A 144179-nucleotide genomic window follows, 5' to 3' on the forward strand; every position below is an offset into this window, starting at 1 on the left:
TTCTTTCCACCAATCCCAGTTATTTTTTTAAAAGTCTAAATGATTTCTTCAAAACTATTCTAAATGGAGGAAAATTTCAGGTGGTATAATTCAGTTTGATGAATCTGGTGATTTTTTTCTCTTTTCTTCTGACGTGATATTAACACCTTGGTGTCTGAAATGGCACAGATTTACCAAAACCCTTTCTCTGTGGCTGATACGCAGAACCTTGCTTTCATGTCTCCTTAAGCCTAATTTTTAATCAGGCCTTTCCTCTAATCTCTCTTATGCTCCAGTTTTTTCTTTGGTGCAAAAGGAGTTTTCCCTAATACATTCAACAGATGCTCCCTCCCAATGCCATCTTTTCAGAGCGCCTAAAAGTGCTCTATTGTGGAGCCTAGCATATATGCTTGAATATACAAACACAGCAATACTTCTTTTCTTTATTGACTTGCACTGAAATCTGTGCCTCTGCTAAATAAAACACTTTGCCATCCCAGTATCAGGCTGCCCATGTGCTGAGACATTTGTGTCTCCTTTAAATGCATCAGAACTTCCCAGGCTTGCCTCCCACAATATTTTAACAGATAGCATCCTGCCAAAAACCAATCAGATGCTTTCCAAATCTTCTTGACAGCATTATTGATGACAGATGGTTAGCCTCCACATTTCACCAACCACAGGACAGTATTAGAAATAACACTGCCTCAATACGATTATGTACTAGGGCAACATATGTAATTCCTCTTCACTTCTTGACCCCTGCTAGAACATAAATATTTAGAAGAGTTCCAAAATATCATAAGAGCTATAATTGCACATGGTTTTATGTGAACTGTTTACTTACTGGCACTCTTAGCGGAAGGGGAATTATTTATTTGTTTTTCTTTTCATAGGAATCCCAAGTGTCATTCTACTATATTTATAATGTCCATTCTCAGAGGTTACTCAAGAAAGGCAACTAATTTTCCATGAGTGAAAATGCTCTGAAAATAGATGTACTCAGTGCTTAAAAATGCAATTTCTTAGACATCCACTGTTGTTTCCAGTTAGGAATTTTTTTTAACCAGAAATAAAATGGTATACGGTTTCTCTTAGCTACTGTCTTGTTCTATGCGAATGTTAATTTTCGTTAGACCTGTGAGTGTCAAAAAGGCAATTAATGTTGCACAAAATTTATTATTAGTGTAGCCACTATATACATATGTATATATAAAAATAAATAAATATATTACATATTTGAATAAGTCTCTTGAGCACCAAAACATGCTATTATAATAAATAGCTTACTATGAATGCTTAAAATGATTGTCCTGTTCTTAATTTTCTAAGTACCCCCAAATATTGCCTTCCTGGATTTCAAACTCCCCGAATTTGAGGATTATGTCTGTTCTGTTTAGCTTTGAATTCCCAGCAACATCATAGAGTCTGTTGCCATAATAGCTGCTCGACAAATATATGATGACTGTCTGGATGACTAGGGAGATGGATACATGGATGGATGGACTTATCCAGTGCTAAAGCACATTACTGTGCTCACCTTTTCCTAAAGAATAATGCAGTGGGAGTTGGTATACATTGTGGGTAAAAGCCTGGCTTTAGCTTTATACTTATCAGCTTTATAAAAGTGGAAGTTTTTAAGATCTACTGTCTCAATTTATTCATCTTTAAAATGAGAATAATAATATTTTCTATAACATAAAAATATAGAGGCCTTATAGTGATGGTGCTAAGCATATTGGCTCTGGAGATAGATTTCCTGTATTTGAATTTATGTTCTACAACAAATGGCTATGTGATCTTGCCTAAGGATTTTGTGAGGATTTGGTAAGTTGATACTTATGAAGTACTTAGAACAGCACCTAAGGCTTAGTAAGCACTGTTTCATTGTACAATACTATATTTTCTTTCTCAAACTAAAGTTTTTCTGTTTGTTCCTCATTATGATTAGTTTAGAAGGAAAAACACAGTAATTATAATTTAAGAGGTATAAAATATGAACTTACCAGTTAAGTAACAAATATGAAATAAAAGGGCTTTAGGGCCAGAAGTGGTGATCGAAAAATAACCCCTCAATGTAATAGGACTTTCCAGAAGAGGATTAATTTGTTCCTCTAACACCTTATTAATTCCTTCATTCATTTGCTCAACAGTGTACATTGAGCCCTGGCTCCGTGACAGGCACACTCTGGGTGTAATAAATATAGACAGCAGTTAGCAAATAAATAAAAATTATAGCCTTCAACAGTGCTTACAATCGTGTGTGTATTGTATGTGTGTGTGTGTGTGTGTATGTGTGTGTGCAGAAAACAAGGAAAAGTAAAATAAGTAAATATATAATAGGTCAAATTCATGTAGGTAGTTTGTGATGGAGAAAATAGCTCAAAGAGAGGGAATTTAGAGTTTGCTTGTAAATTTTCCTAGAATGGACAGGGGAGTCCTCATTTATATGGTAGATTTAGAATAAAGTTCTAACAGAGATGAGGGAGTGAATCATGTTGATGTGTTTGGGAAGGAAAGCCAGTCAGAGTGAGAATCATTTGGAAAAACCCTAAAGAGGAACAAACACTACCTAGTATATTTTTTAGAAGAATGCTCCACAAGAAATAGAGTAGGAGGAGACAAAGTCCAAGTAGTACATGGGAGTAGAATGGATTGTGTAGGGCCTAACAGGCAAATAGAATGATAATTAGCTTTCACTTGTAATGAGATGGGAAGTAGTTTGAAGGCTTTAACAGAAGAATAAGATAATCTGATCAACATTTTAACAGAATTATTTGAATTACTGTCTTGAGAATATAGAATAGGGAGAACAAATGTGGAAATGTAATAATACAAGGTAAGAGATTATATGTGCTCTTGGACCAGGATGCTACAGTGAAGACTGAGAAGAGTAGATGAATTCAGATGATATTTTGAAGCTAAAGCCAAAAAGATTTGTTGATAAATTAGATGTGGGGAGGAAAAGGATAGAAAGACATTTAAAAAACAATCTGGAGCCACTGGAAAGATAGAGTTGTGACTGTCTTTTGGGGAAGGCTGAAGGAGGTAAATGAGAAGTAGGCAACCTGCTTTAGACAAGTGGGGATACTGAGTAGGCAGATATATTTATTTATATATTTGAAGATCAGGATCGAAGGCTGGATTGGAGATTAGCACTTGGAAGTCATCACTGTCCTGCCATTGCAAAGCCAAAAGAATGGATGAGCTCTCTAAGAGAGTAAGTATGGAAAGAAGAGAGAATATAAACTTTGGGGAGACAGAAGTTAACCCATAACAGTCCATTCTCTGCCCTGCCCCGAATATTCATGTTCATCCCACATGCAAAATACAATCATTTCATCCCAACATCTTTCAAAATTTCAACCTATTCCAACCATCTACTTCAAGTTAAAAAATGTCATCAGCTCAAAAGTCCACATTTCATCATTTAAATCATCTAAATCAGGCGCGGCTAAGACTTTCAGTCTAATCCAACCTAAGGAAAAATTCTTTTTCATCTATGAAATTTGAAAATAAATTATCTGCTTGTAAAAATAATAGTAGGACATGTATATGACAGATACTAACCTCCCAAGAGGGAGAAAATAGAGGAAATAAAGAGATCACTGGTTCCAAGAAAGTTGAAATCTAGCAGGCTAAGTTTCATTATGTTTCAAGGTCTAAGAATAATCCTCTGTGGCTAGAGGTTCTACCTTCTGGGCCTACTTGGCTCCATGGCCTCTGCCTCTGCATTCATGGTGGCTCTGTTGACCTCTGCCTTGAGTAGTTCTTCCTTTCCATTAAAGTGTAGCACATGTTTGTGGTTGAGTGGTTCTATCAGCCCATTTCCTGACTATAAAATTTTGGAAGTTGACAGCCTTCTTTCACCTTGTCCTGGTTCTGGCCCTTTCAGTTTAAGCTGGCAGTATTTCTGCTGCTATAACATTCTTAACAATTTTGTGGATCTCCCACATATATCACAAGTGTCCATAACATTAGACAAAAGGATCCTTCACAGATATTTCCTAGATAACTCCATTTTTATTTCTGGATTCTGCTGAAATGGTTGAGGGGACCCACGAGTCACACACCTAATCTCTTCAGCTAAAAGTTTTCGAGTCCCATCCTTGGCCTTGTCTCAAAGCACAGTTTCAAGACTGTGAATTTCTCCATATTAGCATACTTTGCTATCTGAATAGATGTGAATTTTTCAAATCATCAAGTGCTGGTTTCTTTTTAACAGTCTTTCCCTTTAATTTATATTTTTCCTCTCACATTTTACTCTAAACAGCAAGAAGAAATCGGGTCACACTTTGAACATTTTGTTTGGAAATATTCTCAGCTAAATATATAAGTTCATTGCTTACAACTTCTGCTTTTCACACAACAGTAAGATACAATACAGCCATGTTCTGCTATCATATAACAAGAATCACCTTTCCTCCAGTTTCTAATAACATGCTCATCATTTCTATCTGACCTCTTGTCTTTAATATTCATGTTTATACTATAAACACGGTGTTTATGGCAATATATGTATTCTCTAAGCTAATAGATATTTTCTCTCTTATACTTTTCATTTCCTTCTGAGCCTTCATCAGAATCTAGGTTCTTCTTATCATCATGCTGTTCAAAATTCTTTGGCCTTCTAGATGTTGCCCAATCCTAAAACCATTTCCACATTGTTAGAATCTGTTATAGCAGACTTCTACCTCCTGGTACTAAAATCATTCCTCTTCATTTTTTATGCATATGTAAGCTTCTATTTTCCTTTTGACTTCCAGTATTTCATCTAGTGTGGATCTAGTGCTAACAAATTCTTTTATTTTTTGTTTTTCTGAAAGTTTTTCTATTTTATCTTTACTTAAAAAATACATATTTACCTTGTATAGAACTCTAAATTGGCAAGTTTTTTTCCCCCAATACTTTGAAGATCTCATTCCATTGTCTTCTGGTTCTGATTTTGTTGATCCTATGAAAGCAATGCATTTCTCGCCCCCTCTGGCTGTTTTTAAGATGTTGTCTTTTTGGTTTTCAGCAGTATGACTATGATGTGTCTAAGAATAAAGTGGTATTCTTTATATTTATTTCACTTGAGATTTATGCCCTTCTTGAAACTGTGACTCCCCCTCTGGAGGACACAACGTTCAAGATGCCATCTTGGAAATAGGGACCAGGCCCTAACCAGACACCAGATGTTGGCACTTTGATCTTGGACTTTCTAGCTCCCAGAACTATGAGAAATAAATTCTTTAGAAATTTATTTATAAAGAATGCTCTTTATAAATTACCCAATATCAGTTATTTTGTTATAGCAACATGAAACAGACTAAGACTGTTTCTCTTCTCTCTATATCTCTTTTCTGCATTTTTAATCTTTTTCCTTTCTGCTTCAGTCTGCATATTTTAAACACATGTATTAGAATTTTAATTCCTTTACTGTGTTATTCAGTTACAGAGTTTCCATTTGCTTTTTTTTTTTTACAAAAATGATTATATTTTTTCTGACGAAATTCTTCACCTTGTCTTCTATTTCTTGACTATATATCAATCATAGTTACTTTATATCCATATCTTATAACTGTAATGTATGCATTTGCTATGGGTCTGTCTTTACTGCCTTTTTCTTCTTGGTTTGTGTAACACACATGTGTGTATGTTTGTGTGTGTGTGAATAATGTTTGAAATAATTATGGTGACAGATGGAAGTCTTGAATGACGCTATCATTCTTTAGAAACATTTTTCCCCCTTTCATTGTAGTTTGGCTTGAGACAGATCAGATTATTCTATTCAGGGATAAAGCTGATTTGAATTAGTGTTCAGTATTTGTGAGGGCTGGTCCATGTAGGTTTACCAGCACTCATGGGTATAGTCCTTCAGGAGTTTCAAGTGAAGCCCAGAGTTTTGTAGCAGAGTCCTTCCTCCTTGTCATATATTAACTCCAACTACCATTACCGTTAACTGTTTTAGACTTCTGAAAGTTCTGCTCAGATTTTCAGATTCTTGCCATCATTTTAGATTTGGCAAATATTTTACAGTGAAAACCAGAGATAAATGTTATATTCACCTCCTTTTTCCCCTTTGTTTCTGAGATCTTGATCTCTTGAGTCTTCAGTGCCTGGATAGCTGTCTTAAATCTTTAAACTAGCTTTTAATAGTATTTCATTTGGATTTTGTCATTGTTCTTGGCAGAATTCCTTCACAGTAGGAATTGAAAGTACTTTTGAAAGCAAAAATGTATTTTACTGTACATATTGTTCTGCTACTTGCTTATGTTTTTATTTTTAAATACATGTTGCAGAGTTCCATATGTTAATTGTATAAAGCTTCCTTGTACTTTTAATTGTTGCATGATATCATATCCAATATCCTCTTGATGAAAATTAGATTGTTCTCAATTTTATGCTATTATCAACAGTTATACAACTAACATCCTGTGCTATATAACATACTTTTTGCTATATATATGTGGGTAATATGCTAGAGTCAATATTGCTACTCTAGGCTGACAGATGTGAACACAAAATGTTTAACTGATACTTCACATTTTCCTCTATAAAGATGGTTCCAGTTTATACTGCCACTAATAGAGTAAGAATGAAATAAATATTTTTTAAAAAATTGAGGTAGACAAGATAATTTGCAAAAGATTATTTCTTACTCCTCTTTTCATATAAATAAAACACTGACAGAATGTTACTAGTTGATTAAATTGACAATTGTTTATTGTTCCTAGCACACTTTGGAGTAGTGAGGATTGACCTGTGTTTGACAAAGTTCTTGCCATGATGAAGATGACATTTTAGGGGGTATGAATTTTGTGGTCTCAAGCAGCTTGGTCTATATTATTTAATATATTAGAGATTATTTTATTTGTTTCAATTTCTCTCACATTCTCGAATTGCCATGATTCTCTCTGAGAACTTGAAATTTTACAATAAAAATAGTTTAAAAACTTTTTGTGTACAAATAAATAAAACCCAAGAAGCAAAATCCAATGACTAATGCCAAATTGGGAAAGTATTTTTAACTTATAACACAAGGTTAAAATTCCTAACATGTAAAGAGTTTTTTAAAACAAGGAAAAAATACCAATAATTGACAACTCAATCAAAATAATGCAAACAGCTGCAAAACTCATGAGCAATATGCTTAAATTTGTTCATAATGACAGATTAGAAAATAAAAACCACACTGAAATAACATTGTTCATTTATCAGACTGCCAAAAATCAAGGATTTTGACCATAAACTTTTTGGCAAGGCTCTGGGGAAACAGGCACTTTCATTCATTGTTGGTGAGATTGCAAAATGCCTTTCCAAGGGAATTTAGAAATATCCAGAAAGTAAATGTCTTTATTTATTTATCTAGCAATTTCTTCTAGGAATCTACCTGAAGATACCCTTGCAAAAATACAAAATGATATATGTTCAAGGATATTGATTGTGACATCATTTAAAATAGCAAAAGCCTAGGAAAAAACACCTAAATGTCTGTCTATCCACAGTGAATTGGTTCAATAAACTAGAATATGTCCACATAATATAGTACCAATCTGTTATAAAATGTAATGAGGAAGATCACTACATATCGATACTGGGTGACTCCAGGGTAATTGGAAAGTGAAAAAAATACCCACAAAACCCCAAATGCAGAACATTATTTAGAGTATACTATAAAGGGTAAGAGAGAAGAAAAGGTGAAGAAACCAGAATAGAAGAAAGATTTTGCCGTGTGTACCTTGAATTATGTTTTTTTTTTTTTGGAACCTTTTGATGTTTTACAAAATTAAATTAAATCAAAATAAAAATAATCACTAAAAATGAAATAAAGATTAAGCAAAGGGTCCCAAATTTTATTTCAAGTGTGTAGAATAATCACACAGAAAAAAAGCTGATTATTTCAGGTGGTTTAAAATATGCTACTTGTACTGTATGATCCTAACAAAGTATATCCTATAGATGAAAAAAAACCTATTTTAAAATATTTGACTGAATTCAATGGATTTGTTTTCAGTAGTTCCATTATTATTGCTATTTTGGACATGTTAAATTTATAGGAATCAATATTTTAGTGCATAAAAATTATAAAATCAAATAAACGAATTTAAAATCTGTAATTTGGAATGTGAACTGACAACTGGAAAAATCACTAGAAAATCATCATTAATATTTTTTATCATATATATGTATATGTGTGTACACACATACCCAACACCCCCACACATATAGCTCTGTCCACTGGAAAGACAAGCAATGACAACAATTAATATGGGCACTTGTATTATAGTTTCTAAACATAGTCATGCATCACTTAATGATGTGGATACATTCTGAGAAATGTATCATTAGGCAATGTCATCCTTGTGTGAACATCACAAAGTGTACTTACACAAACCTAGATGGTATAACTTACCATACATCTAGGCTGTATGGTATAACTTACCATACATCTAGGCTGTATGGTATAGCCTATTGCTCCTAGGCTATAAACCTGTACAACATGTTACTGTACTAAATAACATAGGCAATTGTAACACAATGGTAAGTATTTGTATATCTAAACATATGTAAACATAGAAAAGGTACCATAAAAATATGGTATAAAAGATAAAAAAAAGGTACACGTGTATAGGGCACTTATAAACAAAGCTGTGGGACTGGAAGTTGCTCTGAGTTAGTGAGTGAGTGGTGAATGAATGTGAAGGCCCAGGACATTACTGTATACTACTGTAGACTTTATAAACACTGTACATTTAGGCTAGACTAAATTTATTTTAAAAATTATTTTTTCAATAATAAATTAACCTTAGCTTACTGTCACCTTTTGACTTTATAAACTTTTTAATTTTTAAACTTGTTGGCTCTTTTGTAATAACACTAAACTTAAAACACAAACACATAATATAGCTGTATAAAACAATTTTCTTTCTTCATATCCTTATTCTATAAGCTTTTGCTGTATTTAAAATTTTTTTTAATTTTTTTTTTATTTTTGAAAATTTTTTGTTAAAAAATAAGACACAAACACACACATTAGCCTAGGCGTACACGGGGTCAGGATCCTCAAATCACTCTCTTCCACCTCCACCTCCACCTCTATCAAATCCCAATGGTATTTTGAAAGAAATAAAAACAAGTCCTAAAACTCCCATAAAACCACAAAAGATCCTGAATTGCCAAAACAATTTTGACCAAGAACAAAGCTGGAGACATCTCACTTCCTGATTTCAAAATGTTACAAAGCTACAGTAATAAAACATTATGGTACCAACATAAAAACAGGCATATGTAGACCAATGGAACAGAATAGAGAGCCCAGAAATAAACCCACGTATATACAGTCAACTGATCTTCAGCAAGGGTAGCAAAACTACAATGAGGAAAAGATAGTCTTTTCCATAATGGTGTTGAGACAAATAGATAGTTAAATACAAAAGAATAAAATCAAACACTTATCTTGATGTGATACACAAAAATCAACTCAAATTATAAATGTAAGACCCGAAACTGTAAAATTCTTAGAAGAAACCATGGAGAAAAAGCTTCTTCACGCTGGCCTTGGCAACGATTTCTCAGATATGACATCAAAATCTCAGACAAAAACAATAAAAGACAAATGGGATTACATCAAACTAAAAACCTTTTGCACAGCTAAGGAAACAGCCAACAAAATGAAAAGACAACCTATGGAACGCAAAAAAATATTTCCAAACCATATATTTCACTAGGATTTAATATCCAAAATACACAAGAAACTCAAAGCACTCAATAGGAGGAAAAAAAAAGGATAATTCAATTAAAAAGTGGGCCATGCTCCTTTCCATCCACCCCTATTCAACGGTTTTTCCACAGCCTCTGCCAGCAGGCAGGACCTCAAGCCAGCAGATCACCCCTGGCTGTGATGCAGGCAGGGAGGTTCCCTGCCCAGGATCTCAGCCTGAGCTGAGAGCAGAGCCCTCCCATGAGAGGAGGGTTGCCCCTCAAGCACGCTGATCTGCCCCTGAAGGCACACACAGGTCATTCACAAATATCCCTTCTGTGTCCCCAGGCAATGCGATCAAAACCAGGGTGTACAGGATCTGGTCTGCAGGCCTGTCCCCTGGGCCCTGGAGATCAATCCCTGACCCTGCCAGGGAGAGGAGTGCTGGTCACAATCACTTACGGGGTCCCCAAGCTGATGGATGTCTTTCCGCCTCAGGATTTGCCCCACTTTCCTGGAGTCACCAGGCAAGCAGCACCTGGGAGGGCTGGCGGGTAGGGAGCTCACATTCTGATACCCCTCAGTCTGCTGTAGGGCCCCAAAAGGGAGGGTCCCGTTCCCTGTAGATGCCTCTTGGTGGTGGCTAAATTGTCTCTCTCAGAAATCACAAGTGGGGAAGGGAAGGAGACAATGAAGCAATATGGCGCCTGCCAATCGCCTCTGGTCTGTGGGCCGGGACTTGCCCTGAGGGAACTGGGAGCCCGGTGCCCTGTCCACAAGAGGCTCACCGCTCACTGGCAGCAGCCATCTGTGGGCTGGTATTAGCAGGTCTCTCCAACCGCTCAGGAGCCTACCCGCAGTCCGAGATATAAGGGAAGGGAAATTTAACCACTTCGCCTACCCTTGGCACTGGTCTCCAAGCCTCTCGCGGGCCTTTCTCCTTCCAGTTCTCTTCCGTAGCTTCTTCCTGTGGAGTCTCCTGTAGTTTCAGGCACCCTTCCTTCTGACCCTCCTCCAATCTTTGTTTCCCTGCCTGTTTACATATTTTTTTTTTTTCACTTTCCTCTAAAATCTATCTTTCTTGCAGAGACACTCTGGCTGGCAGTTTTTCTCGTCCGCCATCTTGCCCCCAAAATAATCCATCACGACCAAGTGGGTTTCATGCCAGAGATTCAGGGATGGTTCAACATACACAAATCTATAAATGTAATTCACCACATAAATAGAAGCAAAAACAAAGACCATATGATCCTCTCAATAGACGCAGAAAAAGCATTTGACAAAATTCAATATCCTTTTATGATAAGAACACTTAACAAATAGGCATAAATGGGACTTTACCTAAAAATGATACAAGCCATATATGACAAACCCATGGCCAACATCATATTGAATGGGGAAAAATTGAAAGCATTCCCACTTAGAACTGGAACCAGACAAGATTGCCCTCTATCAATGCTTCTATTCAAAATAGTGCTAGGAGTCCTAGCCAGAGCAATCAGACAAGAGAAGGAAATCAATGGCATCCAAATGGGAGCAGAAGAGGCCAAACTATCTCTCTTTGCTGATGATATGATCTTAATATCTATAAAACCCCAAAGATTCTGCCAGGAGACTACCGGAATTGATAAACAAATTCAGCAAAGTCTCAGGTTACAAAATCAATCCATAGAAATCAGTAGCATTCCTATATGCAAACAACAGTCAAACTGAGAACCAAATCAAAGACTCAATACCCTTCACAATAGCAATAAAGAAAATAAAGTACCTAGGAATATATCTAACTAAGGAGGTAAAAGACCTCTACAGGGAGAACTATGAAACCCTGAGAAAGGAAATAGCAGAGGACATAAACAGGTGGAAAACCATACCATGCTCATGGGTCGGCAGAATCAGCATTGTTAAAATGTCTATACTACCCAAAGTGATCTACAGATTCAATGTAATCCCTATTAAAATACTAACATCATTTTTCACAGATCTGGAGAAATAATTCTATGCTTCATATGGGAACCAGAGAAAACCCCGTATAGCAAAAGCAATCTTAAGCCAAAAGAACAAATTGGGAGGCATCAATTTACTGGACTTCAAGTTATACTACAAGGCTATGAGAACTAAAACAGCATGGTACTGGCACAAGAACAGAGACAGACCAATGGAACAGAACTGAGAACCCAGATATAAAACCATTCTCATATAGCCATCTAATCTTTAACAAAGCAGAAAACATACACTGGGGAAAAGAATCCTTATTCCAAGAATGGTGCTGGGAAAATTGGATAGCCTCATGTAAAAGACTGAAACAGGATCCACACCTTTTACCTCTCACAAAAATCAATTCACAGTGGATAATAGACTTAAACCTAAGGCATGAAACTATAAGAATTCTAGAAGAAAATATTAGAAAAACTCTTATAGACATTGGCCTGGGCAAAGAATTTATGAAGAAGACCCCAAAGGCAATCACAGCAACAACAAAAATAAATAAATGGGTCCTGATCAAATTAAAAAGCTTCTGCATAGCCAAGGAAACTATCAGGAGAGCAAACAGACAACCTACAGAATGGGAGAAAATATTCTCATGTTACATATCCAATAAAGGGCTGATAACTACAATCTATATAGAACTCAGGAAAATCAGCAAGAAAAAAATCAAACAACCCTCTCAAAAAGTGGGCAAAGAACATGAACAGAAACTTTTAAAAGAAGATAAACTAATGGTCAACAAACATGAAAAAATGCTCAACATCTCTAATCATCAGGGAAATACAAATAAAAACCACAATGAGATATCACTTATTTCCAGTAAGAATGACCTTTATCAAAAAGTCCCAAAACAATAAATGTTGGTTTGGATGTGGAGAGATAGGAACACTCATACACTACTGGTGGGGCTGCAAACTAGTATAACCTCTGTGGAAAGCAATATGGAGATACCTCAAAGAGATACAAGTAGAACTACCATTTGATCCAGAAATCTCATTACTGGACATCTGCCCAAAAGAACAAAAGACATTGTATAACAAAGACATCTACACTAGAATGTTTATAGCAGCACAATTCAAAATTGAAAAGATGTGGAAACAACCCAAGTGCCCATCAATCCATGAGTGGATTAATAAAATGTGGTATATGTATACCATGTAGTTCTACTCAGCCCCCCAAAACAATGGTGATGTAGCACCTCTTGTATTATCCTGGCTACAGCTGGAGCCCATTCTACTAAGTTAAGTATCACAAGAATGGAAAAACAATCACCACATGTACTCACCATCAAACTGGTATTAACTGATCAACATTTAAGTGCACATGTACCAATAACATTCATCGGGTGTTGGGCAGATAGTAGAGTGGAGGGGATCAGTATATTCACATCTAATGGGTGTGGTACACACCTTCTGGGGGAGGGACACACTTGAAGCTCTGACTCGGGTGGGGCAAAGGCAATATATGTAACCTAAACATTTGTACCCCTGTAATATGCTGAAATAAAATTAAAAAAGTAAAATAAGGAAAAAAAATATTTGCTTAAAATATTTATTCTCTTCCATTGTTTTTCTTCCTTGGTGCCTGCAATTACAAATGCACTAAATTTCCTTTACTTATATTCTAAATGTACCATTTTATTTTAATTCTTATCTATCTCCTTATTTGTTTCTTTTTCTTCTTTCTTACTTACTTTCTTACTTCATCAGACCCTTTACCATGGTCTTCATGCTTGTAAGCCTTGTAATCTATTTTTCATTGTTGAAATATAAATTTTGTCTTTTTTTCCCATGAGTTTTGCCAATTCCCTTATTACCTTTTTCAATTTGTGAGCAAATTGAAAAAATTGTATTTCTGTTTTGTGATCTTCCTTCATAACTGCAAATAATTCATTCTTATTTTTGAAATTCTTATTGTAATATTAGACTATAATTTGTATCTGCTGTGTAGCAAAGTAATTTTAGCAAATATTCCTTTCCTGTTGGAAAATTTCTCTAATTTTTTACATTTTTCTCTGTACTATTTTTATATTTTTTGTCTATATCTTTTTTCTTTTTTTTCCATCCTCATATTTAGATAAGAGCAAACTATTCCTGGATGTGAGTATGAGGTAGAGAAGACTGGGGAGGGATAACCTCTCTGATTCACAGCTCAAGCTGGAATGGTATAGTCAGTGATATAGTATGGAAACTGATCATTTAAAATAGACATCTCAGCCAACCATTACAGATTTTAGAGAAAAAAAAAATATTCAGGAGTGAGTTTCTATTGAAAAATCAGTTCTGGGTTCAAAAATGTTTCCTTATAGTGGCATTTCTATGCAGGCACAGTTCCTTTGCTTCCCAGAACCTGACTTGGGTCTTGAGAGCTCTCTCCTCCAGCCCTATATCCCCTGCTTGCTCTGTTGGCTGCTGCTACCAAGGGACATAGGTCTTGCTTTCCAATGTGATTCATTTCCTTTTAAAAGAAAGTGAATTTTTGCTGACACTTGGACTCATCTCCTGTGAACTTGTCTGGGTGACTTCTAACCCTTCCCTCCACCCCAGTGCTTCCTATTTGTCTCTCAACACTGTTCACAGCAGTTTGCCCTTGGTGTGGGTGTCGGACTCTTCACTTTTTCGAGGGTGGATATTTTGCTGTTGGTTTCTGGGATTCACCTCTGCAGTGTCGGCACTGCCCCCCCCCCCCCATCTTCCCTGCATCATGGCTGCTTTGGGGACTTCCTGCCTGGCTCTGTTGGTCTTGGCAGCATGTACACATAATTTAAAATTTGTGCGTTTTGTCTTCTATTTTAAGTAAAAATGGATTTTGTGATTTTTCGTTCTTTTTTTTATTATCTTATTGCTCTATTTCCAGAAGTGGACAGATTCAGAATTAAGCAGCCACTATGTTCTTCCAGAATCATAATTAACATAATTATTTTTTGTGGTGGTAAAAAATAAAGCATATTCCTACTTAAGTCAGGTAAACAACGATGGAATTTTCATATGAAAATATGTGACTCTCTAAAACATGTCTCCTTGAGCAAAATATATTCCTTGCTGGTGAGTTTTCAAGATGTACTCTGGACATAATTGAGAAAAGGCAGCTCACTAAACTTGTTAGATAAGCAAATCTATGCGTATAGCCTGTCATTCTCTGAGAAATGAAAACTGGGGAAAAGAGTCAGATTTACATGTTACAAAAACGCTATTCTTTATTTTAATCGACAGAATTGGATTAGACTCCAGCATCAGCATGCATTTGCCATTGTTTTCTTTTTATATTAACTACAGGAGACTCATTAGAATTTCATGGATGTAATTGTTTCTGGGTTACATCCTCAATTAATGACTATAATTGAAAGATGGGATAAAACTGGGATGACGTGACTGTAATTTAAGTGTAAGATGTCTGGGCCTCTATTTACAATGCATTTGTTGTTATTATTTTTTTTTCCTACTGTGGAGGAGTATTTACGAGAGGCAGAAATAAGTGCATTTCAAACAGCAATGTCTCAATCAAAACAATGAACATATTGTGTGCTGGGTGTTGTTTTCCTGGGCTGTTTTGTGACTCTGCAGCTCTCAGCATGATATGTGTGCATATAAAGAGCTTGTGCTCACTTCTTCCGGGAGGACTTGGGGGAAGAGAACATGCTTCAACAAAGGAGAGGTGGAAGAGAGGCTATCTCTGCCCTTCTTTATGGGCTGCGTTACAGCAACTGTTCGAAACACAGCAGCTCAGCTTGCACTTGCTAAAGATTCCCTAATCAGTTTTAGATTATGTCCTGGGGAAAGGAAAAAGGAACTCTCTCAAGCCCTTAATTATGGCTCTTCTCTACTTCCCTCTCCTTCTATCCCGCCCACTAGTAGATATTAACCTTATTAGCGTTTTGAGCAGGGCATTGCTGATTATTCACACGCAAGCCTTGAGAGCAGCTGCAAGGGGCAGCTGAACAATTATCCGTGGGTGGCCCGGTATGGTTCAGACTCTGGGCACAAAATCCATAGACTAGGCTCCCAGGTTCAGAGGTGTCTGTTATGGCTCCATCCGAGGTCAGAAGTGGACTGTACAGCTCATGACGTGTCCTTTTGAATAGTAATGATCTTTCTTTCTCTCATAAGTCTACTGAATTGGAAGGAATGGCAAAAGCAGCCACAGATTGAAGGTGTGATAGCTGGGCTGGAGAGAACAGGACATGTGTCTGGACTAAACCACCGAGGAAAGGAAAAAGAAAGTGGGAGAAGAAACGGGGGGGTAGAGAGGTAAGAGACAGAGCAGGAAGGGAGGGACCCCTGACTCAGAAGTGACTTAACAACAGTGGTAATAACTTGACACTTCTGTACCTTTTTTTTTTTTGTAGCTCCAATGCTGATACTGCCAGCTGAGGAATGTTTCCTCACAGGGGAGGTGTGGTTCAGAGACACAAGGGTGCTTGCTAGAGTGCAGATTATCAGGCCCCACTTATGCAAATCAAAATTTATGGATATGGGTCTCAGCGAGCTGCATTTTTCCAAGCTCCTGGGTGATTCTGACAGATGTTGAGTTTAAGAATGACTGGGATAGAGGCAGTGGAGAGTAGAAGGAATGGAATGGCCGTAACAAGCCAGAGAAGGTGGCTGGGAGTGAGTGGACTGAGGTCACATTTGACAGGCACGTATTCTGTGCTTACCAGTAAGGGGGCTATGAATTAGAGGACGTGAGTATTTGCCTGTAAGCTGTATCTCTAATGAGCAGCAGAGCCACGCTTTATACTCAGAGATTTTTAAGACGTAAGGCTCTTTTCTTTGTACCAAGCTAAGTCAACAGGAATAGGCACGTGCTGGCATTTGGATGGCTGGTTACAGGAAGAAGGAACAGGGCTTGGGATCCAGGCCTTGAAGAATTGGTTGTATGCTGAGATAAGGACATCTTTAAGGAAAATGGTGTGAAAGGCAAAGTATGTTCCAGGTTCCTTAATCCAGTATTCTGAACATAACTTTTATTTGCCCTCTTCATGTTTTTGTGGGTTTTTTTTTTTTGTACATCACTGCTGCATATTAACTGTAAAAATACATGCTCAACATTTTTGTTAAGTTGATGCATTTTTAAAATTCAACATGATTCCAACTCATCACAAAATCATTTTGGTATGATGTTGTTTTTCTAGCACACATTAGCAAATATTCAACTGAAATTTCTTAAAAAGTGTATCTGTGTACTAATAATATTTAAAATTACCTTGCCAGTGGTACTACACAGATTCTACTTTGGATATCATGCTTTTATCTATTTTATCTTCTGCTCTAGCTTGATGCCTCTTTCCATCCCCTTCCAGCTCCTGGCTGTCTGGGATGTGTCTGCATTATCTCAAACCATTGTGTTTATTGGCATGGCCTGTTCAGCATTGCTTTCCTGGTGGTGCAGCCTGGGTCCCCCTCTCTCTTCACCGGCTCCACCTGTCCCTCCCCAACTTTGTCGCTGAGCTTCTCCTCCAGCTCTTTTTTCTAGTTCAGTTGTACCCACAGAGTTTGGATCTCTGTGCCTTTAGCCATCCCAACAACCTCCCCTCCTCTTCGTCTTCTGAATAGCTTTCAGTTACAATCCCCTTTATTGACATGGTGTCAGTAAAACAATTTAAGGCTGCTGAGCATGTTTTAGGTGGCTTTTAAGTGCTTAAATGATAGGCACTAAAAATGAACAAATATATATGACTTCATATGCTGATTCCTTGCATGGAGAAAATAAAACAGAGTAAGGTATTAGAGAGAGAGAGAGACAAGAGGGGTTGTACTCTCTGTGTAGGATGGGTAGGGACTATCACTTGGGAGAGGAAGCCTTCAGTTATGAGAAGGAGCCAACAATGAAATCTGGTGGCAGAGCATGCAAGGCAGGGGTGTGCAAAGACCCCAAAACAGGCATGGGCTTGAGAGCCTGGTTGGGCATTAGAGGCAAAAAAACAAGCCAAAAAGGAGACAGTAAATAGGAGGAGAGGTTAGAGAAAAAGGCAAGGGGAAGATCCTATGGGTTCTTATAGTCTGCATGAGGAGGATGAGGTGTACTCTCAGCACAGCGAAAACCACTGAAGGGGTTCCAAAGGGAGGAACATGATCTAACCTCTTGGTACAGGTTCTAGAGCCACTGAACTAACTGTGAGTTCTCTTACTTAATGCACTTTCATCTGCTTTTGTGTGTGACACTCTCCTAATCAGGTTTACCTCCCTAACTCCCCCAGTTTTACCAGCTTGTCTTGTTTCATTTTGACTCTAGACTCCCATTGTAAAGAAAACGTGATCAACTTTGTTTCAGTCCACATTTATCAAACTTATCTGATGACACACTTTTTAAAATTTATTGATTTACAGATGAAGTCTCACTCTGTCACCCTGTAGTGCAGTGGCACAATCATAGCTCACTGTAGCCTCGCACTCCTGGCTCAAGTGATCCTCTTGCCTCAGCCTCCTGAGTAGCCGGGACTTGTAACAGGCATGTTCCAGCATGTCCGGATAATTGTTTTATTTTTTGTAGAGACAGTGTCTCGTTGTCTTGCTCAGACTGGTCTTGAACTCCTGTCCTCAAGCAATCCGCCTGCTTCAGCCTCCTAAATTGCTGGGATTACAGGCATGAGCCGCTGTGCCTGGCTTCAACATACACTTTTTACATGAAATGTCTACTGCCTTCTTTGGGAAAGCATTCTAGAGTTTTGAGTCACCCAAATGCCTTCTTCTTCAGTTGTAAATTGATGTAGTCATTTTGTTGATTACCTTTTATATTAATTAGGGTTCCCCTGGAGGGGAAAAAAACAGAACCAAACAGAAAAAAATGTAAGAGAGAGAGAGAGAATATATATATATATATAGAGAGAGAGAGAGAATATATATATATAGAAAGGGGGAGAGAGAGAGAGAGAGAGAGAGAGAGACAGAGAGAGAGAGAGAGAGAGAGAGAGAGAGAGAGAGAGACAGACCTACTGGCTCAGGAGATTGTGGAAGCTGGCAACTCCAAAATCTGCAGACTGGAGACCCAGGAAGAGCCAATGTTGCAGTTCAACTCAAAAAGGCATCAGGCTGGAGGTGCAGGAAAGAGTTGATGTTGAAGTCCATGTCCGAAGGCAGTCTGCTGTAGAATTTCCTCTTGCTCAGGGGAGGTCAGTTTTTGTTCTATTCAGTCCTTCAGCTGATTACATGAAGCCCACCTATATCATGGAGGGCAGTCTGCTTTACTCAAAGTCCACCAAATTAAATGTTAGTCTCATCCAAAAACACCTTCAGAGAAACATCCAGAATGTTTGGGCACATGTTTAGGTACCACGGTTCAGCCAGGTTAATACATAAAATTAACCATCAGGCCTTTCTTATAAAAGAAGACAAAGGAAGAAAAACATTTTTTCCATTTTAATAAGTAGTATTTTCTGTATTTTATCACAGGTGAATTTGGACATAAGCACTCTTTGCACTGTCTCCATGGAATTAACAACCTCCTCATAGTAATGTTCATATTTAATAAGGCTTTCCTGGGATAAATGTTAAAGGTGTACTAGTCAGACAGGAAGAGTGAGGTGAAGAATAGACCAAGAGTAGGAACACAGACTAGAACAAGATAAAAAGAACAGGAAAAAAAATTGATGGAAATTTACTGATGAGACCCCCTAGTAAAAGAGAGTAGAAACAGCTAGTAGTAACCTAAGCTTTGCTGATGCAGGATGGAAGAGAGCAAGAATTCTTGATAATTTTTTTTTTTTTAGAGAGAAGCTTTAATTGATCAGCACTTTATGCAAATGAATAATGTAGGTGAATCTTATCAACACGCTGGAAGCTTACAATTATTCAAATTACACAAAGCCATCAAATTTATGGAAATCAAACAACAGAAAGAGCCATTAATTCACATTCTATCCCCCAGCATTGTAGGGTTTTACCCATTTTTGTGATGGGAAGACACTTCAACCTTGAAATTAAACAGAGAACACGGTGTGGTAATTTAGTCACACATTCACCATTTAATTGTTTTAAAGGTGATCTAGGCAAATGTACCACATTGAAGTATGCACATTTTTAGTGTGCAGTCCAATTCTATTCCTGTCCTGCATGATGGATTCAGAATTTCAGATCACTCCACTTAAAAAAAATGTGTTAATTAAGATCAGTTTAATAGTGGTGGTTTTGGAGGATTAAAAAAGTGTTTAATTTGAGCACCACATTTCCATTCTGAAAAGCTAGGGTGAATGGAAAATAAATATATTGGCCATGACACACCTCCTAAACAAATGATCCTTCACAGACTGAATTTCTGTCTTTCTCCAGTATGAATCCATCTGTTAATCCATAAAGGACCGTGCCCTCCTCTCCCAGCCTTCTCCTGACTCTCCACACACCTGTGACATCAATAGTTTCAGAAGTGGCTGCCAACCAGAGTTCTGGAGCATGGTTGGGGAGAGAGGCCCTGGAGAATACAGGCTCTTTGCTGAATTGGAGAGGAAATTCATAGTAGAAGTGTCCATCAGCTACTTCCCATTGATCAAAATCCCATTTGTAATGTGGCCACCAGGAATACTTCTTATGTGTCCCAACCATGTCTCATTTTAAGATGTCAGGAAAATGGCCTGATGATAAGTTCTGTCACAAAAGAGATATTAGACTAAGGGGATGTGATAGTCTGGGAAATTCACTGCTACTAGCAAGATGTACGATGTAAAGCAATTTATCAATCTCTCTGTGTCCCTGTTTCTTCATCTGTAAAATGGATAGAGCTATCATTTATTGAGGTTATATTATGTGCTATGTACTTCTCATAATTTACCTCTCTTAGTCCTCACAATAACATTAGGAAGTAGGCACAATGATACGCCCATCCTCTCCTTTGTAGAAGACATGACTTATCCTTAGAGATGTCAAGTATTGTCCAGGGTCACATAAGCTATGGAGGCAGGATTTTTAAACAAGCCCCCACATAGTACCTGACCTTAATTATAGCACTGACCCCCAGGACATAATTAGCACCTACATGATAGGGCTGTTCCTGGGCTGAATGTATATAATGCTTGTAACACACATAACACAAATGCCTGAAAACAGATGTGAGCTTTAATACTTGGATAAAGAAGCAATAACTAGTACTTCTTAGATAAGCTTTTTTATTAATCCCCTTTCAAAATTTCCCTCACTTTTCTTCAGTTCTAATAAATCTAGAGTCAGAACCATTTAACAGGTATCTATCCATGGAATCGAAACCTTTCAATTTTTCCCTAATTATTTCTTGAATGAATGTGCTGTTTCTACAGTTTCTATTGCTTGAGGCAGTGTGGGAGAGTCAAGGCACAATAGGCTCTGGGTTAGAAGGTCAACCTGGATTCTTAGCTCTTCCACTGGACTTTAAGGAGAAAACCTCAGAAGTTCAGTTTCCTCATTTCTGAAAAGATAATACCTTTTCTTCATCCCGGTCAGCCCCAGAATAAAACCCAAATGAAAGCAAGAATACAAAAGGCTTTATAAACACTAATGTGCCACAGAAATGTAAGGGTGGTATTAGCAAGAGTTATGACATCTTCTACTTCCTTTCTGTTTGCATTTTCATGTCTCTACCAACATAAAAATAATTTTTTACTTGCAAATATTACTGTTTAGATTCTACTGTTGAAAGATGCAATGAAAGGAGGATGCATTCACAGGTTAATTTTATGTGAATAAATTATAGAAAAAATGTTTTTTTTTATACTTGCTCTTTTCTGGGACAAATGGTCTCATTATATTCATATTTAGACCAACGTTTCAAATTTCTTTTTTTTTTTTTTTGAGACAGAGTCTCGCTCTGTTGCCCAGGCTAGAGTGAGTGCCCTGGCGTCAGCCTAGCTCACAGCAACCTCAAACTCCTGGGCTTAAGCAATCCTACTGCCTCAGCCTCCCGAGTAGCTGGGACTACAGGCATGCGCCACCATGCCTGGCTAATTTTTTTTTTCTGTATATATTTTTAGTTGTCCAGATTATTTATTTCTATTTTTAGTAGAGACAGGGTCTCGCTCAGGCTGGTCTTGAACTCCTGACCTCAAGCGATCCACCTGCCTCGGCCTCCCAGAGGGCTAGGATTACAGGTGTGAGCCATCGCGCCCGGCCTCAAATTTCTTTCTGCAAATATTTAGGCTCTAAAAGTTCATGTAGGATAGTTAATTTGTATGAAGTTTGGTTGGTTGGTTTCAGATGATGTTTAGGTTGTGATCCACCAGAAGAAGACTTTGAGACAGAGATTTGAATACAAGAAGACTATAAGGGAGTACTTTGGGGTTCAATGCCTATGGACAAAGAGAAGGGTGTAGGATTGGGCGGAGGGAAAAGTTGGCCTCAATCAGACTCAGGAACACTCTCAACTGATCCCATGGGGAATCCTACAGTCCTTCAGAGTTGCCTCTAGTAAGGAAGAAGGGACTGAGTCTTTGTACTGACATTGACCAGTCTTGGATACAGACTTCCCGAGAAGGGAGATAGAGCTATAAGTGAGTTGGCTCTCTTCAGACAAGAACAATTGGAAAAATGGGCTGACATCCAGAAGCAACTTAGCAAATGGGGAGTTATGTTCCTCATTCCTAAAAGGGGCCCTGGGCAGCATATTACAGCGTGCACTACAGTTGGTAATGTACCTGCTTCACCAGATCTATTTAGGAATCTCATCTACATCCTCTTGACAAATGGTCATGCAGACTCAGGCAAGTCATTGTCTCATGAGTACCTCTTCCCTGGTTTATTTAGAAATAATGCCTATTATATTACATTGAGATTTATATTAAGCTGAAATCAGACTCCAGATTCATTAATCCTTAAATAGAGAAGATTCTGAAGAAACTCTGCTAAAGAGCTCAGCCTGGCATCTAGAGCAAAGTGAGAAAAGTAACATACTTGGGGCTCATAAATGTTTGCTGAAAGAATACAATGATTATGTGAAATGCAAGAGTTTACATAGCTAATGGCTATTGCACCAATCTTTACTCACGGCCACAGTTATTTCAGCCCTGGGTGAGAATAATAGTTAATATTTATTGAATATTCACTACTTATTGGAGTCTATTCTAAATGCATTACATAAGTTATCTATTTTTATATCATAGTAACCCTATAGGATGGGCATTATAAACCTCATTTTATAAATAAGAAAACAGGTTCAGAGAGGTTAAAAAGCACACCAAAGTAATATGAATAGTAAGTAATGAAAACTGTTACACTCTCTTGCATTTCATAATAGGAAAGATAGTAAAGACAGTAGACATATCACATTTTAATCCTTACTCATTTTTCTGACATTTTCTTACTTTCTTTGCCACATGTATTAGTTCCCTTGGGCTACCTTATAAAGTTTCACAAACTAGGTGGCTTAAAGCAACAGAAATGTATTATCTCACAGTTCTGGAGTCCAGAAGTCTGAAGTCAATGTGTCGGCCAGGTCAGTTCCTGCTGAAAAGCTCTGAGAAAGAGTATATTCCATGCGTGTCTCAGCTTTTGGTGTTGCCAGCAATCTTTGGCATTCCTTGGCTTGTACATACTTCTCCTTGTGTGTCTGTCTCTACGTTTCTTCTCCTCTTCTTAAAAGGACACTAGTCATGTTGGATTAAGAACCACTCTAATAAACTATGAAGGTTCCTATCTTCATCTGAACTTGATTACATCTTCATAGACTCTATTTCCAAATAGGGTCACTGTCATAGGTATCAGGGGTTAGGAGTTCAACATATCTTTTAAGGGAACACAACTCAACAACAATACCACACAATTGTTGAGAAGACTAATTCTTGGAAAAAATAGTAATTTGATCAATGAATATTTCTTATGTGCCTATAATGTGTCCAGTGTTGTGCTAACCACTAGAAGTAGTGTGGTTAACAAGACAGACTCTCTGCCAATCAAGTAGTCAGAAATATTTATTAAGCATCTGCTATTGGTCAGGCACAGGTCCAGGAGCTGAGAATAATAATCAGGACAAAGTCTCTGTTCTCAAGAAATTTATCTTTAAGTGAGATGAAGTAGAAAATAAGCACATTAATAAATATGATAATTCCCACTACCAAATGTGCTATGAAAAAGGTATAAGTAGGAAACTATGAGGAAGGGTGACGGGGCAGTTTAGGCAATCTTATCGAAGGAGTCAGGAAAGACTTCCCTGGGAGGGTAATGTTTGAACTGAGAACTGAGTGACTAGAGGAAAGCAACCGTCAAAGATCTGGGAACAGAGAATCCAGAAAGAACAGCAGCCAAGGGCAAGGGCCTTGATTGGGAATAAATTCAGAATGTTCCAGAAAGAGAATAGAAGTTATTTTCTCTAATGTGTGTGAACTAAGGTAGAAATGAAAAGAAATGTATTAGAGAAATAAGTGCATAAGGGGTTTGACCTTTATCATCAAGCTACTTGAAAGGTTTTTAAGAAGAATGATTCAAATATAAGTTTTAGAAACATCTCCATTGGCTGCTCACTATAGGGTAGACTATAGAGGGACAAGAATAGAATCAGAAAGCCCAGTTAGGAGGCTACTGTATGAATCCTAGCAGAAAATGATGAGTCCTGAGGAGGGTTGTTGTAGTGAAATTGGTGAGAAGGAGTTGGAACACAGATACACAGTGTCTGTTATATTCTTATACAGGACTTAGAAGTAGAGAGAATGGAACTTTCTCATGAATTGGATGTAAGGTTTGAACGAAAAAGAGAAATCAAATATGATGCCTCTCCATCAAAGAGCTTACAGTATAATAGGAGGCATCATGGGAAACGGATAATTTCAATTTAGTGTGGTGAGTGCTACAATAAGAGTAAACTTAGATGGAATTCTCAAAACCATTTGGGAAAACTTGAAGGAGGCTACAGTTTCCTCAAGACTGGTGGGGATGCATCTTTCATAGCTGTTATTTTGTCCTATCTCATTTCAAAGGCTGGCGTGCCTATGAGGAACACGGGGTGCATATGGTATTCTGCACAGAGAGAACCCACATCACAACACTGTATGTTTTGGTGAAGACTCTTGTTTTACGTTTCCTGAAATATAATGACAGTGTGTAGTACTAGGTAGCCATTTGTTGAGTGGAGGGACAGTTGGAATTAGAATATGACACTGACCCCTGTTGTCTCTCTCTGACCTTAGAGGAGCAAAGCATGAGGCAATGGGGTACTGCTTTGAAAGAAGTCCTATATAAGAACATAACAGGCAGATACATACTTCATCCAGGGTCAGTCTTTTTAGGTATCTGTGCTGAAGAACACCAGGTCTCTACCATGCCAACAAAATTTCTCTCAAAATGTATATTGGGCTCCCTCAGTGAGGGCACAGACTCTGAGTGAAACTTACATGACTTAGTTCCCAAATCACATTTCCATAGACACCATCATCTGTATTAGCATGTGACAAAACTATCAGCAGCACAGACTTGATGATTATAATTGCTCTGTATTAATCAAGGTAGAAGCATATTTACTATTGCCAAATGTCCATATAGCTTCCTATGGTACCTAAGCAGAGTTTAACTTTATACATGTACTACCTGTGCTTACTTCATTTTATCATTCCAATATTAGAAGTTTAATTTGACCTTGACCCAGGATGTTGGCTTCCCCACCATGCCCTGCTAATGTTTTCTATTTTTTGTGGAAATGGGTCTCATTCTTGCTCAGGTTGGTATTGAACTCCTGGCCTCAAGTGATCCTCCTGCCTTGGCCTCTCAAAGTGCTAGAATTATAGGTGTGAACCACTGCACCTGGCCCATCCACCTTTTTATAACATAGATATTACTTTTAAAGATACTGCCACTTAATTTCAAAGGTACTGAACTCTGCTGTCATGAAACTTTTAACGCATCCTGCGAAAATCATGTAGCAAATATTTTAAGTGAAACCAGAGAGTGGCTTCCCTCAAAACAGTAACTAGTTTTCTCAGTGGAGATAATTCTTTCTTTCTGTACAATCCAGAATAAAAATCAAGATCATCAGTTTAGAGCATAAATAGAAACATACTCTGGGTGTCCTACATGCTGGTGAGTGCAAGGGAGTAAAAATCAAGCAAAATCAAGGGAAAAGAAATGTGATATGAAAATCAAGGGAAAATAAATGTGATATGAGAAATCCTGAAAGCCCACTGAGATATTAGTTTTTAAAAGTGAAAGAAATTCTATAAAATCATGTATAGAAATCTAAATAAAAATATTTTTATGAATACTCAAGACTTATCTCAGTGAAACATTTACTGAATTGTGGAGTCTTAGAAGTGACTGTGGCCAATCCGAATAACCATATTTTCGTAGAATATCAGATTCCAACATTAATGCACAGTCAAAACCAAATGCAGACATCAGCCTTCATGCCCCATACCTCTGCTGAAAATTGATAGCTGTGGGTATGAGCTGGGAGGCAGGACAACATGGTAGCATAGGGGAGGTTCTCTAAATAAATCATAACTAATTAAGCAACCACCATTAAAAATAAATCATTGTTGTCCTGTCACAATGTAGTTTCCTGCTAAATTAGCTCCTAGATATTGTATCATGTCTAATCTCTTTCTGCAGGTGCTGGTGCTGGACGCTTTTTGATAGGAAATGGGAGAAAACCAAGAAAAAAATGCTCATGGTACATTAGTCATTTGGTAAGTCCTTTGATACCATGTGAGAAATGCTGATTTCTACCTTGCTGTCCCCTCCAGTACACTGCCATATGTAATATAACTGGTGAGTAGTGCATAAAACAAAACATCAATATTCTAATATGAGTTTCATATTTTTGACAACAAATGGGGATAACTTTGTGATTTTTTATGTAAGTGTATGTTTTGGAAAACATGTTCATATATATCATTAATGCATACTGGCATCATTTAGAAATTTGTGGGAGAAGATACCAATTTTATCTAAATTAAAATACTTTTCTGAAGGGATTCACTTTCAGCTAATTTAATGTTCCTGAGTGCTGGATGATGTCATATTTTCAATAATAATTAGACAAAAATGCAGTCATTGTAATTGTATGATGGATACATTTATTGTAGGCTGCATATAGAAATAATTCTCTCTGTTACAGATTTTATTTTTTGTTTGGAATTACCCAATACAAATAATTATTGAGGGACATAATTAGAGTTAGGTTGCCTTCTGGTGTTTGGGCAAATTAACTAACACTGTCAGGTTCCTTGGGGTTTCTGTAATTTGCATTTATTTTAATGCTTAGGTAGCTGAGCATCTTCTTATATGTCATAGAGTGCTGATAGAAAAGGTGAGAAGTATAATGACGTATTTCATCTCATGTGGAAAGTTTAGCTTGCCATGATGACATTCAGATGTGAAGAAGTGTTAGGTAAAATGTGGATTGATTGACTGGGGGAAAGTCATGTCTTCTGCCACTCACATGAATCTAATGAAAAATAGCTGTACATGTTAACGTTGTATAAGAGAATTTTTAATAGCTATTTTCTTTCTTACATTTACCTGTACCATGTACCTGTATTTGTGTGCATTTACTGAACTATTATGGACTTTTATTTTGTAAATCAAGAAAAAAAGTATTTTGCTGGAGTGGAGAGGGAAATAAGTGGAGGGGACTGGTATAACTTTTGTTACCTCAAATCCTTTAACTTTACGTTGTTTTGATCATTTAGTATATATTTTTTTTTGATGAGAGACTGTGGAAATTTATTAATAACACATTTTATTTTGGAGTCCAGATGAAAAAACTAGGAAAGAATTTGGAGAAGGCAGTTTTTACTGCCTATGCTCAAGATCCAACAATGTTGTGGCTTTGATAGAATTGAGAGATCACCCTCTTGGTATTCATGTTACTGTCAGCGGTAACAGCAATGAACAGGTTTTTCAAGTGACTTTTTAGGAATCACCCTTTGAAAGGGATAGTCAGAGCAGAAGAAAACATGATGAACAGATACCACAGGTGTGTCACAGCTGACAGTTTGGGTCACAAATACACCTGAAACATTCCTTAGGGGACTTCCTGGAAAACACATGGAACTCATAAAGAACCTGGTGGTTCTGCATGCACAGTTGAGAGCAAGAATAGTGACATTAATTTATTGATTTTATTGTGGGTTCATTCATACCTATCAGATGGTATGACCTGATATTTGGGAGTTGTACATTTTAAAGCCTATATTAGTTTTGATCTAATGGCTCTAGACATAGTCAGAACAAAGCCCAGATCCCCAAATATCATTGTGTCAGGATACTTGGTATTAGCTGTTTCACTGATGTAGCACATAAAGATTTGTTTTTCATTTAGGAGAAGTATGGTGCATTTTGAGCTAGATGACCTGAAGATCATGACCTTGTCTATCTTTCCCTTCCCTACAGCAGAAGAAAAAAACAAGAGAGGAGACACCCCATTCCTGGCACCAAAATCTGTATTAGTCATGGTTCTCTAGAAAAAGCAACATGAACACCAAAAGGGTTGCCTCTCAATTCTATTAAAGCCACAACATTGTTGGGTTTTGAGCATAGCTGGTATGAATTGCCTCTTCATTCATTATCTGAGAGAGAAAGCAAAAGAGAAGGAGACATTATATGGGAATGGCTCACGTGATTATGCAATCAGGCAAGTCCCAAGATTTTCAGAATCGACAAGCTTTGGAGATACAGGAAAACTAATGGTGTAGCTTTAGTTCAAAAGCATGAAAAATATGAATGTCCCAGTTTAAAAGTAATCAGGGAAGAAGAATTCTAACTCAGGGGAAAGTTAGCCTTTTTGTTCTATTCAGACCTTCAACTGATAGAATGAGACCCACTCACATTAGGGAGGTCAATCTGCTGTATTCAGTCTACTGATTTAAATGTTAATCTCATCCAAAAATATTTTCATAAAAACATTGATAATAATGTTTGACCAAATATCTGGGCATCCTGTAGCCCAGTCAAATTGTCAAAAGTTAACCTTCACAAGCCCACCCCTTGTCAGCTGGGCACTCACATGCATCTCCTTAACTCACACACAACCTTCAAATAAAAACAATAACCTATCATAATTCTGTTTAACATGATACAACTATCCTGAATGTTACCTATCCCCAGAAGTGGAGGTAAAGTCCTTGCATGAAGTTTACTACTTGCCTTGATATCTCATACTCTATAACTTAAGTATTATGATATAAAGTTAACAATACTTAAATATTATGATATAAAGTCAATACACCATAAATTACATGATAAAGGAATAAAAGAGGAAAGAAAGCAAACATATTTGCTTAGTGCACACACATACAAATACATATTCATAAAAAAATAGAGAAGAAATACTCATAACAATTACAGTCCTTATTCATGTAACTGGCCACTTGGTCATAGCTGGTATTTATAACTACCTTTTTCTACTACCCATTCCATATTTCCTTCACCCTCAGCAAGCACCTCAGCTAGTCATGGTTCTTCAGCTGCTTGGGCAACCCAAGCCTTTATTCCTGAATGGTATAGAAGGGCGTCTGGGAAACATAGAGAAGCACTTGGAATGCTTTGTGAATCATAAACATCTCAATAGTATAGCTGAAGTTTTAAAATTGAAAAAGATATATATAAGGCCACGAAAATCAATTATACCAAAGCTACAAAGCCAGACATTTTACTTTTTGACCATATGGGGCAGTTTTTATTTGGGGATTATTGATCCTACATTTTTGACCTAAGTGAAAAGAGACTTGCTTTTATGATTCAATTCTGAACAACTCTCCCATCGATCCCTCTCCCTTCTCATGGCCTATCCACATTCGCCATTTCCCTAGAGAGTCTCAGGCATTTTCACAATATGGTATGTATTAATTAACTATGAAGTGATCCAGGATACTCATTAAGCAAGTTGAAAGTTCACTGTCAGTATCATTTCTGAAGTATAAACTCCTTCACCAAATATTTCTCTTCTAGGAAAAGCACATTTTGGGATTAAGCAAAGAAACAGTTATATTACATAGAGTTATTCCATCATTTACTCACAAAATGTGGTGCTGCTATTTCTTCTCCCCAGAGAAAATATCCATCAGACAGAAACAGAATTGTTTATATTTAGTTCTAAATCAAAGGCTGACTTCTATTCTTAAAGACTCTTCTTTCCATGAGCCTTGTGCTCTACCGAAGACTAAGCCAAAGACTGGGCATCCTTGAAGCTTTCTTCTTTATTTTCTTCTCAAACCAATAGAACTAAATAATAGTAATAATGACACCCATATTACTACTACTACCAGTAAGTTTACTGAATAGCCACGGCTGAGAAAGAATGGAATGGATGGAAACCCCAGAAGAAAGGAAGAAAGAAAGGGGAAGAATTAGGAATGATACTATCACAAGAAGACAAGGTAAGGAGAGGATTTTACTACCAATTAGTTAAGTGGTTTCCAAGCTGCTATGGTCTGGATATAGTTTGTCCCCTCCAAAACTTATGTTGAAATTGATTGCCATTGTGGCAGTGTTAAGACATGGGTCCTTAAAGAGGTTAAAAGAGATTAATGCATTTCTTGAGGGACCAGGTTAATTCTTGTAGGGGTGGATTAGTTATCTTGAGAGTGGGTTGTGGGAAAATCAAGTTCAGCTTCCTCAGCTTTCTTGTATGTTCTCTCACCACGTGGTCCTTTCTGCTTTTCCACCATGTTAAGACGCATTCTTAGACCTTCACCAAATGCATCACCCACAGTGAACTTCCCAGCCTCCAGAACCATGAACTAAATAAACCTCTTTTCTTTATAAATTACCCGGTCTGTGGTAAGTCATCCCTCTGTGTGAGTTTTGAATATGTGAATTCAACCACCTTCACATCGAAACCTGTGGATACAGAGGGTTGACTATACTATTCCCTTTTATATAAAGGACCTGAACATCTGCAGATTTTGGTATCCTGGATGGCGGCAGTTCTGGAACCAATCCCCCAAAGATATGGAGGACTGCTATATTCTGTTATTGTAACACTAGGTCTTTTTTTCACTTTTCTCTTATCCATTAGTCTGCCTGTAGCAGTTATATTCTGGTTTGTATTTTTTTATAGATATCAAAAATATTGATTAGCATTAATTAGTTAAAGGAGAAAATTAGACTTATGTTTGTCATCATATGGCTAAAATAAACAGATTTTCTCACCTAGCTTTTTTCTACAAAGTTCTCGTGGAATCAAAGACAGATGGCCTTAACCTCTTCCACATACAGAACAAGCTCCTGTCCACAACAATATACTCCAGTAATTTATCTAGTGGGGAGTATGAAGTAGTCACCTGGTTTTTGTTTAAATCATTATTCTGTAGGAAAGAAAACCCAGGGTTATATACTTTATTATAAAGATTTTTTGGCATATGGGAGAGTGTGCAGGGTATGTGTATGTTTGTATGTGTTGATATGTATGTTTGTGTATCTGGAGTCTGACGAAAAATAAGATTTAAAGTTAGTTTGAGATTATACACAATCAAATCTCCTATTAAGTTTTCCAGTTTTCCTACTAAGCTTTTTTTTATTGTCTTTAGACTTTGTTCTGAAAAATGCATTTGATATCATTTTTCTCTAACAATACAAATTTTCAGTCAACATGTTTGGGATATGAACGTTTGCCCCTATACTGTCCTTATCTGCTTTGATGTTTCTGACTCCTTCCTTAGATAGGATTTCCTGTGTTATTTTCTTCTTTCTGATCAAAGAAATGTCAAAAAGCTCAGGGATTTCATATCTTAGTGAACAGAAAATTCAAGGGTATGAAGTTCAGAAAAATTTAAAAGAAAGATATGAATGATGCAACTCTCTGTAGCCTCGTGTTTCTTGCAACTTTACATTATAACATAGGGATGATGTAACTGAGATCAGGTCCACAAATCATAAAGTATTTCTTTGGTACTATATACAGTTAACAAAAACATTCATGTATATAAGCTCATGTTATATTTACAGCAATCCCCACAAAAGGTGGTACAAATATGTTTATCCTTATTTTGTCAATAATAAAATCAGGGTTAAGGTTTTAAATAACAAGTATTTGGAAGTGGACATGATTAGAAATTATCTAATCTAGTATATTTCAAACAATGTTAGTGTAAGTTTACACAGATGGAAAGGGGCAGTACTGGGACTCTGATGTTCCTAGCCAAAGTTCTTAAGAATGGAGACTCAAAAACTGAGAGACCAGACATATACATGAGGTCCAAAGGACTAGAATTAGATCATAAATGGGCAATAGAGCTAGAGGTCAGAGTGATCTGTTAGTAAGACTAGAGTGGTTCAAACAAGCAGGAGAGTCCCGGGTCATTATGGAAAAATAGTAGGAGCTATGAACTGGGAGTGTGCTAAGTTAGTAGGTCATGTTGGCATGAAGGTACAGGGTCAGAATCGACAATGCTGTCTCTTTATACAGAATTTCTAGATATGAAAATAAGAGAACTTGATCATCAGATTTACTTTGTCCCATCAATGTTTGACCCTGACTGACTCCAAAATTCTAAAAGGTAAAAGTTGAGAAAGAAGTAATAGTGGTGACTCAGGGATGAAGTTTGTATAAAAAGAGTCACAGATGCTACTGGTTCATGGGCAAGGTTTAATACCAAGATGGCAATAGGCACTGACAGAGTGCTAGAACACTGAACACTCAGCTGTGACCTTGGGGATTTGACTTAACATAGGATGACTACAAAGCAAACAAACAGTTTTTCTAGAACTCACTCACAGAATACTTCTGACATCAAATGTATGAGGGGCTTTTTCCACACCAACCAATTCCCTCATTCTTAGATGACATCAACTAGGTATGCTAAAAATTAACTTAATTCTGACACCATCTTCCTGGTATTAGTGCAAACCCCACAGGCTAAGGGCTCAGTCTCAGAAGACTGCCTGCCATTTCAGATGCCAATATCACATAGTGGGCCTGTGGGTTACCCACAACTTCTGTCTAACTTGACTACAAATAAATGGTTCCCACAACACCTTCCTCATGTTGGATAATTTGCTAGAATAGCTCACAGAACCCAGGGAAAGTTTACTTACTATTACTAATTTATTGCAAAGGATAATATAAAGGATACAAATGAACAGCCAGTGAAGAGATACATGGAGGGAGGTCTATGAGGGTTCTGAGCACAGGAACCTCTGTTCCTGTGGAATTTGGGAAGCAGCACCCTCCTGGCATATCGATGAATTCTTGCTCATCAACATAGAAGCTCCCGGAACCCCACAGTTTAGGGTTTTTGTACAGTCTCCATTAGGTAGGCATGATTTATTAAATCATTGGCCATTAGTGACTGAACTCAATCTCTACCCCTTTTCCTTCCCCAGAGGTTGGGGGTGGAGTTAAAAGTTCTCTCTAATCATGTAGTTGGTTCCCCTGGCAACCAGCAGCCCATCTTTAGGGGCTTTCTAAAAGTTACCTCATTAACAAAAACTCAGAGATGGTTGAAAGGGGCTTGTTTGAGTAACAAAAGACACTCCTTTCACCTTCATCATTACAAAAATATTTCAGAAACTGGGGACAAAACCAAATATTATAACAAAAGATGCTCCCATGGCTGTTCTTATCACTTAGGAAATTACAAGGGTTTTAGGTGCTCTGGCCAGGAGCCCAGGCAAAGACCAAAATAGATATTTCTTATTATTTCATAGTATCTCAGTGATTCACCTATAAATTGAGGAAGTTGGACTAGGGAGGGCATTAACAAAATACTTTTAGATATGAAGCCTTTTCTTTGAAAGATATCGTGCATGGTTACCCAATCTATAAAAGAGATAGTAGTAAAGTTATCTTGGCTGAAGCTTGGGTGGGGTTCCCAGAGTCTTGCCCTCTCCCACTCATCCCTATGGTGGCCCCTGAGGTACATTTTAGAATCCCTCATATTCTGCAGAATGTTATCTGAAAATCACTAGATTAGATGGTTTCTGATCATACTTCCACTGCTAAAAATACTAGGAAACTGTGGTTCTAGTTGCAGGAAGACTTTCACATTTGATTAAGGAAAGTAGAGGGGCATGTCATTACCCTAGTTTATAATGTTTGTATATGGTGAGAAATAAAAATAAAATCCTAAGTACCCCCCCCAACTGACTGAACAGACCCCCTCTTGGCCAAGGAGACCCCAGAGAACCTTTAAAAACTGAAACCCTGGCCATGACAGGATGGGAGGTCAGACACGCCTTGTTATAAGTCCCTGCCTCTATAACCACCATTGGACTTTCTTCCCTAAGGGTTAAGCAGAACCAGCCCTTTGGAAACACTTGCTCCACTGTTAATTTCAACCAACTGATGCTCTTCTCTTTTGCAGTTTCCACACAACAATTGACTAGTTTATTCCTTCCTGATAGGAGACCAATAGCCATGGTCTGGCCAGCCTATGAAGGCTTCTCCTAGATGGCCTTCCTGTCCTCTGTTTTACCTTTTGATGTCAGATGGCTGAAAACTTCATCCTGGGATTATGCTAATGCCGCCATTTTTTGAACATGAGATCCACGAAGAGGCATGAAGCTCAATTGTACATGTACATGTTTCTCCTTTCATAAATATTCATGACCCTGCCTATAGTTTATTAAATATGTATATTTGGCCACCCTCTCAGCATAAATTCCTGTTACCTTTACCCCTTCTTTGAAGTGCTTGTTCCTGATTTTTGGCCAAAACAAGCTTCCCAGCCTATCAGAATGGCTGTCTGCAGGCTCCAAACCTTTATGAGAAATTTATAAACCTCCTTTCCAAATGTATAAACCTCATCATTCTTCAGTTGACAATGGCTTCTTAAAATAACAATTTTACATAGAAACAGATCCCAGTTTCCATCTGGCTTTTACTGTACTCTTAAATTTGGGGATACAGTGGGGAATGAGGGCAAAATACATGTCAAATTACAATTCCCTCTTCCCAGGGCCAAGTGATGAATTGCCTTCGAGGGAAGTCCAAGCCTGTCTCTCAGATAGCCTGAGGAATTGGGTATTGGCAGTGTAAGAAGCATCTACTGTCACATCAGCTATGACTTTCTGGACATAGAGAAGCTGAGCAGAGTTGACAATACAGCTACACTTCATTCCCAACTTGGCTATTTCCTGACTGCAGGATCTTGGGTGTACCATTTGACATAAAGGTCAGCATGGCATTTAGCATGCCACTTGGAGACTCAGCAGACCTAGAATCTTCAGCCCAGGTTTTCCAAGTCATAGTTTTTTGACTTTGGGAATGTTGCCAGGCTTATAAATAGTATTTAAAAATGACAGGTGCAACGAAATCAGCAGCAACCATAGTACTAATATAACTTCTTCTCTGTGACTAGTCTTTTCAGCAGCAAAATTATAAATAATAAAACACCTAACAAATCATTTTCTAGGGATGAGAGATCTTTTATTTCTATTGAGGAAGCTTTGGTATCTCTCTAGAGGTGAAGTCATATATTCGGAGGAATTTAGCAGCAGAGTCCAATGGGTTCTGTTAGGCTTAATCTCAAAGAGTTCTGTAGGAATAACTTTGTCATCAACCTTTGTACAGGTGAATTAGAGGAAGTGGCAGTAGCATTACTTGCTATATGCTTTAGGAGCAGGCATAGGACAACACTCTAATATACTTGGAGACAAAATACTCTTGCCTGAGATGACAACATTTATTACTGCTGAAGTGTAGAGATCCTTTCTTTGCTGCTGATATAATAAATGAGTGATATCAGGCCTCAGAGGGCACGCATTTTCATGGTGCATCAATATTCTCTTGCTTTTGCTATTGCTGACAGGAAATATATAATTGGCCTTTCCTCATTCATGAAGCCTTATCATTTACAAGGTTTCAGATTTCAATAATAAGATATTTGATGAATAGGGGAAAAAGAGACTTTGAGGCAACCACATAATGGATCATCCATGATGTAGAATCAAAATATTTTCTAGCAAAATATAATGGAGCCCTTCTGAATAAGTTCAAACCAAGAAAAAACAATATTAAATAATAGTAGATATTGTAGTGGAGTTTGGGACACTAAGGTTGATTGGGCTATTTGTTTTCTGATGTTCCCAAGGGTTATTTTGTTGAGAGTTTGCCATTAAGTGGTCTAATTGTGTCAGTGGACGGGGGCCTTTTCAATTTGCATAATTTCCTCAAGGGACTATAGCTGCTAATTTGGTGATTAATTATCCATATTACACATTGTTTATTTGACCATGCCTAGATTAATTTCTTTTTCCTAGCAAATCACATTTAGATATGAATTTGCATATCTTGATTACATTTTAATGTCTTGGCTATCATTGTCTCTTCCCTGGACACCTCATGAGATTACAGAAGAGTGCTCAAGCAGAGAATGATGGAATGTCTTAAATGACATTGCACATCAGTGGACAGATAATGCACATGACTTATTTTTAATGAAGAATGTGTTCTTTCATAATCAAGTGAGTTATGACATCTAATGTGTAACAGACTTCTTGTTTTTACCATTTCCATTTTACCATTACCAACCAATTTCAAAATTAGTCTTCTTTAACATTTGGAATGTTGCTATATGTATATTTATCTTGCTATATGTCCAAGTATTTTACTTTGATTAATCTGCAATCTTGCATTGTGTTGTTAAATACTTGCAAGCTGGGTTAATGTTCAAAGTCTCTAATCAGCTAATCTTCCATCCAATTTTTTCCAGGCTTGAAAACCACTAGGATTCTGGTGGCACTATACTATAAATTCCTTGTAGTCAGGGACTGTGTCTCAATTTCTCTTTTATTTCATTTCTTTAATAGAGTGTTTTTACTGTTACTAGTTTTGCAAAAGTAGGTAATAATTCATATTCAAAGCTACACCTTATTGAGCACTACCTAGGTTCCAGATAGTGTTAAGAGGTTTACCAGCATCATCACCTCTAATTGTTACACCATCTTATGAGAAAGTATTATTTTCCATGTTTTCTGGTGAGGCAATGAATTCTAGAAGAAGACAGAAAGGAATTTGTTCAAGGTTAGATAACTAGGATATAATGAAGCCAAAATTTGAAACTTTCTAATAGTAAAGTCTGCGCAGAATGCTGTGATAAATACTCTTCATCTGTAATGAATGAATGCTCTTATTCAACAGAATAAGCACAGAATGATGAGTGAACATATGTTCTTAACCATAAGTGAATGCACATAGAATACTTGATAAATGAATAAATGAATGAATGAATGATGGGTTATCATTCTTCCATATCAGAGATACAGCCATATGAAGAACTTTTGTTTCAACCCTCAATCCAAATGTCAAAGAAGTGGTAACAAACAGGGTCACTTCTAAGGCCTTCCAGAAGTGAGGATTGTCAAGATGGTGGTCAGACTGCTGGGGTGAAGCACAGTATTGTTCACCTCTTCCTCTGCATTGCATTTCCCTCACCCCACCCATGAATGGAACACAGAAAGTAGGTACTCAAGAAATCTGCATAAACTGTGGCCTCTAGCCAGCATGTTGTGTTTAATGCCTGCAAGTAAAGAATAGCAGCTTCCAAAGGATGCCATTTAATATGGGGCAGAACTGCTGTTCTCTCATTGTTTCCAGAAGAGGTATGCTTCAGGCACCTGAAAGCTCATTCCCACCTGCTGGACTGTGCCAGGGCTACATAAGTTGCCCTTAGAGCCTTAACACTTAAGCACTTTACCTTGGCAGTTTGCACCATATCCTAGCCGTGCTAGAGTGTTGGATAAACTTCTTAACTTCTTTGCACTTCAGTTCCCTCACCTATAAAATGGGAATAATAATATCATTAATATGTTTTAAATATATTAGTTATATGTAACTATATATGTAATTATATATCACTATATAATTAGTATATCAATGGTAGTATGAGAAAAATATTAATAACTAATAAAATAATAATAATATTATAGAGTTATTCTAACAAATAAATGTTACTGCTTATCAACTATTTGGACTTTTGCCAAGCACTAAATATGTCAGGTATTATTATTACCACCAAAACTCTTACGCTTTTGCTAACCTGAAGCTCTCCCAATTTGCACTTGGGCCATCAGTTTTAAAAATTCAATTTCATCATCTCTACTTCCTGCTCTTTCTGAAATTCATTATTTTTTCCCACTATCTCAGATAATACTGGAATTAATCTATTCATTAAACAGACCTTTATTAATTTTTTTCTATTCTTGAAAGGACATCAATACTGACCTGAAGAAATTTGAGATCTAGATATGAAATTTGCAAACAAATAAATACAGAATGTACTTGTGATGGTAAATTTTATGTGTTAACTTGACTAGGCTAAAGGATGCCCAGAGAGCAGGTAAAACACTGTTTCTGGGTGTGTCTGTGAGGGTGTTTCTGGAAGAGATTAACATTTGAACTGGTTAGCTGAGTAAAGATCTGCCCTCATGAACTCAGGCAGGCATCATCCAATTTATCCAGAGCCTGAATAGAACAAAAAGGCAGAGGAAGGGTAAATTTGCTCTCTCCTCTTGAAATGGGACATCCTTTTGCTCCTGTCCTTGGCCTTCAGAGCTCCTAGTGCTTTGGCCTTCAGGCTTTAGGATTTATTAGCACCCTTCTCAGGACTTCAGACTTGGATTGAGTAACACCACAGGCTTTCCTGGTTCTCCAGCTTGCAGACAGCAGGTGGTGGGACCTCATGGTCTCCACAATCACATGAGCCAATTCTATCTATCTATCTATCTATCTATCTATCTATCTATCTATCTATCTATCTATCTTCTATCTTTCACCTCTTTCCTTCTGTTACTCTGGAGAACCCTAACTAATACAATACTCTAAATATTATGATAGAGGAGAATTTAAAATTCCAGACAATTGCTATGAATATTTTGAAATATTCAGGTAAATGTCAATTTTATTTGTGCTTATAGAAAAGCCTTATCTTCTAAATTAGCAAAATGAGCCTGCTTCTGCTTCTAACCTTTAAAAACACGTTGTTGAAATAATTCCATACTAATGTTGGACTCCATACAGATTTTCTAAGAGCATCCTGTTAATGAGGAGTCTCAAAATCTTCCTACTTTTTCCATGTATTTCCTGGACATATTGGCAAGTAGCATCAGGCTGATGAGGGAGAAGGAGGCCAAGAAATTATCTCAGAGTCATCTAATAAGCTGGAGAAAGACCGAAGCTTATAGTCACGGACTGGGTTCATTACAGTTCTATAAAAACTCTTCAATATTTTCTGATAGTGAATGTCATAAAGGATAAATATGAGTGATGAAGAGAAGTTTAAAGTAATATCTTTGTTAACTGAGGAATGAAGGATGATATGTTGTTTCTAAATAAGAAAAACGTTGCCCTTTATATCCCGAGAAGCATTTCTTTCTATCTATATCTGCCTGTTTCAAAATTTCTTGTCCATTTTCCATTTTCCATTTGTGGTACGAGAGTTCTGAGTAGAGATCTGTGCCAGTTTTGTCACAGATAAAATGTGAGTAAATATGTTTCCTTCCTGAGTTTTTTGGGAAGACGAAATGCAAAAGTCCCTGGCGAGGTCCCTGGCGCTGTGCGGGTGTGGATGTGCTGTAAACTGGGTGACGGATATCACCATGTGTTATGGTAGAAAGGATCATCCACTGAGACCCCATTCTGCCACTAATAAGCATGTGCCCTTAGACAAAGTAGATTACCTCTTTGATCTTCAATTTCTTCATCTGTAAAACAGGGATAAGAGCATGCCTTCATAGGGTTATTGTAACAATGCAACAAAGTTATGATGTGAAAATTCTCTGTAATCACTAAGGCCTAATAAAAACAGAATGTCAAACTGTATCGAGCAGTTGTACAGAATGGATTGAAAGCATGGGGGGTAAATGGCTTTAGAGCTGATAGACTCCAATCGAATATTGTCTCTACTTCACTCTCTAGATATTTGGAAGGTTAACTTGACTCTTTTGAGCATTGATTTTCTCAAGAAATTTATTGTACTATTAAATAAATAAAAAGTATTTTATTTATATTATAATTTTATTATGAATTTATGTTATTTAATTTCCTTAACTTTATTATTTTCTCACAGTTTTAGTGAGGATTAAATAAAAAGGTATGTGAAAGCACTGTGTATGCAGTATTGGGTGTAGAGTAGATGTCCCCCAAATGGTTTCTTTCCTCCTTCCTCTCCCTTCCCTCAACCTCCTTCCCTCCTTCCTTTCCTCTCTCCCTCTTTCTTTCTTTCCTTCCCTTTCATGCCTCTGCCTTTGTGCATTCCTCCCTCCCTCCCTGCCTCTCTTCCTTGCTTTTCTTTCTTCCTTCTATCCCTCTTTCTCCTTCCTTCCATCATCTCTTCACAAAGTCACGACCACGTATCACAACCAATCTCTTACTATCAATAGTCTCTTATTTAATATTTGCCCATCATTTTTTACTCTACATCTCTGAAAAAATTCATTTTACTTCTCAAACACCTTTTAACCAGTTTATCAGGTCACATTTATTAACTTCTCCAATACTCTAAACACTGACCATGACTGTCACTCACCCTACAGGCTCCAGATGGGCTCAGCTTCCCCACATCAACTCTGCCATTCCCTGCCCTCCAGGGCTGGGGTGAGAGCATAGCTAGAGGGTATCAGAAACTTAAGATGTAGTATCTTCTACATTTTTCTTACTTTGTAATTTCAGTTGTTTCATAGCTACTTAGCAATTTTTGTGTACTCCATGCTGCAAGAGTCACAGTAACTGTTTTAATTATCTTACGATTTATTTATATTTATGCCGTTTGTGTGCTGTTTAGGATATTCTGCCTTATGCTGTGTGTGTGTGCGTGTGTGTATATAGTTCTTAACTACATCCTAGAGCTCAGTTCTAAGCTTTAATAAATTTTTCCAGCCCCTAGGTCTATGTTTATTTATTTAATGGATATTTATTGAATGAAGTCTATGCATTAGATATGTTATAAGGATAGGGAATTCAGCACTAACCCAAATGAGCACACTTCTTATTCTCAGAGAACTTATATTCTAAAAAGGGATAGACACAAAATACATAAATAAATAAATAACCAAGATAATAGTAGATAGTAACTAACTTATCCTCTCAAAATTATGGTTTCTGCTTTAAAAAATGGCAAAAACTAGACTGGGCTTACTGGCTCAAGCTTGTAATCCCAGCACTTTGGGAGGCCGAGGCAGGAGTATTGCTTGAGGCCAGAAGTTTGAGACCAGCCTGGGCAACATAGTGATACCAGGTCTCTATAAAAAAATTAAAAAATTACCTGGGTGTGGTGGTACCAGCCTGTTGTTGTTCTAGCTTTTCAGGAAGCTGAGGCAGGAGGATTGCTTGACCCCAAGAGTTCATAGATACAGTGAGCTATGATGGTGCCACTGTACTACAGCTTGGGTGACAGAGGTAAAAACTGGATCTTTCCTCCCAGCCTTTTGGAGTTGTTTTAAGGATGATATGGTTATATTTGGCAATGCCTTTGTACCCTATAAGACTATTACTATTAATGACACTAAAAGTGGAAGGAATCCTTGAGTAAATATCAGGGGACCTCAGTTCTAGCCACAACTTAGACATGAATTAGGTTGCATCAATTTTTCTTTCTTACCCTCAGTGTCTTCACTTGTAAAATGAAGGAGTTGGCCTGAATGATTACAGAGGCTCCTTCCAACTTAGTACAGTATGTTCCTAAGATCTGTGATGTTGCTACTTTTATCTGTAGGCCCCAATTGATCCATCAAAGCATACAGAGTATCTTTGAAAAGACACTGTCAATGTCTTCTGGGAAGAGTTTTGTTTTAATAACTATTAGGACAACAGGAACACTGTGTCTTTTATTAAATTTGTCTGTTCCCTAGTGCTGATAGTATCTTCTGAATATAAATTGCACAATATAATATAATAAAGCACAGTTTAGAATTGTTTTCATAATAGTGCATTCCATAGTACTAGGCCATAAAATAAGAACTGAAAGTACATCTTGTTCTGTAAACTCGTAATTTTCAGCTGTCTAAAACCTGAGTGTAGAAAGGAAATTAATAAGAGAAAACATTTCACAGTATGCATGCACTGCTTAAAAAAAATTTTTTTTTTTGTAGAAAAAATACCAAGAACTACATTCTTTTGGAATTTGATAACCTAGAAAAATACTTATATTTTTAAAAATTTTGTTTTTGCTAAAAATTATTATTGCCACATTCATTTATTTTTTAATTCTTTCTACAAGCATCTGTTTAGCAATTACTACATACTCAGCTCTAGTAGAAAATGAACAGATATAAAGATTTATTAGACATTTAAAGAAAAGGTAGCCCCAAATGCTTGGAGGGCATGAGATTTCACAGTAAGGATAAGTGAATGTCTAGTTGAAGTTGAATATCTTTAATTTGAGTTTTGTCAACCTGTAGGATTAGTTTGAAAGTGATTTATTCTAGCAGCATCACTCAATTATCTTTGGTAGATCATTATTTATCATGGGCATAGGAAAGCTATAAGGTCCAAATTGAATGCAGAATGTGGTGGCAGTGCAGTTCTGTTAATCAGCTTGTCTTGTCTTTGAGACCAAAGTCATGGGTTTGATTTTTGTGAATGTAGATAATATAATAGTGGCATTAATGATGTTATTGTTTATTGTAAACTTAATTATGCAATGAGTGTTATACTTTCATTATGCCTCCATCATTTCACCATATCCTTGAGGCAAATCAGGGAAAAGACCAGTATCATTGTGCTCAAGAAGCCAATGCAGGAGGCTCACAGGAACAGCAGTGTGACAAATGCTGAGAAGCAGTGGTAAGGAAGGGCATATGAATGGTGACCGGCCCAGCCTTCAAGGGGTAAGTGGAAGACGTTGCACATTTTGTGCCTTGACTGCTTAAAACCTTTTACAGTAGATATGACAACCTGCATCATGCACACAAAGAAAATAAGGCCAGAAATGATAAGTGATGAGATCAAGGTCATGTGGTAGAAATTGTGAGAGCCGAAGTTTTAACTCTTGCTTCTGAAACTCTTGCTGTTTCTGCCATAATAGAGCAACGCCTGTCTCATTCCCAGATGCTTGCTTGCTGATGGTCATGGGGAAAATGATTAAGAGAATGTGTGTAGATCAATGAAAAGCAGAAAAATGGTGACAACAAATACATATACACACATACATTTACACACATACATACACAAATACACCTACACACATACACACATGTATTCACACACACAGACACATATTCTACTTGTTTTAAACCAATAGACTCATCCTTATGCAAAAGAAGTAGCATAGTATAAGAGGAAAAATTAGGCTTTTGGAGTCAGATGACATGATTTCAATTCCATTTCACATGCAAAGTGAGACTGGTCACTGTACCCTTTAGAGGCTCACTTTCCACATTTGTAAAATGACATTAATTGTAACAACATTTACTAATACTGTATGTTGAATATTACACATTCAGTAATGCACTTGTAACCCATAATAAACTTTAAGCATTCAACAAATATTAGTCATTTATTTTAAAGACGGTGGTGTCTGATGTGGATGTTAATCTACCAGCCACTATGCCTAGAGTCCAATTTAGGTAAATTGGAGGCAACAGTAGACAAAATAAAAATTAACTGAATAATTATATCTCTCTTGTTATAGTACATTTGGAGCTTCATTTTTATAGCAATATGTGGAGTCATCTGGCTAGAAAACCGTTTTTTATGCAGGAGAACTGCCCTATTTTGTTGGATTCAATGGTCATTTCTCAGTCCTCATCTTGCCTATCCATAGTTTTGACACAGTGATCCCTCCCTTCCAGGAAATGGGGTTGCTGCATTTTCCTAACTTTACGGACGCTCCTCAAATCTCATTTAGTGCTTCCTCATTACTGCCCTGCCCCTGAAGGCTGCAGTGTCCCCAGGATCAAGCCATGGATGTCTTCTCAATCTACATTCACCCTCTTGGTGATCTCCTTCACTCTCATGACTTTTAATGCCATTTAGATACTGAAAATTTATTTCTTCTACCCAGACTTATTTTCTGTACTCCAGACTCATATATCTAACAGTCTACTTGATATCTTTACTGGGATGTCAAAAAAGCATCTGAAATTTGACACAATCCAAACTGAACTAATAATGTTACTATTACTCAATCCTGCATATCCTTCAATATTTACTCACTTAAATTAATGGAACATTATTTCTTTAGCTATTCAACCACTAACTTTTGTGTAATCCTCTGCCCATTATTTTCCTTAAGTGCCAGATAAGGCCCATTGGTGCATTTGTTTGACTCTACTTTCATAATTTGCCCATTTCTTGACTCCAGTGCCACCTTCAGAGCCATCATCACCTTACATCTGGATTAGACAAGAGCCTACCACCTGCTATCATTGCTTCTACCCATGCCCCATTCCGCAGTCTAATCTCAACATCGCAGGCAAAGCAATTCTTTTAAAATGTAAGTCAGATCGTGTCACTTCTTTGCTTAGACTTTCCATTGATTTCCCATTCTGCTTAGAATAAAAGTTCTAATCACAACCTACATGATCCTTAGCATTTGCAGCACCCCCTCCCACCCCCACCTCTCTGACCTCCTTTTCTTCTGTCTCAATTCGCTCCAGAGACACTAGCTCCCTTGCTGCTCCTCGAAGTTCCAGGCACACTCCTTTGGGGCTTTAGCACTTGCTGTTTCCTCTGCCTGAAGTGATTTTTCCCAGGTATTTGAATACCCAGATCCCTTACTTCATTCACATGCTCACCAAAATGCACCTTATCTGTGAGACTTTCTCAGGCCATTCTCCCTAAATCTATATTATGCCTTCCCTTCCCTGCTCTGTTTCCTTCTTGGCAATTATCACCACACTACACACGTTATTTTTTGCTCTTTTATCTGTCTTATCTATCTTTCCCATTTATGGAAAACAGGTTCCAAGAGTACAAATGTGCCCTAAACTTGAGTTATCTAGATAAATATCTCAGACATCCATCTATTCTATTTTGTTTGTGTAAGAAGAGTCTGAAGATAATTTGCATCACAAAAATGTCTATATTCATTCCTTAAACCAGGAGCTATGAAAATGTTAGAGAGAAATTAGTATAATCTGAAGGCAAAATTAGTTGGGCATGTGTACAGGTATCACAGAAATATCACAAGCTTAATTGGTTTTAAAATTCTTCCTACGACCGCCTTAGTCAGTGAGGAAGAAAAAAAAGCATCATAAAATTTTATTGCTGCCACAATGTGAAGCAGAATTTCAACATAGATCATTCAGTTGTAGCTTCAAATGCAATTTTCTGGGTAGACAAGAAATGCAGCAGTTCTGGCAAAAATATGTCACATTCTTTGTGTAGCAATAAAGGCCTGCGCTTTCAAGTTGAAGTTAATAAAGTGAATGGATTTGTGTTCTCATCCAGAAGTAGGTGCCATTAGAAGCAGTACCATCCTCAAAAAAAGAAAAACAGGAAATATTAAGTTTATCTAGAAATATCCTTAAGACAATTGAATAGTGAACCAATAAGTGTAAGTGGGAAAGCACCCAAGCACTCTTTTTAAATGTATTGGCAGAGCTTATCATTTGTCATCTAATTCTACAGGATCCTGCCGTATCTACTGAATGTTTGGCCTGACTTGTTTGTTAATACACCATAGACTTACAGAACATAAAAACCATAAGTTCAGGGAGTTGGCTACTTTCTTCACTTCTGCTAGTATCCACACTTAGTCACCTAGCATATTAGAGTAAAATGCAAAGAAAAAGCCAGATCTGGGATAAAATTCAGGGAGTGTTGTCTTCTCAACATCCTGTGGCATCCAAAGTATTTTCCCAGGGATCTCCATTTAGTTGATATGAGGACCATTTTTTAACACTGAGATAAGCAGATATAGGACACATTTGTGGATTAAGGTATTCATTCAACACATATTTTCTGAATTTCTAGAATGTTCTTAACATTATTCTAGGAGCTGGAGATACTGAGGTGAATACACAGACAAAAAACACTTCCCTTCTGAAACTTATATGGTAGAGGGACAAGTAGTCAATAAGTTAATGTATAGCATTGCATAATATCAGATAAATATTATTATAGGTCTAGGTAGATGCTGTGGTCTGAAATTTTGTGCCTTCCTCCCCTAATTCATGTGTTGAAACTTACTCCCCAAGGTGTGGTAGTATTAAGAGGTACCCTCATGAAAGGCATTAGTGCACATATAAAAGAGGCCCATTGGAGCTTGTTCACCCTTTCTTGCCATGTGAGGACACATAGAACGTACCATCCTTGAGAAATCGGCCCTCAGTAGACACTGAGTCTGTTGGCACCTTGATCTTGTACTTCCCAGCCTACAGAACTGTGGGCACTAAATTTCTGTTGTTTGTAAATTACCTATTCTAAGGTATATTGTTGTAGCAGCCCGAATAGACAAAGACAGTAGAAAACAATAAAGCAGGGGTAGAACAGAAGGGAGGATGCCCTCTTTTCCATTTTTTGTGGAGTGGAAAGAAATGGCTTCTCTGAGGAGGTGACTGAGGGACTGACATGGTGAAATTGTCCTTAGGACAATCTGGGTACGAATCCTACCAAGATTCTGGGAGCAGTGAGGGAGGGAGAAGACGTTTGATGTGTTTGAAGAACACCAGGAAGCTGATGTGTGTGGTGCTGAGAAAGAGCTCATGGTGTATGTAGGGTTCTCTAAATCAAGGTCAGGCCCTTAGATTGAGTTCCAGTTGATACAGAAAGCCATAGATGGGAGAAGTGATGGTTAGCAACAGAGTGTCTTTATATCATTCATATTTTAAAAGTGTAGTAAATACATTCTAAAGGATGCAAAGTGGATGTGTTGTAAAAGGAACTCTTAAACACTATTGGTAGGACTGTAAGTTAGTACAACTTCTATGGAAAATATATGGAGATTCCTCAAAGAACTAAAAGTACATCTACCATTTGATCCAGCCATCCCACTACTGGGTATCTCCCAAAGAAAAAGAAGTCATTGTATCAAAAAGAGATCTGCACCTGAATGTTTATTGCAGCATAAATCACAATTGCAAAGATATAGAATCAAGTACCCATCAGTTGCGTGGATAATGAAAATGTGATATGTGTGTGTGTGTGTGTGTGTGTGTGCGCATGCACACCCCATGGAATACTACTCAGTCATAAAAGGGGTGAAATAATGTCTTTTGCAGCAACTTGGGTGGAACTGGAGACCATTATCCTAAGTGAAGCATCTCAGAAATGGAAAAACAAACAACATATGTCCTTCACTAATAAGTAGGAGCTAAACGATGGGTACACATGGTCATATAGTGGTGTAAAGGACGTTGGAAACTAAGACGTGGGGAGGGAGGGAGGAGAGTGAGGGATAAAAACATACCCATTGGGTACAGTATACAGTAGTCCAGTGACAGGCACATAAAAAACCCTGATTTCAGCATTATACAATGTATCCATGTAACAAAAACAATTATACCCCCTTAATATTTTGAAATTAAAAAATAAAAGGGTACAAAGTGGATTTAGGAAACCAATTAGGAGACTGTTCCAGTGGGGCAGGGGAGACACGATGGTACATGGCACCAAGAATAGTGGAGAACTGAAATGATTTTTAAAACAACTTGAAGATGAAGCCTTTGTGACTTGATGGCAGATTGGATATGGAGTGTGAGAGAAAGAGGGGATCAAGAATGTCACCTAGGTTCACGACCTGAGCCATTTATGGAGGTAGAAAACATTTGAGGAGAGTGAAGTTTGGGGGATATTGAAATCCAGGGTTTATTTTGGACATGTTAATTTAGATGTCAGACATCCAAGGAGTAATGCTAAATGGACAATTACATAGACTAGAGTGCAATTCAGAGGAAAATAGATTATAGATTTAAAAAAAAACTGAAGATATCAGCATGTGAAGAGGAGAGAACTGTTAGGTACACTTACCAGGCACCAGATCCATCAGGCAAGGATAATAAAACAAGAGTAGAAGATCTGTCAGGCATGGTGGATTTTAGTTTCAACACAACTTAGTCCTTTTGCAGGCTTATTGTGCCGAGACCTTATCAGCACACACACTATGGCACACAGCAGCAAGCTTCTTCCAGATCTTACCCTCACTACCCTGTAAGCATGAGGCACTTGGCTTAGGACTGTAGATTTTTACTGACAACACGCAGGGTTGGAGTAATTGGGGACTTTATATAGCACCGTACAGATGGGAGGCACTGAGTTCTCACTGACTAAATCAATTAATTCATGATAGGGGCTTTTTCCCCTCAGAACTGAGATTCAACATTGCCAATGTCCTCTGGGTATTTGAAAGCATTAAATCAATAAGAGGGCCTGGGACTTACAATACACATGGTTCCTGGGCAGTGGCTGCAGGTCTAGCTTTGATGAGTGAGGGGGGACACCTCTTCTGGTGCTTACAGCTTGTGCTGGACTCGAATGTTATGCTAACCCATTTCCTTAACAGAACAAAACATCTTTGCCCCCCCAAATAGTTTGTTTTGTTACCTCACTGATCTTCTTCTTCAATTTTAAATAATGTTTTAACTGCTTCATACCCATATGGATTTACTGGATCTTATCCTGCATTTATACAATCAAAAGTTTTTCTAGTTATGAATCATCCTTCTCTATTTTCTTATCACCCATGATTGCTTCGACTCTGCCTATTGGCTTAAGGGGATATCAATGTCAAATGGACTTTGCTGTCATGAAAAAGATTACAAGTTTTGGTCCTTGTAAAGATTTTCACTTGTGATAAGAAATGTTGGAAAAATTAGAAGTTGCGAGTGGAGATGTGATAAATTGAGGTGTTAGAGGTTGCTTGACGGTGTATGTATATTATATAGAAATTTTTAGTTATTTGTTGATATTCACTTTATATTATAATCTTAGGTTTAGCATATAATTTACTCATTCAAAAACTAGTGAGCAGGCCTTAATTAGGCTCTGGGTATTGCATGATGAAGAAACAAACACCAGGTCTACCAGTAAGCTTTCAAGCAGATGATATACAAGTAGGCAAACCAAACAAACAAACAAACAAATTAAAAAAACACAAAAAAGCCCACAACAATTTACAACTTATGAGTGAAAAATAAGATTTGCTTTAGTAGGGTGACTGACAAACTGAAATTTGAAGAATAAAAAAAAGAGTGAACTTTGTAAATACTCGGGGAATAGGGAGAGTGATCCGATATTGGGGGAAAGAAACAGCATGTAAGATTCCTGAGACAGATGTGTTAGGGAAAGATAAAAAGGACATTTGTGTTGGAGGAAGAGGAGGTTAGGGTGAAGAGCAGGGGCACACAGGTCAGTTTAGAAAGTAAGTAAGACCTTTTAAACCATGGTAAGCTTACTAGGGTTTCATTTTGGAAACAGAGCAAACAACAACCAACTCTGGCCTTATGTGTATCAGTGCTTGCTTCTTCAGGTCAGATTCTTTTTACCCTTTAAGTTTAATACCATTTGATATGTTATATAGTAGCATATTGTCTATGAGCTTTATAATTTATTTTGTCTTGGAGATTATTTAATTAGCCATGATTTCTGCAGAACTACTAAATTATTAAAAAAATATTGAGCCATAATGAGTCCCTAATGTAGATATTAAAGTCAAGGGGCATGGGTCCATTGGGAAATATTTAGATGTGTGACCTTTGTCATTTAACCTCTTCAAGCCTCAGTTTTCTCAGCAATAAAATGGGGATGATATTATCTATTTTTCGTTAATCACATTGTTATGAGGATTAAATGAGATGATATATGTAATGTGCTTGTCATAGAGTGACTCAATAAATAGAAGATTATTATTATTATTTTTTATTTCAGCATATTATGGGGGCATAAAAGTTTAGGTTACCTATATTGCCCTTGGCCCACACCCCACCTCCCCTGCCCTGAATCAGAGCTTCAAGCGTGTCCATCCCCTAGATGGTGCGCATCGCACACAAAGATTATTATTTTTATTATTATTATTACCACCACTGTTAACCTTACTACTGTTAGATATGCTGCTAGGTAAAAATCATTTTCTGCCTTGCTTTAGAATACATTTTTTAACTCTAAGCTTTAATATTTATCTTTAAACATCATAAGTTCTAAACAATTTTCTTTTTATATGCTATCTGAGGACACCAACAGAATATAAATAGAAAGCCCTACCCAGTGGGATGGCCAACGTGTGTGAAGAGCTATGAAGATGGGTGTGGGATCCTTCCTGCATTGTAAATGGCAATTCATGTTTTTACAGGAATCCAGTTTGCTACACATCTTTGCATGTGATATTTTTATTTCCTGCATGTTATAGAAGGAGAAAAAGCAGCAGGGGGGCAAGTGGAGCAAGGACAAGAGAATAGGAAGCATTTCTCCTGATTAAGTTTCAGAAGCAGATCGTGAAACTGTCTTTCTACAGAAAGAGCAAAGATACAAAGTTGTCTCTAAAGGTTTGTCCTTATGCTAAAGCAAAGCTATGGAAATGGAGCTGAAGATGTGCCTTTTGTGATTCCACATGAATTGTAGCATTGTTTTTTCTATTTCTGTGACAAATGCCCCTGGCATTTTTGATAGAGATTGCACCACATCTGTAGATTGCTTTGGTATTAAGCACATTTTAACAATAGTAATTCTTCCAATCCATGAACACAGAATAGTTTTCCATTTATCTGTCTCTTCTCTAATTTCTTTCATCAATGCTTTATATTTTTCCTTTTACAGATCTTTTACTTTCTTGATTAAAATTTTTTCTAAGTGTTTTTTGATGTTATTGTAAATGAGATTGCTGTTTTGACTTTTTTTGGATAGCTTGTTGTGTCTAAAAATGCTACTACTGATTTTTGCATGTTGATTTTGTATTGTGCAATGTTACTGAATTCATTTATTAGTTCAATAGATTTTGGTGGAATCCCTAATTTTCCTATACATAGGATTTTATCTGCAAATAGATAATTTTACTTCTTCCTTTCCAATTTGAATGCTATTTCTTTCTTTTTCTTGCCTAACTCATCTTGTTAAGACTTTCAGTACAATATGGGATAGAAGTGGCAAGAGTGGGCATCGTTACTTTTTTTCTGAACTTAGAGGAAAAGCTTTCAGCTTTTCACCGTTGAGTATAATATTAGCTGTGGACATGTTATATATGCTATATATTTATATATAGTTTTATATGTATAATATATGTCTCTGTGCATGTGTATAGCCTTTATTGTGTGCAATTCTTCTACGCCCAATTGGTTGAGACTTTTTTTTATCATGAAAAGATGTTGAATTTTGTTGAATGCTTTTTCTGTACCTATGGAAATTACCATGTGATTTTTATCCTTTATTCTGTTAATGTGATGTACCACATTTATTGATTTGCCTATGTTGAACCATCCTTGCATCCCAGGGACAAATCACACTTGATCACAGTTTATGATTCTCTTAGTGTGCTGTTGAATTTGGTTTGCTAGTATGTTATTGAGGTTTTTACATTTATGTTCACCAGGAATGTTAGCTTGTAATTTTCTTTTCTTGTAGTGTTCTTTTCTGGCTTTAGTATCATGGTGGAGCTGTCTCCACAAAATGAACTGGAAATATACCCTACTTTTCAATTTTTTGGAAGACTTTGAGAAGGACTGGCATTAATTCTCCCTTAAATGTTTCATAGAATTCACCTACGAAGCCTTCAGGTCCTGGGCTTTTCTTTGTTGACAAGTTTTTGATTACTGATTCAATCTCCTTCTTTGTTATTGGCCTGTTGAGATTTTCTGTTTCTTCATCATTCTATCTTAATACATCGTATGTTTCTAAGAATTCATCCATGTCTTCTGGATTATCCAATTTGTTGGTGTATAATTGTTTATGGAAGTCTCTTTTATGATCCTTAGCTCTCTCTGTGTTATCAGTCGCATTGTCTCCTCTCTTATTTATTAATATAATTGTATTTATTTGAGTCTTCTCTCTTTTTTTCTTAGTCTATCTAGTTAAAGGTTTGCCAGTTTTGTTTATCTTTTCAAAAAACCCAACTCTTATTTTCACCGATCCTATTATTTTACTAGTTTCTATTTCATTTATTTTTACTCTGATCTTTATTATTTCCCATTTTCTGCTGACTGTGACCTTAGTTTGTGCTTTTTCTAGTTCCTTGAGGTACAAAGTTAGGTTGTTTATTTGAGATATTTCTTTTTTCTTAATGTAGGCATTTGTTATTATAAACTTTCTACTTTGAACTGCTTTTGCTGACCACAGGGCAGTTCCTGGGGCCTGGGTCCACGGGGACTGGCCTGGAGCCTCTCAGACTAGCACTGAGGGGGCCTGGAGTTTGTATCCTTAGGGGCCAACCTGAAGCCTGGATCCATGGGTGCTAACCAAGATTTTGGGCAGGCCTGAAACCTGGGGCCTCAGGGGCTGCCCTGGTTCTTGTGTACCTGGCTGCCTGGCCTGGTGCTGGGTTTCACTGGGGGGACCTGCTGCTAGGGTCTATTGCAAAGTCAGGTGATCATTTCATTCTCCTTCCCCCACACAGAAGGTTCCTCTCTCTCTGTGCTGTGTTGCCCAGACTTATGAGAGGGGTGACGTGGGTAATGTGAAATTGTCCTTAGGAACAGTTTCAATGCATCTTTAATTATGTCTATGTTACAACCTGGTGCTGTAATCTTTTACCTGGATTCCTTAGCTCTTGTGAAGATTTTTTTAAATCAAGAATGAATGATAAAAACATCATTGATGTTTCTGTGAGGGGACAAGAGCTGGAAAGTCCTATGCCACCCTCTTGCTGATGTCATGCCCAGCTTGAACTTCTTTCACCAAGTGTTGGCCCAAAGTTGTTTTCAGTAGAAAGAAAGGAAGATTTATTTTAAAATGCACAAAGGCAGCTTCTAATTGTGAAACCTTGTGTTCTTGGCTAATATTGCCCAGAGAGAGTAAATTTTTCTAATTTACTACAAGGCTTTTTATGGGCCAGTGGTGGTCCTGAGAGTCTCCCTAATTTTTAGGTTACAAAGCGAGGACTGAATGAGGAAGTCTCACATGAGAGCTTTACACTGAATCACTACTAAAATGCCTTCCTTAGGAATAAATTCCCAAGGAGGCAATTGCTAAGTCAAAGGGTAGGCACACTGAAAATGTTGAGTTTCTCCTCAGAAGACTTTTGCATATTTTATGTGAGTGTTTGTTTCCCCATTCCCCAGGTAATCTTGGATATCACAATTCCTTTTCATATTTGTTAAGGTGTACAAAGTTGTCAGATACAGGTACATTTTTTTCCTGAAAAGAGTTTTTGTTTTTATTTTACTCAATCCATGGTGACCAATACTTTTCTGTATTCGACTTTTTGTCCTACAAGTAAAGTGGATATTTAAAAGTCATGACAAATTGATGTTGCAGTGCCATTGATTTTTCTCTGCTTTGGCAAGTCGATTTGACATACAAAATATCATAGTGCTGTTGTCACACTTCATAAGGAGATTTGGTTATACAAAAACTTAGGCTTCTTTTGGATGATGTTTTCAAATTTCTGAGAGCAGATATAGATACTAAAATATCTTGGTGTATTTTTAAAGGCCTTTGATCCATTTCTAAGCTATTTCCCTTGGTATGAACAAAATCAATTTTATGAGAATATTTGCCAACCATAAGCTGTATCTATAGACAGTGTACATGCTTTATACTAGGCCACTTCAAAGTCTGTGTTAATAGGATTATCAAGGCCCTCCAGTACAGACATATTTATAAATTGCTAGTGTGTCCTTTTATCTTTAAGATCTTCTGATGTGGAGAATGGATAAAAGTTTGGAACCATTTTTAAAGACTCATTTAAAATTTCATTTATGCAGATGCAGATTTTATTTGTATTTCTTTCACTTAACATGCATATTTTATTAGAGTAGTTCAAATCTTATCTCCCATTTTAATCTATTCCATGCATTCACATTTTAATTTGGTTTACCTTCTTTTTTTTTTCTTTAATTTTTTTATTTCAGGAAATTATGAGAGTACAAACATTTTGGTTACATGTTATGACTTTGCCACATCCCAACCATGATTTGAGACCTGCCCTTTCCCCCCCAACAACACACACCGTGTCCATTAGTTGTGAGTTTACCCACCCCAAACCCCCCACCCCCAAAGAATATTACTACTGTGTGAGCACCTTAGTGTTGATCAGTCAGTGCCAGTTTGATGGTGAGTACATGTGGTGCCTATTCTTCCATTCTTGTGATACCTCACTTTGGAGGATAGATTCAAGCTCTATCCAGGAAAATATAAGAGGTGCTAGATCCTAACACAATTTAAGTAATAGCTGGCACTTATTAAGGGGTTACTAGATGCAAGGTACAACTCCAAACATTTTACATGTGTTGACCTATTTATCCTATGTGCCCTACTTTGCAGATAAGAAAACTGAAGCATAGATATTCTGAGATTAAGTGGAATTGAACCAAGTAGCTTGGTTCATCTCTCTCAACCATTACGTTACCCTACAAAGAGAAGAAAGTTTGTTTTAAGTAACACAGGGCCCACTTTGGACCATGTCTTCAGGAGACAAATGCAATTTATTGAAATGGGTATCTACTACCCCTCCTGCCCACCATGCTTCTGCTGCTCTTAAACCTCAGCTTTGCCTTGTATTGACTTCAGTAAAATGAAGGAGAGTGAGTGCATCAATAGATTCTGTAACTGGATCTGATTATGGTTTGATAGCAAATATTATCTTGCAGAAATTGACTTTAATCAACTAACTTTAAATAAAAAGATTTTTTTTTTACTTGATAGGAGAGTGTCAAGAGAAAGGAGGAAGAATACTCAAGATTTCAATCAGAGTATCTCAGATTCCAGCCCGAGAATGAAGAAACTTAATAAGCACCTAAGACGCATTAAAGGAAGACAAATTCCTTTTAGTGAAGCTTTCTAATCAACTTGTCTCTCTCTTTTTGGAGCCTTTCTAGGTTATGCCATAACAGTAATGACAGTAGTAGTAGTAGCAGTGGCAATACTAGCTCAGCAGCAGCTGTAGCAATAGTAATAGTATAAACATGGAATTTTGAATCAGAATCAGAATTAGAAATTAGAATCAGATCTGACTCTAAAAATTGGATTCTCTACTTACTAGCTGTATGACCTTATAAAAGTTAATTAATCTCTTCTAGCCCTAATTTCTTTAACTATAAAATGATTATAATAGTATCTACCTCACAAGATGGTTAGGAATAACTGAGATGATTATTATAATAAACTAGAATGTACCTGACACATAATAGGTCCTTAATATCAGTAATAGTGTTAGTTTCTTCCTCTTTTCCCCATTCTTTTGTCAATTTTTTTCAATTAGAATGAAAAGTGCAGGGTGTCTGACAGTTTTCAAAAGCACTATTCATCTTCCTTTATTGGCATGTTGTTGTCTATATCTCCAGTATCAACTATTCCCAGCATCAAAAAAAATTATTAGGTGCTTTTTATAGGCTTGGTACAGTTTCTCTACTGCTCCATGGTCAGTTAGGTACATGTAAAAATGCTTCTGTAACACATTTATTCAGTTTTATTTTTCTTCAAAACATATATCATCATGGAAACCAAATTTTAAAGTTCAGTAGTAGATGTAGAATGTATTAAAAACCTCCAAGCCCAATACTTTATTTAATTAGTGTTCTTTAGAGATTCCCACTAAGACATTTGTCTTTCTCTTGAGCCTTGAGTACAAAGGCATTAGGATCTTTTCATTTCAATACTGAATTACGGAGTTGTTATTAGGCTAAGTATTAGGTAGGCCCAGTAGTTGTAGAGAATTTTTGCTAACAAGTAAAAGTTTACGTCAACCTTTCTGTTGTTTGTTTGCTTGTTTACAAAATAGAAATCAAATGAAACAGTAGGACAAGTGAAGAGTACAAATTCAATTCTTATTGGGAAAAACATCATTTCTGGCCATACACACAATCTGGGCGACGTTGCATCCTCTCTCAGGAACAGAGATAGAAAATATATCAGTTAGACCCTAGGGATTGCAAGCAACAGAAACTGATCTTACCTAATTTGCATAGGAAAAACAAAAAGATATCACTTAGCTGGATCATGAGTAGAGCAACGGGAAGAGTAATTAGAAGTGCGATGAGAAGACTAGAGAATCAAGTTCCTAAAAAGATAAGACTCAGAGAAGATCCCTGGATCTAGATAATGAGAACTACACAGAATGAATATGCTTCAGCTGTTAATTTTTCCTGCCCTTATATAATGAGTTCTCAAGATTAAAATCTTGAAAAAGAGAATCTGGTTGAATCAGTTTGAGAGGTAGGGCCTGGGCAGGACACATTGAATAAGAGTCCCACTAAAACTATGCACCATGGAAGCAAGATAATTCCTTAAACTGCTCAAAGAAGAAAAGCAGAGCGAATGGATGCTAAGCAAGCACAAACCAGAAAAAACAAATGTCTTTTATGGAACACAAATGGGTCCTTCCTGGCAATGACTAAATTATCTGGAAACACATTTTTATACAAATTGTTATAAAAATTTGACAATATTTTTTTCAAAACTAATATATCATTAGATTTCAAGTAGAATGAATATAGAATAAAACTTAATTAGAAATGTTTTAAAGCCATTTTTAGTTAAATTTCTAGGAATGGAAATTTATTTTATAATTCTTTTTCTACTACCAGCTAGCTATGTAACTTTGGTTCAATAACATTAACCTTTCTGGATATCCAATTCTGTGTGTATTTAAAAAGAGGAAAATTAGGCAAAGATCTCTCTAAAGTACCAACTATAGAATAAGAATGATCCCCGGAACCACACTTCCTTTTTCAACACTAACCCAGATTGATAAGGTAAGTTAATTTATGGCCATTTTGTTCAGCTTTGGTCATAGTGAGCTAGATTAGCTCTTCTTGATTAACTCATCTTGTTCCAATAAAAAAAGAAGTTCCATAATTATTCTCGGCAAGCATCCAAAAATATGTCTCACCACCCAGCTCCAATTAATAATGTGTGACTTGTTAAAAACAGATTTTGTTCATTTGAAGGTTTTACTAGCACCCAGTTTCAACTTAGTTCTCTTGGGAAAATATTTAGCATGCATTTAAATAGCTTTACACATACAGCTAATTAATTTGTCTAAAGCAAAATATTATATGAATCATAAACAAAGAACTAAAAATTGAAATAGTGCCAGAAGTAAAGCTTGAGATACCCTATGCTTAATTAGCCTCATGTTGTTTTGTTGTTGTCAATGGTGGTGGTAGTTTTTGTCCTTATTTCTACTAAATAAGGCACATAGAATAATGTTACATCATCTTCAGATAGAACACTAAAAATTTATATATAAGAATGGGAGCTCTTTATGTATTTTTAGAATTAGAAAGGACTTTTAGAAATCTGATTTATTTAATTTTTTTAATTGATAAATAGTAATTGTACATATTCATAGGGTACATGGTGATGTTTTGATTCATATGATGTATAATGATCAGGTCAGGTTAATTAGCATTTCCATCATCTCAAATATTTATTGTTTCTTTGTGTTGGGAACATTCAATGTTCTCTTTCTAGCTATAGAAATATGATTATTGAGGAATATGTTGAAATAACACAGACCAAATGATGATAGACAGGCTAACGAACTACAATGGGCTGCTGTGTCTCTCTCCCAGCCCAAAGCTGGAGATGCACAGAAGCGAGAGGGAGGTTGAAGGATCTAAGTAGGATATTTGCATTATAGAACTTATTAAATATTCAATACTTCCATTTTTTTGGTGGAGGTATGTATTTATTATAAAAATATCTTAGAAAATAGAAGTTGGTCATGTCCTAGTGTGTGGGGATAACAGTCCCCCAAAGTAGAAAAGGATCAGATGAAATGAGTTGGAAGCAGAATTTGTATAGAATTTCTATCATTTCTTTCTTACATATTTGATACACTTAATCAGCGAAACAATCTGGGTCTGGAGTATTCTTTGTGAGAAGATTTTAACTTGAAATTTGATTTTTAAAATCAATATAGGACTATTCAGATTATCTGAGAAGATTCAAAATATGCTATAATACTGCCCAACTGATAGACTTGCTTCTGAAGAGAATTGGAAAAAAGGAGAATTCTCCAGCATTAAAGACTTGTAAGGGAAAGAGGAAAAAGGATATAAGAATAGTATAAAGCTGATTGCGATAAGTTTTTCAAAATTTACTTATGAATCATGGCAGTAGAAAAAATGTATCAAGGGATTTTCTTAACCTAAATACCATAGTCCCTCAGAATCCATGGGAAATTGGTTCCAGTGTCCCCTCCCACCCCCCAAAGTTATAAAAATCTGCAGATGCTCCAGTCCTTTATATAAGGTGGTGTAATATTTGCATATAAATGCTATACATTTTAAATTATCTCTAGATTACTTATAATACCTAATATAATGTAAGTTCTACAAGATGGTTGCTATGCTATATTTGTAAAATTTATATTAGTTTTTATTTTTGTATTGTTATTTTTTTCCAAATATTTTTGATTCATGATTGAATCCATGGATGAGGAACCCATGGATATGGAAGGCTTATTGTACTTTTAAGTTCATAAGGTTGGTTCTTATCAGACTTCATTAATTTATATATGTCATTTAAAATTTATAAATATGGTAAGTCATGGTTAGTAATATATTTCATATTAGTACTTAAAAGATCAAGATAATATAAATGTCAAGAAATAAAATCCCTTTTATTCATACATTTGTTCACAAACTCATTTATGTACTCATTGATTCAGTTTGTTAATGCATGAAATTATTCATTCTCAGCCACTACTTACTGAAGGTCTTTTATGTGCCAGCCACTGTTTGAGGCCTGGGAAATTTAGCTATGAACAATCAAGACCAGCATAAGAAAACAAATTAGAAAATATCAAAGAACCATAAATCTGTGGTCCTCTGATATTACGATTAAAAATAAAGCCAGATGATGTGAAAGAGAATGATCTAGGGGGTACTTTAGCTTGGGAGGTCAGAAAAGTATTAATGAGAAGATGGAACCTAAGCTGAAACTTCAGTAACAAAGATGAGCTTGCCACAAACACACTTAGGGGACCAATAGTTTGTGTAAAGGAAACCACTCATGAATTAAACATCGTGATGGAATGAGCTGGGGCTGTCTGAGGATCTCTGAAGCCAGTGAAGCTGGAGCAGATTGAGGGAAATGCAGTCAGTGGAAGATGAAGTCAGAGAGGTAGAAAGGACCTTCATATAAGGACACTTTAGGCCAAGGCACTTTCATGGGGGAGGGGTAGAAATCTCTTGGAAGGTGTCAAGCAAAAAAGTGACATGATTTGATTTATATGTCTAAAAGATTATCCCAGATGCTAGAGTAGGACAAGAGTAGAAGTAGGTGATCAGGTGATGGTGGTTTGAACTAGAGAGATGGTAACAGAAATGGAGAGAAGTGGATGGATATGTGTTACACCTTGGATACAGACAGAACATCCATGCTGTTGGATTGGATTGAAGAGTTGGGGAATGTTTCCTTCCAGCTGAGTTGCACATTTTTGGCCTCAGCAACTGTGTGTAGTGCTGACAGTTACTGAGATAGGAAATTCTGAATAAGAAGAAGATGTGAAGGATGGAAATCAAGATGTCTTTTTGGACATTTTAAGTCTGAAGTAGCTAATGGATATTCCAGTGAAAATGTTAAATAGGCGTTTGTATATCTAAATGTAAAGCTTAGGGAGATTCCATTCATTAACTCTTTCCCTCATTCCACAAAACCTTGTAAAAAACTATTATATGTTAGGTAAGTCTGCTAGTGATGGGGATACTAATATAAGGAAGAAGTAAGATCATCCCTTATTTTTAAAGGTTCACCTTCTAGTGGGGGAAACAGACATATAAATGCATAATTACTATATAGTACACTAAGCATTATAATTAAAAAAAACAGAGCACTTTAAATAACAGATTATGGTGTGATCGTTTCTGCTTAAGAAAATTGGTAAAGGACATAGTAAGGAGCAACATTTTCAGAAGTGTTAAGATTTTGAAGTTGATAGTATTTTATCTTTAGTACAAATATGATGCCAAGTTGCTAGAGTAAAATTTCTGAAAATAATCTTGTAAATGTACATGAGATCTTTGAAGACTAAGCTTAATATCTTCAGAAAGACACCATGAGGAATTATCCCAAATACAAATTTCCCCAAATACAAATAGAGACAAATAGAAGAGTCAAGGTACTGCATGTACTGAAAGTAAAACGTTTCTCCCATGTTGCATTTTTGTCTGATTAGTTTTATCGCCTTTTTTTGTATAACATTATCCAATAAGTAATTCAATGGACATCAATTTCCTTTTCATCTCCTTTAGCATTGTCTAGGAGAGTGAGAATTTTTCAAAATATATTTAAAAAACTGCAATAAGTGCCCACATCTCTTCCAGGTATGTGTTCTTGGCAAAACATATGTATCAGATCTTGTTTTCCAGTGCTTACTGCTGTTATTACCTACTCAACTTAATTAAGAATTCTGTTGACTTCTTGCCCTACCTCTGTATGTTTCTGCTTCACATATAGCTGTGAAAGAAGCAGACCAACTGCTTGAAACCAAAAGTTTAAGAAACAAGGAAGCTCTAAATGGAGGAAGAAGAAGTGGTCCATTTGCCAGCTTTCTGGTCCCTCTGCAGATGTGTGCTGTAAGGCCTAAAATTAAGGCCCAATATTGTGTGCTGTTTTGACTCTGGTGAAACAGAGAGACCCCCAAATGGCCTAACCACAGCTCCCATCCCCACTCTTCTCTCAAAGATAAGGTCCCCTAGCCAAACAACCCTCCTTATCCCAGAGATCCAGCACAGTGCCCACTCATTCGTGAGCAGTAGCTTTCAGTTCCCTGCCAGCCCATGCAAAAGCTAAACAGCCAATCACATCCTGTCATGTAGCCAAGGGAGGTACTACAAAGCCTGCCTCTCCCAGGCCGTGGTTGTTCACTCTGTTCCTGAGTACAATCCACATGTGGTTCTACATAGCATATGATGTCCTCCTCCCCTGGGGTATGAGCACACGTGACTAATAAATGACTGCTGATCTCATCTGTCCAGTGTTGGGTGTGGTGTGTTCAGACCTTCCCATAACTCTGGGGTAGGACTTTCTCCATCACCAATGCAGGCAAATAGGGAATGATTAAAACAAGTTGGTACTAGGGTACATACAACCCTTTGCTCTGGCCAGATACAGAGCACCTTAAGAATAGAAAGTATGTGCCTTTACCCCAACAAGGATGGATTGATGGCAGCTAATTTTCAAAGTAAACACAAAAAATAATTAGTCTTCTTTGCCATCCTAACCTTTCCTAAATATTTTTGAAACTTGATTATTACTTATCTAAGGTTCATGTTTTTATCCTTCATTACACCATTGTGGTCTGATCTTCTACCTGTATCAATATCTTAATTCTCAATTCTACATGCATTATTCCCTTTCTTTTTTTTCACATTTATATTTTTTTATTTTTTTTTTAATTTTTTTTTAAATTTCAGCATATTATGGGGATACAAATGTTTAGGTTACGTATATTGCCCTTGCCCTACCCTAATCAGAGCTTCAAGTGTGTCCATCCCCCAGACAGTGTGCACTGCACCCATTAAGTGTGTATATACCCATCCCCTCCTCCCCACTTCCATCTGCCAGTTCTTCTCACACTGTGCCATCAAAGCTGTTCAGAGCAGGGCTTCTTCCAAAGCAGATCTTGTCCATCCTCTCTTGGCCTTTGGCTTCTGAAACTATGATCCTTCAAGTTTTTTTTTTTTTTTAGTTGACATAATAATTGTACATATTTATGGGATACAGAATGATATTTCAATACAAGCATACAATGTGTAATGATCAAATCAGGATAATTAAAATATCCATCACCTCAAACATTTGTCATTTCTTTGTGTTGGGAACATTAAAAATCATCTCTTTTAGCTATTTGAAAATATGCAATAAATTATGGTTAACTACAGTCACCCTAGAACTTATTCCTCCAATCTATCTATAATTTTGTATTTGTTAACCAACATTTCCTTATCTTCCACTCCCCACTACCCTTCCCAGCCTCTAATAAACACAGTTCTATTCTCTACTTCTACATGCACAACTTTTTAAGCCCCCACATGAGTGAGAACATATGGTGTTTATCTTTCTGTGCTTGACTTATTTCACTTAACATCATGTCCTCCAGGTTAATTCATCTTGCTGAGAATGACAGGATTTCATTTTTTTAATGGATGAATAGCATTCTATTGTGTGCACATTTGTTTTATCCACTCATCTGTTGATCGACAGTTAGGCTGATTTCATACCTTGACTATTGTGAACAGTGTGGCAATAAACATAGCGTGCAGATCAGATATTACTTCGATATGCTGATTTTTTTCTTTGGATAAATACCCAGTGGAGGGATTGCTGTGATCCTTCAAGTTTTGATTGGAACCTTTTCTTTGGGCATCAACTCCTGCCAAGTTCAGTAGTTAGAATACTAGCATGTGGTATCATTATTTTGTTTGGAGTGTTATACAGTTTTAGATCACCAGGCAACTTTCCTTTTGAAAACATAAAAACTTCACTATAAATTCAAGCATAAGTGATAGGCATTAGGTCTTTTCTGCTCCTTGGATTAGCACTGTGAATCAAAAGTTGACTAACATCTATTATCCACATGAGCATGTTTGTTAATATTTACACAATAAGCTGTGACCCAGTTGCAGTGGCCTTCCATTTCTGAGTACATGGCATTTTCCAGGAATAACTGTTGATGGCATCAGCTTTGTAGCTATTTTCGTGCACATGAGTAGCCACTCTGTACTCACATATGGCATATGCATGTACATACTCGTACATACCCCATTTTCATGCATGCAATAGATTTCTTCTTTGTTCTCCTTCCTCCCTTGCTGCAAAAATATTCCATTTCCATTTAACTCTGATGTGAAATGCTCTCCTGAGTGAAACGGAGCACTTGGTTGTCCAATGAATTGGAGTTGCAGTGATAACACTCTCAGAGTTGTCAGGGAGAAGGAGATTGATTTCTGCACGTGGAATCCAATGGCAACTGAAAGTGATAGCTTCAAAACTATCTTCCCCTTCTGTTTGACATTGATCCTTCCTCCATGTGCCAGATCATTATCTTGTGGGCAGAGGGGAATTAAGGCTTTACGTAATTCATGGCAGTTTTACAAGGGGGAATGGGAAGGGCAGAATGTCTGGTGCAATGCTCTGATTGACAGAGGTTTGTAGCCCACAATGATGGCATGAGATACTCAAATAGGAAAAAAAGAGTATTTATTCGTGAACTAAGGTTGCATTTAAATAGCATGGGGATCATTTTTAAAATGGTAAGAAAGCCCATAATACGCAATTCTAGTCCAGGCTAGTATTTAAAAGAATAAGCTTGTATTAACATGGCATTTTCCAGCTCATAGTTTGGTCTGCTCTGCAGGTTGAAGACAATTTAATTCCATTTTGAGTCTCTGTAGTGCTTTGGTGCATTTACAAGGTCAGACTAAAGACAATTCATGGGCTGTGGGATGCATCAGTGACCCACGTTAGGATCTGGCAATTGGTATGAATGAATGAATGCATTTATTCTGGAGGGTTCTGAGATCAAACAGGTTTAATGAAATTGTTTTACATGGATTCTTCCCATAATTTTTAAAAAGTGTTTGTAACCTCATCAATTTATATTGAAAGGTTCTTTCAGTCTTCTGGAAAGATCAGTGTGGACGTTTACTTTTGATAAAATCAAGTTGGGCTCCACCCTCTACTACACAGGCTTATGTGTGTCTGTCCAAGTGTGCTCTCAGTCTTTGCGAATTGTGCATCTCAGACTTTTTGCATTAATGTTGGAGATAATACAGCTTTAACAGAACAGGAATCTACGTGGCATGTGGAACAAAGAATTCCCTGCTTCAAGGACGACTATACTAAATAGCACATTAAAATAGGTTGAAGCATAGGCACCCTCTGCAACCACAGACCCAGTTTTTAAGGAATGAAAATACAAAGTAATTCTCTTGTTATATCAGTGTAAATCTTACTTACCTTTTATTTTTTATTTTGTTTTTTCAACAAGAAAAACAAGTTTTACTATGAAAGAACTTGATAAAGTTAGAGAATAGAAAGTAGGCTAAAATCAACTGAGCCTACACTTACTACTTTTAATAAACACATTCATATTTCAAAATCTTTCAAAAGGGATGTCTAAAAGATTCATTTACTCAACTGCATTTCATGAATTCTAAATGTATTTTTCCATTACAATCTAAGTTGCTTTGTAATATATTCGTTGCATTTTGCATGTAAGGGCATGACTAAGTGAATTAAATATGCATATATAGTATATATGCACATACTTACCTCTTAAAGCACAGCTCACATGTTCCCTCTGTGGGCAGGGAAGGTTCCCAACTGTTCTCTGACTTGTCAGCCCCACCTCCATGATCCCTACTCTCAATAGATGGCATTGTCCCTACGGTATGAAAAGATAAAAGGTCATAATAAGCAAAAACCCTCACAAATTCTCTCCTCTTTCTCCCTTAATAAAACATTTTTGAAGAGGGCCACACCACACTACACTGCCTCATTCCCTGTTTGTTCTCCACCTACTACAATAAGCTTCTAGCCACACTGAGCTACTAAAAAAAGGCTCTCAATAAAACAACAATGACTTTCCAACCGGCAAATTAAACCACTATTCCCTGCTGCATTCTGCTTGATCTCGGTAGTGGCATTTGACATTATGATCCACTCTTTTTCTTCTTCCTTCTACAGTAGTTCCCCCTGTCCACGGTTTCATTTTAGCCATCTGTGAACCAAAAATATTACATGGAAAATTCCAGAAATAAGCAATTTATAAGTTTTAAATTGCACACTGTTCTGAGTAGCATAATGAAATCCTGCACCTTCCCGCTCTGTCTCACTCAGGGTGTGAATCATCCCTCTGTGCAGTGTATCCATGCTGTAGATACTACCCCACCCATTAGTCCCTAGCAGCCATCTCAGTTATCAGGTGGACACATTATTGTACAAGAAGAACAAGGCGAAGTACAGTATAATAAGAGACTTAAGAGAGAGAGAGAGAGAGAGAGAGAAAGACCCCATTCACATAACTTTTATTACAGTAAATTGTTATAATTGTTCTATTTTATTTTTGGTTATTGTCATTAATGCTGTACTGTGCCTAATTTATAAATTAAACTTTTTAATAGGTATGTATGTATAGGAAAAATACATAGTATATATAGTGGTTTCAGGCATCCACTGAGGGTCTTGGAATGTATTCCCCATGGATAAGGGAAAACTACTGGAATCCAACATACTATTTTCTCTTGTTTCTCAGATTGTTCCATTTCTGTTTACTGCAGGGACTGTCTCCTGGGCATGCTTGGAGTACAGGTGAGGGAGGCAGGTTTGGCTGTGAGTGTTCTTGGAGTCAAGCAACACAGAGCTCTTTAACATTGGCTCTTCTCTGCCTTGTGCTTTGTCTAGTCTACTCCTTCTCTTGCCACTTTCCTTCCAATTCTCCAGCCAGGCTTGGAGATAGAAAGTGCTTAGCTCATTGCTTGGTGTATAGTAATTGCTTAATTAAAATCAGCTAATTATAGATGGATTTAAATGATCAAATATAAATATTTTAAAATTTTCTATAATTTGCTTTTGCTTAAGTCTCAATAATGCTCCCCCTTCTTTAAAACAATTCAATTAATCCAAATGAAAATATCCATGAATTATCCTGTGTCACTTCTTTCTTCTTTTCTATATACTAAGTCATTTCTTTTATTGAACTTGGGTCAATAGCTCTTTATATATTTCATCAGAGTTCCAGTAAAGCTTTTTGATAATTTCTTATTTAATTAAAAAATTAATTACATAGAGCAGGAGTCATAGATTAATTTTATTATAAAGTTAAAGGTATTGCTGAAATTAGATTAAATTGAAAGTCACGTATTTGCTTTGGTTGGGCATTTAGGTTAGCCTAAAGGTTCATTAGTAATGGAAACAACCATGTATTTGTGGATTTAGTTTTCATCTCGGAAACAGGATCTACCTCTAACATTTTCTAACATTTTTGAAAAGGTTTCTAAGGAGACCAATGTGCCATACCCTCAGACGTGTGTAAAGAGGGATGAATATGAAAAAAAAAATACACAGAAAAACAAGGTATTGAGGTTTAATAGAAAAATATAGAAGACCTAGATTCAAATTATACCTCCAGCACTCGAAGCTCTCTGATAACTCACTTAACCTCTCTAAATCAGACCCTATAAGTTGGGAAGAATTCCACCTACCTATCTACTTCTTAGTGCTGGAAAGTTCTTTGTAAATAGTAACTGCTATACACATGTAAAGGATTATTTAGATGCATCCAATAAATATGTATTATCTATTGACTAAGTGGAATTGAAACTCACAGGAAGCTCAATTGCCTTTTTCCTAAAAGTCGGTACTCTCATGGACCTAGCAAATCAATCCTAAGCTGCCTGAGGTAAATTATTCTTACAATATTAACTGTTACTTTATCTTCCCAAATTTTACTTTGTTTATCCATAAAATGAGGACATTAATAGTATATGAGGGCTCTGGGAAAGTATCCAACCATGTAACTGTTCTTGTTATGTTAACAATGGCTGGACACTTACCTCATGGAAGAGTTGTAAGGCTTAACTGAGACAATACAGGCATACATTGGAGTACTGGAGATCTGATTCCGGACCACCTCAGTACAGCAAATATCACAACAAAGTGATTTACACAATTTTTTTTTTTTTGTTTCCCAGTGCATGTAAAAGCTATGTTTACACTATACTATAGTCTATTAAGTTTGCAATAGCATTATGTCTAAAAAAATGTACATTAAAAATCATTTAAAATAATTAAATTAAAATAATGAAAAATAATTTGTTGCTAAAAATGTTGTGTCCTGAGAGTTTTATGTTATGTTTTCATTTTTATTTGTCTCTAAGTATTTTCTAATTTTCTTCTGTGATCCATTTGTTATGTGTTGTTTAATTTCTAAAAATTTATGAATTTTCCAGTTTTCCTTCTGTTATTGATTACTAACGTGATCCTATTGTGGTCAAAGAAAATACTTTGTATGAAATCTATCTTTTAAAATCTATTAAGACTTAACTCATGGCCTAACATTTGGTCTATCCTAGAAAATTTCCCATGGACACTTGACAAGAATATATAATCTGTTGATGGGTAGTATTCTGTATAAGTTTGTCAGATGTAAGATTCTTCCCTTTTCCAGGGTTTATGTTTTTTGTTTCTGTTTTTGTATTTCATTCTTGTATGCTGTCTCTGTGCCAATTATCAGCCTGAGGTATAAACTTTAGGTCTCCCCGGTTTTTTCTTGAGGTTGCAGCTTTCCCTGGGAATGCATGGTTAACTTTCTATTAGGGCTATTAAGTATAAAATGTCCAATCTCTTTAAGTACTAAGTTTGACAGTTGGTATCTGTGATATTTCACTTTGACACTTCGAGTCTTATATTTACCATAAAGGTACATCCTCATTCTTTCAAACGCATGGTTTGGCTTGTGATTATCTTTCAAAGTTTTTTTTTTAGAGTAACTTTTGTGAAACCATGGATAAGTCAAAACTTCATGTTATTTTTTAATAGAATTTCATCATGGAGCCAATGCTGCACAGACAGCTCAAAATATCAACAAAATGTTTGGGAAGGATGTGGCTAATGAACGTATAGTACATTGATGGTTTCAGAAGTTCTGTTCTGGTGATTTTAATCTTGAAAAGGAGCCACGTGTGTCTCCTGAGACCAAGTTGGATAATGATGAGCTGAAACCTGTAGTTGAAATGAATCCATCTCAACCTATGTGTGAATTAGCAGCAAGGTTTGACATTACTATTCCAACAATATTGGACCATTTGAAATAAATTGGAAAGGTAAAGAAGTTGGATAGATAGGTACTGCATGCATTAAATGAATGTCAGAAGAGAAATCCTCCCGAGGTTTCCCTTTCTTTGCTGTCACAGAATAAAAGTGAGCCATTTCTACACCATATGGCTCTGTGTGATGGAAAATGTATTCTTTTTGACAATCACAAGCATTTGGCATAATGGATGAATAAAGATCAATTACCAAAACACAGTCCAAAACCTCATATTCATCCAAAAAAGCTAATGGTGACTGTTTGGTGGTTCAGTGCTGGTATTGTCCACTACAGCTTCATGAAACCTGGTCAATCCATTATAGTGGATGTCTACTGCAACCAATTGGATGAAATGATGAGGATGCTTGTGATGAAGCAGCCAAGACTGGTCAACAGAAACAGGCCAATCCTCTTGCAAGACAACGCTGGACTACATGTTACACAAACATGCTCCTCAAACTACAGAGGCTGGACTTGGAAACTTTCTGTCATCCACCATATTCACCAGGCGTTGCACCAATTGACTACCACTTCTTCCACCCTTTGGACCACTTCTTGCAAGAAAAAATATTCAATTCTCAACAAGCTGTGGAAACACCTTTCACTATTTCATCACCACTCACTCTCCAAGCTTCTTCGCTGCTGGCATAAGCAAGCTACTGTTAAGATAGCAAAACTGTGTCAATAGTCTAGGTGCATACTTTGATTAATTGTACTGCTTCTTGTTTGAGATATAATAAACTACACTTTTGATTCAAAATTGGACATTTCATAGTTAATGATTAATAATTCATATATGTGAGCGCTTCTGAATGGCTTAGTCTTCAATGTCTGGCTTTCAAAAGGGAGAAAAGAAAAACAAAGGTAGGATAAAGATGGCTCTTTAAATCTCCTGGGTGACACATCTGTTGAAGAGCAAGGGACTTGCAACGATAGTGGGAGGTGCAACAACAATGACCATCACCTATTTGTCTGCACCTCTGTGATCAGAAGCAATGGTCAGCACTTACAGCACAGATCCTGGTATTTGGAGGACAAAGTCCTTCTTTTGGCACCTTGGCTCCCCCAAGCTACCTGCAAGATGCTCCTGGAGCAAGTGCATAGCCGTCTGCCATGGGCTGAAGAGTGGGAGACGGGTAGCTGTTCTTTTGCTGAGAGCTGACATAGACCAAAATTAACTGCAATTTACCATCCCAGCCTTCCCCCTGGAAGTTACAAGCCTTCTATAGATGCCAGAATTCCAAAATAGTTACATTCAAAGCAATCTTGCAAATGCAATTGTGTAGGTGGAGACAGATTTTTGGTGCTTCCTACGCTGCCATCTTTCCAGATTCCCTGTATCCCTTCTCTTTTTCAAGATATTCTATACATGGTTTTAGTTACATTACAACTATCTGCCTATGTATTTGCCTTGAGCAGAACCAAGAGACCCAACTGCCATGTCCTTACTTTGTTCTCACTAAAAGAACTATGATTTTCTTTCGAGCAGCTCTGCACCTAGCTCAAAACCTGTATCCCCTAGACCAGTGGTCTCCAACCTTTTTGGCAACAGGGACCAGTTTCGTGGAAAACAATTTTTCCACAGACCGGGGGCAGGGTGGGAGGGTAGGTAGAGGTGAGGGCAGGAGGGAGGTGGAGCTCAGACAGTGATGTGTGGCCCTATTTTCCTAACAGGCCACAGATCAGTGCCAGGCCATAGGCCCTAGGGTTGGGGACTGCAGTGGACTCTTGCAATTAAGGCTACCCACATGGCACAGCTCTGATTAATGAGAACAACTGAAATATTGGTGGTTTTAAACAAATTTTCATTTCCTAATATAGGCATGCCTCCCTTTTTAAAAAAAATCTTTATTATGGGTACATAATAGTTGTATATCTTTACAGAGTACATGTTTTGATACAGGCATACAATGTGAATTAATCAAACCAGGAAGGGTTTTACTCCCTCATGGCCACCAGTGCCAGGTCAGTCACACCTGAAGCCAGCCCAGTCTCACCCAAAGCCTGTGGTGACCGTTGCCTGGCTACCTCTGATGTTTATTCAAAGCCCAAGGGCTCTTTAGTCAGCAGGTGATGAATCCTGCCAGGACTGGGTTCTTCCTTTCAGGGCAGCATGTTGCCTTCTGGCCCAGGGTGGGTGCAGAAATGCCATCCAGCAACTAAGGCCTGGATTTAGGGCTTCAGGAGTCTGCTTGGTACTTTATTTTACTGTGACTAAACTGGTACCCAATTTGCAAAACAATTTCCTCTGAACTTTTCCCTTTCCTTTCCCCTAGTGGAAGAAGACTCTCCCTGAGACTATAGTAGGGGTGGGGAGTGACCCAAGCACTGGCTTGGCCACCACCACTGGTGTCTTCCTGGGTTGTGTGCACCTCAAGTCCACTGGTTCTGAGCCAGCATAGCCATAGGACTTGCCCAGGGACTGCAGCTTTTGTGGCCCGACTGCTTTAACGAGTTTAGTCCAGGCCTCAGGCTGCGTTTTGTCAACCAATAGTAGGGCTAGCCAGAGTTCGGGTTTCAGGGCAAAGGAGTTCTCTCTGGCCAAGCTGGTCTCAATGTTCCCTCTGTGGGCACCAGAAGAATTCTACTCTGTGCTGTGTTTCCCTGAGCCAGGGCGGCCCTGGGTTTCAGTGCAAAGTCCCACAATCACATCACTCCAGGCACAGAGATTCTCTCTCCACCCGACATGCTGGCGCTGCACTGCTGGGAACTGAGAAAGAGGTGGCATAGGCAACCTTGTCTTTTCTGCCCTCCTCAGTGCCTCTTTCCTTGACATAATGTTAAAAACCGAGTAGTATGATCACTCATCTGATTTATTGTTCTTCTGAAGGTGGTTGCTTACATGGGTAGTTGTTGAATTTGGTGTTCGTGTGCAGGGACAATCAATTGCTGAAGGTTTCTATTTCTCCATCTTGCTCTATCCCCTCCCCCTCTCTTCTGCATAACTGGACTTTTGATGAGAGGCTAGACATAGAGCGTCCATTTTGGAGCCATGTGGCAATGAGGAAAAGAAAAGCCATCTGAGAAGGATGATGAAACAAAAAGATAAAAAGGAAGTTACGGTATCATTATGGAGCTCTGTGATGTGCCTGGTCATGTACTATGGATTTTTCTAAAATACACTAAGATATCAACCTGTCTGATGGAGCCAGTGTCTCTGGTTTTAACATCACAAAATACATAGCAAATTGTAATATCTAGTACTTGCATAGAAAAGGAAATTCATGGACAAAGTCAAATGTTCAAAATGTCCTGTCTGTTCTCAGGTAAAGGAATGGAGGCCCATTATCTTGTCATACCTGGGACACACTGGCAAAACAGGAATGCATTCTGTAGCACACCTGGTGAGAATCTCTGCTAAGATTGCTTTTGCAGACAGCTGAACACAATTTCTTAACTAATAGCATTTCTCTAGCTAGACAAATAGATTATTGAGCCCCAAACTATGCATTATTTATCTAGTTTCTCACTCATCTAGTATGGTGCTGGAAACTTAGTGGTTACTCAATATTTATTGAATAAATGAAAAGAAAAAAAACCATCAATGTTCCAGGATGACTGGTTTCCTCACAATTCTAGATCACACTTATTTCTGACTCAAAGCCTTTACTTATTTTTTTCCCTGCTCAGAAAAACTTCTTGCCTCCTTTCCACATGGCCAAATTCTAACCATTTTTCAAAGTCCTTCTCAACTGTCACCTCTTCCATAAAATTATTTTTATCTTTTTCACTCAGGTCACTTCATTCTTTCTCTGTACACCTCTAACTTCTGTTGGAGGCTTCACTGTTGGTGTCATATCTTATGGCTATTTTCTAACTAATGACCCAGCTTTTCCATGTTGTCATATGCTAGCCAGAGTTTTTACTGACAAAATGTTGTACTTTGGATATTCTTTTCCTAGTAATATATTTCATACTATGAAAATATAAACAATTGATTACATAAATAAATAAGAAAAAATTAATCAAATAAGCAAAACTAAACAATATAAAAACTATATTTTAAATGTTCCCTTAAATATTCTGCCTGAGCTATATAGAGAACCTCCAGTTTCTTAAAATATGAATCTAATAAAATTTGTCTGAACACACCAAATTGGTCCAATCTCCCCAAAGTAAGCACTAAGATTTTTCACGGTTCTAAAGCTTTTGGAAATGCATTCAAAGATGCTATAACCTGTCCCAAAAGTTTTACTAAAGATATAACATGCAGCTAGACTTATAAAGGTCTGTGGATGTTAAACTAGGATAGGGACACTTTCTGCAAGCTTTTTGTTTTCTTGAACAATATCTGCTGTCTGATTTATCAGCCCTAAATATTGCGGGGAAAATTCAAATTTCTGGAAATATTTAGATGCATCTGGATCAGTGCTTATAGTATCCCCTTGAGCTCTAATTTCTTTCCATTAGAATTCCTCTTGACATAATCAAATTATTCTCTGCTCACTCTGAAACTTCTTCCTTTGATTTCTCACTTTTTTTCTGGTCTTTAGTATTTTGCCAAAATTTTTACTTGGGTGTGTTTGATTGTATGCTTACACCATCAAAAGTTATTGCAACTTGCAAACATATCTATAGTAAAATAGACACTGATTAAACCGTATGGTGTATCACACTTTCTTTGAGTTGGCTTTGGAAAATTACTCAGACCACAGTTTGATTCTGTCTCAAGGAGCACTGCCATCTAACACAGCAAACACCATTTCATAACTAAAAGGGTCCTTGAATGAATTTGAATTTGATGTATGTGATGTTTCTAGACTTTACGGCCTTAATATTAAAGCTTTAATTCTTTGATGTAATATAATATGTAGGTAATCTCTTTAAAATATCCATTGATAAATATAATAGAGTGGTAGAGATGGAGAAGACGCAAATATTGAAAAATGTACACTTGGTTTAGAGCCCAAAGCCTCTATTTTACCTCTTATAATTTGTGTGACTTTAGACAATAAATTAGTCACCTTGAGCCTTAGCTTTCTCATCTGTAAAATGAAGAGGATTCGAAACTTACCTATTATACATGGTTGTTGTAAAAATCATATACCATGCTCAAAGTGCTTTGTAAACTGAAGTGTCATTTTAAAAATCTAGCTGCATTTACTGGTTGTCTCATGTCCGCACATGGACCCTCATTTTCTCTGTGAAAGAGAATCATACTTTTCATATTCTAGGAGTAATTCAATATCTTGCATTTCATTAATATTCTTAATCATTGGGTTAATTTATCCTTTGAATATTTCTGGGTTGGTTTACTCCCAGTTTCCTGTCAAACTGGAATATTTCTGTTCTTTCTTTCTGTACAGTGAGGAAAGAAATGGCTACCTACCTTCCTTAAAGTAATTTTAAAGCTGCAATAGTGGCTTAGAACTTTTGCGTTTACCATCAAGTTTTTGTATTCCTTGATAAATTGGACAGGTGGATAGATTTTCTAAATTTATTGAGCACTTAAACACTCATGGCTTATAAATGGACTTTGAGTTGCACTGTTTGCTTCCCTTTTTGGTGTTTATGTTAGATAGCCTTCAATCTCGAAGCAGTTCCGCTAAAATAGCTTCAAAACTGAGCAGTCACTTATCACTGGCTACAAACAGTCAGTCTTTTACCCTGTAAAATTTGTCCCTGGTTTATTCAGAGGGTTTATTTTGAAAGGTTGATTTGCAGTGCCATTGAGGTCCTTTAAAAGGAAGCTCATAAGGCCTGTTAACCAGGTTATACAGCTACATGCATTCAACTTGCACGTCAACTGTTTTTGAATTCAGAGCCATAAGGCTCTCTGCAGGTATGGCTTTCAACAGGCTATAAAGTGCTTAAACAGATGGGACATTGTTATTAACATGGATAATATATTTTCATTGTATTAGGGTTGAAAGTGATTTTCCAGATAATAGCTTAGACAAATGTTTGTGGAATCTGTCCAGTTAATCTCCCCAAAATGCAGCCTGGCTTTCAGGAGTAATTCTACTTCTATTGAATGTTTTTGACTAAATGTTTAATTCCTGTGAATTTCTTAACATATTGTTGAAGAACTTCTGTTAGTTTCTTTTTGGAATCATTGTCACTGTATTATTTAATTTAGTAGTGACCTCCAGAAACCCATTTTAAATTAAACAGCCACATGTTTTATTGTATATTAGGTGATTCATTTAAAAAATAATCTCAACAAAGGCCTTTTTATATTTTCACAGGTCTCATGAAGGTCAAAGTGTTTGATAATTATTAGATGAGATGCTGTAGCAGGGACCCAAGGACCAAATGAATTGCTCACTCCTCACCCTAAGAGTTAGCCACAGAATAGTAATGTCGTTTATTTGTTCAAAGAGCAAATTGTCTATTAGGTAGCAGTCACTGTGATAGGCACTGGGGATAAAAAATAGAAAAGAGGATTCATGAAGACAAAAAACAAAGACTGACACTTAAAAAGTACAATTTCAACTTGCTGTAATAAAACCTATAGTGGGGATATAATACTTATTAGCTGGGGGGCCTGGATAAATTACTTCCTCTGTTTCAGCCTCAATTTCCCTGTTAAAATGGGTGATACTAACAATATACTCTTGAGAATTGTTGAAAAAGGTGAATGAGACAGGTTGCTAGTACAAATGGAATCTCTTTATAGTGAAAATGCAAGCAAACAAAAAAAGTAAAGTTTTGAATAACTTGGACTGTATGGTATTTAGACATAATTTATGCCCTTCCCCAAATTTCTCAGCTCATAAATATCTTAACAACTATTTGCATGTTGATTTTATTATTTCTCAGGTCTTTTGAGTCTCTAAAATTGCCAGGTTCCTGTCTATTGTTATTAACTTGTGTGAGAAATTGGGAAGTCCTGATAGCTGCTTTTGGTTTTGTAAACTTTCTATGCTGGCATTTACTTTTTACTTAGTTTCTTGACTCAATTATAAAACTTATACCGCCAACACCAACACTCTTCCGCAGACAGATTGAAAAATGACCCATAAAAATAACCGTGTTAGGCTAGGCGTGGTGGCTCAAGTCTGTAATCCTAGTGCTTTGGGGCTGAGGTGGGAGGATCACTTGAGGCCAGGAGTTCGAGACCAGCCTAAGCAACATAGAGAGACCCCCATCTCTACAAAAAAATAAAAAATTAGCCGGGCGTGGTGACATGCACCCATAGTCCCACCTACTTGTGAGGCTGAAGCAGGAGGATTGCTTGAAACCAGGCGCTGGAGGCTGCAGTGAGCTATGATGATGCCACTGCCCTCGAGCCTGGTCAACAGAGCCAGACCCTATCTCAAAGAAACAAAACAAAACAAAAACAAAAACAAAACAAAATAGCCATAGTAGTTTTCCTGTTGCTATTGTAACAAATCACCACACACTCAGTGTCTTAAAGCAGCACCAACTGATTCGCAATCTCTTCTGGAGGTCAACATGGATGTGTTTCTTATGGAGATTCCAGGAGAGAATCCATTTCCTTGCCTTTTCCAGGTTCTAAACTCCTCCCGTGCCCAGTGGCTTCTGGCCCCACATCACTCCGACCTCTGCTTCCCTTGTCGCCTTGTCTTTTCTGACTCTGACTCTCCTGCCTTCCATTATTAGAACACTAGTGATTATAATAGGCCTGTTTGGATAACCCAACGTATTCTCATCTACAAATAGAAATTTTTGTTTCTCATAAAGTAACATATTCACAGGTTCCAGGAATTAACACATGGACATCTTTGGGAGGCCATTATTTTGCCTCCTGTAATGGCATAGGAAGATGAAAAGAAATCTAAAACACTTTTCAGGAACTAGATAGGATGGCAGAAAGTAGACCAAGCATAGGCAATGAAGAAATGTGACACTATCTTTCAACAAACATGATCAAATTCCTTTAGGACGGATTGAAGGAAAAAAAAACCAACAATATTAGTGGAGAGTTTGAGTTACAGAATTTTGTTTGTAAAAGCAGAATTTTGGCATTGAGTATGAAAGAATAACTAGAACTAAGCTAGTAGAATTGGACTTAGAGGCATTGTTGATAAATTTGTTTCAGGGAACAGATAAAGAATAATAACAAATTAGCATATAGATTCATGCTGAAATAATAATAGTTTATTATTTTTTATGGTAACTTAGAGATCACAAAGAAGTTTCTTGGATATTACTTTCTCTTTAACACATTGACTGCCACACTAGAAAAAAATTTTTTTTTCCCTGAGCCCATGGTGTTTTATTAAAACAAAACAATCCTTTCTAATTTGTTATTTTTTATTGTTTTCTATGCATGAGTTATATGCAACACAATCCGTGTTTTTAGAATTAAATTGTCAATACTAATTGTAACAATAAGAATTTCAACAAGTAGGATTTTCACGAAGCAACTGCAGGGTTTTGCTTCACGAGGCCCCAGGCTAAAAACTAGCCTGAGTTAAATATAACTCACATGGCAGTCAATGTGTGAATGCTCTGAGTACCCTTATAAGGTAGATGGATTTTGAACTTGGAGTTACTGATGAAGCAGTGAAGCTCAGAGATAGGAAATAGCCAGCTCAGGGTTACAGGCTGGGATGCCAGCTGAGGGCCTGGGAGGCAAGGTGAAGTCTGTGGGTTCTAATGCCCTGAGGTACCTGACATCCATTTGATCCCATAAGTAGCTGAAAAATTCCCTGTTGAGTCTTATTTACACTGTAGTAGCCCCTTGACATTTTGAATGGTCATACCCTAAGCCTACAGAAAACTCTCTAAATTCTCAAACAACATCCTTTTTCTTACTTTCTTATTTCTAATGGCACCTTTAATGAAATTGAGCACATCACAGAAGTGAGCTACTATTGCATTAAATATTACAATTTTATTTTACTTTCTCTCACTACTACCAGCAAAATGCACTGCTATCTTTTATTTTTCTGGAGCATTTCTAATAAAGGGCCAAATATTTTTTATTGCTTTTGAACATGACCTACTTGCAATTGCTCTGACAAATTGTTAATCGCTGTTAAAAAACAAACCACTTGGAGCTGCTCCATGTTGGAGCATGCTTAGTAAAAGCTCCTCATGTGAGAAACAACAACACTGCAAATCAAACCTGCAAACAAGAATACCTGCTCCTGTAAGTCTCAGTGCGTGGCCGCAGTACCTGTGTCAGGTCTCCTGGCTGGCACCCCTCAGGGCTTCTGCTCAAGCTGCCACGGAGGACAGATGACTATGTTTTGGTGCTCTCATCCCATCGAATTCATTTTGTGTGGACCAGATGAGCCAACGTTTAAAGACAGACCAACACAGGTATACTCTTAAAATTTGGTGCACAATCTGTCCTCCATTTCTTCTGGTCTGGAGGATAACAATTTATCTTTTTGAACTATTCCCAAAGGATCCCAGACTGAAATTCCATCATCCCAAATGAATTCTTTAAATGTGGTAATTGCTCTCCAGCTGTTTTCCTGGGGTGAAATAAAATCTTGATTTTATGGAAAGGTAAGAGGTACTGTTTATTTAGAGATATGTAGAAAACAACAAAAATGTACCAAATGATTGCCTGGACTCTCCAGCTTTGTGGAGAGCAGGATTTGAATTTGTGCCTCAGCAAAATAAATCCCAGGAATTTACAGATCCTCAGTTTTTATTCTCACATGGTCCACCTGCACATTTTTCAAGCATCTTCTGAATTGATTTAATTAGCTAACTTTATACATATTCATCAGTAGGACTACAAATAGCTTCCAAGTGAATGGGATGATGTAGAGAAAATTTCAGCCTAGTCTCCGTGTGAATGACCATAGGCTCTTCCTAGTGCAATTGGTAAAGTGCGACCCGGGAGACCCGCTTATGCATCCTCCTTCCGTATACACCTTACCCTATTCCCTTCACAGGTATTATGTTTTCATCTTCTCAAATGCAGCATAGGCAGCTGTTACATCTACTTGGAAATATTTTTTCCTTAATCAATTCCTTGGTGTATGTTATTTTCCACCCAGGCTTATGGACTAGGGGGTAAAAAGCCACCAAAATAAAATAGCAAGTACTCTATCATTTTGAAAGATTCCAGTTCCAGAAGCCTTTATGACAGACTTTTGCTGTATTTTGTACCAACAGCGTGTCATGTGGATCCCAGTTCATAGTATGGGCCATTATTTTCTAAATTGAATTTGCTTATCTCTGCTTCCCTTTATGGGTAACACTACCCAGATGACCAAGCTCACGGTGCTTTTAAGGGTGTTCATCTGGACTCTGTTTTTCTCCTTTTTGAGCACTATGCACTGAAATTAATAAAATAATGTGTGTATCAGGTACACTGTCTCATTTTACTCAGGCTCTTCTGTTCTCACAGTGCCTCAGATTTAAGGAAAAAACTTAGACTCTCGATTCTTTTATTCTAGTTTGCAAAACTTGTATTTCACTGACTTCTGCCAAAGAGGAATTTTTTTTTTTTAAAAAAAAGCATCCTTATTTGGTTTCTTGATCATTTAAAAATCTGTGGTCTGAGATTCTCCCTCTAACCCCCATCTTACACCAAGAGCGAGTGACCTTGTTTTAAAGTGAATATTGTTCTTTGCTTTGATGTTCACATCCCCACCATCTTGTACGCTCCTATTACTGTTGTCTGTTCTTATTGGTGTTGACAGAGTCATCCCTCGGATGAAGCCAACCAAAGCAATCGCCCTAGGCCTAAAGTGCTGGGCACCCTCACATTTTTGTCACTAGGCTGCAAGTCAGAGGGTTGAGGCGGGAGTGGGCAGGCAAGGGAGGGAAATGGTGGTGAAAGTCTTTGATAGAAAATATTACAAAGAACCAGAGCTCACACATTTAAATAATTTATCAACCTCTCTTTCTGTTCCATGCCCCCTCCCTAAAAAAAATTAGGCAATGCCATTCCATCCATACATTTATGCATCCTCTATATCAGCTTTGATTTCAAGGAATAGACATCAACTCTGCCTATCTGCAGCTAAAGTGAAATTTACTGAGCTGTTATGAGGGCTCACAGTAATGTGAGGCCAAGTGTAGACAAATGGTAAGATCTGGGACTACCTGAGGGCTGAGCATTAGGAACCACATCAAAAATGATGCTGCAGAATTTATCTGGTCCACAAGCTGCTGCACCTGAGAGGCATATGAGGGCAGCTTCCCATGCAAAGCCCCAGAAGCAAGATCCGAGTGACCACAACTGAATAGGGCACAGCCTGTGTAATCTTTCCTGTGACTCTGCAGTCGGACGGTGGGCACTACACACAGTGGGGAATCCCCAAAAGGGAAAATGGGAGCAGGGAAGTTAAACAGGAGTTTAAATATTAAACAAAATATATTGAGAAAGTTCCACTACATGCCCAAGAAACTAATGAGGTGCTCTGTTGCTTATTTGTGCTTACATTTTTCCTTGAATGAAAACACAGACTCAGGGTAAGGCTGAGGATGAAAGGATTTCTCCACTTTATGACTGTATTGGCTCCAACATCCCTAAGTTCAGCTCTCAGAGACTTTCATAAGATCTCATAAAAGTGATGCTATAGGAAAAGGATAAAAACTGTCAGTGTTTCAACTAGGAAAACATTTTTCTTATAGTGGTTATAGCATTTTTAGGGAATGAGAATTACATCAATTATACAGTTTAGGAATCATGGTGTTTAATAACGTGAATGCTTAGACCAAATTTTGATTTTGCTTAGATGAACTGTATGTCTAGATTAGTAATAATATGTTCTTGATCTATCTAGAATAAAGTAGCAAAACATCCTTTGAAAATTTATTTTGTGTTTGTAATGATTCAGTAGCTTTCTGATTAAACATAGGTTAAACACATGCTTTTCATTTCTGCTCCTTTCCAAACCTCATTAAAGTGAAAGTAAAGAAATAAAAAATGATAAAAACACACACACCAACACACACACACACACACACACACACACACACACACACACAATACAAGAGGAGGCAATAGTGGACGGAAATGGCAACCATTTGCGGTAAATGGAAAGTGGATGGAGGAGTTAGCAGAAACTAGAAAGCTGACTGAAAGCCCTGGCTGGACAGAAAGGCAAGGAGAACTGTGCTTAATTCCCTCTCTGGGAAGGCTCTGGAAGTGGGTATCACACAAAGCAGGGGAAGGTGTGGGGTTGCAGTCAGGAAGATGGTGGTAAGTCTCTTCAGAGATGTTGAGATGCCTCTTCCCCTAGTGTGTATAGCCAGCAGACTAAGTCATCCCAAGCCTGGCAAGAGACTACAAATTTATTCTGAATCAAAACAAGAGGCTCTGGACTCAGGGACAGGAGGTGGAGCAGAAGGCACAAGAGAGAGAGGAGTCAAACTCAACACAGAGGACTAAGAAGTAAAAGTCTACACACCAAGCTGTGCAGCCACTAGCCTCTGCTATTGCTTGGTGCACACTGCCAGCAGGAAATTAGAGGATTCTTCTCTGGGGAAAATGGCCAGCCTAGCTGTAGGGAGGATGGGATTCCCGATATGAAATGAAAGGGTTCCCAATAGATCACCATGAAGGAGAAGCCTCTCAGCTAGAAGGTTCCATGTTCTCATACAGAGCTTCTATTAAGGCTTTTAATGACTTAATCTTAAAAATGAATGAAGAACAACAATCATTGGCTATTGAGGAAAGCCTTGCCCCAAATAAAAACACCAAACATTGAAGAGGAGAAAAGGAACTCATAGAAAACAGTTAATGCAGACAGCAGATGAAACTTAAAATTAAAATTATCATTTATATTCTCAGATAAATGAGAAATCATCGCATCCAATATTACTATAAAAATGAAACTGTCAGCTTAGCCAGATAGAGTTTTTGAAAACTAGAAATATTAAATGAAATGAAAATTTTATTGGAAGAACTAGGTATCCTCATACACAGCAGAAGAAAATAAAATGGAAATTATTATAGACATAAAAGGGTAAGAATAATAGATCAGTCCAGGAAGTCCAAACTTTGGCCAAAAAGGGTTAAAAAAAATAAGAGAAGGGAGGAAATTAGTAAACAAATAACCAACGAAAAGTTCCAAAATTTATGCACCCAAGTTTCCTGATAAAAAGAGCCTAGCAAAGGTCTGGCTCATCACACTAAGACTCATCAGTGTGACAATTTAACATATTGACAATAGTGAGCAGGTGCAAAAAGTTTTCAAATATCAAAATTAAAAAATTCACGTATATAAAAAAGAATTTAGGATCAAATTAGACTTCTGAAGAGGAATACCCAAAGCTGGAAATTGAGGAAGAAATGGTGATAAAATTCTGGACCCTCCAAAACCAGAAAATGAGATTACAAAAAAGGAAAACTAGAGACCAAAATCTCTCATGAACAAGGATACAAAAATCCTCAATGAAAGATTAGCAACTCAAATCCAACAATATATAAAAAGAATTATGCAGTGTAATCAAGTGGGATTTTCCCCAGATATTCAGGGCTAGTTCAACTTTTAAAAATCAATTAATTGATTTTACATTAATGTAATCCATTATATCAATAGGCTAAAGAAGAAAAATTCCATGATCATATCAATGGATGTAGAAAAGCATATAACAATAAATCACCCATTTATGATTTAAAACAAAGCAAAACAAATAAAACTCTCAAAAAACTAGGTATGGAGGCAGGCTTCCTTGACTTGATACAGAACATTAACAAAACATCTACACCAAATGTTATGCTTCATAGTGAGAAGCCAGTTGCTTTCCCTCTAAGATGGGAAACAAGGCAAGGATGCCCTTCTCACCACTCCTATTAAACATCATGGTATAATTCCTGGCTTATGCAATAAGACAAGAAAAGGAAAGAAAAGTTCTACAGATTGAGAAAGAAAAAATAAAACTGTCTTTGTTCACAGATGACATGATTGTCTATGCAGAACATCACAAAGAATTGACAACAACAAAAACAAAACTGACAATACCAAATGCTGGTGAGGATATGGAATAACATGAATTCTTATCCATTGCTTGTAGGAACACATAATGGTGCAGCCACTTTGGAAGACAGTTTGGCAGTTTCTTACAAAGCTAAACGTAGTCATACCATATGATCCAGCAATTGTGCTGCTAGGTATTTTCTTAAATAAGTTAAACACTTTTGTCCTTACAAAAACTTGCACATGAATTCTTAGAAGAGCTTTATTCATAATTGCCAAAAAACTGGAAGCAACCAAGATATCCTTCAAAAGGTGAATAGATAAATAAACTGTGCTATACCCATGTGACAGAATACTATTCAGCAACAAAGAGAAATAAGTTATCAAGCCATAAAAAGACTTCAAGGAAGTTTAAATACATATTGTTCAGTGAAAAAATCAGTCTGATAAGGTTACATACTGTATGATTCCAACTCTCTGACATCTGGAAAAGGCAAAACTATAGGTTATTAAAAAGATCCATGGTTGTCAGAAGTTTGGGAGAGAGGAAGAAGAAAGAATTTTTTAAAAATTCTGGTTCCTAATGATTGACAACTCTCTCACATATAGAAATCACTCATGCTTTCCCTAAGACCCCCAAAATCTTATCCCATTATGGGGTCAAGTTTAGGCTCAAGTCCAGAATATTTCATAATCTAAATTTGTCTGAGGTAGAATGGGGTAGAAGGAGGCTTTTCAAAAAAAAAAATCCTCAGTCACAGCTTTTTGAGAATGGTTTCTCTTATTTGAAGGCTTACGAGCTAAGAGACACATTATTTACACCCCTCCTCCAGCCCTAGGCACCCCTTTCACGACACCATGTGATTGGACAATTGCAATTAAAAAAACAGGCAAATGGGAGGCCCATAGAAGTCACTGGTCACTAACAGTTATGAAACTAAACTGAGAACCTGTTTTGCAGCCTTGATTAAGGCTCAGTTCCACTGTCTGCAAGTAGCTTTCTGTATCTCTTGGTAAGTCATCCTCCTTTCCTTTAGAAATGGCTTGTGTTTGCAGCTGAGTATTTTTCTCAGTCTGCTTCCTGCTCATAAAATTTTGGAAGCCCAGATACCTCTTTGCTAGGTAAATGATTCCTGTCCAGTTCAGTCAAAGCTAGAGATGCTTTGATAATTATAACTCTCTTAAAAGCTTTCTGAGTTTCTTATAAATTGTTATTGTAGTTGCTTCCATTAGACAAAGCCACACCCACAAAATTCTTTGAGACAGGCTTCACTCTGGGCTGAGCATAAATGAGGATCTTCTGGACAAGGCCTTTAAGATTCTTAAAACCCTTTATCTAGATAAGAGGGTCTCTGAGATACAATCTTAAATCTCTTCGAAGCCATAGAAGGGGTCTTATAGTCTCCTTTGAAATGACCTTTATCTTGAGGCCATATTTTATTGGTAGAGTCTTAGCTTTGATCTTTGCCCTGAGACTATTTATTACTTTTATAGTCCTTTTCAGGAAAGACTGAGATGAGAAACAATTTTAATTTTCAACCTGCCAAGTCCTGGTTCCCTTATTTTTTTTGTTTAATTCTGCTTAAGAATGGAACAGTTCCTTTTTCAGCTCATCTTGCTCTTCCCATACATCATTATTATTATTATTATAAGCAGCTAAATGAACCCAGATGGCACTTTTAACATTCTTCTGAGGAATCTCCTTCGCTATATCCCCAAGTTACGCAGGAGCATTTCCTTTCTTTCTTTCACGTTACTGCAGGTGGCAGTTTCACTAATGATTCTACCAGGACACAATTCACATCCTCTGATCTCCAGCCCCCAGTGGCAACTTTTTCACTGCATTTCTAGCCACCACTACAGTCTGAAAAGTGAAAGAATTATGGAAGAATCACCTAATTCCAAAGCAAATAAATTTCACTTATTTTAGGCTTATATTTTAGCACCTGACGTTGAGGTGACATTTTTATTTTCTTTCTATATATATTTTTTGGTAATCTCTTGCTACACCACAAACCACCTCAATACCTAATGGCTTAAACCAGCACTCATTTTATTTGTTCAAAGTTCTACAGGAAATAATGATCTCATCTTTGGGGTTATTCTGATAGTCTTGCTCATAGGTGCTTATGTCTGCATCCCACCGAGGGACACCTAGGGGTAGGCTTATTAGGATGCTGGGAAGGCTTCTCTTTCTCTCTCTCACTCCATCTACTCTCTCCCTCTCTATGGGGTTCTCCAGACACCTCTTCTTACATAACAGCTCAGGGAATCCAAGAGCACAGAAAGGGACACTACCAGGCCCCTTGGGGCTTAGGCCTGCAACTGCTACAACATTATTTTTGCCACTTCCTTTTGGTTTTGGTAAGTCATAAGCTAGGTACTGCCCAGATTTAAAGGGTGGGCATGAATACCAGAAAACCTGATCAACTGGGAACCAACAGTATAAAAGACTAACACGTTCCACATTTAATCCAACAGTGTATTTGGAGACTGTAGTGTCTCTGCATTCTTGAACACCTCCAATCCATTCTTCACCCAGGAGGTAGAACATCTTTAAAAAGTACAAATCAGATAATGGAACTCCTCTGCTTAAAATTCCCCCCTGGCTTTCTATCACATTTAAAAATGCCCTACAAGACTCTACATAATGCTTCTTCCACTTCCCATGCTGGCGTCCCTATCATTCCTGTTATTCCCTCAGGCTCTTGCCACATTGGCCTGCTCTCCTTTCCTTGAACACAGCTAACTCACCCCTGTTTTTAAGGCCTTCACATTACCCATTCCCTCTCCTTAGTATGCTCTTCTCCCAGACATTTATATGGCAGAGCCCTTGTCACTCAAATTTCAGCTTAAATGAAACCCCCTGGAGAAGTCTTCCCTGATCACCAAATCAAAAGTATTCCTCCTCCTTCCCTCATCACACAGTCAATCATTGCACTTGATGTTTCCTAGTTTATTTTTATTTGATTTCTGTTTGCCTCTGCTCATTAAAATGTAAGATCCATGGTGTGGGTACATTGTTTTGTTTCCTACTGTATACACCCAGGGTCTAATCCAGTGTCTGTTACACGGTGGGCCATGAATATTTGTGGATGAAACTTATAAGTGAGCATTAGTACTAGTAGTGGTATTCTTACCACTATAGATGTGGTTATTGATTTAATAATAACCATTACAATTACAATAGAAACTCATTTAGAAGCAAAGCAAATGTTTCCATTAGAGATGAGTCACTAGCTTGATTGTAGTCCCATGTGGCCCCACCAGAGTGGTCAAGAGTGGGGATGTATTCCAAAGGGTTTCATCATGGTCTCCCTTGGCCTATGTCTGTATGATATTTCCATATCAGTGGAATTAACCATTCATAGTACCAGTTTCCTATTTATTTCAGGCTACTGAAAAAGTTTAAGATAACTTTCTACATAGCACTTAACAGAGGAAGCACTCAATGTAGGGTAGCTTTCATTACTGTTGAGAACAGAGGGAAAGAACCTTCATCATGGAACGTATTCTTACATTTTGTCATCATGTAGATTCAACACCAGCTAGATAGGTAGGCCACAGACCTTACTTCAGTAAAGAAATATTTGACGATAAAGTCCTGTCTTTAGAATGCATTTTTTTCATTATTAGATTCACTAATATGCTTCTATTTATTTAAATAGAGATTTTCATAATTAAATATTCAATGAGACAAACAATAATATCAACTAGTCAGGAGGTATTGTCTATGACAGAACTTTACCTCTTATTAAAATGGATGCTGAATTTTTTATTGGGAATTATGATCCAGTTGCTGCTAGGTTAGAATAGATTGACTCAATTAGGACATTTTCATTTTTCTATAAAAACCCTCTGACACTATCATGTACTCTTATATTAATAAATAGAAGGGAAATGCTAGTATTTTGGGATTATTCCTCAGCTTTGTCTCTTTTTTTTTTTCTGTCTTTGTGAAGTCTGCTCCCCACACAGCTATGCATTCATTTTCATGGGTAGCATAATCTAAGTGCTTCCTCATGGCAATTCCCTGGACCAACCACTTTAGATAACATTCAATCCTCATGACAGTGCTGCAAAGTAAGTACACAACAGGGGCAGACAAACTTTCTTCTGTAAAGTGCCACAGGTTAAAAAATCTTCAGCTCCGTGGGCCTCAGAGTCTCTATCATAACTTTCTGCTGTTGTGGCATGAAAGCAGCATAAAAAGCAGAAAGAGACAGTATACAAACAAATGAGCCTGGCCGTGTTCCAATAGAACTTTATTTATTCATCATGAAATTTAAATTTCATACAATGTTCACATGTCACAAAGCATTATTCTTCCTTTGATTTTTTTTTAACACCTAAAAATGAAAAATCATTCTTGGCTTACGAGCCAAATCGAAACAGAAGGCCAGTGTAGCCCACGGGCCATAGTTTGTTAACCCCTGTAGTATACAGTCTAGGAAACGGGTTTGGTGAATACACGAAACTTTCCCAAAGTGATACCCCCAGTGACTGAGGAAGCCAGGACTCAAAAGTACCTCTGATTCTTAACACTTGCCCTATATTGCCTCTTGTACAGTTATCTTAACTCTCATTTTAAACTTAAATCTTTAGTTTAACTGAACTAAGAATTTAGCTCACTTTTGTTAAGCCTGGAAACCTAATCACTATTTAAAACGCTATGCATATGGCACAAGGTATTGCCGTTTCTAATTCACATCCTCACTTTGGGATTATTTTCTATTCTGGGGACTATCTATGTGCATACATGCTCACATATGAAAATAAAGGTTTATTCCTTTTATAAACATTTAAATGATAGTGTTGCAATTTAATCTATGATGATTAATTTGTACCAATGTGCAAACAGATGCATTTTCAGCTAAAAATCAGTTTCTCTTGCAATCTGTCCATAGGGCCAAAAGTTGCCGCTTGCTCAGACCAACCTCCCAGTTGGGGAAAGATAGAGGTCAGCTTGCCAGCTAGATAGCAGACCACAGATCTCTTCTGGGTGATTCAGGATGATCATAATCATTGCACAGAGCTCTATTCTGCCTCCTGTTAGTGTAACTATAACTATATAGCTGACTGAGCAACTGGGACGGCGCAGGATACAAAATGATTTTCTCAACTCTGAAAAAACAAGTAATGTGTTTGTACAAATGCTTATGTTTCTGCCTCCTCTCTTCTATGTCTTTACCATCTCACCCCGCTAAATCTTTCCTCTCTCAGGGAGATTTAGGTAAAATCTCTTTATTGAGGGCCCACTCATCATACTGAACCCTAAAAGTCTTACCTTTTATATTTTAATTCAAAAGGGAGCATTGTTCCAAATTGTCCATTATTTTCAACAAGGGCAAAATAATACAGGCTGTCGAGGGCCCCCAAACACAGGTAATTTATTGCTCGGAAACGCTGAATTGAATGTGTTCCCCAGGAAAGCATTCTTCAAAACCCAATATCAGGCACTACTGTGCAGGAATCAGAGTGTAAATGATTAAAAACACGATGGATCACTGGTCAGTTGTTCAGTCTGTCTAGAATCATTATGCTTGGAAGAGAAGTTAAGAAGCTAGGAAAGGAAACCCTTTGAGGTCTGTTCTCTATAAAGAAAGAGGATTAAACAGAAAGCCAGGTCTTCCTCCCCCAACATCATAGGCGATGTATGTGCACACACACACACAGCCATATAGTGCTCAAATAGCCCAGGGCTAAAGGTTAAGAATTATAAGGGAAAGATTTAAAAATGCAAGTTGGGGCAATGATTTAAAACAGGGAAGAAAGAAGTCAAAGCAAATGAGTGTTATTTAATCTTATAAATTTGCTATCCTATGGTGTACATAAAGATGTAGGTAAGAGGCATTTGTTTGCTCACTGTTATGGCTGGAAGCCTAGGAAAATAAATTTATTCAGGCACGCCAGTCTGTCTGCAAAGACTTCCATTTAGCCTTTTATGGAAATCCTGAACAAAGAAGAGTATCATTGCTTCTGTCAGGAAAGGAGTTTCAATCAGACTGATGAATAAAAAGCACAGCTGCCAAAAGTGATCCACGGCAGGGTAAAGTTTAGATGCCCAATTGCCCATATTTCTATTAAAATGTGTCATTAGTGTTGGCCTGGGCCAACAGAGCAGGGCTGTGCAGCATACTAAATTGCTTCTCAATTTTAAAATATCAATTCCAGGAAGAATTATGTAAGATAAAATGTAGAACCTCAGCATCACAAAACAGTGGCTGTTCAGTGAGACAAAGGTTTGGTTTTACAGCTACTAAATATAGGTTTATGCCATTTACATATTTGGTAACTCTGTGGTTATGCCTCTTTCCCTGGGAACTGTGTCCAATAAATAATTATTCTGGGACACTTACATCTTTTATCTGAATTAAGGGAGACAGTGGGGCTAAATTATTTCATTCAAAAGAGGTAGCATATATGACACTTTTTAATTTTCTAAAATAGTTCTGAGACCTTACGAAACTCCAAGAAACTTAGCATTTATTTTATGCACTCTCATTTTACCAATGGAAAAACTTCGGATAGAAGAATTTGAAACTCCCTCAAACCACATGTCTAGAGATGGTAAAACAGCAACCAGGGTCTTAAATCCTAACCCTATACTTTTTCCACTCAAATTCTCAGTGGAGAAACTCAAGTTTGTGGTTCCTGAATAATGTTTCCAGAAAGGGACACCTGATATTTTAATGATTACAAACAACAACCAAACAAACCAGCAGCAACAAAAAGATCTCTTGCAGAGAGAAACATAACCTTCCAGTGCTAATCCTGCCTGCTACTGACATGTTCTATCAAAGTTGTCTTTGGTGTATTCAAATGGCATTGACTCTAATCTGCTCTTTCTAGTTTATCACACTTCTTTCTGTTACGTGGCATATCACTGCATCAGAAAAGTAGCAAAAACCTACTTTCTAAATATACATAAACCTGGATAATCATAAAAATAAAACAATTAGATAATAGGAAAGGAAGAAAACAAAGAGTGCACCACATTTCTTGTCAAACTCATGCCAGAATGTCATTTGCTTTTGTCTATTTTTAAATTATTGGCTTTAGGCCCTGGTTTCCTATAAAAATGTTTATTGCTTTCTTTTCAAAAGACTGTAGTATTAGTTATCTATTGGTACATAACAATTACTCCATAGCTTAGTGGCTTAAAACAATAAACATTTATTGTTTTATAGTTTCTGTGGGTCAATAATTCAAATGTGGTTTAGCCAGATGTTCCTGGCTTAGGATCTCTCATGAGGTTACAGTCACATGCAGCCACAGCTGCGTCATCTCACACCTTGGCTGGGTCTGGACGATGTGCTTCCAAGAAGGCTTACTCACGTGGTGCTGGTAGCTGGCAGAAGGCTTCAGTTTCTCCCCACATGGGCCCCTCTGTGCACTGTTTGAATGTCCTCACAATATGGCGGCTGACTTCCTCAAGGATGATCCATCCAGGACAGTAAGGTGGAAATCACAATGTCTTTCGTGATCTATCCTTGGAAGTCACATAATGATAGTAAAGAATTCATTTCCGCACTACTCTATCAGTTATTGAGGTTGGCCCTATCCAGTGTGGGAGACGACTCTACCAGGGCGTAAAGATGAAGAGTTAAGGACCATACACAGCCATCTTGGAACCTGGCCGCACGACTGACTTCGCTTAAACTTACGCTGTGTCTACATTTGGGATATTTGTTTGATTTGGCTAAATAGGCTGCTCAATTCAAATCACACAGTTGCTGGTTACTCTAACCACACTATTACTTTCTAAAGCACTGTTTTTCATTATTATTTACATCATACTGCCTAACTTATAATGATAACCTTATACAATTTATAAATATTTTCATAGACATCTCATTTAATCATAATTTTCACTTTTTTAACTTTTAAAAAGATTTAAATGAAATTAACTTTAAATAAGATTTGCAAAGGTAGTAAAAAGAATTAGCTCTTTACCCAGCTTTCCCTATTGTTGGCATCCTTCATAACCATACGGTTGTCAGAACTAAGAAATTAACCTCAGTACGATACGAGAAACTAAACTATAGGCTTTATTTGGATTTCTCCATTGTTTCTATTAATATCCTTTTTCTGTTCTAGATTCCAGTCCAGAACACCACATAGCGTTTAGTCACTGTATCACCATACTTTCCTCTGATCTGTGACTATTTTTCAGACTTTTCTTGACTCTTACAAAGAGCACCAGTTAGGTATTTTGTAGGACGTCCCTCAATTTAGGTTCGTGTAATATTTTCTCCTGATTAGATCAATGGTATGGATTTGGGGAAACAATATCATAGAGGTGATGTGCCCTTCTCATGATGGCATTATTATTAGCGGTTATTACTTAACCATGATTATTTGGTTAAGGTGCTATCTGGCAGATTTCTCCATTGTTAAAGTTACTGTTTTTCCAAATTTTATTCTTAAAATGAGTTGCTAAATCCAGTCTTACTCAAATGGGAGAGGAATCAAGCTCTGCCTCCTAGAAGGAGGAGTTTCAAAGAATTTGTAGACATAAGTAAAAACTATCATAGTACTTAAACATTTTGAGTGAGATACTTTGAGGCTATGCAGATATTCTGTTTTTCCTTAAAGGCCTAGCCACTAATTTTAACATCCATGAGTAGATATTGCTGTGGTATTCTAACAATGACTTTCTCATCACTTCCTTCCTTCTACATTTATTCATCAGAATTGTTCTGTTAGAAAGATCTCTCCCTTCTCCTCTGTTTAGTTACTCATTCAATCATTCACTTACATCAATGTGGGCTCATCAATGTGTATTTTATATTTTAGGTTATAATATAATACTATCATTATTTATGTTAATGTTCAAATTGTTTCAGCAACCTGTCTTTCAAGTTGTTGCCTGTGTTCTTTTGGTATGACCCCTCCCCATCCACCTGTCTTCCTATTTTCTTTTTTCTTTTAGTACTTTTTCACTTTCTGGCATCAAAAAATAATCTAGGCTTATCTTGAATTTTTTTTTTTTTTTGCCCCAGTTCTGGAATCAGTATTTTGTCTTCAAAGAGCCCTGGTTCTTTTTATTGGAGAATGATATTTGAAAACCAAGATCTGAGCATTAGTTGTGTTTATCGGCCCTGGAACATCACTGCTTCTAGGCCCTCTCTGCAAACAGAGCTAGGAAACATAAGTACATATATTGAACTAGGTACAACTTTTATTTCTGAGTGTCTTCTATATGTCAGGCACTATGTTAGGCATTTATTATCCCTCATTTCATCGTATTCTCACAACAGCTCTACAAAGGTAGGTTTTATTAGCCTCATTTTACAGAGAAAGTAATAAAGAGTCCAATTGCATGTTACACACAAGGAGGAAGACTGGAAATCCAGTCAGTGGACTTTAAATCATATGTTGCTTTCTTCAAATCAGTTTAAATAGCTATCGACTGTTTCCCTTTCAATGTCCCTCTTTCTACCTGTCCTTCCTTGCTTTTCTTTGGGTTTTCCATCCTCTCTGTACATTAATTCCATCATGGCAATATTTAATTAGGTATATATTTAATAAGTTGAGTCTAGGTAGTAGAACTACTATGGCCTTATATATTGCTTTAGTTTAAATTTTTGTTTTTGTCAGGATTTTGATATTTGGCATGAAACACACCAAGAGATTTTCTTCACCAAGTGTATGGCATTGAAATTCTTCATTCCTCATCTCAATGAATACTTATTACTATTATGTATTTAACACGGGGCTCAATTCTAGATGCTGCGATACAGTGGGGAGCAAAACAGGTGAGAGTCCTATTATTTTTGAAGACCTTTTTATCTCGTGTGGAGGAAAAACAAACAAAAAATACAATAAGTAAATTTTTGGTTTATTAGGTGATGTGGAAAAATAAATCAAGGAAGAAGATGAGAAGAGACAGAGGGATTATAATTTGCAATAGGGTCATGGTGATAGGTCTTCTGATAAAGTGACAATTGATCAAATATAGATAGGAGATGTGGGAGGGGCCTACATGCACTATGGGTGAAGCACATTACAGACAAGGAGACAAGCCAGTTCAAAGCCTGCAAGCCAGGACTGCACATGTACTTGAAGAGCAAATAGAAGGCCAGTGTGACATGAGACAAATGAGACAACAAAGATTGGAGAGTTACATGATGGGAGCACAGACCATGTAGAATTTTTTAGGCGATTATAAGGGCCTTGGCTTTTCCTCTCAGTGGGAAGAATGTTTTAGGCAGAGGAGTAACCTGATGTAACTTGCATTTCAAAGGGACCACTCTGCCTGCTGTATGGAGAGCAGAATGGAGAAAGCTGGGAGAACAGTTAGAAGGTGGTCTCAATGAGATTCAGGGGTGGCTTAGACCTGTATCATAAGTCTGGAGGTGGGGAAAGGTTATAAGATATTACAGACATTTACGACTTGAGCCAAGAGGATTTTCTAAGCCATTGGATAAATGGCATGAGAGAAATAGAGTTGTCAGTCAGGACTCTCAACATTTTAGCATAGGCAACTGGGAAGAGGAAGTTGCCGTTGTGATAGAAAGAGGTTTGGGGTGGTTCAATTTTGGACAGTTAGGTTTGGAATGCCTATATATGATTTGCATGATAGAAGATTAAATGAGTCTGGGGAAATATGAGGCTCTAGCAAACAGAGATTTCTTTCTAAGATTCACATAGGAATATAACCTCAGTGTGTCAGAGCCCCGACCCAATCTTAGGGAGGTATAAGGCATAAAAATTGGGCCTTCATGGGGATGCTGGGATACCTGGGGAAAAATCCATCTCAAGAAAAGGGAGTATTTCCAAAACATCCACCAGCACCTGAAAATTCATATTAGATCATCCAACTCTAAATTTATTTGTATTTTAAAAATGTAATTTTTATCTCCCCTTATTACTGCAATTTAAATGAATACTTCTTTTATTTTTCTTAACAACAGGGTTTGATGATAATTTCACATTCATGCTAAACCTGCTTTATGTTTTGATGAGCACTTGTCTTTTCAGACTATGAGGTCTAAATTTTACGGTCTCCTTTCCTATGACCAGCCCTCACTGAAAGGAATTTCCAAAAGAAATTTCTTTCTTTGTTTTTAGAAGGTCAGATAAATAGCTATTTAAAAAAAAAAAAAAGCACTTGCAAAGCAAAATAGAACCTCATGTACACACACTGATAATGATTAGGAAAAGGAGAAGGTCTTAATGGGGAGAAGGAACGAGTTTGATAGAGACTGCTTCTTGAAGGTGAAGAATGTTCGACTTGGCTTTAAAACAAGTGACATGAAAGGAAGGCCCATTTATAAGATTACTTTGCCTGGGTGCATGAGAAAGGTTCATGCGTGTATTTTTTTGAAGGCAATTATAGGCTTTCTCTCTCATTCTTTTTTTTTTCCCACTTCCTATTTCAAAACCCATAATGTTTCGAAAAAGCTCATCCTACTTAACTCTCATGTGGTTTAAAATCTAACCTAGACATATGTTGTTAATACTCTTATATGTCAGGAGCCCGAAGGGTAGAAACAATTTTAAACTTAACTTTTTGATTTTGTTTTCCTGACAGTACCTTTTTTTCTGAGCCTGAGGAATTTTACAATGCCAAAAGTTATGAATCTTTCCAGACTCAACCCAATAACTGGCATGACAAGAAGCAAATGATTGATTATAAACAAAATGATGGGGTACAGGAAAGTGTCGCCATTTACTGACATAAATGTTGGGAGTGTCTTCCTCATAATATTGAAAAGGGTGAAAAAACATAAGATAATGATGAAAACAGATGAAAGGAAGTAATGTAAAAACAGTAAAAAAAAAAAAAAAACACTACAACAAGTTAGGGCAGATATTCAGATATTCTCCAAAAAAAAAAAAAGAACTTAAGCATTTGAAGACAGACAGCACATCATTCCTGGTAGATAGATTTATGGTATAGTAGCTCAGTCAATACATTTAAATTGAATCATTATGACTCAAATTTTTAAAATATTAATTCTGCAGCCTGAAAAAAGATCAACCTTATTTCTCTCATTTGGTGAGTATTTTCAGATGGCTGTTAAAATGTTTTTTTCTTTCCTTCTCTTTCAACTGCTGGAGAATAACTGGAAACAAATCTGTTCCTTGGTATAAATGTTCAGCCCATATGTTATTTTTCGTGGTAACTGATAAAAGTGCGAAGTCCTCCTCAATCAATTCTGCTTGAGTGTTTGCTCTCCTTCCCTGCGCCCCACCCTCACCATATGTAACACATCTTAGGAGTGGGGAGAATAATCCCTGTATCATTGGACTTTTGTTGCCTGCATTTTTCTCTGAAGTAACATAAAAATTTTAAAGAAACTCAGAGGTAGTAGTACAAAGAGTGGACAGGCCAATCCAGCTGTTCTGAAAGGCCATTGTGAGGAACAATAGGCCACAGAGGAGAAAAAGAAAATGATACCACACAGCTGTCCCTTAAACAACATGGGGGTTATGGGCACTGAGCCTGACATAGTTGAAAATCCATGTATAACTTTTGACTTCCCCAAAACGTAACTACTAGTAGCCTACTGTGGATCACAAGCCTTACTGATAGCATTAACAGGTGATTAACAGGTGATATTTTGTATATGTATCATGTGCTGTATTCTCACAATAAAGTAAGGAAAACGTTATTAAGAAAATCATAAGGGAGAGAAAATATATTTACTATTCATTAAGTGGAAGTGGATCATCATAAAGGTCTTTGTCCTCGTGGTCTTGACATTGAGAAGGCTGAAGAGGGGGAGGGAGAGGAAGGGTTGGTCTTACTGTCTCAGAGGTGGCAGAGGCAGAAGAAAATTCGTATATAATTGGACCAATGCAGTTCAAACTCATTTTATTCAAGAGTCAACTGTAGTTATGAACATTGACCATATTCCCCAAGTATCTACACAGTAGGAGACAGAAGAATCACCATGGATTTTGGAAGCAAAGAGATCTGGGTTCATTCTCAGCAACACACCCACCTAAAAATGATCTAAGCAAGTTTCTTAATATGAATCTGAATGTTCTCATCTAGAGAATGCTGGTACATTACCTTGCAGTGTTAATGTGAGAATTTAATAAAATGATCCACGAAAAGTAACTAGAACATGGTAAGCACTTAATAAATGTTAGTTTCCTTCTTCTCATTCTTCCTTCTGTCATTCCTATTATTACTAATGAAAAACTCTTGCATTTCAGTAATTTATGAGCATTCAACCAAGACCATGAATGCACCCAAGTATATGTTTTATGATGAAAGATTTACCAGTAATTTTCTTTTATACTAAAAAGCCAGTCCAAGTTGACTTCTCTTGGCAAAATTTCTGATGTAACTTGAAGACTTGAGAGTTTGAATTTAGATCAATACTTTAAGAGAACTTAACCCCAGGCCAAATGCTTTGTGCTGGGAAAATAGTCTTTGATGTTTGAATGGGTCTGAGTGTTGTACTGAGAGCCAAATGTGTGAGGTGGGCCCCCTTGTGAATCAAAGCATCAAAAAAGATTTGCATTAATTTCCTGCAAACCAAACATATAGAGTTTCATGCAGCTCTAATTGAAATATAATAACTGTTTACAGATTTGACTGCACCATCACCACGGAGTAATTGGTTCTCTACACCCAGCAAATGGGAGATGAAGTAAATGTGCCTAGAAGCATTTGGAAAGTCAATGAAATGTTTCTAAAATTCCTGTTGTGGAGGGTGTAGTGCCTGTCTTGAAGCTCAGTCAGAGCTGGACCTCGGTGGAGTCAAGTCGCTGCTGGTCTTGGGTGTCAGAAGGGACCTCTGTTACTCCAGGTTGGATTTGTTGAAATGTAAAACGGCCCTATCTCAAAAAAGCAGTATTTTTCCAAAGTTACTTATTGTTGTCTTTTTTGTGTGTTCTGCATAGTACTGGGCTCAACTAATCAGAGACATCTTGGCTTTTTATTCACAGTAAGTGTTTGACATCTCTTGGAAGGCAGAAAGAAAGAATGCAAAGAGCTGGGGCAAACTTGAAAATTCCTAATGAATCCCACTGCAATTTGTTCATCATGAAGATGGTCAAGATTCATTATTAATATAATGGAATAATGACCAGCCCTGCTCAAAGCAAATGAAGATATAGCATTTTTTTAAAAAAAACTACAAAATCCCCACCATTTGGGAAACTATTTACTTATTCAATATTTAGAGAAAAAGCAGCTTTTCTCCATCCACAAACCCAAAGGCTTCAGAATATCTTTATAAATGGCAAAATAATCAGGGAAAAGGGGAGAATGCTACCTTTTGAGAATGTTGTAAAAATAATATTGCAGTAGACAAGGAATCCAGCTTTTTGAAAACTGCATAGCAAAGCCATGAGGCCAGTATTATTTTCCCCATTTTAAAGATAAGAAATCTAAGACTCTGGGAAATCACTTATTTTCCAAGCAGAGAGTAAGTTACAAAATACAGACCCAAATATAATTTGCTCTTCCTCCAAAACCAGTGGCCTTGTTTTGAAAACAAGCAACCAATTTCAAAATTAAAAAAAAAAAATCAAAATATCTACCATAGATTTAAAGAAAAATCACATTTTGTTATTAGCATCTGACTTGAAGTTTAGTTCATTATTTTCATACATTATATTCCACTACTCAGAAAGTTAAAAAAATAGAGGGGAGATTGATATACAGTTGCTACGCCTAAGTTCCTACCCTAAAAGACAGTGTGCCTGGCACTCACCATGTAGTCAGTACGTTTTTTTTTTTTTTTTAGTACATTTTTATGATGACAATTATGTGGTAAGTGTTTCATCATAGGAATATAAACAGACCTGAGTTGGAACGCCTGTCATTTGTGTAATAATGGGCAAGTGCACTTGCTTTCCAAAAACCTCAGTTTCTGCATCTGTGTACATAATAGTGCATACCTCACATTATTGATTTTTATTATTAACATATTAGCTCTGACAGTGTTGATAATTAACAGCTCAGAGCACAATTGCACCATTTCTCAATTAACAAGAAGCTGTCCACTAAATTGTTTTGGTTCTTTGTCAACACATCTCACACCAATGTTTTAAGAACTTTTTTCCAGATGTTAAGTGTCAGCGAGGTACTTTTATCATGGCTCTAAGAGATTTTAGGGTTTCAGTATACCCAGTGTGAGATGGTACCTTTTCTTGAATAATAACATTTTTCATACAAGAAATTTTTTTACAAAGACCTTAATTGAGTATTTACACATTAATTTTCTTCATCAACATATTTTATGTTTCCATATTGTTTCTTTTAACATGGGCTCCGCTCAGCTAAATGTGTCTTCAAGTCCTACATGCCAACACACATAATAAATAGAAAACAGTAGGGCAGGGTGTTGTGGTAGGCAACCTAACACATCTCCTCTAAGATTTCCACATCTTAATCCGTAAAACTTGTGACTATGTTACCATATGTGGCCCTTCACGGATGTCATTAAATTAAGGATCTTGAGATGGGAAGATTATCTTGGAATATCTGCCTAGGCCCAATGAAATCAGAAGCATTTTTATCAGAGCAAGATGAAAGGGTCAGAGTCAGAAAAGGAGATGTGACAAGGGAAGCAGAGGATAGAGGGATGCCATTGCTGCAAGGGGCCATGAGTTATTAAGTGGAGGAAGTTTCTTGAAGCTGGGAAAGACAAGCAATGGGTGTTCTCTAGAGTCCCCAGAATGAACACAGCCCTCTCAACATCTTGGTGTTAGTCTTGTAGGATCCATTTTTGGACTTTTAACCTCCAGAAAGATAAAGTTATAAACTCATGTTATTTTAATCCAGTAAATATATGGTAATTTGTTACAGCAGTAATAGGAAACTAATATGGTTATCTTTTTTCATATTAAATACCAAATAGGTATTTAGAGATCTGAAAGGCTCTATCAAGAAAAAAAAATCTTGTCTTAAAACATATATATATATATATATATATATACTTATTTGTGAAGAGATATATGTCAATAACAATATTGCCTTCTATGTTATTTTACTTTCAAGAGCAATGTATGAAATTGAGGATGAAATCATCTCAGAAAAAAGTGAAATGGAAATAGACATGGTAATATTTCTCAAGCTTTAAATGAAAAGTTTCTCTTTTTCCTTTTTCAAAAGCATTATTGCAGAACATTCAATAATCTTGACCATGATATTAAATATACTTGAGAAATTGAGTTCAACACATTTTAAAGGAAAGCCTTTTTTCCCACAGTATTTGCTACAGACTTGGGGGCCTGCTGTCCTATGACACATTTTGTTTGTTTGTCTTTTTCAAATATAAGTTTCCAGTGCATGAAAGGAGAACTAAAAGAATTAGAGGATTGTCTTTATTCTTTGTGTTCTTCAGACACATCTCTTAAAATGGCAGTTCATGGAGAATTTTTAATTTAATTTGTCTCAAGGAGTGATTAAAAATAAGTAAATGGATTAGTTTCTTGTCTATTCTTATTGTGATTATGGTTATAACAAATTTTAATAGGCTTAACAAAATGGATTTAAATTGGCAAACCAATTGGTTCATAGATTCGATGAAATAAAACCCAGAGAATAAAAACTTTTTTGTCCTATTGTTACTGGTAAAATAACTGTTGAAATGTGCCAGGTCTGTACATTTTATTCTATTGTTCTCTCTACTTTGCTGGTTGACCTCAAGCTAGTCATTGAAGTTGTTGTTCCTCTGTTGTTTCCTCATTCAAAACCTAAGGGAGATATCAAATTCTTTATAAAAATAGCTCTCAAGGACTGTATTAAAATATACTAAGCATATAAAGTGCTCCACAGATTATGTAATGTACCCCGAGAAGCTGTTAAAATTAACATTGAGCTGTCTTGAACTGTGTCCTCAAACTATGTTGTTCTTACTAGTCCATAGGAGATTGATGAATGGTCATAACAGAGTTTTCAAATCTTTAAATTATAAAACAAATTCTTCAAAATTTGTAAATTCTAAAACCAACTCCAACATTGATTTAACTATTTATTTTCAGATAAGTGTTGTGGGATACTCCAGGTAAGTATGCCTCATTGTCATACAATTCAGAGAGATTCATAGAATGTTAGAACTGGAATGAATTTTAGATATTATTTAGTCCAATCCCCTAAATTTACATCCTGAGAGAGATACTTAGATGTTCCCAGTGACCTAGTTAGGTAGGGACAGGACTACAATTGAAATTCAGTCTAAAGATGTATGAAGTATTTCACTTTGCAAGGGTTTCCAGTAAATGTACTGGCCAAAATACTACCCTGCATTCTACTAATACAGGATCGATTCTTGTAGAGTGTGAAAGTTATTGATTCCATATAAGATTTTTATTGAACGGCAAACACTACTAGCAGGGAATGCTATTTTTAACCTCCATTTAGCTAACGTTTTAGCCATCAGGTAGCACCTACTCAGGGATTTACTACCAGACAGTTAGGCTGGAGCTGGAAAATGACCAAGAAGATAGTAGTGTTGGGGGAAGAGGCTGAAGAGTGAGGAAGACTTAACATCCCATTACTATATACTTCCTTTCCTCAAACACTAACAGCCCATCTCAACTTGGCTATCAAACCAGGAGCAACTTAAGGACAAGAATCAAGTCTTATTCACTTGTTTTACTTATTTTCCTTCCTCATAGTCTACATATTAAACTCTTAATAAATTCCATTTGTTAAATGAATAAATGATTATAGCTTCCCTTACAAAGTGCACCAGATTGTGTAGACCTAAATCCCAGCTCTACTCAATGTATATTAGCTGTGTAGCCACAGAAAGCTAGTAAACTTCTGTGTCACAGTTTCCATAATTTGTAAAATGGAGTTAACAATATTTACATTATAAGATGATTTTGAGGATTAAATCAATTTATACTTGTAAAGTGCTTAAACTTCGCTTATGTAGGAGAGGCAAAATTTGACTTCTACCTTCTTAGGGATTTTGGCTTGGACTGCAAGTTATATTGACATGAGACCAATTAACAGAAGAAAAGCATACAAATTTATTTAATGCAAGTTTTACATGGCACAGGAGCCCTCATAAGGATGTGAAGACCCAAAGAAGCACGTAGAGTTGAACACGTATACTGAGTTGCACAAGGAATGTAAATTGTAAAAATGTGATGAGGCAAAGGGACTCCTGCTAAGGTAGTTTATCATGCAGAAGGGACTGGGAAGATAAAGGCTAGTTTATAAGATTTATTTGTACAGATTTCCCTGCACCTGGTTATAAGAATGTTGCTCTCCTCCTAGTATAGGGAGGACATTTTCCATATTTTTTTTCTCTTCTCAGGAAGAACAAGGGAAGGTTAGAAGGTCCTTCTTGAACCTGCTGTTTATCAAGTGCCTTGAGCTCAAAAGAATCATTACGCAAAGTGGCATATTTTGGGGTGCCACATTCTGTCACCCTTCACTCAGGACATAAGTTCTGAACAAATACTAGTTATTACTACTAGTTCTTAGCCCCCAGGGGATATTGATCAATGTCTGGAGTGATTCTTGGTTGTCACAACTGGGAATATTCTATTGGGATCTACTTAGTACAGGCCACAGATGCTGCTAAACACCCTACAATGCACAGAGCAGCTACCTCAACAAAGAAGAATATGGCCCCAAATGTCACTGGGCTGAGGTAAAAACAAACAAAAAATCTCTGAACCTCTACTACTACTAGTGCTACTACTACCACTACCACTACTTCTGAGTAATGTAATGTGGGTATAACCTTTTAAAAAAATTTGTTATTTTTTAATGGAGATAAGGCAATTCCTTCTCAAACCAACTATTTCGAGTAAAGAGAATTTAGTCAATGTCTACTACTTCAATACAAAAATTGCTTCCATGGATAATATGTTTACTAATCTTCAATTCAGAACAGGGCAAAATTAACTTTGGTAAGAATACCAATAAAGCTGGTCAGAACCTTAGGTGCTAAAAACAAAAGTGTTTTTCAATGGCCAATTTGACATTAACATTCCTGAAGATCAAGGGACCCTATAGTTCTGGCTTAATCGAAAGCACACAAGTTAGCTGGAAGATTAAGAATGTTGATTTGATCGTGTAAAACTCAAATTCTTTTAAGTTATTGGTCTCACTGATGTTCTAAATGTGTGGTTATGTCATAGTTTTCTAATTTTTGAATTCAGCTTACCCAAGGGATGAAAATAGAAAACTAGATGAAAGCAAGGAGTGAGAGAAGAAAATTGTATTCTACTCCATTGTAATCTCTCTCTCTCTCTCTCTTTGGGACTAATTAGAGCTGGGAATTTTATGTGAAAGCATATTTTAAATTTTGCATGTTTCAGTTAATTAATTCTGAAGAATATTTCTTAGATTTACTTTTCTGTGCATGGTATTAGTCTATCCCACTAGTCTGAGAGGTTGATATGTAGAGGAAAATGCTCACATTTAAAAATATGTGAAAATAAACACCGTATCTACATTTTTTTTTTTCATTGCAGAACACTGCCCAGGTCATTAAGAAAAATGTGTGTGAATAAGTTTCTTGTTTTTAGAGAGCCTAACATTTAACCTGATCATAGTAAGTTAATTTTGAACCAAACAGCTTTTACTATATTGTTTCAACATTTATTTTACCAGCAAAACAAAAAATGTTATCTGAATTCCTGTGATCTACCACTAGAAAAAAAATTTAAAAGGTTTCCAGGCTTTGAATGTGACCTTGGATAATTTTAAGAAATATTTTAAGGATGTAAAAGTTTAAAGTCCAACTGTCTCTGATCTACTAATTTGTTGAAATATCAGGTCAACTTTTTTGGCTTTCTAATTAGATTACTAAAATTTTCACCTCTATTTTCCTTTCTCCATCTTGTCCTCCTCCCACCCTTATTGTGATAAAGTTCTACATTATTTGGATTTGGAAATACTCTTGGAGAAAAAAAAATTCTTTGCTATAAATTATGGAAAAAAAGTCTATAAAAAGTGATTCATGACTATATTATATGGAATCTGTCTTCCAAGCCTGGTGATCCTCTCTCCAGACTAATCCTTCATACTCTTTCCTGAATGATGGCAAAACATTTGTAATGAACAGGATCCCTCTTGGATGATTCCACCCTTGCCCCAACCCCTGACCTTCTTCAGTTCATTCTCCACTGAGACATCTTTTCAAAGTGTAACTCTGATAAACACCTCCCCTCAAGCCTACAACTCTTTAAAGGGTTTAGAATGAAAACTAAAACCCTGTCTTTAATGCTACTTCCCATTCATCATTTTTTCCCTGCTACATCTCTCATGTCTTCAGACAGTTGTTCCCTGACCGCTTTGGTTAAAGTACCACCCCAATCCCCATGAATCCATTCTCTAACTCTTGCCCTCCTTTACTTTCTCTGTAGCACTTGCCACTCTTGAAAATGCATTTATTTTGTTTCACACGTGTATTGTCAGTTTCAACCCATTACAATCTTTGGTCCATTAAGGCAAAGATTTTTATTGGTTATGTTCATTGCTGTACCCTTGTGCCTAGATTAGCAATGGCATATAGTAGGTATTTGTATTCATTTTTTTATTCCTGTGCTACAAAATACAAAAGACATACAGGTTTGAAACAAGTCAAATTTATATTCTCATAGGTTTGATAGGTCAGAAGTCCAGCCATGGCTAAGGTAGATTCCCTGCTCAGGGTCTCATCAGGCTGAAATTAAGATATCTACTGGGTTGTGCTGCTTTCTGGAGCTTGAGATCCTATTTGAAGTTCCCTTGGCTATTGGCAGAATTGAGTTCCATGTGGTTGTGGCACTGAGGCTCCTCTTCTCTGACTAACTGCTGACCAGAAGCTGCTGTCAGTTCCTAGTGGTCTCTTGCAGTTTCTTGCCATGTGGCCCTCTCACGCTTTGAAGCTCTCTGACTTCTTCTGTCTCTGATCACTATCACCTGATTAGGTCAAGCCCATCCATATGCAAGGGGCAATGCTCCATGCAGGGGGTGCACACCAGGGGAGTGTATCCTGAGGGCCAGCTTAGAGTTGTGCCAATCCCATGCTTAATACATTCTGAATTTACAAAGTGCTGCCATTCCACCTGTGCAACAAATTTCTAAAATTGCAAAATGTGAAAATCACAAAGAAGTATTTAACTAGCTTATACTACAAAACACTTTTTTGTTCCTTTGTTTTAGTTTAATGCTAGTTTTTCATAACTAAATTTTGAGGGACCAACTCTGTTAAACTCATGAATATGATTGATTGGTCACCAGTTTATGCTCATGCTTGTTCATAACTAACTAACCTTCAATTAGAAAAAGTAATTTTTTTCTCATTTTAAACTTTCTTAATCTATTATTTATTTTATCTTTTTTTTCTGATGGTTTATGATTTTCTGATGGGAAGTTAGAAGATGTCATTAAAAAGATTGCAATTCTCTTGATGTTTCATTTTAAACTTTAGTGTTTTTCTCTCCAAAGCAAAGAGGGAAAAAAAGCTTTATTTTAGTATTGATTGTGTGATTGTGACTGATATCTCTTTATTATGATAGATAGCAAATAGGAAAGAGTAGAGTCTTTGGAATCTTCAATCTGTTAGAATTTTGATTACACTTTTTATTTATTGTAATAGCATGAGAAACATATCTTCTTTCCACCTTAGTTAGCCTGTTAATAAAATGTGGATAATAATATTTAACTCAAAAGACTGGTATAAAGAGTAAAGAAATAAATAATTTATAAAAGTGGCACACAATAGGCATTTAAAAGTGAAAGTGAGATTTCTTTTTACAGGTGGAAAATATAGATAGCAGTATTTCCCTAAGCATGATCCAAGGGTACTTGCTAAAAAGGCAGATTCCCAAGCCCTTTTTCAGACCTACCAGGTCAGATACTCTATAATGGGACCCAGAAATCTACATTTTACACCAACACCCTAAGTCACTATTAGCACACTATGCCAAAGATAGGGAAGTACACAAAAAATTCATTAGATAAAGAGAAATAAAGTATATTTTAACATATTTAAAAGATTAAAAACTGTTTTTCATATCTTTAAAGGAGTAATCATTATATAAAATGTCAAGTTTTACTTCCTGTTTTGTTAAATTCTACATACTACATATGTCAGCTGTGATTGTATTAAAGTATTATATTAATATAATTGGAGAATAATATTTTTACTTCTTCCAATGTTTCAAACTGAAATTACTTTATCCCTCCCGCTGTCTAGTATCTTAGAGGCCTGTCTGTATCTTCAAAGAGCAATATTCAAGAAGGCAAAGAATATTCACGTTCTGGCTCCTTGGTTTCACATTATAAAGATGGGCTTATTTCTCTATATTTATGTTTGATCTTTCAATTGGAAGCAGAATGTTGATGATCATAAACCATGTACATCCTAATCTTTTAGAAACGTGCGTAGTAGTTACGTGAGCATTAAAAAAAAATCAAGTCATGGTTAAAATGAAGACAACTGGAGAGAATATTTGACTATTTGAAACCAGCATTTCCTGGAATATGAGCCAAAATCTTGAGGTTCACAAAGTGTTTGCAAGCCTAATTACACTATTGAATAAAGAATAAGGAATAGATCTTGGATTTTTCATTTTTAGGGTTTTACATTTCAAATGTTATCAATTAAATTCAGAAAGATGTCTCTTCTTTTTTGTAAACCCCACCCCCCTCCCTGACCTTGAACTATCTCTAGCTCTTATTTTTGATTAGAACCATGTGCAGCAATATTCTTTACCAGGATGGAAGCTGATCATTGCAGTGCAGCACAACTGAAGCTCATAAAAACCTTGATTGCCATCGTCCTTTGAAACCGGTAGAGAATGTGGTCCATCTTCCCACTGTGTCACATCAGCCCAGCAAATTATATCTTTTCACTTCATGAAGAACCACAAAACACCCAGATGCGTTTTTCTGAAGCACAATTTGAAAATAATGAGACAAATACCAGACACAACATGCTCTTGACAGAGGGCCACTAAGTCTAAGTCTGCAGAGAAGGATTAATTTGGCCAGATACTGCAGCTTAGCTTCTCTCACTTCTGCGATTGTTGGGATTCTCAGATTTAGGAGATACCAATGCACAGATCAAAAATTTTACTCTGAAATGAAAACGGCTGTTTTGGAACTTCCAGTGGCATTTGGCTTTGTTCTTGGATGGCAGAACTGAGGGAGGCTAGGTACTTATGTAGGCTACATTGTTCACAGGAGTGTCAGGGTTTAGATTTAAACTACTCCCCATCCCACAAAAAGTACTGCTTTTCTTTTTTTCGTTTTAAATAACTGAAGACTTCAAATATTTCTTTAGATGGTGCAATTTTAAACTTAACATTTTGTTGTGATATTAAAAAGATCTTGCCTGGTAATAAATATGACAAAAGCCATATAAAGAGCTCATATGTATACTTAAAAAGTCCAAAATGGTAAATAAAGGATATAATAGAACCTAAAACTAATTGAGTATTTATTATCTGCTAAGAGCACAGAATTTAGAAACACAATTTATGAGTTCAGATTTCAACTCTGGCAAATTACTAATTGTAGAATTTTAGAGAAGTTACTTTAACTCTTTGGGCCTTAATTTACTCACCAATATAAGGGATATAGAACTAATCAGAGTTTTTGTGAAGAGTTAATTCATGAACAGTGCTCAGCATGTGGTCTAGCACACCATAAGTATTTAATAAATAACTATTATCATCAGTGTTAACTATAACTATTAATGACTCTATCATTTACAATAACTATTACCATTAATAATGTTAATACTATTAATAATTAATTATTAATAATGCCATTCTTAGCATTACTGATAATTATTAGTGATAACTTTTGTCATTCATAACTTGTAATTACAGTAACTCATGATGATACATGATACCTGTCACTACTTTTTAGGCATTATCTCTTCTAATTTTACAAAAATCTTCTTAACTCTGGTTCTAATTTCTCCCTTACGCAGATGCTTAACCATACAAAGTCAAGAGAGAAAAAAGAAATTGCTTGAGATTAGGTAGCCAACAATTGGTATCATGGGGAAGAAGTTGTCTGTCCAACTCTACAGTGTGAGTCATTACATGTTTCAGAATTTAGGTAAATAATTCAAAATAATTTTTTTTAAAAAAGGCAACTACCCACATGAAAATCTGCACATGGATGTTTATGGCAGCTTTATTCATAATTGCTGGAAGCAACCAAGATGTCGTTCAGTAGGAAAATGGATAAATAAATTGTGGTATGTCCAAACAATGGACTATTTATTATTCAGTACTAAAAAGAAATGAGTTATTAAACCATGAAAATATGAGGAGAAAACTTCAGTAAATATTACTATTTGAATGAAGCCAATCTGAAAAAGTCTATAGCCTGTATGGTTCCAACTACATGACATTCAGAAAAGGCAAAACTATGGGGACAGTAAAAAGATCAGTGATTTCCAGAGGTTAAGAAGAGGGAAGAATAGGTGGAGCACAGGATTTTTAGGGCAGCAAAACTATTCTGTGTACTGTTGCAGTGGTGGATACACATCATCATACATTTGTCCAAAGCCATAGAATGTACAACACTAAGAGTGAGCCCTAATGTAAGCTATGGACTTGGGTGATAATGATGTGTCACTGTGGGTTCCTCAATTGTAGCAAATGTACCACTCTGGTGGGGGATGTTGATAGTGGAGGAAGGTGGCAGGGGGCAGGTAGCAGGCGGGTAACATAGGAACTCTCTGTACTTTCTGCTCAATTTTGCTGTGAATCTACAACTGATTAAAAAATAAAATCTTGGCAAGGAGAAAAGTAACTGCCATTTAGTAGGCTACTTCTATTCTCTATAAGGGGTCTTTATCCTGTAATGGAACAAAGAGGAACAGAGAATGGAGGGGGCAGGGTGGAACAAACCATACTATTTTATATCAAGGAAATTCTCCCTGTGAAGGGACTGATAAGGTTATCAAACAAAAGTGTGAATAAATGTGACTGGTTGACACTTGATCCCCCAATTCCTTAGCATAACATGTGTTCATTACATATTTATGATTCCAAAGACAATGTAACCTTCTGATTACAGCAATATTTAAGTCATGGTATATTCAATATAGCATGTAAAATAATTCTAAGTGGTGGATAAGATCAGGAAGAAATTCTCTTCTGAATATTGAAATTTCTAAATCATGCGATTCTTCTATTTGCTTGAATGGAATTATACCACCAAACATAATATTACAAATAGAGACCATACAATGAGAAAAAAATTAAGGGCATACAAAATCAGAGATAATGTAGAAATCTGGGGTAGGTTATTGAAAGTCAGATAAAGAACAGCTTACATTTGCTCTTTAATTGGAGACATTCTGGTGCCAAAACTGGCATTTCATTTTCCTGAATTCTAAAAGAGTCTTTTCAGATGTTTTCGTTAAAATAGTTAATTCTGGCCCTAGGTCTTATTGAATTGATTAAAGAGAATCTTGTTTGAATTTGCTTTAACCTTGCAAGTCAAAATACCAATTGTGTTTTCATCCCAAATAAGGAAATGAGAGAAAGTATATTGCTAGATTTAGGAAACTGCTCGTTTAATTGTCTCCTTGAAAATTTCCCAAGTTAGAAAACCAAGAAATTTGAGATTTTCATAGATAAACAATCATATGATGCTAGAATATTAGCAGGGAATTTGGAGGTTACCAACCTTGAAAATTGTGTTGGGATATTTTCTATACCTTTGTCACCCCCACCTGTAATTCATCCATTATCACTCTCCATCTAAGTTACACAAAGCCTGAGACCTGAAGTGCACGGTATATGGGAATCACATTTAACCATGTTAGAACTGAGACTCTAATTTCCTGTAATGAAACTTCTTCTTCCCATGATACCCCTCTCTGGCTGTGAAATCTCCACAGAGAATTTACAAATAATACTAAAGGCAACCAAAAGTTGATCTTCTTTCTGTTATGACCATACACTGGCAATTTAAATAAAGTCAGTGATAAAATACTCCACCTCACCTCCAAATATTTAGTTAGTGTAAATATTTTAAACAAATGTAACTACTGTTGAGCTTTTATAATATATAAACAGTCCTTCACTTAAACAGCTGTTTCTAAATAAACAAAGGTATCACATCGTAACGATAAAGAAACAGAACTTGAGTTACCTCAATCTTATTCTTTTACGAGTAGCCACTTGGAATTTTTAGTTGTGCCTAAAACCCACAATAATAAAATACATAAAAACTGGCAGTGATAGTATTTTTGATTGGTAAGTGAAAATTTTAATTCACAGATTAAATATATATTTTTTTTAATTTTCTTTTTTTCTTGGCACTCACTGGTTATAGCAACAGATAAAATATACTTATTGCACTTTTTGATTATTACTGAAAATAATTGTTTCAAATGAGAGGGTATTAAAAATTATCTCCTCAGAATGACCATTATTAAAAAGTCAAAAAACAATAGATGTTGGTGCAGATGTGGTGAAATGGGAACACTTAGACACTGTCAGTGGGAATGTAAATTAGTACAACTTCTATGGAAAATAGTGTGGAGAATTCTCAAAGGACTAAAAGTAGATGTACCTTTTGATCTAGTAATCCTACTACTGGGTATCTACCCAAAGGAAAAGAAGTCCTCAAAAAGATACCTGCACTTGTATGTTTATCAGAGAACAAGTCACAATAGCAAAGATATGGAATCAACCTAAATGTCTACCAATTGATGAGTGGATAAAGAAGATGTGGTATGTATATACCACATACTATTAGCCATAAAACAAAAATGAAATAATGTCTTTTGTAGCAAATTGGATGAAACCAGAATCCATTGTCCTCAGTGAAGTAACTCAAAAACAGAACATCAAATACCACATGTTCTCACTTATACGTGGAAGCCAAATCATGGGTATGTATGATTATGCAGTAGAATATTAGATGTTGAAGACCTTAAAAGTGGGAGGGTAAGACGGGGGTGAGGAGTGAAAAATTATCTATTGGGTACAATGTACACTATTCGGGTAATGTGAACACTGAAAGCCCAGACCTCACCATTATACAATACATCCAAGTAATAAAACTGTACTGTAATAACAAAAAATTAACTGCTTTAGGTATCAAATATTCTAGATATGCCATTGAGTAAAAGCACAATTAAAATGTATTTCTGAGCTTAGGAGTTTGCTATATAGTAAGTGAAATGGACATCAAAGTTAGTATAGAAGTATGTAGATAGCACCCAGTTGGAACAGGAAAAGGAGAAACAGAAATATAAGTGCTGCTCATTTAAAATTGTTCCAGACCAATTTTCTGTGTTGCTTTTAATACTTTCCTTATTTCTATGCAGTAAAATATGCAGATTCAAATAAAAAACACTAGGAATAATTATTGATTTGGAAATATTTTTTTCATGGAAATCTTGTTTGCCTATGGTATGCACACACATGTGTGTGCATGTTTAGTTTCAAATAAACATTAAAAGCTACATACCAATTATTAACATTTCCACAATGTAAGAAAAGATAATCTGTCAGAGAATATATAAATACTTTTATTTAAATAAATGGTTGACAATACAATCTGTGAACTCTAAATTAAAGTTAGCAAGTTCTCTTAAGTAATTACACTCCTGACCTTTTTGGAATGTTGTGAGTTAAATAAATATTAGACTTTTATTGCTTTGGTCTAAAATAGTATTTTAAACGATATCATGGAATTAAAAAATGTCATGCACATTAAGTAGAAAGAGAAAAAAGTCTCGTTGATATTTCAAACACAAACCTAACAGAATGATGTCCTTTAATTTGAGGCATTCTTAAAGATTAGAATATAATGGGATGCAGAAATAAGTACTACTTTGGAATGATTTCTAGATTTTTCTTCTACTTCCTAAAAATATTATTTCAATAGAATAATCAGGGCTAAGTGATATATATATTTGTAAGTCTATGTGTGTGTATGTGTGTATGTATTAGGTTGATTAACTTAAGTATCAAATCCCACAGGATAGAATCTACCTCTATAGACTAAAGAAGATAAAAGTGATGACAACTAGGCAATAGCATATTTAATACACCTCCTCTTCAGGCAACTTATAATTCTTTAAAATCCAAGAGTTTAAGTGGCAAAGTTTAGAATTTAAAGGACATAGATAAATATGGGATTATTCACAATCCTAAACAGTTGAAAAAAGTTTGTTTTTTAATATGCTAATAACCTAAATATGATGCTTATCTGTTTTCTGTAATAAGTGAGAGCAAGATCTATAATAGTATCAGAATTAGAAATAAAAATTGAGTTCAATTTCAGTGTAAGAAGAAAAAAAGTAACTTGTTTCTTTGCATGATAATTTTAATATTTAAGTTTTTAAATTATTTATTTAACATTTTTTTCTTTGCATATAAATTTATTTAAAAATGATATTAGGAATACCTGGGATTTGCTTTATGAATAAACAAAGTAAGGACATAATCTTTTTAAATTCCCCATAGCTATGTTAACTCTTTTTTATAGGGGGTCAAGCAACTAAACTTAAAAATAGCAGTTATACGGATCCCTTGAGAAGAAAATATGTTTTTAGTAGATGGGAATGAATTGATATTGATCTCTTATTTTTTGTTCTAGATATCTAAGGAATCTGTCTCAATACTTCTAGAGCCAATCTATCTAAAAATTATGACATAAATATTCTCATTAATATTCAATGAGAAATGAACACTCAAGATGAAACATTTTTCATGAAGAAACATGGTAACATAAACCTTTGTAAAAGCAGAATTTGCCAACAGTATTTCGTTCCTTGCCATCTACTTTCCAAGTCATTTTCATAAGATTGTTCAGAGTTTATGTAAGTTAAAACTTGTTAAAAACAGTGGAAGGGGGTATATTCTAATATTATGGCATTTATTTTATCTTATTGTCAATATGGATTCCCATCTATTTGCCATCGTTTTTTGTTGTAGTTATATAAAACTTTTATCCCCCCCTTCCTGAGTCTGTTACAGTTAGCTTAGGGTGTTCTGTTTGTTTGTTGTCAGTCATAAGGAACAGTGTAGTCAACAAGCATCCAAGAAGTCAGTATTTTTCAGACTAAACTTAATCTCTTCTTATTTTTCACACACATTATGGAAGTGGTCATTCTAAAAAGATGGGTTATTCTACAATATCATCTCTCCTGATGGGCAAAACCAACTGTGGCCACCATGGTGAAGCTGCAAGCACTGGAGATATTTTTCATGATTTTTAAGCGAGATTTTTGGGATGCTAACCTCTCAGGCAGGGTATTGTGACTCTCCCTCAGTTGAGATCAAGCATCAAATAAAAATGCACAATGTGAGTTCAGGCAGTCCCAGGGTTATAGATGAGATACATTCCTGAGAATGTCTTTAGGTCAGATTTGTATGTAATTCAGATCCCTGATGAACAGTGCATATACAGTAATAATAATAATAACAATAATACTATAATGGCTCACATGTGGTAATAATAATACAGTGTAATACTGTCATAATTATAATACTTCTGTACTGTAATAAGTTACAGAAACTATTGTGCTCTTTCTTTTAAACTAAATAAACAGAACATAAAAACGAACTCATACAAAAAGTTTAGCTAGGAGATAAGAGAAATTTCGAAAAGGAATATTTAGGGTTAACATTCATCAAATGTTGCATCAACACTAGAATAATAGGAATAGTATGCTTATTTTGGTCTTCTAACCAAATCAATAATAACCTTTCCATTTCAATAATTAATCCACTATACTGCTTAGTAATAATTGATGCCTTTATTGGAACTCTGCCTTTCACATATTCCATTATTCTTACTTTATAATTGTTCCTATGGTCAAGTGACTGAAGCCTAATACTTTCCCAGTGAATGATGGCGTCTGGCCTTTCTCCAAATGCTTAATTATTTCTACTTTTATTTCCATTGTAATCACTTTTCTCTTTGTTGCAGACTCACCTGGACTTGTAGTGGACTTTCACTTTGGAGGCATGGTCATGAGGGTAAACACGGACTCACAAAGTCAAATAAAAAATTTAAGACAAAAGTGATGCTCTGCGTAAGAGACCTTATAAACAATGAGACTAGGGGCTGGCGTGGAGATGCTGCATCAACGAACTGCTTACGCCATGCGGGTTTGCTTACATACGTAGAAGAAATTAACTCCCGAATTATGATTTAATTATTTAATTATAAATTATCCTTACGGGGAGCCTTGGGAACCCATTCATAAGTACAGATCTCCGTAAGTCATGTCATCCATAACCTGGGAACTACCTGTATTTAACAAAAAAACTGGGAGTTATGGGTTCCTGGCTTTTGACTTTGTCTAAGGAACTTTGGTTTCCTTATTTGTGAAATGTAGATTTTGTGAAAGGTGAAAGGCTACAGCCATTTTACTTTAAGTAATGAATGGGGTGTGGAGCAAGCCCTCCCCCAACCTTTGCCCCTCCTGCTCAGATTCTAAATGTGGCTAAACGATAAAAGACAAGTGAGTCTTAGACAATAGAAATATGATCTCCTCTCAGGGCAGTCTAGCTTCAACTTGTGGCTCTGTCATGTTGCTAAGACGGGCAACCCATGAATAAAGAAAGCTACTGTGGTTTCAGTTATTGTTATATGGTAGGCTCTGTGCTAAGTGCTTGATGTTTTTTTGTTTTATTGAATTCTTACAGTCAATTATTCACATTTTCAGACAAGAAGACTGAGGTTTAAGTATTGGTAACAGTTAAGAGATGATGTTTAAAAATGTACGTGTCTAATTGCAAAGGTCGTGATAACGGAATGAAAGTGCTTCTGTGCTTTATTCTGTCTCAGAGCAATCTGCTGAGTGGTTAGAATTTATCTTCACCACGATACTGAGATTGTTTCTTCATGTTCTGTCCTTGTATTTAGAGCATATGATGAATATTAACTGTATTAATTAGGATAGATGATGTTTGATGTAGTAACAAGCAGCCCACAATCTCAGTGGCTTAAAGCAACATAGGTTTATTTCTTGTTCATGTTACATATTCTTCCCTGGTCAGCTGGGGATTCTGTTCCACAGCACCCATGCTCGATGACTAAGGCTACTTTTCTGGTTAATCAATACATCACGATTATTTTCCATATCTTAAAGTAATATTTTATGTCATCTGTTATGTAGCTATACTATAACTTTCATAACAAATCCCCAATTATTGCATCTAAGATGATTTCACAGTATTAGCTAAAGCTACTCTGTGGAGTAGAGCATGCACAATTTACTAATAGAAAGTAGAGAATGGATGAAGCCCTTCATCTACATATGGATAGGTTACTGTCTTTTCAGTACCATTTTTTCCCTAAATAACACCAGATCTGCAATCACAACCTTTTATCACTTTCCTTTTTAAGGTTTAGCAAGAATGATCCAACTTAACAAACATCCTTGGTACATGCACGTGCCAGTTCCATGGTTTCTGTTAAAGGACTTTGTCTCCTTCTCCCTCTATGTTTCAACAATCTCAGAAGCATATTTTCCCCCAGACGTTTGATATAGCCCATCAACATTTACATTTTTCATGCCATACGCGCCATATCATCTCTGTAATGTTTACAAAAGCCAATGGAGTTTTCAAAAATGGAAAATATCATTATAGTGCAGTCCATATGTTGCTAAGATTATCATTGTACTTACTATTTGACTAATTTTTTTTTCCTGAAGAATTTAAAAACCTTATGTTCTTTCCTAAAACTCCATGTACTTACTGCATATTGCTTTTTACTGAAAGAATATACATAGTGCAGAGAAATAAATACAACATTCACATCTAAATATCCTAAACAAGTGGATGAGTTGACTGGTATAGTTTTAGTGACAAAACGTGGCCACATGCCACCGTAATCTGAGAGGTCAGCAATCTCTGTCTTGATGGATGAAAAGACTCAGATACCATTGACTTAAAAGCTCAACATCCATTGAAAACACAGAGCCTAGATTTAGCTCTTTGTTCCCTGACCCATCTGACTAGCATTTGGTTAATGTCAGTGTCTTGATAATACGTTTAGTGCAGTCTCTTCCTCAGCATGATTAACTGTAATAGGGAAGCTGCTGAAAAGGTGTGCTTAATGTATTGTAAAGGGTCACAGATGGGGAGAATTAAGTCCAAGATGCCCAGCTAGCTAGACTATGAAAGACATAATCCATATTTAATATCCTTTCTCATTAGTGGTAACAGTCACATTTAAGCGATTTCAGTTAAGAATTAATCTAAAGCAGTAACAAAGTTAGATGGCATCCCTAATTACAGAAGGTAGGGCCCCATTAGTCCCACCCACTATTGGCTGTTCATCAATGTTGGTAAAAATTAATGTGGGTCTTATGACAATAGGGTACCCAGAGCAGGTATTTGGTATATGGTTATTTCAGTAAGAAAAAATTAAAAGGATCAAGTTTATTCCACACTTTCAGCCATTTTTCTTTGAAAACATGTTTAAAAAATCATCTAACTTGATATGCACTCTGCAGTCTTTTCTTTTTCATCTATTTCTAAAATTATTGGGTATTTGTTGGGCCATGTATTTATTTACTCAGTATAAAAGGAGCTTCTCTCAAAAATATGACTTTTTCTGGATCATCTGATTTTGTTTGGTGGAATTAATTAAATTTACTTTATTTCCACCTGATAGACTCTCTTCTTTTGGATAGTACATTATAAAAATGAAATGCTGCATTTACTAATTTACAACCAGGCCAATTAACATAAACACATAGTCTGCAGTCCTGAAAGATATTATTAAGTGTCACACACAAAAATACATAGTTTGTATAAGCTGTAATGAAGCAAGGCATTCACAACAGAAAGATACCTATGCTCAACTGTCTGTCTTAGCACTTCTGATTCAGTAGGAATTTTCCATATGGGTTTGAGACTTTGTGCTCACAGCCTTTGCCAGTTCCCTATCCCTCCTCCATATGGGACTATTAGACCAGGGCAAATTCATAAACTGGCATTCATCTGTTCAATCAGTATTTATTAATCACTGTACTGGATAATGTGCTAAGAATTGGAGAAACAATCATAAACAAAATAGACATAAATTCTAACCATAATACCATAATAATCTAGTAGGGGAGATGGATCGTTCAACAAATACAAACACAAAAAAGTACATAAATTGCCATGAATTCATATAAGAATAATTCCTATAGATGTCTGATTACAAATTTATTTTATAAAGTCAGAGTGCACTGACTTAAATTTGGTGAAATAGCGAAAGGCTTTTAAAAGGAGCACATTGAATATGAGGCATAAAAGATGAGTAAGAATTACCTGGACAGAGTTGGGGAAAGCTTCCAGATACAGGAAAGAACATATGCAAGTTCTTGAGCAGTAAAGAGCTCGGTGCCGTCAGGAAGCTGAAAGAAAATCTGAGTGAGTTTAAAAAAAAGGTGTCTTTTGCATGATTAATCTTGGGGCACAAATTATCAAGAGGTGGTAAAGGATAATGTACATATTATGTCACAGAATTTAATTTGTTCTGGCTTAACACAGAACTCTTTTTTCATAGTGTTAGCTGGTTTTGTGCCCAAGACAGGCTCTTCCTAGCAGTCCTAGGCCTTGGGAAAGAATGATGTCCTACTTCCCCACCACAGTCTGTATCTAAATTGACTAAGTCCACCAGCAATTGCCTTACATTGAACTGTTTGCTCCTTTATCATGAATCTCTTGTCCAGAAGCTCCTTAAGCATCCTCTCTCTATCTCTGTCAAATTCAACCTACTATTGCATTTCTAATCCTCTTACTTCAAAAAAATGTTTAGGCCCCAAGTCTTTTCCTCATCATCTTCTGCAGACATTTCCTGCTTGTTCTCCCATCTCTTTCTCTGTAAGGATGAACAAATTCTAAGCTTCCCAACTCATTATTTTTTAATCTTCTGTCTATCAAATATCTTACATATCTAAAACCCATTTGTAAAGATCATAGTTAAGGCAAGTAATGTGTCTTTTTTTGTTTTGTTTTGTTAATAGCATCTCTAATGGTCCATGTTATCATATAAAACACTTTGAAATATAATGGAAATCAAGACAATAAGAAGACAAGCCATAGACTGAGAGTAAAATACAGATCTGATAAAAGACTGTATAAAGAATTTTTAAAACTCAACAATAAGAAAACAACCTGGTTTCTGAAAATGGGCAAAATACCTGAACAGATATCTCACCAAATAAGATATACGGATAGCAAGTAAACATATGAAAAGATGTTCTACATCATATGTCACTAGTGGATTTTAAATTAAAACAACAATGAGATACCATTGCACACCTTGTATTAGTGGCCAAAATCCAAAACACTGACACCACCAAACACTAGCGAAAACATATAGCAACAAAAACTCTCATTCATTGCTGGTAGAAAAGCAAAATGGCACAGCCACTTTGGAAGACAGTTTGGCAGTTCTTTACAAAACTAAACATACTTTTACCACATGATCCAGCAATCATACTTTTTGGTATTTACCCAAATGAATTGAAAACTTATGTCCACAGGATAACCTGCACAGGAATGTTTATAACAGCTTTATTTATAATTTCCCAAACTTGGAAGCAAACAAGACATCCATCAGTAGGTGAATGGATAAATAAACTGTGGTACATCCAGACAATGAACTATAATTCACTGCTAAAAAAAATGAGGAATATCAAGCTTTGAAAATATATAGCAGTAATTTCAATGCATACTACTAAGTGAAAGACATCAATCTGAAAACCATACTGTATGGTTCCAACTATATGACATTCTGGAAAAGGCAAAGCTCTAGAGACAGTACAAAGATTAGTAGTTCCAGAGGTTGGTAACAGGAGGCAAGTATAAGTGGAGCACAGAGGATTTTTAGAGCATGAAACTATTCTGTGTGGATATTGCAATAGCGGATACAAGTCATCATATTATATGTTTGTCTAAAACCATAGAATGTATAACACCAAGAGTGAGCTCTAATGTAAACCATAGACTTTATGGATGTGACCAGGTAGGTTCACGGATTGTACCAAATGTACCACTCTGGTGGGAGATGCTGATAATAGGGGAGGCTATGCATGTGTGGGGGAAGAGGGTATATGGAAAATCTCTGTACCTTCTGCTCATTTTTGCTGTGAACCTAAAACTGCTCTACAAAAATAATAATAATTGTTATTATATATAAACAAAACAGACCAAAGTTTGCAGTCAAGTATATTTAATATGTAAGGTAAATATATTTCTATTTATGCAAATATTAATATAATTATAAATTGTAGTAAATCTAATGAAGGGGAAGTAGATACAAGAGCATATAACAATTGAAATTTAATTTAATTTAAAACTTAAAGATGAGTAGCTGTTAGCCTGATAAAGTCTGGGAAAGATAATTATTTCAGGAAGAAAGACAAACATATACAAAGCACTGAAATAAGAAAGACTATATAGACAGTAAGGTGAGGATTGTGCATTAAGAAATAGACTATGGTCATGAATATACCAAAAGTATTGAAGTGAAGATGCTAATAGATACAGATATTATTTTTCAAGCTTCCAAGGGAATAAAGCTTCAGTTCTCAGCTTCTTTATTAGTGGAATATGTTTAAGAAATACTATGGAGAAGACGCGAGTGAGCCCCGGGGAGCCGGGAGCCGGGAGCCGGGAGGCTGCTTCCCCGAGGTCTCGTGGCGTGAGTGGGGGAGGGGGTGGGTACTCACTTCGATAATCTTCTCCTTTTTCTGCTTCGCCTTTTTGCTGCCTCCGGCCTGAGCCTGTTTCTTGGGGGGCATTGCGGAGACAGATGACACTGGCCACAGTTAAGCGCAGCTGGATACTGTCAGGGGATCAGGCCCTGCGGCAGGAGGTGGAGGAAGACGGGAGCCGCTCTTGCCGCTGGGCACGGAAAGCGAGTTGCTCATTCGCCCCCTAAATGCGGCCTTTGCGACAGTTTTACACCAATAATTAAGCCTTGAGGCATGGATCTCGACCTGCCACAGCGCTAGAGGATCGCTGCCCCCGCAGGAACAGCAGTGTGAACCCACGGAGAATCACTGTGAGACACAGAGAACAAGAAAAAACAGAGGCAAGTGGGAAATTGGACCGAGATAATTTGGAGAGTGTGGGACGGAAAATAGACAGTGGAGTGCCGGACGGCTGTACCCGCCTCACCAACGAGTGAGGTGGGTTCAGCCCCACAGCAAAGCGGCTTGTTCTCCCCACTGACCCCCACACCCACTCAATCAGGGATGTGACTGAAGTCAGGGCAGAATCACTGCAGGAGACGTGGAGTTCTGAGGACAGGTGACATAAGCGGGAAGGAGCTTAGACTCTGGGGGGTTTCCGCGGCAACGCAACACTTAAAGGAATAGGTGCCGAGCTGCACCAAGGCGAGGGACCGCAATCGTGAAATTATAAAGCGGAGTTTTTTTTCTCTTTTTCTTCTTTGGCGGCCCCCCTGGCCGGGGAGCTGCTGTGGGCTCTGGCGCCTGCCGAGCTCTGAACGTTCTCCACCAGCGCCTGCGACCAGTGGGCGCGCAGTCGCCATCTTGGGTCCCACAGCGTAGTCGCTGTGGATCCATAGGGGGCCGCGTGGGTCCCCGTGCAGCTCCCTTTTATAGTCCATGACCCCACGCCAAGAGCTGTGGCTCTGTGTGAACTCTGTGGATGGGAGACATCAGGGGGAAAGAGCTTGGACTCTGCAGGATCCCCATGGGGACGAAGCAATTAGGGGGAAAGGGGGTGGAGCTGCGCTGAGGCGAGGGACCCCGATGGTGAAATTATAAAGCGGGTCTTTTTTTTTCTCTTTTTCTTCTTCGGCGGCCCCCCGGCCGGGGAGCTGCTGTGGGCTCTGGCACCTGCCGAGCTCTGAATGTTCTCCCCCAGCACCGGCCACCGGCGGGCACGCGGTCGCCATCTTGGGTCCCACAGGATAGCCGCTGCGGATCCGTAGGGGGCCGCGCGGGTTCCGCACAGCTCCCTTTTATAGTCCGTGACCCCATGCCAAGAGCTGTGGCTTTATATGAACTCTGTGGACAGGAGACATCAGCGGGAAAGAGCTAAGACTCTTGGTCGCAGAATAATAGGTGTTTTTTGTTTTGTTTTGTTTTTTCTCTTTTTCTTTTTATTTTTATTCGTATTATTTTTTTAAAATATTATTATTATTTTTTAAATTATTATTATTAGTTTTTTTCTTTTTTTGTTTCTCTTTTTCTTTTTATTAGTATTTTTTTTAATTTTGTTATTATTATTATTAGTTTTTTTTTTTTCTTTTTTTTCTCTTTCTTTCTTTTTCTTTACTCCCCTTCGGTGGCCCTCTAGCCGGGGAGCTACTGTATACTCCTGAGCTCACCAGGCCCCCAGCTCTGGTTCCTACCGGACCCTGAACATTACCCCCCAGTGCTGGTGATCTGCGGGTGGGCAGCCACCATTGTGGGGTCCAAGGTCTAGCTGCTGCAGAGCCATAGGGTGCCAGGCGGCTCCCCAGGGGGCTCCCTCCCCTGGTCCGTGGACCCTCTCCAGGTCCCCTTCCTGGGTATGAACACTGAGTGCTTCCCCATGTTGGCACCAAGATGGCGAATTTGCTCAACGCCAGGCCCAGATAGAGTTAAGTAAAAATGGGTTTTTTTTATATGTCCAGGATTTAGAACAAAAAAAAATGAGACGCACATGCGGGGGAATTAAGTCCCTATACTGTGCATCCTGGAGTTGTGTGACCACCAATGATGGAGAGTAGAATCTATATAAGAAAGGTACCCCCCAGTCATACACAGTTCTGTGCCAAAATCCACCCTTTGGTAAACCGGACTGAAAAGACAAAATGGATCGTTCCGGCACTCAATGGGTGGTGGCTCTGTTCTAAAGTAGGCCTGACTCCATGTCTCAGCCTGTCTGTGTTTGATGAGTCTAAGAAATTCTGTGTCCAGGTGCTAGTATTCCCTAAGGTTATTTACCATCAAGAAGAGATAGTATACGATGCATGGACAAAGGACACAGGCAGAGCCGGGTTAGTTAGAAAAAAGAGAGAGCCCTTTACAGCAATAACCGTGGCTGCCCTGTTTGGCCTGGGTGTAATAGGAGCAGGGACAGGGATCTCAGCCTTAGCCATGCAACATAGAGGATTTGACCATCTAAGGGCCACCGTAGATGAAGACATAACCAGAATTAAAAATCCATCTCCCTTTTAGAAAAGTCCCTAAGCTCACTGTCTGAGGTGGTGCTACAAAACTGGAGGGGACTGGACCTTGTATTCCTCCAACAGAGAGAGCTATGTGCGGCCCTTGGAGAAGAGTGCTGCTTTTACGCTGACCACACTGGAATAGTTAGAGATACCATGGCTAAAGTCAGAGAGGGACTAGCAAAGCGAAAGCGTGAGCGTGAACAAAGAGAAGGATGGTTTGAGTCATGGTTCAATAGCTCCCCTTGGCTAACTACTTTGCTTTCCACTATACTAGGACCCCTAATTGTAATCCTGCTCATTCTCACTTTCGGGCCATGTATCCTAAATAGGCTGGTTGCCTTTGTAAAAGAACGGGTTAACACTGTACAATTAATGGTTTTGCGACAGCAGTACCAGAGCTTAGAGATAAAAGACATAGAAGGCTCATAAAATACAAGACCCCACGCACGAGCAAGAGTGCTCATAGGTACAAAGAAAAACGGGGGAATGTAGAGTAGGACTAAAACAATATTTTAGTTTGTTTGATGGTGACTTGTTTTTTGCGCTTAGCTAACAGCCAAATTCCGCTTCTGTGCACAAAGCTTGCTTGCTTATTGCTTGATTACGATAAAGAGCTAAAACCATGCTCAAATGCAGTTAAAAAAAAGAAAAAGAAAAAAACCGCACCGCAGGTGGCTTCCTGATAGGGAGGCCGGCTGTGCAGGGCCAGTGTCCTTGGGGAGAGAATCTCCTGGGAGGGAATCTCTTGGGAAAGAGTCTCTTATCAAAAATAACTAGCAAAAGACTCCAGCAAAAAAAAAGTATAAAAGCTTTGTTTTTACCCCAGGGCGGGGTCCTGGTTCGTAAAGAGACCACTGCGTTGGTGCTCTGGGACCTGGACCCTAGCTCGAGCTAGTCAAAATAAAACTCCTTTGCCTTTGCAGCCTCAGTGACTCTGTCTTTCTGTTCCCGGGGCCGAGGGGAACCGGCTCTAACACCCAGATGCAAGGGTGTGGAGCCTGGACCTTGGGGACATTGGGACAGGGTAGACCTTTGCCTGTGGGAGCTGCAGCAGCTGGGGCACTGAGCGAGCGAGGGCACCACCTCTTCCCCGTAGCCAGTGTCTTTCCTGCGGAAAGAGACAGAAACCACCCATCTAGAGGAAGAACCAAAAGACAGGGAAAAAAAAAAAAAGAGAGAAAGAGAGACTTTCTGCTTGCAAATAGTGTGAATCCTGCCTGCTAATTGAAGTCCACAACATAGTGACTTAACGTGCCAAACCAGTCTTAGGTCAAGCCAACCCTCTGGGGGTGGACCCATCAGAAGCAGTCCCCCAACTGAGATAGAAAAAACTCTAAACAACACACAACAGTCTCCCCCTCTGGACAAAGGAAGCAACATACCTAGATTGTTTCACAGCCTAAGAACAGAGTACAAGGCGTGCTGTTAGCCAGACTAAAGCTGTGAGAAAAGATCTAACGATAGAGCCAGATGGGAAGGGCTCAGCAGAAAAATATGGGGAGCACAAAAAACCAAACGGAAACCTCACCCCCAAAGAGAAATACCAGCTCTCCTCCAATTGGCACAAACCAGATTCAAAATACCAACATGTCACTGGAAGAATTTCAGTTATGGATTATAAATAAGCTGAATAATACACAAGAAAAAATGGATAACCAACACACAGAAACCACAAAAAAAATCCAGGATTTGGAAGAAAAATTCACTAAGGAAATTGAAATATTGAAGAAAAACCAAACTGAACTCCTAGAAATGAAGAATTTATTCAGGGAGCTACAAAACACAGTGGAAAGTCTCAAGAACAGGGTAGATCAAACAGAAGAAAGAATCTTAGAGATTGAAGATAACTCTTTCCAATTAAATAAGTCAGTCACAGAGATAGAGCAAAGAAATAAGAAAAAACATCAGAGTCTACAAGAAATGTGGGATTATGTGAAGAAGCCTAATGTGAGAGTTATCGGCATCCCTGAGGGTGAAGAAGATAATAAGCAAGGGCTGGATAAACTATTTGAAGACATAATAGAAGAAAATTTCTCAGGCCTTGCTAAAACTCTAGATATACAGGTTCAAGAAGCTCAAAGAACCCCTGGTAGATTCATAGCAAATAGGAAAACACCACGCCACGTAGTCATCAGACTGACCAAAATATCCACTAAAGAGACCCTTCTTCGAGCTGTAAGGAGAAAGAAACAAGTAACATACAAAGGGAGACCCATTAGAATTACGCCAGATTTCTCAACTGAAACTTTACAAGCAAGAAGAAGTTGGGGCCCCATTCTCACTCTTCTGAAACAGAATAATGCCCAGCCTAGAATCTTGTACCCAGCTAAGCTAAGCTTTCTATATGAAGGAGAAATTAAGACATTTTCAGATAAACAAGGACTGAGGGAATTCACCAAGACAAGACCAGCCCTCCAAGAAGTACTCAAAAGAGAGTTACACATGGATCAGCACAACAAAGACCCATGAATGTAAAACCACCCAAGAGCTAAAGATCAAATTCCAGCCACCACAATGGCTCAAGAGAGAAAACATAGCAATGAAGTTCTACCCAACAAGATGAAGAGAAATCTGTCCCACTTATCAGTTCTCTCAATAAATGTCAATGGCCTGAATTCCCTACTCAAGAGACATAGACTGGGCCAATGGATAAAAAAACACAAACCAAGTATCTGCTGTCTTCAGGAAACTCACCTAACCTGCCAAGATGCATTTAGACTGAAAATAAAAGGATGGAAATCGATATTTCAAGCAAACGGTAGCCAAAAGAAAGCTGGTGTGGCAGTTTTAATTTCCAATAACTTAGTCTTTAAACCAACAAAAGTAATAAAATACAAAGACGGTTACTACATACTGGTGAAAGGCACAATTCAACAAGAAGACATAACCATACTTAATATATATTCACCCAACCTAGGTGCACCTAGATTCATAAAGCAAACCCTACTTGATCTGAACCAAATGATAGACAATAATACTGTAATAGCTGGAGACTTTAACACCCCACTGACAGCAAAAGACAGATCCTCCAAACAGAAAATAAGCAAAGAAATAGTAGACTTAAACAGAATGCTAGAACAAATGGGCCTGACTGACATCTACAGGACATTCTACCCGAAATCCACTGAATATACATTCTTCTCATCAGCTCACGGGACATTCTCTAAGATTGACCATATCCTAGGACATAAAGCATGTCTTAAAAAATTAAAAAAAATGGAAATCTTACCATGCATCTTCTCAGATCACAGTGCAATAAAAGTAATAATGAACCCTAACAGAAACTCTCATTCCTACTCAAAGTCATGGAAGCTAAACAACCTTCTCCTGAACAACTATTTTGCAAAGAAAGAAATCAAGTCAGAAATCAAAACATTCTTTGAATTAAATGACAAAGGAGACACAACTTATCAAAATCTATGGGACACAGCGAAAGCAGTCCTGAGAGGAAAATTCATTTCCATAAATGCCTATTTCAAAAAGACAGAAAACTTACAAACAGACAACTTAATGAATAGACTCAAAGAGCTGGAGAAAGAAGAACAGACTGACCCCAAACCCAGCAGAAGGCGAGAAATTATTAAGATCAAATCAGAATTAAATGAAAAGGACAACAAAAATACTATACAGGAATTAATAAAACAAAAAGTTGGTTCTTTGAAAAGATAAACAAAATAGACACACCACTGGCTAGACTAACCAAGAGCAGAAAAGAAAAATCTCTAATAACTTCCATCAGGAACATGAAAGGAGAAATCATGACCGATGCCACAGAGATACATGGCATCATCTATGAATTTTACAAAAATCTTTATGCACACAAATTGGAAAAATGAGGAGGAAATGGACAAATTTTTAGAAACACACAGCCTTCCCAAGCTCAATCAGGAAGAAATAGAATTCCTGAATAGACCAATATCAAGAAATTGAAACAGCAATAAAAAACCTTCCCAAAAAGAAAAGCCCTGGTCCAGATGGGTTCACACCCGAATTTTACCACACATACAAAGATGAACTGGTGCCCATCCTACATAAACTATTCTCCAATATCGAGAAGGATGGAATTCTCCCCAACACATTTTACCAAGCCAAATAACATTGATACCAAAACCAGGAAAGGACGCAACAAAAAAAGAAAACTACAGACCAATTTCTCTCATGAACATAGATGCAAAAATTCTCAATAAAATCCTAGCAAATCGTATCCAAGTGCTTATTAAAAAAAATAATTCATCACGACCAAATAGGCTTCGTCCCAGAGATGCAGGGGTGGTTCAACATACGAAAATCTATAAATTTAATTCACCACATAAATAGAAGCAAAAATAAAGACCATATGATCCTCTCAATAGATGCAGAAAAAGCATTTGACAAAATTCAGTACTCTTTTATGATAAGAACGCTTAACAAAATAGGCATAAACAGGACCTACCTAAAAATGACACAAGCCATATATCACAAACCCACAGCCAACATCATACTGAACGGGGAAAAACTGAAAGCATTCCCACTCAGAACCGGAACCAGACAAGGCTGCCCACTGTCCCCATTACTTTTCAACATAGTATTGGAAGTCTTTGCAAGGGTTATCAGGCAAGAGAGCAGAATCAAGGGTGTCCAAATAGGGACAGAAGAGATCAAACTCTCACTCTTCACTGATGCTATGATGTTATGTCTGGAAAACCCAAAGGACTCAACCAAGAGACCCCTGGAATTAATTAATGAATTCAGTAAAGTCTCAGGTTACAAAATCAGTACACACAAATCAGAGGCATTCATATATGCCAATAACATTCAATCAGAGAACCAAATTAAGGACTCAATACCCTTCAAAATAGCAACAAAGAAAATAAAATATCTAGGAATATATTTAACTAGAGAGATAAAGGACCTCTATAGACAGAACTATGAAACACTAAGGAAGGAAACTGCAGAACACGTAAATAGGTGGAAAACCATACCATGCTCATGGATTGGAAGAATCAACATTGTTAAAATGTCTGTACTACCCAAAGTAATCTATGGATTCAATGCAATTCCTATTAAATTACCAACATCATTTTTCACAGATTTAGAAAAAATAATTATATACTTTGTATGGAATCAGAGAAGACCCCGAATAGCAAAAGCAATTTTAAGCAACAAAAACAAAATGGGAGGTGTTAATTTGCCAGACTTCAAACTATACTACAAGGCTGTGGTTCTTAAAACTGCCTGGTATTGGCACAAGTGCAGGGACACAGACCAGTGGAACAGAACAGAAAATCCAAATATAAAACCATCCTCATATAGCCATCTAATCTTTGACAAAACAGACAAAAACATACTCTGGGGACAAGAATCCCTATTCAATAAATGGTGCTGGGAAAACTGGATAGCAACATGTAGAAGACTGAAACAGGACCCACAGATTTCACCTCTCACAAAAATCAAATCATGGTGGTTAACAGATTTAAACCTTAAATGGGAAACGATTAGAATTCTAGAAGAAAACGTAGGAAAGACTCTTACAGACATTGGTCTAGGCAAAGAATTTATGAAGAAAACCCCTAAGGCAATCACAGCAACAACAAAAATAAATGAATGGGACCTGATTAAATTAAAAAGCTTCTGCACAGCCAAAGAAACAGTCACGAAAATAAACAGATAGCCTACAGAATGGGAAAAAATTTTTGCATACTACACATCAGATAAAAGACTGATAACAAGAATCTATTTATAACTCAGGAAAATCAGCAAGAAAAAATCAAACAACCCTATCAAAAAGTGGGCAAATGACATGAATAGAAATTTTTCAAAAGAAGATTTAAGAATGGCTAACAAACATATGAAAAAATGCTCAACATCCCTAATCATCAGGGAAATGCAAATCAAAACCACAATGAGATACCACTTAACTCCGGTGAGAATGGCCTATATCAAAAAATCCCAAAACAACACGTTTTGGCGTGGATGTGGAGAGACAGGAACACTCATACACTGCTGGTGGGAATGCAAACTAGTGCAACCCCTGTGGAAAGCATATGGAGAGACCTTAAACAGATTCAAGTAGACCTACCATTCAATCCAGCAATCCCATTATTGGGCATATACCCAGAAGAACAAAAGTCATTCTATAACAAAGACACCTGTACCCGAATGTTTATAGCAGCACAATTCACAATCACAAAGATGTGGAAACAACCCAAGTGCCCATCAATCCACGAATGGATTAGTAAACTGTGGTATATGTATACCATGGAGTATTACTCAGCTATAAGAAATAACGGTGATACAACATCTCTTTGGTTCTCCTGGAGAGAGTTGGAACCCATTATATTAAGTGAAGTATCCAAAGAATGGAAAGACAAGCATCACATATACTCACCAGAAAACTGGTTTCCCTGATCATCACTTAAATGCACATCAGGGAAGGATACCAAATGGATATCAGACTGAGATGCGGGGTGGGGGGAGGGGATGGGTGTATGCCTACATGATGAGTGCGTTGCGCACTGTCTGGGGAATGGTCATGCTTGAAGGTGCTGACTTGGGGAGGTGGGGGAGAGGAGGGGATGGAGGTATGACTACATGGTGAGTGCCAGGCACACTGTCTGGAGAGTGGACATGCTTGAGGCTCTGGCTCAGGGGGATGGGCGGGACATGGACAATGTATATAGCCTGAGTTTTTGTACCCCCATGAAGAGCTGAAATAAAAAAAAAATAAAAATAAAAAAATAAAAGATATACTATGAGACAAATGCAACAAATTAACGTGGTTACTTAGAGGATACACTGGAAAAGGCTATGTGGTATAGATTTCATTGTGGGGTATCCGGTGGCTATTCACTAATTTATGAATATATTATATCACTAATTTGTAATACCAATGATTTTTTTCATTCTTTGGTATGCGACCCTTAATACATGCATCTCCATATTTATACTATCTGTATAGGTTGGTGTTTTTCTGTTTTGTTTTGCTTTTAGATATTATCTGAAGCGAGACATACTACAAAGTCTGAAAGTACAGTGCCCAAGACTGCCTTCACTTCTGACAGCAACTGCAAGTTTGGGGAGGGGGCAGGATTCTTAAAACTACTCTTGTTTGGATAATTCACTAGAAGGACACACAGAACTCACCAAAAGCTGTTATTTCACAGGTATGATTTAGTACAGCCAAAGGGAGATGTTCATAAGGCAGAGTTTAGGATGGTTCCAAACATGAAACTCTTGTTTTCTCATAATGTATTACCCTTCGAGCACAGATATATGACGATAATGCAAGAATATTGCCAACCTGAGAACCTCGCCCAGGCTTTAGTGTCCAGGGCTTCATTACATAGGCATAATCTATTGATTGCCCATTTGATTAAACTCAGTCTCCAGCCATGTCTGTCCCTCTCCAGAGGTCAGGCTAATACCATATGGCCAGAAGGGAGCACCGTGAGTCACCTTGTTAGCACAAAGTGTCAGGTATGGTCTGATAACTGGTCCTAAATCAGTTATCAGGCTTAAACATAGCAGCAAACTATAGAACAATTGAGAGAGGAGAGTGTAAGTATAAGTTTTTAATCCAACTCTACCCAGGCCAACAGGGAGAGAATTTCTGAATGTCTCAGTCTTAAGAACGAATAAACAGGAAAATGATACAGACAGGGAAATAAGGACAGCATTCAAAGTTCAGCATCTATGAATAAGTCCTAAATGAAATGTGATTGATAATCAGAGGCAAGAACTGTGCCTCTTATGTCTTTTAGATGGGAACTGAGAAGAAGCCACAGGTGCATGCTAGATATCTGATTCAGATGGCAGAAGTGCCTCATTGAGGAGGAGAGATGAAACTCATCTAAGCATCTGGGGAAAAATGTGGAAAAACACATCCTGTGAGGCATAGGAAATAAAGAGATAATGATTGATGATTCATTCAATCCATACGCAGCATCTAGGATGTACAAGGTACTGTGCTAGATGCTAGGATAGAACAATAAATGAGACAAAAGGAATCCCAGCCCTCAGGTAGCTTATATTCTAGAGGTAGAGATATGCAGCTTACAATCCTTTATGAAGCAAATTAATTATAATTCTGATATATCTTTAAGGGGAATTACAAGATGCTAATGAATACCCAGCCAGGAAATGTGACCAAGAACATGTGGTGCGGGGGCGGGGGGGGGGGAGGTATGGACGTACACACATGGGTTCTCTGGGAGACAGGAGCAATAAGGAAAGGCTTTTCCAAGGAGGTGATGTTTTAGATCAAGACCTAGAAGATGAAAAGAAATTAACCAAGTAAAGAAAGAGGCAGGAGGCAAGAGCAGCTGGTAGGCAAAAACTAAGGTTGTATAACCTTAGTTATATACTTGTGTAATCCTCTAGCTATATGGTATCAGCCTGACCTCTGTGGAGGGACAGAAGGTGGCTAGAGACTGAGTTCAATCACATGGGCAATCAATCAATTATGCTTATGTAATGAATCCCCAATAAAAACTCCAGACATCAAAGGTTGGGTGGGGTTCTCAGGTTGGCAATATTTTTTGCTCTGTTGTCATATATCTATTCTAGGAGGATAACACATCCTGAGAAAACAAACAATAGCTTCACGTTTGGAACCCTCCTAGACAGGTCTCTATGGCTAAAGTTTAGAAAACAAGAGGCACAGAGGCATAAAATGAAGCTACTAAGGTTGTCATGGGCCAGATGATGCAGTATCTGATAAAACCTGTCCATCATTTGGGTGTTTTATTGTCAGTAATATACAGAAAACCATTAGGGGTAACCTGAGATGATCAGTGTTTTCAAAAGATCACTCTGTCTGTAAGATAGGGAATGAATAAACAGGATCTGTCTGCAGTGTAGGAGAAAGCAGTTAGGAGTCTATATTCGTATATCATTAAGCAATAATGGTCCTCGGACTCAAGCCACAGAGTGGACGTGGAGAGAGGTAGACAGAGTAGGCAAACGTTTTAGGAACTAACATTGATGCAGTTTAATAATCGACAATATAAAGGCTGAGAAGGGGGTGGTGTCAAAAATGACTTCTATGTCTGTGCCCTATTTTTGAACTTAAAATTTTGAAAAGAAACAACACTTGACTTTAATTTCTTTAAGCCTCTGGAATCTCTGACATAAAAATTTGCCTCTTCTTTTTGATATTTGTGAAGATGTCCTTTAGTAGAAATTAGATTTATTTTTGGTAGATGGGTTTCTGACCTTTCTGAATGCCACATTAGATTCTTTTGTTTAAAATGGGGAGGGTAGGTGAGCGTTCCTTAGAGAAAAAGAAATTGTCAAAGCAGTGGTTGGGTGGCAGTGATGAAATACGTTCACAGAGCCCATTTACTTGACACTTGGCAATGACCTAAATTGTAGAGCCTTGCTGCCATTTTTGATGGTTTCATTAGCTAAGTCAAGTTCAAGGCTGTCAGGAAAGCTAAGCTCCCTTCTCCTCAGTCTTCAAACTAGTCCATAAATCTACCTTGGTACATGTGCAAAAAAGAGCCTGGAATTGGTGTCTTTGAAGACATCTGCTTGCAAGGTTGTCCCTGGGCTGGTGTCTAAGAACTTGACTGTCAAACTGTTCCCTACACTGATATAAAACCTTCCCTAAATTTTAAGAGTGTCTAACTGTTCCTAAACTGTATAAACAATATGCTTTATGCTAAACATCTGCTTTCCTTTTGGAAGTCTGAAATTTTGGTACATGCTGCATAGAGGGTGCCTCTGTGACCAGTCCCCAGTAAAAACCCAAGGTGCTGAGTCTCTAACAAGCTTACATGGAAAATAAAATTTCACATATGTTGTTACAAACTGTCGGCTGAGGGAATTAAGAATATTCTGCATGACTCCACTATAAGACAACTCTCATAGCTTGTGGTGCCTCGTTTCCTCTGAAGTTTGCCCCATGTGACTTCTCTCTTTGCTGATTTTGATTTGTTTCTTTTCACTGTAATAAATCTTTGCCATGAGTATGACCATAGGTTAATTCCCATGATCCCTTACAAGGAATCATCAAACCTGGGGGTGGTCTTGGAGATCCCCAACACAGTAAATTATTGGGGAGCACTATCTTGCTGTCACCTAAATTATTCCTGTGAAGAGGCATTGGAGATGGATTATCAAAATAATAATTCATGAGAGTAATGATCTTGTCATGTAATTTTGGTGGAAATTATTTAGGACAATTTCAAATATAAAAGCATCCCTTTAATATATCTTGAATTTGTCAGATTCACTTGAAGATAGAAGTATGATTAGAATCATAATTTTGCATGTGATCATCTCCAGGAGTATAAAAATGAAAATGTCACTAATGTAAGTACTTTGGACTTTATTTTCATTAAATTTTCTTTGTTGCTCGCATTCATATTTTTGATGTTATATTCAGACCACAAAGCTTTTCCATGAGAAGGCTCTAATATTTAAAATGTTTTTATGAACAAAGCTAAAATATTTCACTGAAATGATGTGAAATGAACAAGATACAGGAAACAGCTGAGAACTGTTTCATGCTAAAAGCCTCTTGTGCTACAGAAGATGGAACAGCATCAATAACGTTGCCAACCATAAGTGACCCCTGAATTTGAATTGTGATTATAGAAATGGTAATGTCCTTTCATTTAGGCAATTACTAAGCCTCTTAGAGCACCTTATGTGTGCAGGGTCCAGGATTCTTATTACCTTCTGAAGCCTTTATTACCTGCACAAATTTAGCTCTCACTCTCTAATGCTCTGCTTTATCAAATTCTCATAAAATATCAATAACATGCCCTGAAGAATTTTCTACCTCTTTTCCCCTCTGGAGCCATCACAGAGTTCTTTAATCTCTGGTTATTATTTTTCAGTTGAAATGCACTAGGCTGCTGCTTCAGTGTATTCCTCACCCCACCTCACCCAGCCCATGATTGGATTGACTGCGAGCGTGTGTTCCTCCTAAAAATGCCCTTGGGTAGGGATCTAGGCTAATTGTGAATATTAGCCCAAACTTCACCTCATGTAATTTTTGAACTCATTCTTAAGCTCTCCTAAGGTTTGAAAACAAAAGCTAAATATTTACAAGAGGTTATTACTTGCTTGATACTATTCTCAATCTATTAAACATATGAACACATTTAAACCTCGTAGTGGTTTACGAGGTAGGTGCTGTGATTATCGTCATGGTATCATTAGAGAAACAGGATTCAGAGATGTTAAGCCACTTTTCCAAGGTCACACGGCTCTTCAGGGGCAGAGCCAGGGTGGGAGGGGTCAGTCTGGTTCCAGAGCCTGAGCTCTCACCCTCTGGGACTTACTGCCTCTGAGCATCTAGTCCTTGTTTTTCATCTTCACCTCCGTAGTAATGACTCCGGCTCCTTCTGGCCACACTTCATTCATTTCTGCAGCTGTCTGTTTGTCTCAGCTTTCGCCCTTGACGTGCTTTGTCCTACGCATTCTCATCCTGCGATGCTCTTCACTCAGACTCTCTCTACCGTAAAAGCTTTTCACAGTCTGATAGGCAGCCTGAGAAACACCGTGCAGACGGCGCGGGGACAATCGTTGCCCATGGGGTTCAGACTGGGAACAAAGTGTGAAAGATTATTTCTAATTCCATTACTTTCAATGATTTAGACTCCCCTGCTCTAGTGTGAAGGAGGGGGACTACCCCCGAAATCTAGACTTCTAACATCAAAGAATGCCATTCCAAAAGGCAAAAATTCTGACAAAAGAGGGCCCGGTATTGCTTGCCCAGTGTTGAATCCATGTTCATCCTGTAGAACGTGTCAGACAGTTTTAAATACAAGCTGTCAGTTTCTAGTGGAATGCTTTAGAATATTTTCCCTTCCAGTGAAATTATATAATTCTCATTAAAATGTTATCTTACGGTTCAAATGATTAGCAAGTACTATATTCTCTGAATCCAGGAAGCCTGAAATTTTACAGGTGAATGAAATTCCACTAGCTACTACGTGTTTTGTTAACAAAAAAATCTTCCAGCTTATCTATATGAAATTCCATCCTTTTTTTGTGGTTATAACCTTCTGGACACTTGTCAGTAATGTCACACATGTTCTTTCCCAGTCTCCATTTCTCTGTCTCAGAAATAAATCATATTCTAAAACGAATTACAAAGTGTTTATTATATAGTACTAATAGTTTTCTCATTCCTTGGAATATCTGTAATGTGAACTCGGTGCCAAATCTTCTTCAGGTTTTTCAAATATACTCTTTTCTTCTTGTAAATGACAGCTATTTTGAATTTTTCTGTCCTTTTTCCTTAGCAACTTTCCAAGCTCATTTTCTAAACTGTTACTTCTCTAAATAAATTAAAGAAACATTTAAGCTAATGATAAAACCCACCAACCCTACACAATGTTCACATAAGTTAGTTTTTAGAATGAAGTCCAGTCTATGACTATATCTTAATTGTGTATATGTGAAATCCCTTGGAGCAATTAAGAAAAATTGGAGATCAGCTGGAGTCATTTGAATGGGGGAAAAAGCATAAGTAATACTTGACGATGTCTTTCATTAAATTAAATTTTCATGAATATGAAATTGTATCTTACATTGTCAGCTCCAGATTTCACAAAGAAGGATTACATGTAAGAAACATGATGGAATCCATATTTCATAAAGTTTATGATTTGGATCCCACTCGCATTTACCGAGCATCTGTAATAACAAATAGTTATATAGATAGGTCGTAAGAAACTAAATACTTAGACAATATTGTAGATGGATGGATGAATAAATAGATGGATTCAACACTTATTTTATATACACACACACATATAGTGATATACAGTGATGACTATTTATTAGACCTCCAACTCTCATTTCTTCCCCTATGCTCAAAATTCATATAAGTGTTTCTACTTTGATGGTTAAGAGGTGTTTCAAACTTTACATGTCCAAAAAGTCTTAATTTCTTATTCTATTCATCTATGTCTTTCTACTCCCAAAACCCTCCAAACCTACTTCTGCCCCAGTATTACACATAACAATTATTTGCATCACTCTCAATCATTCAATTAGTTTCCTATTCCCAAAACAGATGCATCATCCAGGATTCCTTTCTTCAGTACAGTCTCCCCATATCCATTCTACCAGCAAATCCCATCAGCTCTCTCTTCAAAGAGTATCCCAAATCCCAACACTTCTCTCTATTTATGTGACCATTTATTCAACTCTCTGGGCAATGGTATCCTAATTTGTTCCCCAGTTTCTACTCTCCCCTTCTACAACCAATTCTAAAATGGCAGAAAATAGAATTTTCATATGTAAATCATATTATTCTCTGATTAAGAATAATATGATTTCCTATTGCAAGTAGAATAAAATTCAAATTTCTTATTATGGCCTAAAGGATCTGACATTGTCTAGTCCCTGCGTACCTCTCTCGGATGATCTCTTACTGCTCGTTGCTCTGCCCATTGTGCTCCATCCCAAGTTCTTTACATTAAGCCTTATCACTAGCTATTCTCTCTGTCCCAAAGGCTATTCCCACATCCCTCTCCCTGGCTAGCTTCTTTCTATTACCCACACCTCTATTCAAATGTTATCTTCTCAGAGAGGTCTTCTTTAACCATCCTAATCAAATAGCTACCATTGCTGCCCATGCCATTACTCTGTCTTATTTTCTTAAAATCAGCTATCCTTATCTGAAACTATGCTACTGTGTATGTATTTATTGTATTCATTTGCTTAATAGCTTCCTTTTCCTAATAAAATGTAAGCTCTTTGAGGCAGAGTCCTTGTCTATTTTATTTACTTCTGTGTCTCTAGTGCCTCGCATGAGGATTGTCACATAGTAAGAGCTCAAATGATATTTGTTGAATGAATAAATGAGTAATTACATCCTATCAGATAATTTGCAGCCCCGCTTTGTAAGATGAGTGGCATCATCACTGGAATTTCAAGGCTGCAAGATTAGCATGCTAAAATCATACCTCATTAAACCCAGGACTCTTGACACAATTTCTAGTTTCAGTCTCATCAATGACGGTTCCTCCGAGAAGTTCCTCCACAGTGAGTAGACAGTTAGATTGATGTTCAAATTAAACTGTGTCATTCAGTATATTCCCATCCCGCCTTAAAAAGAAGTCAACTTTCCACATTCTTTAACTGTGTCAAGACAAAGACTCGAAGATTTATGACTGCCAATGCAGAATGAGAACAACCCAAGAACTGCAAATTAACTGGACATCATTTTGGTTGTGCTGTTCTCCAGAGCCCTTTCCTGAATGAGAAAATAATTGAGGAAAAATGTAAGTGAAAAGGAGATGCTTTCATCTGGGACACAGCAAGTGTAATTGAAAACTTTGGCATGTGCCAATCACTCTTGGAAAATTTCAGAGCCTGGAGACCAGGGACAGGTACTCAAGCGATGAGTTATTGCTACAAGAACAGAGAACTACCTCAGGGAGAGAAAGGATGTTGGTGCAGTTTTTGGATTTACACGTGTTGCAGCATATTCACTTCAGATATCTTTCTGAAACTTTACATCAAATTTATGAATTAGTATGATGGGCAGACATTCATTTAATTCACTACTCTCATGAATATTTGTGATCAAAATCTTGAGCTTTCAGTGAAGTCCTAGATCTAGTCCAGTAGGTATAAGAAGGCTAGGACTCCTGGTGCTTTCCACAACAATTTTTACTTAGATATAGTACTCTGGTAAAGAAAATAGGGACTTCACACAAAGGGGGTAATGTGGCATACCATAGACATCAAAGATCCTGATTCTGGCAAAAGACAGCAGTTAACGGTTAATGCTTAAGAAATCTTCATCACTATTAATATCAATAACTGCTTATTCAGCACAAATTCTGTGGCAGGACTGAGGGTGTAAATATATCTATTATACAATCTGTCAGGGATATTGTCATCTTTAAAGAAAAACAAAATATGCATGTCTAACCTTCATCCATTCTGGCTTCCTAACAATTGATTTCTTTCAGAAAAATTGTTTGGTGATATGACATATCCAGGTGACTTCTACCCCAATGAGCTGCATGTCTGTTGCTATTTCTAAGGGCTATTATTCAGTTTTCTCTTTGATTGTGTTAGCTCCCTGATGTTCTCTGTAGTTTAAGTTACTTAGAGTTGGTTTCTGTTGTTTGCAATCAAAGAACCTTACTGATTTTTATACTAAATCTTCCTGAAAGATGTGAGTTTAGTATTTTTAGGCTTCAGAATGAGAACGGGCTTATTTTTAATTCACAGAGACCAATCTGGTTATAAGAAATGCACAGAGGTAGAGAATAACAGGAAGGTCTTTTTATTCAGAGGAGAAAGGCACATTTACCAAGACTCTTAGCATTACTAAATGCATGTACTAAGCACCTATTGTATACCAGATACTGGTATGAGTCTTTGAGATAAAAATATATTCAGTTTTAGACTCCTAAAGTTGTCAAATAGATTCAAGAATCGCTAGAAATCCAAAAAGTTCTGTTAAAGAAATTGCTTCTTACATATTCATGAATATGAATTGATAGAGAAAGCAGCTGTGGAAGCTTAAAGTTCAGGATTTCTTTCACTTCACTTTCTATAAGGAGAGAAACACTGCCTTTTTCTACGGGCCCAAGGCCTTAGTGGGAAGCTGTCCAATCAGGGGAGGAACCAGATTTCTCTACTGCAAACAGGAAAGTTGGTGGGACATGTGGCAAAATACTACTTTTCCATGAGCCCAAGACTAAAATTAAAAGGGCTGGCCATACAGCAATAGAATGAGGGAGATGCTGCAGTAGCTTCTGTTTACAACAGCTAAATCAGGGTCAGAAGTTAATGTATATGGTAAGATTGCACACACGCAACGTAGGCAATGATTTCTGCCTCACACTTAGCTGTGGATGAGAGTAAGTCAGTCCTCTCAGTAATGTGGAATAGCCACCAGCAGAGATTTTAAGACAATGCCAGACACCTATCTATTTATAACCGTACAAAGCCATTTATCGTCTTCCTTTAAAGCAACTAGAATTCCTGGCTCTTTTGACACTAAGAAGACCATCATTCTATCACTCCAATTTTGAGGACTGTTAGGAATTGAAGCCTCCCTTTGTACCTACTAGAACTTGGCAGGCAGTCAAGGACACATGCATGCCTTGTGTCCTTGGGAATCACCTCTCCAGACCTTCTCAGATCCAGGCATGGAGCCCTACCTGGTTCACACTTGGTGAACTGTCCTTGGCCTTCTTCACAGCAGCAGGGCTCATACCCACCATATTCCTGATGAACCTTCTCCTATTTCTTTCACTGCAGATCCTGATACATAACCCTTTAATCAACAACCCTGGTTCATATCATAGCACGTTAATGATAAAATACTATATTTTAAGTAACAAAGATTTGAGACTAAACATAACTCTAATATGTTTTCTTTTCTCTTGGTCTCATTAGGTGAAACAAGTAGGAACTCTTTAATTATTCTATTGCAATATTAAGATGCTCAATTCCATTTTAGAAACAAACCATTTGGAAAATTAAAATGAATCTTAACATATATATAGTTATTACATATATCTATCTTTATATATGAAAAATATCAAGCTATGATAAGCTAATTTTTCTAAACGTTTCAGTTCTACTCATTCAATGGGGTTTAAGACATTGAAGGAAAGAGCAAAATTTAATTAAAATTGAACTTAAAAAATATAAATATGACAGCTGTTCAGATACAAGAGTACATAGCACTGAGAATCATAGAGCCCTGCTATTTATCTGCCTATCCTTATAATCATAAGCATACTCTACAACTGTATATTGATTTAGAGTTAATCAAGGACTCTTACACTCTTTAATCCTATATTTCATTGATAAGAGGGGTGAATGCAGTCTTGGTTGTTAGTTTTTCCTCTTATAATATGAAATGGTTAAAAATAGCAGCACATTAAAAATATATCAACATATGGAAAATGGGTAGGTTTGTTTGTTTTGTTTCCTTAAATTACAGTTTACAAGCGTTTCAGATTCACCACACATACACTCACATTTGTTAGCTGTTATTACAGTAGCTATTATGCTAATGGATAAACAGATGGGAACGTAAGGCAGGCCTTTCTAAAACCTGTTTTCTTTGGTTGTTCCTTCTATAGTTCTAGCCATGCTGCGTTTAAACAGTAAGATTGCTAGATGACTATTTATGTCATGGATATTGGGGAAGAGGTAACTCATATTTATTAAGTGCCTATTTTGTAGCTGACAATGCCCTGCAATTTTTCTATTTGCTATGACTGAATCTTCACAGCAATATTGAGAAGTAGGCATCATGTGTATGTTATCCCCAAGGAAACTGAGTCACAGAGGTTACCTAGCTTGGTGAAGGCTATCCCACTATTCTTAGTGGCACTAGGCCCCAAATCCAAATCTGTTTGACTCCATGCTCCTTCTATTGCTTGCTAAGCATTAATTTTTTTTTTAATAAAGTATCCCTAAAGGCAGAGGAGAGTGAATATACACCCCTAGGGAGTCTGGGGGTGTAGTTCAAAGGGAATCACAGTGAGTGTGAAATTTCTTTGAAGTTTCATCTTTTATCTTTAACATGCATACAGTCTACTCCATAATATATCTATATTTGTTTTAATATATGTTTGTTTTCCCAAATGTTCAAGTGAAACTGAAGCCCTAGAAATATGCATTGTGTTTATCATGTAGCTTCTAGATTCCCCCATGGGTATTATGGTATAAGAAGCACAAGCCATTCACAATACAACGTCTAAAGAAGTGAGGCATACAATTCCAGCCCTACTGATTTTAATGTGAAATCTCAATTTCCAACAGTGGTTCTTCAGAAGAAGTCACATTTTTAAACATCCCCTTCTATGCTTCCATAGCACACTGTACTTCTATTTTATAGTGTTTGTAATGTTTATAATTACTTGTTCAATATCTCCTTGCCCCATAAGACTGTCATTTCTATGAATTAGAAATTCTGTGTGTTGGTTGCTTCCATATCCCTACAACCTACCCCAGTACCTGGAAAACAGTAATGCCAAGTACATATTTGTTAAATAAATAATTGATGCATTTTATTTGCAAAATCTTTTCATGTAGACTCAAAGTAAATAATTACATAGGTGAGATATACCTTGCTACATCATTATAGGGCTCATATAGATTTGATATTAAGATATATTGGATGTTTAAGAGCTGTAACTTCTAACTCTTCTCACAGAATTGATTTATTCAGTAGTCCTAGAATAGAGAAAATAGTAAAAATAAATAGTAACAGGGCAGGTGATAAACTTCTCATGGTTTCACATCCCCATCTGGAATATGTATATGACCAGATGTCAGGGTTTCAAAAGCATGGATGCTCACCCCTTGCTATGCATCCAAGCCCACATCTGGATAGGTAGGCGCTGGCTTACCACATAATCACACTTGCAATTTTTCAGAGCCAGTATATACCAAAATGTATATAATGTAATAGGTGCAATAAGTAAAAGTTATTAGCAAATAAATTGTAGGCTCAGGCAGCAATAGTCAAATCAGTTTATTTTTATGTTTTTGCAGTGGCGTCAGAGTCCTTGTGTAGAGATTTTGGAGTAGTTGAGGGTGGACCTTGCTCATAAGAAGTTGCTGAGAGTCCAGAACACCATGACCTTGATGCTGTGCCACATCCTCAGGTAACTTGTCTCTGGAAAAGCTTTGTACCCCTCCCTAGTAAGTTAGGAGCTCCCTTCTCTATGCTCTGTTAGAGCTTTGTACAAACTCTATGAATACATTTAATTGTAATTTTGTTGAGACCTCTTATCTCCATTATAATTCATTTAGGGAAGATCCCCCTGAAGACAAGTACTTCATCTTAGTCACTTTAGTTTCCATGGCCTAGAGCCTGGCATATAGAAAATGCTCCTTGAATGTTTTTTGCTTAACTGAATGAATGAATTGTGCCACCATTTTCTAGAACTTTCTGGTTTTCATATAGCTTTTTAGGGGTGGATATGAATGTTCTCTTGTATTAAATAGTTATACAAATGTATTAACTGATTAAACAATAACATCACAGGTGGCTATAGCTACTAAAAAGAGTTTGATGTGATACCAGAAATGTTAGAGTTGATGAGCTTCATGCAATTGGTAGCATTTTTCAGTTTTATTGAACCTAGAAGATTTTTTTTCTTGTTTCCTAAAAATGTCATCTCTCTGCTGAAGCTCAGAAATGATGTATGGACAGACTGTGTAGAGAAAAAGAATGCAATGAAGAGGGTGAGCTAGCATGGGCTGCTGGTTCCTCCTGAAAACCAGCTCTGAAAGCTATTTGAGCTGGTGGTTGCTGAAGGTGTGTGGTGGGGAGAGGCAATGATAAGAATGGAGGAAGAAAAGGCTGCTGCAGGCTGCAGATGGACCTTTGGTTGGAGGATCTGCTCGTGCTCCTTGGTGTCTGGCACACGGTACCAGGCAGTCACTGGCTGCCCTATATCCTCAGACTCCCATGAATCAGGCTGCTGCTGGTGTCCACAGGGTTGTATCAGAGCAATGTAAAGCCCTACTGGGGCAAGGAGTTGACAAAAACATAATAAGCAACTTCCCTGAGTATTTTCTCCTCGACTCCCTCCCTTCCAAACCTCCGAGGCTGAAGTGTTATAACCTAGAGAGATTTCACCTACCCATACTGCTCCCCTAAAGTGTTCAGAGGTAAAGTCAGGTCGAAGACTTTCCCTGAGGGAGTGGGTTTGTGGTCCTAGGAGCTCTCTGCTTTGGGCTTCATCTCCCCTATCTCTTTAAACTTAGTGCTGCTGTCGGGGCCTAGGACCTAACTTTAGGTCCCTTCCTAATACACAGGATCCAACAAAAGAAGCTAAATGTAAGGTCACAAGACAAAATACATTGACACTTGATAAATAATTTAATATAATATTGTCAAAGGAAGGCAAAAACTGAACAACATATACTATCTATACTATTTAAAGTAGAATTAGCATCCCATCTGAAGCAGAGCTATTGAAACTGATGGACCAAAAATCGAAAACTATGATGACAAACATATTAAAGAGCATAAGGAATGATATTAGTATCTTCAAGTGCAAAAAAATAATAAAAAGAAGCAAGTGCAAATATTAGGTATGGGCATTATAATAATTGAAATAGAGAAAACTGTAGATAATATTTTAAAAAGAGGGTAAACTTAGCTGGAGAAGGAAATGGTGAGTTGGAAGGTCAGAGGACAGCAGGCAAGGATAAAAGAGAGCTAAGAGATATGGAGAGAATTATAGAAGTTTAATAAGGAGAGAAAAACAAAAATGAAAGAAGGATATATTTGGAGAAATACTAGAGATAAATTTCCAGAATTAATAAGATGAAAGACTTCAGATTAAAAGAATTCTTGAAGTGCTAAGTAGGATGGGACTTTCCAGAAGTAGGGGTTTTAAATTCTACCCCACATAACAGAATTCAAGGATTGAATTATTCTGTCATTTACTAGTTTAACATGTATATACCATGTCCTACATAATGAGTTAAGTGCTGAAAATATAATATTGAATAAAATAGACACAGCACGTATACTCATAGAACTCATGATAGTGGATTTAAGTACCTACCTATCTTTTATTTTGTTCATGGAAATGCTGGAGAATATTTAACAAATACAATGACTTCATTTTAAGCACAATTGCTATACAAATGCCATTCTGACCATAGTTAGCCAGCGCGTTTATCTGTTTCTTAAAACCGGTTTATGATAATAAACTATTACTAGTACCAGGATGAAGGCACATCTGCTTCATGTCTTTTGATCTTCATATTGCAGTGGCTGGCATACAGGCAGTGTTGAATATATGTTTTTTGAAATGAACTGTCATACTATTTCTTGTAGCTAGAGAATACAAACTCAATTTATGTAACAGTGATGGCAATTTATTTATAGATAAATTTTAACGAAACAGGTTTCAAGTTGGGCATGGTGGCTCACGCCTGTAATCCTAGCACTCTGGGAGGCCGAGGTAAGGGTATTGCTTGAGCTCAGGAGTTCGAGACCAGCCTGAGCAAGAGTGAATCCCTGTCTCTACTAAAAATAGAAAAATTAGCTGGATGTCGTGGCACGTGCCTGAAGTTCCAGCTACTTGGGAGGCTGAGGCAGGAGGATCACTTGAGCCCAGGAGTTTGAGGTTGCAGTGAGCTATGATAACACCACTGCACTCCACCTGGGGCAACAGAGTGAGATTCTGTCTCAAAAAAAAAAAAAAAAAAAGAAAAGAAAAAGAAACAGGTTTCAGATGCAATTGTATGTTATATCTAAGTATCAATCAAAACACATATTTTATATTTAAATTAAAACTTTTTCAAAGAGGTCAGCTACTTAACATGACTCTTTTCCATACCTGTTCTGTGGGAGTTAATGACGGATACCATTGTCTTGTCCATACTTAACAGTCCATAATTGTAATAACTACCTGTGAACTGACTGCTTAGTGATTTTAGTTATATAGTTGTTCAGTATCATAGTTATTTAATTAAAGGCCTTTGATGCTCAACGTGCTTCATGCTAACTCCTGATGCTTCAAGATTGAGACAATAAGACTGAAAAAAATATGTCTTGACTCCATTCACTTCTCTCTCTCACCATCTCTCCCCTATTCTAAGCCACCATCTCTCTAACTTAGACTAATGAGATAATCTCCTCTGTCTTACTTCCTATATATCTTCAACAGTGCAGCCAAAGTGAGTTTCCAAACATGCACATATGATCTTGACACTCATCTGCACAAAATCCTCATGGCTTTCAACTGCCTGAAATATAAAATCTCAAATCCCTGACGTTGTTTGTAAGGTGCTCAGAATCTGGCCTCCGTCCCCTCTAGAACCTCATCTCTAACCCTCTGCTCCCCATGCATTACCAGACATCAAGCTTTTCCCTTTTTCTTTAAATTTACAATCTCCTACTTCTCAGGAACTTTGCCGATTTGTTTTCCTCTCCTTAGAAGACTGTATACCTTCCAGACTCTGTCTGGCTTACATGTACTCAGCCTTTAATTTCAGCTTATATATTATTTCTTTCAAGATGCCTTCCTTCACTGTTCCCACTTCCAAATCTAAACTGAGTTGTGTTATGATACACTTTCATAGCATCCTATGTATTTCCTTCATAGAAATTATCTCAGATTGTCATTATATAATTTTTAAGGTGTTTAATATTTACTTGCCCATCCATATAGCTTGGGATCATATCTGTAGTTTCTAACCCAAAGATATTCTCTAGAGAAATTCACATGTTTGATGTATGAATGAAGCAGTAAAAATTGTTGGCACAGAAAATCAAAGTTCCATCCATGGAGTGGATGAGCACCTCTAGAACACAGCAACTGAAAAAGAAAAAGGGATGTAACTTGCATTTGCTAGCCCTAAATTAAAGCAAATGTAAATTGATGATAGGAAGAAACACACACTTTAGCCGGGAGACTCTTAACAGTTCTACTTTGTATTTGTGTGTGATAAAACCTTTAAAACAACAGGACTTTCTGAGTACAAAAGAAATACATAATTATCGCTAATATTTACTGAGAGCTCACTGTACTGAATACTCGGAACTCATTACTGCAGGCAATCCTTTCAACGTCCCCATGAGATAGGTACTATCTGACAGAGAGTAATAAACAGCTGCAAGTGGCAGAACTGGGGTTTGAAAACCTAAGCAGTCTAATTCCAGAGCAGGTGGAACCCCTACACTATTGTGCTAATTTGAATATATTAAAAAACCACAATGTAGTAAAAACTTTAAATCCTCTGAAGTTTAATTTGTAAATATGTTTTGAGGATGTGCTGTGTACCAGGCACTCCTCCAGGCCCTGAGAAATCAGCGGTGATCAAAACAGACACACTTATTGCTCTTGTGATGCTGAGTATATTCTAGCAGACACAGACGATCAACGTGGAAACAAATAAGATAATTGCAGATAATGATCTTTATAAGTAAAATGTAACAGAATTTTCCTAGTGTATGACTGGAGTAGGGGGACCAAGTTTACACTGAATGATCAAGATGGGGATATCTGAGGAGCAGGACTTTGAGTTGAGATTTAAATGACAAGAAGAGTCATTCAAGTAAAGGTCTTGGGAGTGGTGAGGTTTGCAGGAGCAGCCCTGGCTAAGCCAGAAAGTCAGGAAAGTTTAGAGTCATGAAAGAACGCCAGTGTTGTTAGAGGAGCTACAGGGGGAGGATGCAGGAGACTTGTCAGAGAGATAGGCAAGGACGAATCCACACAGGATCTTAAAGATCTTGGTAAGGACCACAGATTATATTCTAAATTTAATAGGAAGATAATCACTTTAAGGCAGAAAAGTCACGGATCTGATCTCAATTTCAACTTCACTATTCAGCGACACAGTCTCTATTAGTAAAATTGTGTCGTGTTATAACTTTAAAAGTATTGAATATAAATTTTATCAATCTCCTATTTGAAGAGAAGTGAGGTCATCAGTCATTTGTGCCTGGAGAGATTTTCCTGGGAGAGACAAGTTCTTGGAAACCTGAAAAGATCCTGAGGATTATGCCTAAAAATGTTAACCATAAACAATGTTGCAAATGGTGTAAAAATAAATTAGTACTAATATCTAAGTAAATAATGAGATAACTCAGTTTTGAACAAAATTGTTATTTTCTTTCCATGTGTGATGACTCTGCATTGATAAAAGTATGGTGACTATCCCAGACTTTCAGCTACATACTCTGTTGAATTTTTCTCCTAAACAATATTTGCTCTCCAGCCTCTGAAACTGCCACTGGTAGAGACATTTTGGTAGACATTATAATAAACGATAAATGATCTGCCATAGAAGGAAAAGTACCCTTTAATTTAGAAATGGTAGAAAAGAATACTTTCTAGATTTCTTATTTTACATTTTCTTTCAGTTAATGAAAAAAAATGACAAATTTCCCATGAAGTTATGAAACAGCTAAAAGTGGAAAGCAACATTAGCTAATGCAATAAAATATAATCTATGATTAATTATTGAGTACACATTCCTGAATTAGGCACTACTGGAGGTTGGGGACACGAGCAACTTCACTGAGGGAGAAAATTGAATTTACCAGGCATAAGCTCCCTCCAGGGTCATGACTCAAACTTGACTTTAATAATAATATAATAGTTGTCATTTATTAAATGCATACTATGTGTCCAGCCCTGTGAAGTGATTTACATATATTATCACATTTGTTCTTGGCAAGAGCCCTTTGAAAGAGATATTATCATCTCCATCTTGTAGATGAGGAAACTGGGGCTTACTTCAGGTCGGGTTACTTTCCCATGTCTTCACCCTTTGGGAAGTAGCAGAGTTGAATTCAAACCCAGTCTACGTCATCTGAAAGCGTATGCACCCAACCACTATACCTACCACCCCCTTTCTATGACTTTCTGCCTTAATTGAATGCAGCTTTCCCCTGATCTACAGCCATCATTGATTCTTCATATTCCTGAATTTCAATATTTTTACCTTTTCAAAAAAGAAACTCAAGCAAGTCCTTTACAAAACTATTACACAAATAACAATATGTCATTGTTTCAAAACTGAACTTCTTGGCTTTGAATATCAGCTGTATTGATCATTTGTTCTGTAACATTTGGAAAATTAGTTAACCCCTTCATGCCTCAGTTTTCTCATCTTTAAAAAGAGAGAATATAGTATCTATATCCTATAGAGTTGTTGTGAAATAAAAGAATGTCTTTCATTGAACGTCCTTATAATAGCTCCTGGTACACAATATGCTTCAAGAAAATGTTAGCTATTTATATAATTCAATGATACAATTTTATTAAGGGTCTGAAATTTAGATGCTAACAAAGTGTTTCAAATATTTAGTGCAAAAAACTCCTGGTGCTTCAGTAGATATATGATTAATGAAAGAATAATACCATAAATCATACTGGTGTGTGTTTTAGGTCCTGTTTTCTGTTTCTTTTTCTATTTGTAACTTCTCCCTACTTTCCCCATTTTATTCCTCTGAATTTGGCCTCCTCCTTTTTCACAAACTGACTCTAAAAGAATTAAATGGGATAGGTATAATATTAAAATCTTGCCCCTTAAGGCAAAAAATGCTCGCTC

Source organism: Lemur catta, chromosome 6 (genome assembly GCF_020740605.2).
Source record: "Lemur catta isolate mLemCat1 chromosome 6, mLemCat1.pri, whole genome shotgun sequence".
Lineage (NCBI taxonomy): Eukaryota > Metazoa > Chordata > Mammalia > Primates > Lemuridae > Lemur > Lemur catta.